General features: G+C 38.7%; 2 protein-coding genes and 2 long non-coding RNA genes across 14 annotated transcripts; 1 reads left to right on the top strand and 3 right to left on the bottom strand.

Moving 5' to 3' along the window:
- Window positions 1–2,006: 2,006 nt before the first annotated feature.
- Window positions 2,007–66,446, bottom strand: PPP4R4 (protein phosphatase 4 regulatory subunit 4). Of its 10 annotated transcripts, none has more exons than XM_048306310.1 (26): window positions 65,881–66,445; window positions 65,325–65,398; window positions 42,106–42,208; window positions 35,309–35,456; window positions 34,549–34,622; window positions 33,452–33,558; window positions 30,856–30,963; window positions 27,832–27,953; window positions 26,174–26,296; window positions 23,823–23,992; window positions 22,675–22,794; window positions 20,797–20,874; window positions 19,328–19,411; window positions 17,940–18,122; window positions 17,102–17,207; window positions 16,222–16,369; window positions 13,528–13,672; window positions 12,599–12,640; window positions 12,433–12,507; window positions 10,419–10,494; window positions 9,929–10,009; window positions 9,509–9,602; window positions 9,000–9,070; window positions 8,084–8,219; window positions 7,823–7,869; window positions 2,007–3,177 (listed from the first exon to the last, which is right to left on the bottom strand). In XM_048306310.1, exons 1-26 carry the CDS (start codon window positions 65,992–65,994, stop codon window positions 3,092–3,094), a joined length of 2,715 nt encoding a protein of 904 aa, XP_048162267.1. In that variant the 5' UTR covers window positions 65,995–66,445; the 3' UTR covers window positions 2,007–3,091. The 10 variants fall into 10 exon arrangements, with proteins under 10 accessions (XP_048162267.1, XP_048162270.1, XP_048162271.1 ...); XM_048306311.1 differs by lacking the exon at window positions 2,007–3,177 and adding an exon at window positions 3,834–3,900 and having other exon boundaries at window positions 65,881–66,446; XM_048306312.1 differs by lacking the exon at window positions 2,007–3,177 and adding an exon at window positions 7,013–7,066 and having other exon boundaries at window positions 65,881–66,446.
- A 474-nt stretch (window positions 66,447–66,920) lies between these two features.
- Window positions 66,921–76,023, bottom strand: LOC125327229. Of its 2 annotated transcripts, XR_007204165.1 has the most exons (5): window positions 75,650–76,023; window positions 72,063–72,157; window positions 69,934–70,123; window positions 69,276–69,429; window positions 66,921–69,139 (listed from the first exon to the last, which is right to left on the bottom strand). It is a non-coding gene; the product is annotated as an uncharacterized LOC125327229 (long non-coding RNA). The 2 variants fall into 2 exon arrangements; XR_007204166.1 differs by lacking the exon at window positions 69,276–69,429.
- Window positions 76,024–76,089: 66 nt separating this feature from the next.
- Window positions 76,090–92,028, top strand: DDX24 (DEAD-box helicase 24). Its single transcript, XM_048306526.1, has 9 exons — window positions 76,090–76,265; window positions 76,677–77,413; window positions 80,386–80,763; window positions 82,432–82,585; window positions 82,952–83,467; window positions 85,573–85,648; window positions 86,223–86,411; window positions 88,805–88,934; window positions 90,400–92,028. The coding sequence occupies exons 2-9, from the start codon at window positions 76,684–76,686 to the stop codon at window positions 90,621–90,623; spliced, it is 2,397 nt and encodes a 798-aa protein (XP_048162483.1). The 5' UTR covers window positions 76,090–76,265; window positions 76,677–76,683; the 3' UTR covers window positions 90,624–92,028.
- Window positions 86,406–96,951, bottom strand: LOC125327230. The gene is made up of 4 exons (XR_007204167.1): window positions 96,824–96,951; window positions 95,071–95,145; window positions 90,149–90,290; window positions 86,406–87,354 (listed from the first exon to the last, which is right to left on the bottom strand). It is a non-coding gene; the product is annotated as an uncharacterized LOC125327230 (long non-coding RNA).
- Between the last annotated feature and the right edge of the window lie 14,208 nt (window positions 96,952–111,159).

Here is a 111,159-nt window from a genome sequence, read left to right on the forward strand (position 1 = left end):
AGAATTTGGCCAGTTATAAAAACAGAAGCAGTATCAAGCCCTAAAAGAGAATTTATAGCCTCCATCTAGAGATCTTTATTTTATTAGTGTAGAAATTGCACTATCATGAAGTCCACATTGTGTGACCTCTTTCAAAGTGTTTATGCAGACTGTCAAATCACCTCATTTTCTCAGAGTACATGATGTGCTTTAAAACATTCTTTGAATTAAAAACAAAATAGTTCTGAAAAATAACTTAGGTATTCTGATTTTGGAAAATCTGGACTGTACTATTTCATAGCACAAAGCTAGCCCTCTCCTAAACCCAGAATTTCTACCTGTAATATCATCTAGACACCAGGGTGAACTATGTAACAGGACTCTCTAAGTGAACTAAGGCTAACATTGGTAGAAAAAAAAGTATGTCCAGAATAAATCTATTCACAGAGTAGATCCTAAAATCCAAAAGGTGTTGCCAAGCTGTTTCAGAACAATATTTCCATGATCTAACCACAATTTCCTTTATTCAAGTAGAGCAGTGCTTCCAACGGAATGACAAGATCTTAACATTTAATAGATTTTAATTAGCAGACTCCTATGTATAAAGTAGGAAACAAAGCAAAAAGCTACTTCTAGTTTTATGCAACTAACAGATCTCAGCGTTTTTCTGCCTGCTCATGCTACCTTCACTAAACAATTGCCCAAAAGGGAGGAGGAGACTTTTCAAAATCATTGGGCAAGGAACTTCACAGGTGTCTATCAGTAAACACACATAAACAGATACATCTGCTAGAGAAGATAAAAGGATACGTTATACGATAAAGCTGGTAAATCTCTAAAAATCCTCTCAGTTACCATTTGATGTCTGCCCACAACAGCCCAGACACTGGTGTAAGCCACTCACAAAAGGACTCAGGAGGCAGGCTCTGCTCTCTGACTAGACTACGAAGGTGCATCGAACCTAACTCCAGATTGCATTACAAATGTACCCAGAAAGAGAATCACTCCTTCCTGCCACTGGTCTGTATGAAAACCAACCAATTCCACTGCACAGCTGACCTTCAGCTGTTATTCCTGAGCTACAGCTGACCAGCAGGTAAAAACAATGCTCTGAAGGGTTCAAAAGCATTCGTGCTCTTTAACAGAACTAATCCAGAAGGAAATGGCCCCTAAAAAGACTGTTTGGATGGAGGTCTGTAGTGTAAAGGACTGATGAAAGTATGCACAAGACACCACAGGTATTGCACAAGGAAAATGTCCACTCCAAAAAATGTCTAAACAGAGCATTTAAAGATTACATTGAAGGAATTTAATACACAATAGGGTTATTGGGTAGAGCATGTGTTATCAGCATTAAATAAATTAATCAGTTTAAAACGACAGACAACGACAACCAAGAAGAAACAAAAGACAGTTTACAGAACTCATTACATGCTTATGAAGGGGAGGAAGAGCTTCAAATTTCTGAACTTACAGGTTGTTCTGCATTGCTCTAGTAAAGGCATCGAAAGGCCAAATACAGTTTTGAGTCCTGTTCTACAGCTGGCTGCTGATGATCTGAGTTTGGTCCTGGCAAAGGTCAGACTAAGAACAGACTGAGCAGTCTCCTGTGGCCCACGGGTGAGCAGCTGTAGCTGGCACTTGAGTCAGCTGTCCCTGGGGAACTGGGAGTATCTGTTTGCATTAATGAACCAAAAGCAGAGCCCAGGAGGAGCCAGCCCCGGTCAACTGTACGCCTATATCAATACTGAGTGTTAAACATCATAAAACTTGAAGAAGCTTTTAAAGAAATTAGTGATTTACAAGATCATATGCCAGGATGCAAAATAAACTGAAAAATTAAATATTTCCACAGACCCCAAACAATGCCTGTGACTTAAGACAGTGAATACAGCTAAATCCAACTGCAGTGTAGGAAGCTTAAGAATTCAGACAGTGCTAAATCCAAAGAAACATTTTGTACTTCACACAAGACAGCATACATCCAGCATTATCACTATTTTAAATAAATACCCTCCATAGGTAAGTGATTTTATTTATTTTAATTATAAAAGATGCCCTGAGAATTTTTTTTTTCAAGAACATGCATGTACAGCATTGTCCTAGGTTTTATTTTGAGTAAACCATCATTCATGTTTTTACATTATAAAAAGTAACCACACACGCATATGCATACACAGACTAGATCATCTTTATCATACACCAATAAATTTTAAAAACCATATATTTCTGATCTCAATATATTTATGCTGCCTCAATTTTGAAATAGAGAAGCTGACAATAGCTTCATAATCTCTCTCTCAAGTATTAGCATAAATTAAACTTCTTAAAATATGATTGCATGTTTTTCCACATAAATTTTGATAGAAACATTAGCATTAATACAAACAAATTCAGATGATATCACTGAACCATGACAGCTTGCAATAGCAGTTGATTAAAAACTAGATTTGTTATTATAAATTATTAAAGTGAAAATACAATTTGAAATACTAAAAATTAAAACAAGTATTAATACAACAAAACTTATGAAATAAAACTTTTTTTTTACATAATCTGGAGACATTTTCTTTTACATTGCTTTGAAACTTACACAGAATTTTTAAGAACTTTGTACTTGTAAAAACATTAATTCCAAATTCACAGCACAATGCTTCAAAAGTCTATGTTTTTTTAATAGACTGATCAATGATTCTGGACTTTGGTATTAAATTAGGTTTGCAGATTCTTTAAAATGTGGGATTACTTTTTCATATTCATAGCAATTCCTTCTATTTCTTGCTTAAAATATGGGAGCTAAGAGTTGCTAAGATTGTAAATAAGCCAATTAAATAATGGGTATGTGCATTCTAAGTCCAAGAAATCAAACTACAAAGGCATGACTGAAGAAAACAAAATCTTCTCTTTAGCTGCAGCAGTTAAGAGCACATAGCTGAAGTTACATTTCATATCATTTCACTACAATGTTAGAATTCTGCAACCATTACATTGCTTATCAGAACGTATTTTACAGCTTGGAATTTTATTTGAAAGATTTATTTTTAAGTTTTAACATTGCAGAATGCATTTTATTCAGTCCAGGCATTAGGGAGTCCCATCTGCTGCTTCCACCTTATCTCACCAGAACATTGCTTCCTCCAGTCTCTGGTTCCCTCATTTTTCTGTCAGATGATCTAGGAGTTTGATTTTCTGTTTTTTCTTCATACAAAAGAAGAAACACACATAATACATTGTTACTATATTATTAAATAGCATAAAATAGCATAACATAATAAACTGCTATCGTGCACAACATTTTAACATAACTCTCAGCTGCTCCTCTTAGAAAATTACCAGCTGTTGTACTGCACCCACTGGAAAAGCCACATGGATGCATTCTGAGGGCATTCTTCTCAGGAAGAGTGAAGTTCTCCATTAAGCTGTCTACAGAAGGTACTGAAGAGATCCATTTGAGTGAGATGGTTAAGGTGGTACAAGCAGTCTACTCATGGCTACAAAAAGTGCCAGAAGTCTGGCACATGACAGGCTGATTTCTAGGTCTCACGTTGACCACAAGGTCATTTGGGTAATCTCTGGATTTTTCATTCCTTAATTTTTTAATCTTTAAATATACCGTTTTTCAGCTTCAAAGAGTTGTAGCTGTGTCAATTAACAACTATTTGTATCAGTCAGAAATATTTCAAAGAATAGAGCATAACTTTTAGAACACAGTGGAAATATTAACTTGTATCAATATTTTTACAGTATCATTTACAAATAACACAATATATTGTTCTGTTTTACTGTTGTAAAACTGCTGAATATTTAAAAACTGCATCTATTATATGATAATATATCAGTGTCAGGATACCTACTCGCTTCATTAGAGAAATGGGACACAAAACATATGCCAGTCCCACTGGAACTCAGAACTCCCAGCATCTTAAACGTCATGATGAAAATATGATTAAAATCTGTAAGTAACTCAGTGTAGTAGAGCGGCAGAATTATTTCATCTTGTGCTTAATTTTCTAAGCAATCATATGACTGGATGAAAGACATTACTTTAAGATACTGATCTTAAACATATAACTGGTACATCACGGTCACACACCGAACTGGATGTCTTAAAGGTCAGCTGTGGACATCTTATAAAATGCTGCTATTTATTTAGGTTTATTGTTGCATAAAAATAAATCTACTCCCTCTTTTTACAAGATGGAAAACCTGTACCACACATCCTTGAAGAAAGCTTTAATTCAAAGTGAAATAACATCAGGCAGTATCTGCATGTCTATAGGCAAGATGCAAAATACTTAAATGTTGTCTATAAAGTGGGTATATTCATTGATGAATCTATAAAGTTTCTAAACAGTTTTAAACAATTGCATGTTGAAATCAGTCACATTACAGCAATATAAACTCAGGCAAAACAGCTTATATCTAAATTAATCTCATAAAGCTGAAAACATTCAAAAGAAATAATAAAGCTACACAGCATAATGGTACAAGCTTGGACTGCTTGATAGAACACAGTGTTCATGAATTATGTTAATGTCTGCACTAGGATGATTCATTATCCTACTGCCAACTCTTCAACAGGAACTCAGAAAAACTTGTCTGCTCTGCAAATTAAGTAAGATCTCTTGTGGGACAAAGTACTCAACCAGTGCTCTTTCTGATTCTTTCCTATTCCATCAGGTACTTAAAGCAGGTAGTCATCTCTTTTCTGATTCCCCCATTAACTTACATGGGTGCTTCTTTAGCATAATTCTTGCATTTTCTATTGCCTGAGTATTACCTAAGACCTAGCAACTGACACCTACACTAAAACAATACTTTCTTGTCACCTTCTTGTGAGCCCTGGAGCATGATTTACTAATTTTTTTTTCCTGCATTTATGTTATTTTTAAAAAGAGATGAAATTTTAATTAGCACACACTTATGACTTAGTTTGAACTGAATGTTTGAATGTGTGAGTGTGCTAAGAAAAGACTTCTGTTCTCCACCAAAGTAACTCTGAGTTTTGAAAAATTCTGGAGCACTATCATATATGAAATCAGAAATTTTTCATCCCTGCAAATTGCATTATATTGTCAAAATCAAACATTTGCCAATATTCTGTAGAGCAATTTTGTGGAAAATAGTAGGCTTAAGCAATTAATCAATATTTTGTCCAAGCATATATCACTTCGAACTAAGAATCATTAATTTTATCTGCTAATACTTTAATTATTAAATGTGTTACTGCCCACATATTTCCTTAGAAAAAGAAACATACTAGAAGTTACCTTACTCAAGTTGCAGAGCCAGCAAACTAAAAGTCAGGTCTTGCCAGAACTGAGATGGTCAGTGCAAATTTTAACCAGCACATATGCAAATCTGCATGATGAGACAGTCTACAAAAATACCCAATTAGTATTTTCTCACAAGTTTTCTGCCTTAGTGAGTCCACCAAAGGTGATGCTCATTGATGAGCATCTATTCGTTTGCACCTCTCACTGTACAGTTTTCAAATTCTTCTCTCAGAGTGATTTCTGTCAGCTGTTTATATATTTGGCTATCAATTTTTTCCATCATTCAACTTAGAAAATAATGCTTCCTTGAAACTGAAATTTTTGTTGTTTTGGGTTGGTTTTTTTCATTTAGTGGGCATATATTAGCACCTGACTTCCTGATAGTTAGAGATAGATAGAAAGTAAGAAAGAAAGAAAGAAAGATAAAAAGTACAGCTAAAAATATCTGTGATTGAATGCATTTACCACCAAACATTCCTGTATCTGTATCTCTTAATATCTTCTTACAGAGTTGCTTCATTTTCTTATGAAAAAGTATTGGGTCAGTTTACAAAAGAGAAGTTGAATCTGCAGTACAGCAGACATTAGACCAACTTGAGAGATGCATTTTCCCGTAAGAACACAGAACATTAAAACTCTTATTCAGAACTGAATGTTGGACATCCTAAGCTTCCTCTTCTTTCCCCAAAAATGTTTTTCTTTCCCTGGTATATCCTCTTGGCTTCTGACCCTATGCAGTTCAGGGACTTTCTGAACCAGAAAAAGCATCCAGATCATTGTGTTTGATCAGATACTACTTTCAAACACTCTGCTCTTAAGGTATTCATTTGGGAATAGCACATAGAGACTTGAAGCTGTGTTTCTTACATTCCGGTCTCCTGCCTGAAGACAAAGGTGCAAACTGTTCTTTGTGAGCTTTTTCTGTCCCTTTGTATTTAAACAAAATATATCAGTTTTACTTTAAATGATAGATAGAGAAACCTTTGAAATTTGGAAAAGTTTTATGTGACATAAAAAATTTGTCTAACTAACCTTTGCACTTCACTGCTTCGTGAATATTAATCCATTAATTTTCCCCAAATCCTTGTGGAACAGCAAATAACTGGAATTTCTACAGATTGCTCAAACTATTTACAACATTTGAACTAATTTTCTGGTTTTAAAGCGAGGAAAAGAGGCATACAGTGATTAGGGTGAAAGAAAATGAGGTTTTGAGCACATCTAATTTTTGAAACTATGTAGCACTCCATGACATTTTATGTTCTCAGGATACATGCCCCATTTACTTTATAGATAGCTGAAAATGTCAGCATGTCTACAGATCTAACTGCTGACTTTGAAATGGTGCACTTTGAAATAAGTGACCCCCTAATGATCACCTATAAAAAGTCTGAAGTACTGTGGGTATTTTTAAGAGAAGGCATTAGACACTGGCAAAGACAAGGACAGAGGGCAAAGTGATTTGGCACCTTAAAGTACTATTCCTGTGAAATCATTTAACACAAACAGCCCATCTGCATTCACAGTTGACCTTCCAACCTTTTCTACAAAAAAAATGCAGTTTTAAAAACAATAGGTCACTATGCAAGCTTGAGTTCATTCTACAAAACAATTTATCTTTTACAGTGAGGATGGTAAAATTTCAGCAGAAAAAAATCAAGTACATAAGGAATTAAATTAATACTGTCCGGAGAATTTCTTTTCTTGTTTGTTAAGTTTTTGAGTGCTTTATTTTAAAATTCAGTAATTTTTATTACCTTAAAATCCTGAGTAAAGTTGGGGAGATGTTTTATTTTGTTTTTTAAAGGAAACTGAAAATACAGAAGTGGAAAAATACGTTCATACAGATATTTAATTTACCAACACAGACCATCACTATTGTTTCCTCTTTATACCTGGCAAACCAATATAAGATGTCTCCTCTTTCATATCTTAGCTTCCAGATGTAGTTTCTATTACACTGAAGTCAACTTTCCCAGACTCCCTTTCTTGCTATAGCTGGCTCCTTTCCTTTCTCCATTCTGCCTTGGGTAAGAATGCAAATCTCTGCTAGCAAATAAAAGCCTCAGTTTGAGCCCACAATATTATAGCTAATCCCATGACAGTAATTTAGTTATAGTGTAAAAGGAATCTGCAGGGAATTTGCTGCTAGAGCCTACAGAGATTTGGGTGAGTATATGTAACAGTGATTTTCTATGACTTACAGTTTTATTACAGGGGCAAAAAATACATCTTTGATTTTGTTCTTGCAAAATTCTGAACAGCACAGGCTGACGTTTAAAGGAAAGCAGCCTGAGGGAGATGCCTAGCATTGAATTTTTGGGTTTTTCAAATGGCTAAGGTAAGGCAAAGAAGGCAGCATTAATAACAAGTAGCAGTAGCAGTTCATCATCATTCTCAAGATTCATCACAAAATTGTTACATAATGATACATAAACATATATGTAAGCACATAAAAAGAAGGAAAATGAAAAACTAAGTAGTCTAAAAATACTTATATTCTATTTCTCCAACTACAGGCAGCTAAATCACTGTGACTGTAGTTAGTACGTATCAAAGGCACTAACCTTCACTTTGTCCCATTCCACCCTCCCATTTAGGTACCAGCTGAATGCTAATGTGTGCAGGAGAAAAATGTGAAAGACTAATTAGAAGGTAATGCCATCTTAGAAACACTTATAATTGCATACATCACATTTCTACCCTGCTATTTTAGTATTTCAAAATCTGTGTGCAGGAGTATAATAAATACAGGCCTAGTTTTACACGGCTCTTTCCTTTGAAAGCGTTACCCCCAGGCTCGGTTTAATCTCTTGTCAACAACTTACATGCTCATCTTTCGGGACTGACTCTCCTTATTTCCACTGTTCTTTTGGTCAGCTGAGTTAAATAAGTTGCGAGAAGAACTAGAAGTGAAGGCAGCATTCCCACTATTACCAGAAGAATGAGTCCGGAATGAATCATCTGAAATAAAGAGCTTCAGCTTAGACAAAGAATTTTGGTTGAAAAAAGTACACAGAGAGTAAACAGAATGAGCTGTTTTTCCTGTGGCAGTAGCGGCATATTTCCTATGGCACTAATCCAAAATTGTAATGGAATGGTTTCAACTTAACATTTCTTCAAGTATTTTTATGAAAAAGTCCTGCTAAATAACTGGAATGCACTTTTTCGAAGAAAATATTAATACATTTAATGTGTGTAAAGAGCGTGATGTCTTGGGCCAATCTTTTGCTGCTTAAAATTTACCTATTTAATGTAACTTAATTGTCTACTGCCTATTGGTAGTGATGGAAAGACACGTTTCTCTAGGAAGCCATTCATCTCAATCTTATCTTTAATCATCCAAACTCTTTAAAATTTAGCAGACAGAACTGCAAACAGTAGTTTCTCTCTCTTAATTCAGTAGAAGTTATACATGATACGCATTCTCCTCATGTAAAACAGGTGGCGAAAAACTGCGAACCCAACCTTTTTATGATATCTGAAATTCCAACCAGGACATGACAAACTCAAGTTTGTTTTTACTATTTTGAAACATAAATTAAAACAAATGTGTAAGAACAAAAAAGAATCCGAAAAATACACTTAGTAGACTAGCATTTAAATGCAAAAACGTGTTGGAAATCTATTATTCTGCTTTCTTTAGGAGAACGACATCTTAGAGTATGCCTGTCTAATTGGGCCCATACATTCAACACCCACACAAAAAAACTGAAGTAAAATACAATACAATAACCTACTTACCACTAAAGGATAACATACAACTCTTTCCCATTCCTGATACTGAAGATGTATATGCTGTAGCAGAACTTTTACTAAAAAAAACCAAACAAAACAAAACCAAGTTGGTTTTTCCAAAAGCGCTCCTCTCAATTGTATCATCCTGCTGTTTAACAGTATTAGAGGTTATTTCTGAGTTTATATGAAAAAATTGAATGAGAAAGTTATGCTGAAATTTCTTTAAGAAATGTACAAAATTAGATTTAGCAATTCATACTGAAAATTATTTTTAATATATGATAAAAGGTGACATATATTAACTTAAAAGGAATTCATAACCATTTGTAGGCTTCAGCATGCCTTAGATGATATTTCTTCCCTCAGTTAATCAATTAAACACAAAGCTGAAAATATAAGTCACAATTCAGTAAGTACATCACTACTCTCAGAGATCCATGAGCATATAATTTCATAACAGCTGTCTAAGAGTAAACATCTGCCTATGAGGTAAGGAATGAAGATTATAAAGATACTTAGGACACTTGTCTATGTTGGTGTATTTTGGATGCAGTACTTGAGTACTGAAAGATTGGCTTCGAACCAGCTTGGATTTTTTTTCTTCTTTGCCTAAAATTATAAAGAACATTTTTTAACATGAATATTGCATTTCCTCAATAATTAAGAATACTTTAAAATATATTTTTCTGTCAACCTATGGTAGATGAAGGAACTGATTTGAATACTTCAATAAAAAAAATAAACCTTCAGTCATTATTTATATACTACAGAATAAAACAAAGCTAAAAAGCATAGAAAATACATTCAGTTCTAGGAGAGGAATCTTTTCCTCTGTGCAGTGGGAGAAACTTGGGTCCACAGATGTCAACAGCAGCTTTGTTGGGGTTTAACCTGATGATGTGAGTGTTCCAGGTGAGTTTTTGAACAGCTCTTACCTACTGATGTACCAGAAGAACTTCCAGAAACAGAGAGATTGATACTTTTTGCCAACACTGATGATGTTTTACTGTCTCTACCTAAAAAAAAAAAAAAAAAGTCCAGTATAATCCCTTCCCTCTTAAAACCTAATATAAAAGAGGGGACATAACATATCATAGTCCTGGAGCAAAGAGTAATAATATCTAATCCAGTGCTACTGGCACTTCACAAACACCACAGGCAAGTACTTATACTATATCCCAAAATGAAAAAAAACCAGAACTAAAACTGTAATGTATTTTAATAAAGTCAAAATATATATATATATTATATATAATATATGAGGCCAGTTTTCATAAATAACTTCAGAAATATATAGAAACAAATTTTATTTCCAATTTCTAAAACTCTATTGTATAAAGTGTCTCTTTCCTGCACCTTTCTCTACTACCTTTGTAGAAGAGTAAAGCATGCATAAACAACATGTACACAAATAAACAAACTTACGCTTCTTTTCAAGCATTTTATCATTAATATTTGTAGATCTTCCTTCATTTTTCTGCTTCTCCTTTTCTAATTGTTCCTAAAAGAATGAATAATTTTCTTAGATATTACTCAGGTAAAAGTAAATAAATTGTGTTTCCAAATAACAGTTCATTTCTACTCTCTCCTGCTAGTAGTACAACCTCTGGTGAAAATCCAGAGAACCAATTAAATAATACAGAATGAAATCAGGGTACGTATCTCATTTAAAAGCTACAGTCTGGAGGAAGCTCAGAGTTGAAGTTCACATCTATAACTTATTATTAAAACTATGTCTGGCTTTTGGGGTTTTTTATATTTAAAAAGGTACAGAAATTGGCAGCTGGCAATGTAAAAATTTTCGGTTACACAGATACTCTGAGAACAGAGTGGGCAACATTTTTATTTCATACAATTCAATGAAAATGTTTTTCTTAAATGTTAAGGTGTGTCAGATATACTCAAACTTTATAAAGATCTAAAATTAACATCTACAGTTGATAAATCTTTATGCAAAAAAAAGTCAACTGTGTAAAATTGTTTGGGTTCATGGAATTTATTTGCTCTTCTGTAATACTACCTAGCCCAAAAGTATCTTCCATGTGGTGAATAGATATCACTCCAGCTTCAAAAAACTATATAATATTATCTTATTTTCTGTACCCTTTTCATAATAAAAAGTGTTAAGTGAACCATAATTGTTCTATTTTTTTCATGTAGTTCTAATTGCTACCCAATTAAGAAAAGAAAGAGGTAATTAATTCAGGTCAGGTTTGCTGGAAAATAGTTTCTACAAAGTCAGCTACTAAAATTAAGGACATTTATTAACATATCCAGTATTAAAATCTTTAGCAGTCAGACACATTTAAGTGGGGTGAATGGCTCTTCATCTCTCTGGGACTGCAACATGGCACAATTTACAGTGTCCATCTCAGGTTCCCCAAACACATGCCTCTCACAAACAATGCTTATTGAGGCCTTTGTGATAGAGAAGGGTTGCACATATCAGTGGCCTGTATCATAAAAATTCAGGTGCTCTTCTAAAGTATAGCTGTAGAAACAGGGTAAAAATTGATGTCATCATACAATACACAGTAACACAGAGCACACTGGGGGCTATTTTGCACCATTCAAATGCTTTCATACAAAAGCATTAATTGTATCCACCTGGAGACTACTAGAGCTAAGTTTAAGACTTTGAATGTGAATATGCAGATCCTGAGAACAAAGCTGAACCATTGGCTCAAGACACTGGGAAGTGGCAGGAAGTCTGTGGGTCAGGTATATTTGCTCATACTGACCTGCAATAGCTACTGACATCAAAGCAGACCACAAACATAGGAAACAATGACATTTTTGGGACACTCTTGAATCTGTTCTAGTTCACTACAAAGAAGTTCATTTACTACAAGTCAGAGGAAGCATGTTAACAATATCAGGATCTTCTGAGTCCTATCAGCTGCTCAGCTTGTCCCACCTCAGGCTGGAGGGGAGGCAGCAGAACGGAGGACTGCAGTGGTCTAATTTAGGCTTTGTGGAGATGCAGTATGTGGTGAAGATGTAAGCTGTGTGCTGAAGTGCCTACTGCAGCTTTTGCTTTTCTCTTTTTCCTGGGTAACAGGAAAGGCTGTAACACAGAGCATTCTTCGGCTTCCTTGGGACAAAAGAAGTTATGACATTAATTTCTTTGCCTAGAGAAGCTGTATGTGAATTCTGAAGTGTTTCATTGATGAGTGTATTACATTATACATGGTATTTCTCAAGAAACTCAAGTTTGCCTTTCTAATTGATACAGCAAAATTTAGGTAGTAAAGAAAAAAGTTACATGTTACTTTGAAGGACTTAACCCTATTATAAAGTGTAAAATGAAACCACACACAGATTGTGAACCTATCAGGTCACTCCAAAATATGCATTTCCCCTACCTTAAAATTATTGCCTCATCAATATTTAGCTACAAACTATTTTAAAATAATGACAGTGTACTGATAAAATATACCATTTCCAAAAGCAGTTGTTCTTGTGTCTCTTTTTCTTGATCCAATAAATCATTTTCATAAAATCTTTTCTGAAACTTCAAAATAAAATCAATAAAAACAAAAAATCACTACATGAAAATGGAAACTAAAAGTAGTTCCTAAGTATTAAAGTTACTAAATACTTACAGCATCTACAGAGATCTCCATTCTGTCCAATTCTAACACTGTCTGTAAAGAAAATTAAAACATTATTTATTATTACACAATGGCATGCCACACTTTGAAGTAAAAAATTGCCTTTTCTTCCTAAATATTTGAAGCCTATGCCTTTATTTTTGTGCTACAAATGCAGTTAAAAAGTGTCAGAGAGTATTCTCAGAGCCCTGCTGAGACTCACAGAATGAACAGACTCACGGACTATCTACACAGAACTCAAAATACACTCAAGGAAGCACCAAAGCAAGAATAGCTACAGCACAGGCTTAGGAACCAGGACTGAAAAAAGCAACTCAGGAATCTGTGTGTAACTCAGAAGGTTCCACACAGGTGTTCACCCAGTCTCTCCTGCAGACTGGCCCTGTAAGGAAGCCGCCTACTTGAGCTATTTCACGTCATGGTTTCTAAGTTTGAGACTGAGCACAGACATTCCTTAAAGATGTACTTTTCTGAATATTCACCTTACAAACACATTTGTAACAATCTTACAATCCTGCAAATGCTTTGTCTGTATATTGTAAAATATATAGATTAACAAGATATCTCTATCTCACAGACCTGATCAGTTTTACTAGAATCAACATTTAATCCATTCTCTAGTCATTCACTATTTTTTTCATAAATGGTCATTGGACTAAAATCCTGAATTTCAATCAATAGAAAATAACTGCACTATAATTAACCAAGGAAATAACCAAGGAAACATCAACACTACTAAATTTCACAGAATATACTATACTACATTATCTTTTAATTGTTCAAAATTACATAACAGACAATAGAATTTTTTAAACTCCTGTTCTTACATGGAGAAAATCAACAGAAAGCATAACTTTAATAATTTTAAATTTCAATGATAACCCCGAGATAAAATGCTGCTGAAAAGGAAAGATGCTTACTCTTTTTACAATAGTCAGGACATCCTTGTCTTTCTCTTGACACAGAAGTTTCCTTATACATAATTCCAACTGCTGAAGTAAATGTTTATCAGTGGGAATCTTCAGAGTAGATTTAACTTTTGGCAACAAACAGCATAGCTTCATTCTACAAAAAAATCCCCAAACCACCTAAATATTCACTTTTTGATGCAGATGTTTAATATTTATTATTAATTCTCAATGTATTCATGCTAGCATTTGACACAAAATAAATAAATTAGGTGGTCTTATTTTTCAGAAGTGATTGTTGCTTATGTGTTGTTTCCAGACATACTGTTTTCGAAAACATCTCTACAGATCATGACTACAGTCCATAAACATGTCTTTGGTTTGCTTTGGGTTTTTTTAAATCTAGAAAAATAAGGAGACCTCTGGATTTTCCAAGTGATCTGCACACTTAACTTTATCAGTTACCTAAATATCGTGGAAGTCTTGTCCATCAGTACAAAGGAGCCCAAGTCTCACCACAAATCATGTTACTGCAATTCCATACAACTGCAAGGATGAAAATGTATCAGATAGACTAAAAAGAAGAAAAGAAAGCCCTTCTTTCCCCTTCCTTATTCTTCCTGTTTATGTCTGGAGGCTGCCCCTGCTTGTGCTGTTCAACAAGGCCAAGCACCAGGTCCTGCACTTGGGTCACAACAACCCCACACCACTACAGGCTGGGGGCAGAGTGGCTGGAAAGCTTCCTGATGGAAAAGGACCTGGGGTGCTGGTCAACAGTGGCTGAACATGAGCCAGCTGTGCCCAGGTGGCCCAGAAGGCCAATGCCATCCTGGCATTCTGTGTCAACAACAGTGTGGCCAGCAGGACCAGGGCAGGGATTGTCCCCCTGTACCCCCACACACTGAATCTCATGTCCAGTTCTAGGACCCTCACAATAAGAAAGACATTGAGGGGCTGGAGTGTGTCCAGAGAAGGGCAACAGAGCTGGGGAAGGGTGTGGAGCATAAGTCTGATGAGAAGTGGCTGAGGGAGCTGACGAGGAGTGGTGATTAGCCTGCAGAAAAGGAGGCTCAGCGGAGACCTTATCACTCTCTACAACCACCTGAAAGGTTGCATTGTTGGGGTTGGTCTCTTCCCCCAAATAATAAGCAATAGGACAAGAGGAAATGGTCTTAAGTTGCTCCAGGGGGACTCAGATTGGATTCAGGAACAAGTTCTTGACCAGAAGGTTTGTCAAGCACTGGAACAGGCTGCCCAGGGCAGTGGTGGAGTCACTGGAGGTATTTAACAGACATGCAGATGTGGTGCTTAGGGACATGGTTTAGTGGTTGACTTAGCAGTCTTAGGCTAATGGTTGGACTTGATGATCTTAAAGGTCTTTTCCAAAATCTTTTCCAACCTAAACAATTTTGTGGTTCATTCCCTTGATTCCAAGATATTGTTTCTAAACTGTTTATATAAAAAATGTGCTCATTGCTTTTTATTTCATTAACACCAAAATACTCTGCAAATTAAACTAAAAATGTTTCATGCAATTGAGCAAATAAAAATTCCTTGATTTGATCAGACTGTAATAGCATGTAATAATGACTAGTTTTAATCTACAGAAATAGATTAAAAGAAACACCAAGAACAATACATGGATATATTCTCTGTTGAACTCAGAGTCAACTGGCTTTGGATCAAAGACAATCCTTTGCCAGACATAGTAACTCTGTGATTATAAACATTCCAAAAAACTTTCTCATATGAATTCATCCTACCATTTTTACACCTTCAAAAGACTTTAATTATCATAATTTCCCATTACCAAGAGTTACACCACACTGTAGAAATCCAGAACAGTATCTCCCTAAAGATGTTTTAAAACCATCAGCTAAAAACAAAGTCTAACCGGTAAACTTCACTCCACTGGAGACTGTGCATTTCTTTTGTACAAGAACAATTCAGAAAAGAATTACAACAAAATTAATTTTAATGCCAGCTAAATGATTGCAAGTTAGTTCAAGTTTCCATTAAATTTTAATATTGTAACAATAGAGCTTTTAATTAAAATATTTGTTATAAGCAATAAACTACTTCAGATTATATACAAATTTAGTTTATTGTTTTAATATAATCCTCTTAATTTAATGACATGAGACATGAATGTTAGTCTGTATGTACAAAATGGCTTAATTTTTAGGATCCTGCTTAGTTGAGATGTGGTAGTTATACTAAACACAGTGTCTACTTTAAGTTTCACTTGGTAATAAACAGTATGTGGTGAAGCTTCCTGAGTGCACACCTGTAGTTTACACTTTTAACCTCATTTCTGATGTGAATCATTCATGTTGTCATCGTTAACATATCTGAACATCTAATATTAATGCTGCACAGAGTCACCATCCCTGGAGGTATTTAACAGACATGTAGATGTGGGGCATTTCTTTCCATCTATTGCTCGCTCCTCTGCCTCATTGCTCCCTTCACTCCCAAACCACGACACTTTTGATTAGTCTCTCAAACACTCAGAACTGACCTGCTTCTGGGGATTTTCTAGTATCATTCCCACACTCCCTTACATCTTTAATACTGGTTGTTCTGAAGGGTCTTTATCTTTTTACTCAAATCCCATTATTTAAGCAAAACATAAAACTTCTAACAGTATTTCTTAATATATTATTTAAAGCTTTTTTCCTGTACACTGCTACATATTCTTCATACCTGACATTTGCCACTGGGTCATGTGTAAGTTCAAGCACAGGTAAAAAGAAGTATTTACAGAAGAATGATTTTGAAAACAGTTCCATAATGAATTCACAAGTATCTAAAAATCGAAGTCTGTTCCAGTAACTTTTTCCTTGGCCCAGTTCTGAAAAATAAAAATTTGCAGATACTATCTGTCAAGCTTTCAATGTCAGATAGAAAACATTTCACAGGTTGACCTTTGACCTGAAGATGATAATCACGGGCATCAAAAGGCACAACTTCTCAGCCCATCTCAGTTCCTTCTTTTAGTGAAAAACTAACATTCTGAATTCAATTAATTCTGTCAGTGAGCACTTGAAAAAGCAAAAATAGCAAGTGAACTAACTACTATGTAAACAAAGACCTCTATGCCTTTCAAACCACGCCAAAGGAGTATCAAAATTACTGTGTAAACATTAAGTAATGTTAATGGGAACTGTTAGAACTTCTCAACTATCTTTAAAACACATAGCATACACCAAAGCGTCAACTTAAGGTGACTGATGAATAAATTAATTTCTGAGGTTTATTCAGCATTTCTTATGCTGAAGGCTCTAGAGAATTTTACTTCTACAGAGGAACTCTGCTTTGTATACTACTGCTTAGTAATTTTGGGTACAAGAAGTAGGGTTGGAGGGGTCTCAGCATATTATCAGTTTCCTGCATTGCCTCTTCCCCAATCCCCTTACATATATGCACAGTATGTTTTGCTGGTGATAATATGACCAAATGAATGTCTTCCAAGAGTAATCCCTCCAAAGATGGAAGGAAATTACACTGAATAAGTGTAACTATAAATAGATCTTCAGTCAAAACTAACTTTCATTTCTAGGTAATGGAGGAAAAATCATCTTACGTTCAATCAGTTTCTGAATAACCTCATGTCTCTGTTCTTGTTTGCGATTGTAGCGCAAATAAACGCAGAGAGTCCGAGCAGCTGCTTTTTGGACTGGCAGGACATTCTTGAAAGAAATAAAGGGAACATAATTAAACATATCTGAAAGAATATGACTAAAAACATATAACAATTCTAGAATTAGAAAAAAATAGCTAAAAAGTAGCCTAACTTTATAAATTTTGAAATAATTGTCATAATGTAAAGGAGATTTATGAAGTTTGGCCAATTCATGAGACACCTACTTCTTTATTCCTTCTGCCCAACTTGTCGATTCAACTATTTTATAAGCACCTTAAAATATTCCATGTTTGCAAGGCACCTTCTGTATTTCAGGTGTTAGAAATAAAACTTACAACATCTTTTCTTATAACAGTTTTATTCTTGAATTAACTCAGTAAAATTTCAGACTAATAGCTGTAAATGATAATTTCTTTTAGGAATACAGTGTTCTTTCATAAAGAACAAACACAATGTAATGTATGAAATCAGGAAAAAGAAGGCATATGTCAGAGGAAAAGGCTTTGATTTAACTAGAAACTAACTGATGATGAACAGAAGGAAAGGAAAGAAGTCTTGGATAGGAGGAAAACTGTCAATCCAAATTTTGCTCCTCAAATGGGGGCAAGTTTTCAGTGAAAATTCTCATAGAAAAAATCCCATAGCTTGATATACCATATGAAAAGGACAGTACTTTAATGTAACACAGGAAGTACTACACATAGGAAATATCCAGTGGTCATTGCTCTAACTCGCATAAACAAATAAAAGCAAATGAGAAAGCAGCAGGTGGGCTCACATTTGTCAAAATGATTGTCAACATTCTGTGAAGAAAACGGTAATAGATCTGATCACTGGATATGATATGAGGGAGACATGCATATTTTTGTAGTAACTTCTCATGCGTTCTCCATTTTAAAGAAGTCGCTGCTCTCTGTTCTGCTGTTGTTAATGCAGGAATCAAGTCAGGAATAGAGAGTAACTAGAAACAGAAAGATAAACATTAACTTTACATTTTCGGGCTACGTGTCTTGTCACTATGCTTAAAAAGCATATTACAACAATACAAGATGGGAAGACTAATCCAAAAGCTATTCCAGTACCTACTAAATACACTTTCATCTCCAACCCCTTCTCCTGACAAAGGAAAATTAAACACCGTTCTCTTTGTAACACCCTTTTACAGATATTAAGACTATTATGCCAACTCTCCTCAGTATTCTCTTTCTCAAACCAAACGAATCCCACTTCTCTTTTATTCTCTTAGTCTTTGCAGTTATTGTTCTCAATCCCCTAATTAGTTTTAGTAGGAATTAATTTTAGTAGGAATTATACACCTTTTCTCAGTAGGAGGCAAAGAATTTATAGTAGCCAAGCTAAATTCCCTTTAGCACTAAGAAAAATGAAACAGACTGCCACACCCAACATTGCATTTGCTTTATGTTATATATATTTACAGCTGTAAACATCTGACAAATTTGAGTTTTTAAATTACGCTGTCAACTTCTGTCCATACAATATACTGCTGCAATATCTCAATTTATCCACACATTTAGGAAGTCTGCTCAAAACCAGCATCTTTTCTGTTCCATCTTAGAGGTGAGGAGTCCTCCAGAGCCACATAAAATTAAATTAGAAAAGTTGGGAGCTGAGTACAGATCTCTTAATTCAGTGTCTTTACTTCAGGAAATAGATTTCCTTCTAGCAGAAGCCTGAAAATGGCACCCATGAGCAATTGACACATTAATATGAAAAAGATTTAAAATAGGTATTAGCTATCATTCCCTTAACATGAAACCAAATTTTGTTTTCACTTAACTGTGGTTAATCAGAAAAAGAAGATGTATAACTGTTCATTTTTTTATTAACTCTAATCTTTCCAAAACTTTTTTTAATGTTAAAGTTTATGAAGTCAACAATCAAAAAACCCCAAACAGCAAAACAACAACAAACAACAAAAAACCCCCCAAAAAACCAACCAAAAAACCCAAAAAAAACCACCAAAAAAAACAAACAAAAAACCAAAAAAACCCCAACAAAACAAAACAAAGCCAAAAACAAACAGAAACCTCGTATCTCTCCAAAGCAGAAACTAATCATGAAAGCATTTTCCTTCAAAATTTGTCTGAAATTTGCTACTACCTTCACTTAGAAAGAAAATTTAAAAAAACACATGGGAATACCCACCTTGCTTTCTGATCCACTGTTTTCTCCTCCATTAGTCATTAGTTCAAGGATTTCAGGAAGGTGACCTACTAGGGCATCTAACACCTATTTAAAGAAAGGCTGCATGAAAGAGGTCTGTAAATGAACTCAACTCCATTTTTAACTCTCACCAACATATCCCTGCTGATACCTTTTAAGTTACTGCTCTCTCATGTTGAAAAAAAAAGGAGATTAGTTGCATTGATGAGGACTGGGATTTAAAACTGATATTTTAATGTAGTAAGTAATATAAGCATTACAGGTCTCAGTTTTTATTTATGTGACCAGACAAGTTTTCTAAAATATCCAGAGAATATAATATTTTAAAATGAACATTCATCCTTAAGAAAGATCTGTGTTTCATCAGGAGTTAAGAGCCTGAACAAACAAAAAGATGCTTTTTTATATTTGTCAGCTGTATCTTAAAAGCAATTTTTCCTGTGTTAAGAAAAGATGCAGTTGATAGACAAAATACAATATATAGCCTATAGTAATAGACGAACCCTACTTTCAAATGTTGTGAGACTTTAACTTGACTAGAAAAGTACATAACTGTATATTTTTGTACCAATTCAGACTGAGGTGGTATATAAGATAAAGCTCAATATATTTGTTACTATTCATATAAACATACAGAGATCAAAACAAGGAATTTTTCAAGGTCACCAGATGTTTCTAAGTCTCAACCTTCAGGTGTTCAACTTGAGAAATCTTCTAATATGGGTCAGAATTTCCTAAACTATATGTTCTACAAATACTATTAATTTTCCTGAAAACACCTAACAAAAGGTACTGAATGAAAAAAGAGCACCTGAATACAAAACTAATTTTTCCATGCCATATCCAAAGATCCTCATAGAAAACAAGAAACATCAACTACTGGAGTAACTGGTATCAGAGGAAATGGTGATTTTGTCTCAAGCATAAATATGTCTCTTTTTTCCAGCCAAAAAAGTTTCACTATGTTAACTGCAATATAACTGATTCATGTTCTATACAGGTATCCTTGGATCAAAACTCTTTCTGTAAATCTTGATCTCTGAACCATACACAACTTCTTCATCTCCTCTTCAATTGGACAATAAAAATAAAACAAAGCAAAAGACCTTGAATCCGATCTATTCCCAACTATTATTTTAATATAGTACCAAACCCAAAGCTTTTTAGAGTTTGTAAGGTAATAAATAATACAGCAAATAAAACTATTTAGAATTAGTATTTTTAAAAGATAATAAATTTAGTGTGGGTTTACTAAATTCAAACACCTTCCTATTTTCCTCTTTTTCTATTCACAGAAGGCTGGCATCTTTACGTGGTATCTGTGTAATAGAAGTAAAAGCTATTAATCATTTCAAATTGCTACTCTACTATGTTACTGAAAAGTTATTAAATATGAAGATAATCTGCCTTGATGTAATAAGCAAAAAGAAGTTTCAATAAAAGTGTATTACCTCCAGTGACTCATCCTGTAATAGCGTAACCAGTTCTTTATGTATTGTATACACATCAGAATTTAAAAGCTTAGCAACCTAAAAAATGACAGTAAGATGGCAAGGTGAAACATTCTTTAGTTCTATGGCATACCACCACTTACTTACTTTACAGCAAGCATGAAGAGACACAGAAAAAATTGTTTAATATCAGCTTCCTAAAGTTGTGTACTTTCCCACTGATCACATTAAAAATATGCCCAAGAAACAGGTCTATTACGTATGACACATGCTTTTAGAATTAAGTCTATTTCACATTTACCAAAAATGTTTAAGGCTGCACTGCCAGGCTAGAAATTTCTAGGGGAATATCCAAATGTTGTAAATTAGGAGAGTTGAGAGTCAGCCTGCCATATAATTTACAAAAGATAAACATTAAAAACTTTCTTAGCCAGTGCTGGATTTTAAGCTTCCCCAACCTTCCATCTGAAGTCTTCACTCCTCACTTCTTTAGGTTTTTGACTGTGACTTATGTGATTCATAAGTCTCATGTAAATTTTTAAGAAACACTAGTAGTCCATCTCCATGTTATTAAAAGGATTTTATAGCAAGCATAACACAAACTTGAGGAATGAGATTTTTTTGCCACAAGGAATATTTAGATGATGTTTTTTAATGTTTTTTTAAGCCAAGTGAAAATAAGAGCTTACTACCAATCAAGATGAAGCTTTAACGAAATGGCTACAAGGACTTTTCTTTTTTGAAAAGTAATCCACCTAACAGGGAATGCCATAAATTACTCATTTCTGTCTGTCACGTGGTTGCCTAGTTATGCTATTAAAATTAAACCAACAAGAACTAAATGTACATTTAGACCAAGGCATAATTTTACAGGTTTTTTAAAATGAGCTAAAATACTTTCCTTATTCAGGCAGTACCTTAATAGTGTTATATAGCTAAAACAAAACATTATGTAGAATTAAATGCTGATTTTACAATTTCAACAATTATGCTGGATTATCATTCACTAAAACAAGGCATCAACAGGTAATGAGAACTGGAAATCCATACATCTTTCTTACAATGGTGGAAATAATGCCATTTTTTCCTCTACTAGTCATTTAAATATTTTCAGCAAATTTACCAATCTCCTCAGCAACAAAATGGGATCAAAGCTGAGCTCAAGGACTGAAACACAAGGATTCTCAGTAAGAGAATATGAAAACATCGAAGATTTCTCTATATTGGTTTCTGTATTTAGGAGAGTGTATTTTAATTTCTGGAATTCACTCCATATAGCTAATACTACCTATGCATTTATACTTTTTTTTCAATTTTATGAAAATAATAAAGTAGAACATATATATAAGCTGAAAAGAAATATAAGAATACATATGCTGTTACATCTGCATAAATTTCCAAGTACTTTCATATTAAATTGAGCATTTCATCTGGATTTGTTCCACATAAATATTCCTCACATTCCACACCAGCAAACTACAGTTCTGAAGGTTTTGAGGCACAAAAAGGGCAAGTTCCTTTCTCCCATTTGTCTGTTTTCTAATACCACTGAAAAATCTCAAATATTATAGTTACTGCATTTGTTTATATTTGTGGTACTAGATCATTAAAAGTTTCTTTAAGCTTTTGCTCCTTACAATCTGACCTAACAGTAGTCTCTTGTAGCCAAATGTTACACAACTTAAATAAAACAATGTGCGTATATGGGCTATATACAGAGGTTGGAAGGAACTGAACACCCTTGACAAACTAAGTAAGTTCAATATATTTTCTCCAGTCTTTTTATTTTGGTTGAACAATCACAAATGTAAGCTTAAAGAAGAAAACAAAAGAAAATAAAGCCATGTGAGCAGTAACAAAGAACCACTGTAGACTTACTTCAAAGAAGCTTATGGCCATGGTGTATCTGACAGGAACTTCGGGATCATGGCAAAGGCAGAAGAATATAGAATAAAGTTCTAAACTGAAGTTCTTTGGATCCACAAAAACAATCATGGCCTGTGGAAGGATAAAGTCCTTTTTCAACTACACAGCTAAAGGATCACACTATCAGAGATTATCAGATGAACTTGAGAGATAACAGGTTGTTATTTTAAGGAGGAAGTGTGGAGGTTCTGTTGGCCTTGTTAAAACACAGGCACCAGACAAAATCCGGAGCTGAGAACTAAACTGAATTTACGTATTTTCCAAACATGCTGTAGGCTTTTTTTCTGAAGATAAGGACTAAAACCATGAGATATAAAACCTCAGTTTTATAAATATTGTTAATGTTTCTGTACTCTAGCAAAACCTGTAACTGGATACCTCAAAAACAAAGAACATTTTAGCAAGCAGCAAAGCAAGAACCTGACTTTCAACATGATCATGTTTGTACATACCCTGGTTTTGCTCAAATAAACCAACAGATGTCTACCTACATACAGTGTGCTTGCCTTTAAAAGGCAGAACGAAAAATAGTTGTCTACTGGCTCTTGGTGCAAACATGTTTTCATTGAATACAAATGCAGAATGTCAAAATACAAAGTGGATTTACAGAAACATGAGTGGTGTATTTAAAGACCTCACATAAAATTGAAAAGACTTTCTGTACTCAGGCAGGAACATCACTAAAACATCAACCTAAGCATTCCGTTTCCATCTTCAACTCCCTAGAATGATGTGACACACAGTGAATGTAAAAGTGTAGATTCAAGTGATTTGAAACTGGGGACTCTGTTTCGCAGACATTTTCCCAAATCCTTTGTGCTAAGAGTCTGGAGAAAATGCGTAGGAAAGAATAAGACCAGTAAACTCTTAGAACACCATTTCCTCTGTCAAAATTTGCCAATAATTTTCCAACGCTCTGAGTAATATTTCTTGCTAACTCTTTTGGACAACCTCACTAACTGAAACTTTGCAGGAAAGAGTTAAAATCTAGTTAATAATGAACAATTTGGGAATAACTCTTCTATCACTCATGTATTCCTATTTAGTGAACTATATGCATTACACAAATTAATATTAAACCTTAAATTAATATTACTTACTGGAAAATTGTAAGCACAGTTCTTCCTCACTGAAATATACTTCTTTTCCTGTTCCAGAGTTTGCAGATGTAGTTGATTATCATTGTGTCCATTTTCCTGCTGTAAACCCAGTGTGGAAAGCTTCTTATAAAATTCCAAAAACCGCAAGTGCTGTTCAGGAGTAAAAATGCCTCAAAAAAAGAAAAAAAAAACAAAACCAAACAAAACAACAAACTTTCCTCATTACAAATGCTATTAATAATGTACCCAAACAAATCTTATTTTAAAATCTATCAAAGATCTTGATTTTATCCCTCCTTTCCCTCCCATCCCCTTGAATCTAGCAGAGTATAAACAGTACACACAAGTACTCAGAACAAACTGCAATGCAACTAGCAAGAAGAATTCAAAACTACAAGTGCATTAGTAGTAAGAGAATAATCAAGGAAAGGCTCAATTTTCTACTCCAGAGAGGGAAGAAAGCTATCAGTGACTGGTACCAAGAAGGTTGAAATGCTTAATAATTGTATTTTCTTTTTCAAATTCCACTAGTGTTATCAGGCTGAGTACAATTAATAACTGTGACAAAGATTCAAGCTTTAAGTAGAGAAGCAACAGGTCAGTGGATCTTAAGTGTTACAGTGGGGATTATAACACTTAAGAGGTTTTCAAAACGTGCAGAGTCAGATGTGCTTCATTCCAGTATTCAAAATACTTAAGTACTAGTTGCTGAATTCATAAATAAGTCAAATAATGGAACAGAAAAGGGCTGAAGTGGTACTGATATTTAAGAGTTGGAGAGGGAAAGACAAGCCATATAATTAGGTAAGTCAGGCTCCTTTCACATGTTTGAAAAAATTGAAACAAAAAAGAAATAAAAAAATCTACTACAAAATACCACCACCACCCTCCCTCCTTCCAAAAAATAGCAGTAGACAACATGGCAAAAGGAAAACTTGTCAAACTGATTCAATTTCCTAATATGGGGTAACAGGACCTGTGAAACAGAAGAGGCAGTAAAGGTCATGACTTTCACAAGGGAACAGGAATGAGAGATTATAAACTACAGAGGTGCTCTAAAACTGCTTGGAAAAACAACTAAGAAAAAACTACCCATGGACTACTGACAAGACAGGCAACTACATAAAGAAAGTTCTATCCTAGTTGTGGTACCATTCAGTATTTTCATTGATTTTCTGGATGCTGGACAAGAGACTTTGCTTATTCAGTATTCTGAAAGCATCAACCAAGGACAGACTGCTCATTCTTCAGAGACAGAGTTTAAAATGATCTTCAGTAACTGGACATATGGCCTTAACACTTTAGACTATTATTCCATTCGAACAGCAGTAAGGTACCATGCTTAGCCTGATCTGCATCACCTGCACAAGGCCAGGAAAGAGAAAGACTAACTAGCTGCTAGATTTATTTTTATAAAAAAGGAATTTTTCCTACTGAAAAATGTGAACAGCAATGTATCTGGCAAGACACATGAAGTAACCCTTTCACTTTGTTCAGCTGTCCTAAGGCATTAACACCTCATCAGATGGAGTTTAGAGGTGAAGAAAGATCAGGAATTAGTCATTCAACCTAGAGAAAAGACTGGAAAAACATGGTAAATACAGGATGAACTGTTCTAGCCATCTGTTTTTGAAAATAATAGCTTGACACTGTGGAACAGCCATTTCAAGTAATTTGTAGTGAAGCAATGGTCACTTTGATAGTCTCTAACATAATCATGGAGGTTCATTTTAGAGAGCTGTAGGAAAGATCAAAAGGTATTAAGAGCCTAGGGGGAAATTATAATGTAAAGCCATGATTCTGTGCTGCTCCTCCACAGGTAATATATGGTGGGCAGAATTATCAAGGAAAGATGTGCTGTGCTCAAGTGAAAACTCAAGCACAAATTATGGGTATAAAAATTATGCATTCAGATTCAGCCTCAGCTGCAGCTGGGGAATCCACATGCCATTAGGTCTCCTTTCTCCCCTGAAGTTCCTTATGGGCCACACTCTGCACTGTGCCTTAAAAGGAGATCAAGCACAGAAACGAACATACAAAGTTAAACATCATAATATTTTCAAAGGTTTCTAGTTTTAAAAATTCAGTCATCCAAATCACAAGCTCCAGAACACCCAAATAAATCAGTCAAACCAATAAAGATAAAACACCATCTTTCCATCTTTGACCCTGTCCAAACAAAACAGAACAAAAACAAAAAATAAGCAGATGGTCACCCTGAGAAGAAATTTCCAAAATCTAACTAACTACCATTTAATTTGATACACTCAAATCTGGATATTTTCCAAGGGGTTCAAATTCTCCAATCCTCCCTCATTTTTAAGATTTTAAAAAAAGAAATTAAATCATACCATATAATCCATTACAGAGTTTCCCTAAATGGAAAGATAAAGAAACTAGGATAGATTCATCTGCTTTGAAGGATTTTTCACAGAACGATTTCACTAATGGGAGAACAGTTTGACTCCGATCATCTGAAAAACAAAAGAAATTTTTAGAGTTAACCATTGGTCAACATTTTAAAAAGAGCACAGAGACTGAACTTCTGTAATACATTAGAAAAATTTCATTTAACAGTCTTAGGATTACTTCTGGCAGGCAGTCACTGAAAAGAGGTAAAAAGAATGATGAGCATGTTAATATAATACAGGTCCTAAATTTAATACCCTACCTGTTACGTTCATTTGTTAGCTTGTTGTCAGTGAAAAGGCATCCCCATTAAAGGATGAGGCATAGAATAAATAAACAGTGACTACCTTCTCCATGCAAAAGACTGTAGAGAGAGAAGGAATACTGAAGTACTCCTACAATAGGATTTCCTACAATAGTAGGCACACAGGGAGATCAAGACTGAACATGACTGTGACAGTAAACAGAAAAATCTGGATATGCTGCAAGTTGATTTTTTAAACCTACTGAGAAGTGTTTCAAAATCTTTTGGTATACAATAAATTCAGAGAAACAAAATAATTAAGGACACAGAAAAGAAATTAAACCATTTAGAAACTAAAGCACTCTGCCTTCCTTATAAAATAAAGAAGCAAACGTTTAAAGAAATTTATATATTTTGACTTATTTTAAATAAAATCACTGTATAAAAATTTTTGAGTTTTAAATAGATTATGATTTTTTTAATGGTAGACCAACAGTGAAATTCAGCAAATAATTTTGGCTGAACAAAGTTAGGTTGGCCTGAAGAAATATTTTAATATTGTGGAAGAGAAACTCTAGGATGCAATTTTGGGTCATCTACCTTCAAAAGTGCTCATTTTCTAGTTCAGCCATGAAAGCACACCCAGTTTCTAGAAACACATTCCTTACAAACCTGTAAATAACCCCTGATTGCTTTCTCTAAGCTTCTTACAGCAACTCAAAGCAGTAGTTAGAGCAGCGGGTGGGGGAGGAGGAGCGAAGACTGAAAGGTGCAAAGAGAGGCACAAACTTGATGGCATGAATCCAAAGGCTCAAGAATTACAAAATTAACCTACTATCATACTTAATGATATAAACACTAACTGCTAAAAAGTCCATTTATGGTATTCTCCCTAAAACTATATTATTTTTTCTTTTCCTTATCCACTCCTCTATATGGCTTAAATACTACCATATATTAGTAATTCATCACCAAGTTCCTGTACAGTACATTTTTGTTGAGCTAACACTTTGTATTCTGTGTATTGATAGCACTACATTAATTAATTAAATCTTAGCAACACAATATTCCCATAATTTATACAGTAATTTTACTCATTCCATTTAGGCACATTACATTAGGAACTTGGAATATGATAACTGATTTCATGGACAACTAGTTCACCTCCCTTAAAACTTTCTGCATGTCAAGCACTGCAAGACATGAAATAGAAGGAAATATAAAGGATAAAGCAATAAACAAAATAAAATCAGAAATGTCTGAATAATGCAGACAGAACAAAAAGCATTTAAATACAATTATAAGATGCACTAGAGCACTAAGAACTGGGCTAGTAAGCCTAAATTAAATTCTTACCTGCATCAAACATATCAAGCAGATTCACTAAGGTCTCAAAAGCTGCCAGGCGTACACTGCTGCCCTCATCTCTTGCCAGTTCCACTAACTCAGGAAGCACCACAGTTTTTGTTAGTTCTGTCCTGCAACGTGAAGCAAGCAGTCAAAAGAAAACTTACAATGAAACAATACTGCCACTGCAAAACAGAATTCTTCATTGAAATAGTCATTTAGATATTTTTTGGGAAGATTTGTTCATGTCTGTTTAGTTATTTCTTCATTTACCTACTATTTATCCTCAACATGACACACTGAAGAGCTTCCATACTGAAAACACTGAATGTTCACCATTTCTTAGGAGATTAAATCATCTGAAGCATTGAAAAGGGATTAAGTAAAATCTTCAGAGAGAGAACAGTTTATAGAAATACATTAATGCTAAAAATAAAAGTTGGTGAGGAAAGAATCAAAGAAAAATACACAGGACAGACCACTAATTGATAACAAAGTATTTAGCCCTATGAAACCCACTATTCTAAGGCTGGGTAAATTACCAGTACTGCTGTCATTTGCCACTGCATAATACCTATAATTTTTTAAAACTTTCAACTCCCAGGTAGAATAAATTAAATTTAGTTAATTTTAATGACACTAAACAGAATTAAGAAAATTTCCTTTCCAGTATGGTTACTTATTAGTATAAGACATAGCCACCTTGTAATCACTGAAAACAACATTTTTTGTTCTTCTTTCACACTGCTTAGTATATGTTGAACTTAAACTGCACTTGGAGGAGTGAAGAAAATGAGACAAATGCACACTTTCAATTATTATTTTAACACCTGGCTGTTCCTAAACCTATTTTAAATGTAAAATAAAACTGCTGAAAGCAAAGTCACGCAGATTCGTATTAACTGTGAGTGCTTCCTACAGGCTACCACCAAAATAATTTTCGTAGCAGTAAGAAATATTCTCTAACTATATGCATATCCTAGGTAAGGGATACTTTACTCAGAATAACATATTTGTACTGTTTAAAAAAATTTCTGTATTATGCATAACAAGTCATTTTCAAAGCCAAATCCATATGCTTACTTCTCAGCTCTTGACTACAGCACAGGTTGACTGAGAATGTTAAAGGAATCCATGGAAATGGAGACAGTGTCTCAAACTTAAGACACAAAAGAATTCCCATGGAATTGAGCAAGAACAAATGAGATCGATGAGAACAGACAGCCTAAGAATGACCAGGAAAGAAAAGGGTAGGACTAAATCCTAAATCAAAACATAGAAATAGGAGGAAGGGGGAAAGAAATTTTTTTAAAAAATTGCAAATGTTTCTTTGGATTTCCAATTTAGTGGCATCAAAAATCTTCAAACTAATATGATGGACAGAAACAGCTCTCCCTTCAAAACACAGTAGTTATGGAATAAAAACACCAGGCTACTCCCTGGAGGTAAAGAGAACCCTCTCTTTCTCACATCTTTTATCTCCCATTAAACAGAATTCAATTTTGTGATACACAAAGATACATGAGACCCATGCACACAGTAAAAATAAATGCAAGTTCAAATTATTCAGTAATTCAGTTTAGTAAAATGCCTGTTAAATCACCAGTTTTACAAATATCAACAGTACTGACAATAGTACCCTTCTTTTCTTTAATCACAAGTTCTTTTATATTGAAAGACATTCAATATGTAAAATGTTAAAATGATTTATCATGCTAGCCTACATTTTGTTATAAAAAAGAGTAAGTACAAAAAAAAATTAGCAAATTTACTGTGATGAGTATAATATGGTTTCAACATTATTCACATCCTCTGAACTTCTGCAAGACAAAGACCTTGCAGAAGAAGTGCCTAAAGCACATGGATAAGTTTATTTTCTATGCAATAAAGAGAATTTTTTCTAGAAATCTAGAAATTACTAACCTACATGACATTACAAAAAAAAAGAGAAATTAAGTTTTTAACAGCAATGCTTAGCTCTTGCTGTGAATTCCTTATATCTCTATATTCCCTAAGCCCATTGCTTCAGGAATTTCTGGTGGTTTAGTTTTGGGGGGTTTTGATGGTTTTTTTATTTATTTTTTTAATAACTCAGAATCTAAACCACAATATAATTCTCAAAAAAACCCCCAAACAAACAAACAAACACCCCCCAAAAAGAAACCAACAACAAAAAAAAAAAAAAAAAACAAAAAAAAAAACAAAAAAAAAAAAAAAAACCCAAAGAACCAGAAATCATTCCACAGCTACAGGAAAGCATCCTTTCCACAAACACCTGTACTAACATATCACACTCAAGTACACAATGGATCTTTCCAACTGCACTTCAGTTTCAGCCTCATCCTTGAATTTGCTCATAGATTTACAATTTTAAAAGCCAGGTGGACACTCAAGAACTAATCTATCTCTGCTGTCTAGCACTGGGTAGGGAACATTACTTGATAAATTTTCCAGTGTGTAAAAGGAGTTACTGCTTTTTTTCTGCCTTGACAAAATACCAGGTAGAGAGACCTCGAATTTAAAATATTTGTTCACTCAGAGACCAATCCTGTGTGTAATTAACATTTTCTTGTATTAAAGTTTCAGACTTTTTCAATCCTGTGCATGAATACTGAAGACCATCAAGCTTCAAGTAAAAGTTGATACTGAGCTGAAATTTGCTTACAAAACCCATTTGGGATCCTTTCTCAGACACTGCACAGTAATTATTAAAACTGCTAATACTTGTCAGAATTTTTTTAAAAGCCAAATACCACCGATGGGTAATTGAGATGATTTCAAGAAGCTACAGATGAAGTGATTATTTACAAAAAACTGTTGGGTTTATGGTTCAGCAATTTTACTATAAAAGAGAAAGAAAAATCTAAAACCGGAAAATGGACAACTGCCAACAGCCATTTCCTAAGATCACATCTGTACACTCCAAATTCATTATTGAGTATGCATGAATTCAGCAATTTTAAAGGGAGTTCTTAAGTTACCATTTTAGAGAAACATTTTGCATTTAAGATCAATTAGGCAAATTGTACTCACCCTATTCCTCGAGCTACATGTTCCAGTTGCCGACACATGCAAGTTCTAACTTCATATTCCACATCCTGGCACAGTGATTTTACCAATGGAAGAACCTCTCTTTTAACACTAAAAATGTGAACATTTTTTATTAACATATAGAACAAGAATATAGAAAATCCATTGAGTAGTACTGAACTTTACTCATATATTACTTGTTTATCCCATATATTACTAATTTATAACACATAGTAAATTATTTTTCTGACAATTAGCAATTAGAAAAGAATATTGTACATTGGATGCAAATATGTGCTACAAAGAAACAGGAAAAGGAATATTTACTGTCATTACCATTTGCTCATACTTCATCTATTATTTCTTATAAACTACAAAAATAGTAGGTAGGCTACTGTAGTAGTAGAATGCTGTCCTCATTTAATAACCATTTTCAGCACAATTTCTGAACAGCCATTGAAAGAATACAAAGAATTACATAAATGGAAATGTAAACCCCAATTAAATGTCTGTAATACCTCATCTTTGACATGCAGGTATCACCCAAGACATAATTAGGAAGAAAGGAGAAGAAGAATTTAAGATTAAAAGATTGAGTGCTGCCTTCAGGCAAGTAGACCAAGTATTCATGTAAATCAATGGCAGATACAAAACAAAAATTTTGATTCCTGTTAAAGTAAAAACACACACTACAACTTGGCAGAATCAGCCATTGTGTTTCCTTTCACTGCCCAAGATTCTGTCATAAGTATTCATAAAACATCTCTATAAAAATTCTTATGTTATTGCAAAACTCAAGATAAATAATATGTAGACACAGACAAGCAAATTTTCAAGCCAGCTTGCACAGCCTCCATTCATTCCAGTGAAAATTAGTTTTTTAATTAATTTTTCTTACAGAAGAATTTAGCCTGAAGTTTCAAAAATTACACAGTCTTGGAAGTTTGGCATTTTAGAATACTCTAAAGTAGGGGCTACAGAGAAAAAAAGACTTTGTAACTTAGAACACTGGAACAGAGGGTAGAAAAACTAATGTTCTATGACAAGGACAGGATATAAAATAACCCAGGAGTAACATCAAATACAAAGTTTTTAATTATAGTATAAATTTTATGAGGAAAAACTGTGCCATTCTGAAGAAGAAAGTGAAGATATGCTTATGTATTGCCTACTCCTGGGGACAGATACGTCTTCTGGGCCTGTACCAAGAGCCCTACGGAAAGGGGAATGAGAGTGTGTCCTGAATTTTAGTCAGTCTGCCACATTCTAAACCTGGGGACCCAGCTCTCTTTTCAGGCCTCTGAACTGCACTGAGAGCTCTCTACCAAATGAACAAGATGTCCCAGAAAATTCTCAGTTATCTTCTTAAAATGTAGTGGTTGTGCAGAAAAGGTGCTATGATCTGTTCACTGAAATGAGGGGATTCCTACTTCTGAACAGCAAGGAATCACCTTGAAGAAACACAACAAAAAACACAACATAAAAAATTATGGCTACTAATTAACACTGCTATATGTTCATATAAGATTCCAAGTAACCTGTAAAGTCACTTATTTTCATGAGAATGTAACATCAAATAAATAAATGCAACTGCTCTTCTGCCAGAGTCCTAGAGATTTGGAATATAAAGGTTTAGAAGGCTTTGGTAACATTCTCCAAAAGTACTACTCTACCATGTTCATTAACTTTTGAATGTCCAACAATGTAAATGGCAAATGAAGATTTAAAGAGTTTCCTTTTGGCTGCTTCTAGTTCTTCTTTATTAAAGAAAAAAAACATAGCTCTAAAGAAATTTATCACTAAATATCTTGTCATAGTGTCCTGTTGTTCTTCTTTTGTGTTATACTGAATTCTTGCATTTTGGGGCAAATCAAAATCATTATTAGAGTGGACTTCCTCAGCTAGACAGTTTCTGTGCATTTAGTAGCCCGCAGTGGATTTCTATTGTAATTCAAAGTCACATTGTGCCAATTGCCCGGATAGGAAACACATTTGGTGAAGTGGTCCTGCTATCATAAGCCTGGGTAAACTGACCAAGGAATGTACCACACCAATTGCTTTGGGCAGATGAGTTACTCAGATTTACTTTCATTATTGCACTCTCTTCTGTCCAGACTCACAGACACTGAATCTAAGGGCTGGATAATATCAGGGAACAGCAGTAGTTCCTGATGTATCTACATTTTAATTAGGGATAGAAAAAAACAGATCTACATGCTAAATTTGGTTACATAATAAAAAGTTGGGAATAGAATTCTTCTGTTTATGACAAGAAGCTCCAAGGAGATGAAGCTGTGTTTTGTGTCTGTAAGTTGCAGAGAAATCCACTTTGTGGCTTATTTTCTAGTAATAAAAACAATATGGAAGAATGGCATGAAAATGGTATCTATTCAAATCTGTGAAAGAGCAAACAAACTCAAGTTATAAAATGACAATCATTAGCAAGTCTGAACATGCTAGTTAAATAATGAAAGGGATCTGTAAAAAAAAGCATTTCATTTTTGCAATGAAGTCTACTTTTCTTGTAGTAATTTCTGTCCACTAACAAAGAAATACTGGTTTACACTGCGGAATGAAAATATATGTACAGTCTACTTACATATGAGCTTCAAACTTGTTAGCTACTTTTCCCATGATTTTACAACTAACTAAGCGGGACTGAAGTGTTTGAGAAAGCTGTGCTTTGGAAACAAGTGGATTCAGGATCTACATGGAAAAAAAAAAAAAGAAGAAATATAAGCAGAAAAATTGTGAGCATTAAATAAAGTATTCCTCTTCTTAAAAAAAATCTAGAAAAACATGTTCCAAATGTCATTAACCTTTTCACTGAATTAATCAGTACTAACAATAATGGCGCCTATGAACATTAATAGTCCCTTTTTTTTAAATGACATCTTTAAAATTACATTGCAATTAGATTTTGGAGGTGACTAGAATAATTTCTATGTGCTTCATCCAACCTAAGTTTTTACCCTTTAGAAGTTTATTTTTTAAACAGTTCTGGATTTTACTCTTATTTTGATGAGAAATTTTATACCACACAAACAATCACATATTTAAATCTCCATATTGTTTTAAATTATAAACACGGTAAATATGCCTGTTGAAAAGCTTTTAAACTTAAAAAAATAAGAATACTTAAAAGTGAATAAATTAGCTGACTAAAAGGGACTGGCGTTATAACTTAGTGACAGATTTTCTTCTTCCTTCTTGAGCTACACAGTGAAAAATTAAGAGTGTTTGCAGTGCATTACGGTTTTGGTACATCAAGAACAACTGAAATACACTAAGGAATGGATCTCCAGCATTCAGTTCCATTTAGCAGACATAGCAGACTGGAATTTTAGTTCAGTAACAAACAAAAGGTAGTTTCTTCATGAAAACACAAAGTGAGATACTATTCTGTAAACCAAAACAGACTGCAGGAAAACATGTTACAGAGAATACAAGGTGCAGTGGAAGTGGTACAGTGGAGTGTGTGTGTTGACTTTATTTGCTGAAGAACACTACTTTTTTTAAGGTGACTTCCTGTCTTGCCTTTTTGCACATTCGTCTCTTACAGGGTGTTCGACAACCATTACCATTCTCACAGGTACAGAACTGCCACAAATCTGACTGAGGTGAATAAAACTTGCAGGGAAATACAATCTTACAATCTTAATATTATTTTTTGTTAGTGTGAGAGATTATTATTACCTCATGTCTGACAGTTTCTTTTGGTAAAGCTTCTATTACAGCAAGAAGAGTTTCTAACCATGCATTGCTGACACCTGTTTAAGAGAAATGAGTTATACATGATATGTTATATTGTACATACCATGACTAAACGAAAACATAAATCAGTTTTATAAAATTTGCTCTTTTCACACGTCTTCAAGGAGCTATGTATCTGAAAGCCACTATATATTCAAGACTTCAAAGTAAGAAATAGGATAGGTAAGAAGCAAAGTCTACCCCCATTTCTTTTCCCTTTCCAATTCCTATATAAAATTAATTATTACTCTGATTGCTTTATAAAGCTAATTTCCCTCTTTTAGAAGGATGTTCTTTTCTTATGCCCACTGAAACTTTCTAGTTTCACAATAGGCCTTTTTTTTCCTTTGTATTCTAAAATTAGTGTCAAAGAAATTAAGAAAAAATAGTCAACACAGAAGAATTGTCAACCCCCCTCCATTCTCTCAGCCATAAAAAGTTGGTACTTCAGGAGAAGCTCAGACTCAGAAACAACTTTGGGATTTAATCCTTCAGACAAAGTCAGAGGGTTTTTTTGCTTCAATGAGAATTACACTTAAATGTCAGTATGAAAGTGGTCATCACGCAAAAACCTTTCCATTCATGCCAGTCTAGATACAAAGTCACAGTGACTGTACTCACTGCTGACACAGTATTGTAGGGTCACTAAAGAAACAAAACACGTAGAAGTCATCAGTCATGAGAGTAGCTGTACAGCCCTGACCTGCATCTCTGTGTTCCACGTTCTGGAGAATGATGTGTAGGAAGGAGTGGGAGTACGTATGAATGGACACCGACTCCTCTTGCAGAACAGTCAAAAAAGAAACAGCAGCTGTTAACTGCATTTCCACTCCTGCAACATGCAGAACCTCCTGTATAATTACAAATTGTAACAATTTAGAAAGTGAGGCAGAAATGTACTGAAAGAATATCCAAATTTTTATATTCACTTTTAGAATTAATATGCAACAACCTGGGTAAACTGTAAAATTTGCCGTAAAATTATTTTCTCTTAACAGCAATTTATTGCAGACATTAAATTTTCTTATGGTATAGCATGAATCTTCTAAGAAAAAAAAGTTAGTTGTAATATTTCTGACTTTAAGTTTCATCAATGCATATGTGTGGATTTTTCCACTTTACAAAATGAGAGGTAAAACCAGAGCAGCCAACACTTGCACTTCTGCTGTTTACGCACATGAATTAAAAAGAACTATTTCATTCATTCATTCAGTGAGAGATACTAAAATAGCAGAAGGCAATTTAAATTTCATCCCTTGACTAACATGGAATGCAAATGAAAAGTACATAAATATAGTCTTAAGAATAAAGCAAGATATACAAGAATATTTATCTACATAACTAAATATTAAGTAGTCTGCGCTCTGACACACAAGAAAGTCATTAATTAGGTTGTCTTTAAAATCATAAATTCAAAAGTTAAAGTTAACATGTTGAAATGAAATGAAATGAAATGAAATGAAATATTACTTTTTTTTTTAACTTAAAAAAAGGCAATTTAAGTTTTAAATTTCAGATTTATGCACAGACCTTGCAGGATGCAATCTATGATGTAGCATCCATTATAAGTATTAGTAACTGTAAGTATCTATCAACTAAGTGAACATTCCATTTGTTTACTTTTCTAAACATGTCTCTCTATTTCATGAGAAAATAAAAACTTCATTATTCTACTACTAAAGCATTACACTCATTTTACAACTGATTCCAAACTCAGTAAGAGTTTAAAGCCCGTGTTTTCTATTTAGCACTTTATATATGTGGTTTTGTTTATTTTTTAAAGTGCTTGAGATGAACAGTGTTTTCTCAGATCACTCACCAAAAAACAAAAATAAGCCTGGATCAGATTAAAAAAAAAATTCATTTTGCAGCTAAGTGCATGGTTGGTTATGGATTGGACAGGTGCACTCTCCACTGGGTTACAGACTGGCTGGATGGCCAGGTCCAGAGTGCTGGTGAATGGAATTACATCCAGTTGGTAGCCAGTCACAAGCGGGTGTCCCCAGGGCTCAGTGCTGGGGCCAGTCCTGTTTAATTTCTTAATTAATATCAAGGCCGAGGCCAATGGTCCGAGGTTCAACGAAGGCAAGCGCCAGACCTTACGCCTGGGTCACACAAACCCCATGCAGTGCTACAGGCTGGTGGCAGTGGCTGGAAAGTGGCTTTCTTCACTGGGGGGGTGGTCAGGCATTGGAACAGGCTGCCAGGGACATGGTGGAATTTCTGGAAGCGTTCAAAAGGCATGTGGATATGGAACTTAGGGACATGGCAAAAATGGTGGTGCTGGGTAAACAACTGGACTTGATAATCTTAGGACTTTCCCAACTTTAATGATTCTATGACTCTAAGTATTGCATATCAGAAGAATTTTGCTGAGAAAACAGTTTGTAGAGAACATCTGAGATATTACTATTTGACTTGGTAAAAACCAAGAAGTTTTCATTCTACAAATGTCAAAAAATTTGTACGTGCAAACGTACAATTATTAGTTTATCTCAGTTCAAGGAGAACCGTAACTTATCTCTCAAGACCTCCGTTTACAGCCACGTTCCTTTTTAAAAGGATTCTCTGTGTCCTTGCTCCCCCAAATGAAAAAAAGGAACAGAACTGTGCTGCTTTCCAACAAAATATTTACATTCAATAGCCATGAAAATTGCCTTCTTCTTATTTCCACAGACTATCTCCGTTGCTGTTCCTCCACTGCTATTGCAGCCACAGCCAAGAAAGAATAAGGACACCTACCAATTTTGTATTTTGAATCTTTTTGGGATCAGAATACCTGTCCATACTGTTCTGGGATTCTGGCTTGTACTTGTTCAAAAAAACATCCCCAAGAGAATCAAAAGCACTATCTTCACACTGCAGATGCTAACACAGCAGTGCAGACCAGAAAATTATGGAGCAGTGCCAGGTTAACCCTTGGACTTGATGAATTTAAAGGTCTTTTCCAACCTAAATAATTCGATGATTCTATGAATTCAGTTTTCTGTACATATTCACTTTGTACGCAATACAAACAGGGTTACTTACCAACAAACAAAGTTTCCAAATAGTCTCCTCCACTGATCCACATAACTCTGGATAGTCATGTGTGAGAACACATTCTCTGGATGTGCCTCCTCATGGACCTCGGGAGACATTGAAATATAAATTTCTAGACTGCTTACACACCTGCCTGCACTGATGTTTACACTCAGAACTATACAGTTCCGCATTTGGAAATCTATGGGTCTCCTCTTTCCATCTTCACACAACCCAAGTTGAGTAATTTAAATTTAATTAACATAGAATTATTTATTTAGGAAGTAATGTATTTTTCTATATATGGATACTCCACAAATTTTCACTCCAGACTAAAAAAACTCTCCCTATCTATCTTACTCAGACAAGCATATTTAATGGAATTTAAGGGCATTAGCATGTTCTTAACTGTTCTAATGTCTACAAGTTAAACTCAGGCATCAAAACTTAAAATTTAGAAAGCCTGGTTTATTCCATTAATTGGAAAAAAGAAAATTTGCCTCTAGTTTAAATGCACATTTTGTCTTGCAACAACAGAATTCTCTTAAAAGAATGCTGCAAGCACAGACATAGTCAAATCATTTTAGTAATTGCATTGATATGATAGAAATTTTCATTTAAGACTAAAAGACACAGAAATAATGGAGATTACAGAAGCTCAAGAATACAATGAGAACGGACCTTAAAATTAATGTTAGGTATAAGAAAGGATGAAAATCACCCCACCTTTTCCTAAACTATAAAATCAGCTGTGGAAAAGAAAAGCTTTCAAGAGGAGGCTGATATATTAGAAAAACAACTAACTACGAAAATGAGTTTGGAACTAATCAGACAACACTGAATAAAGCTTGATGTATATACAACAACAAGAATAAGCATAGTTTGCTGCAATCACAGCATTTGGAAAAATGTCTTATTAAGTCAATCAGATAGATGCCTGCAATCTCCCTCTCTCACTTTTGGTTGCAGAGCCTGCAGACGGAAAGCAGGAAAAATACTATTAACATCATTTGAAAAGAGACATTTTGTGCACAAAGAGAAATGCTGGTAAGAATGTCTAAGCTTTCCCTAAATCTGCATTTCAATGACTTCCAAGGTTCATGAGGAGGTGCATGCAGAAATCCAGAGTGGGGCTCTCTATGCAAAAGAACACATACAAGGACACAATTTCATTTTAACTGCAGAACTTAAAAAATAAATTCCTAATCTCATTCCTACATTAACATCTAAATTATATACTATAACCAAAACACTGACAATTCAATAATTACTTATGTATGTCACATGTATTGGTGTATTGATTTTGCTCATCTCAGACCTAAAACACTTATGTTAAATATATAGTGTCTTTGATATAATTTTAATTTCATTAGATTCCTCAGAATAAGCAACTTGCATACACCCATTTCTACACTTCTAGAAGTAACCAGGTTTATCAATTTTTCACAAATAAAATACAAATTTTCAATATATTCAGACTGAACATTCCTTGCATTTATTTCTTTCTTCATCTGCTTTACCCTCAGCTCTAACAAAAAAATTATTTTTGCTTTGGGTGTCTGCAAGTATGCTAAATAAGTTCACTGGTTTCCTTATGCAATCATATGGTGACAATACTTTCAAATAAACAGCCCTCTGAAACTACTACACAATTCATCTTTCATGTGCCAATTTGATTTCACAAATGATTACTCCCAACCTAAAGAAGTAGAACCAAGTGCAGTAATTTAAATCAGCTTATTTCCGTGCAGTGACAGATTACACTTGCAAGACTCTAATTGCAGTTGAGTTCAATTATGCCTTTACAGACTATAAAAGTTTCAATTTAATGGATGGTCAGGATGATTCCTCCAAGAAAAACAAGGTTAAGAAAAAAAAATAGGTCAAGTTAATGATGCCAAATACTGGTTTGCAGTCAAAAGTGCAGTGCATATGGCTGCAACAGAACTTTACTTCTATTACGGATAAATAATATTAGATAACAGAACACCATTGAAGAATTGGCTTTATAGGAGCACTGCCACAGAAAGGAACTTAATTCATATACATTCTACAAAGTTTCAGTTTGTAAAGCTTAAACATGAAAGAAACACTTGGATTTAGACTGACCTTCTTATATTTTACTTTTTTACCTCTCTCTGGAGCCCATTGACTTAGGTTTCATTTAATTTACCATTTAGCAAGGCATCCAGTTTGGGTTTAAATGACACTGTAAGATGAAAACCACACTACTTTTCTCAGTAATTTGCTCAAAGATTGACTGCATTTTTATTAAAGTAGTCTGCTTCATTTCAAATAGTTCTATCTGCAATTCCTAATGCTTCTTCCTTCAAATACAGTTTTCAGTTGTATGTCTTCAATATTGTACAGGAAGATACTTTTACAAAATAACCAAGTACAGCCTGATCTAAGACCACACTGAGATCCAACTCCCACTGTACAAATACTTTCCAGGCTCTAGGCCCTATTCATGCAAATCATCATACTTTCAAATATTTTCTTCATCCCTATATAAAAAAACTTAAAACTAGAATCAAAAACTGTATTCCCATACTAGACTTTTTATTGAATACAGGCCAAGACCAGCACTTCTCTACAGCCTGAAAAATAAGGGTAGAAAATTCCCAGTGTTTCTTATTCCTCCTTAATTTCAGGAAGAATTCTGCTCTCAAAGTAGAAAACCAGAGGCAAAAATGGATTCAGTATGGTAAGCATAAAAACCCAAACCAACTTTTCTTGAAGCCAGTAGGTAGGTTTAGAAAGACTGCATTACATATGTCAGAATAATGTGGTAGCAACTTGGTATAAGTTGAAATTTCCAATTACTTTGCACCTTCAAGTCATTCTTCTCAAAGCACTTTTACACTCATACATATTTAAACAAAATGCCTATTGACCTGCATCTTAGAGCACAGAATGTAACTAGAAGCACTTTAACATTTTCTAAATAATCTGTCAGCCTATAGCAGTCCTTAATCCTGAGGAGAGCTATTTATCTTGACCATTTGCTGAATCTAAAAAATCAGACAAAAGTTGGAACAGCTCCTCTTAAGAAACAGAAGTCTCCTGAAATCACAGATGTTTCAGGAGATAATATGAAGTTGAGAGGTGATGTCTGATATTCACAGAATGCTTGAGGCTGAAAGGTCATTTTGTCCAATCCCCCTGCTCAAGCAGGACCAGTTACAGCTAGGACATGCCCAGACCACTTTTGAATACCTCCAAAGAGAGAGACAATAACATCTCTGGGCAACTTGTGCCACAGCTCAGTCACCCTCACAGTGAGAAAGTGATTCCTGATATACAGAAAAAATCTCCCGTGTTTCTGTTTGTGCGCACTGCAACAACAGCTGCAGTCCTGTCACTGGGTACCACTGCAAAGAGCCTGTCTCTGTCTTTGCTTTGTCAGGTATTTGTTTATGTTGATAAGGCCCCCTGCAACCCTCTTCTTCTGCAGGGGGCCAATGGATATTTAGCGTTACTAAGTTTTGCATTTGTGATTTAGTTTGTTCTTATTTGGCCAAGGCTGCTCCTTAAACCACACCTTAAATGAACTTGCACATTTCTTGTGGACAAGAGTTCATATCCGGGACAGAGTGGAAATACAGACATGTATCTTCTCCACCATCACAGAATCATAGAATAGTTTGGGTTGGCAGGGACCTTTACATGTCAGCTATTCCACCCCCACAGCAATGAGCAGGGACACCTTCCACTAGACCAGGTTGCTCAGAACCACATCCAGTCTGACCTTGAACACCTCCAGTGGTGGGGCATCCACAACTTCTCTGGGTAATCTGTTCCAGTGTTTTACTATCCTCATGTTAAAAAATTTCTTCCTTATATCTAGTCTGAATCTATCCTTCTTTAGTTTAACCCCAGTGCCCCTTGTCATATCTCAAAAGGCACTGCCAAAAAGCTTGTCCTCATCTTTCTTGTAAGCCTCCTTCCAAGTATTGAAAAGTCACAATAAGGTATACCCAGAACCTTCTCTTCTCCAGGTTAAACAACACAAATATGCTTTATACAAACATATCTCTATATAACATTCCATGGTCAGTATGCATCTATCACAACTAGAAGTGACTGACACAGACAGCTAAAAGCGAACTATACTCTCCTGGACAGCACTATGAAAATCTTAATGTTTGGATGAAAGGAGATTGAGAACATCAGAATGAACCATTATGACTGGATGGTCCTCAAAGAAAGGTCTCAAAAAGCTGTCAAAACACTGGTAAATCTTTACAATATATAAGTAGTATTAATTCTGCTTTTTTATTTTTCCCTGTTGTAACAATTTAAAAAAATATATAATACCTTTAATATTTCGTAAAGTGAGTGAATTAATGTGGAAGCCTACTGGACATACACCTCCTGGAGACTGAGTTTGCAATAAAAGTGGGATTTTTTTTCCTTTGTTAAAGTAGTTAAACTGGCAGAAAAAGATACATTCAAACATCAATACACAAAACTTACTCTGATTTTTGGTAAAACCCGACGAAGTGTTTCTGCAGGATTCTGTCGCATCAGGACTGGAAGATTTGCCACCACACTTGTTCCTTGGATATCCTGACCAGAACTTAAAAAAACATAAACATACAATACATTACTCACTATGATGATTACAATCTCACGGATTGCATTAAAAGAACAAAACAAAACCAACGAGAATAAACCTACGCTACTCAGGTTTTTCATGTAAGTAAAGAGAGGCATTATGTTTTTCTATAATATGTGGCAGAAGACAACATTTAAAAAGATCAACCTCTCAAGCTATTGTATATAATTTCCTACATGGGATGCTTTAATTTTTAGTGTAGCTTTGCATAAAAATATGAAACTTGCGAAAGATCTTTTCAAACCAGATGATCAAGGCAGTGGTTTCATGGAATCTTTTGTATTAAAGCAATACAAGGGATAAACCATAGGAAGGGGCAAATAGAAGACATACATGAAAACTACATGCAATGTACAACATTTTAACAGAAATCTACCATTATTTCCTTTTTGTAGGGAAAGCAGTCAGATGTATGGTCATATGCACACAAACATGATCAAGAAAGGATGCAAAAACTCGGTTAAATTACAGATCTCTTACCTTTCTCCTCATTCTGTCTCTCTCAAAGGTATCCCACAATTGAAAAAGGAAATGAAAAAAAAGCAGTATGGGAAGGAAATGGTAGGCAGATATGAAAAAAAGTATGAGGTGAAAACAAAAATTACTCAAATGGATAAACTCCTAGAATAGAATCAAAAAGCAAGAGGGTCTGGATGCCAAAATTAAAACTAAACATCAACACATCCTTTTCCTTTGGCAAGGCATGCATATCTTTGTGTTATCCAGTAGTAATGCAAAAAGCCAAGGTACCTTGGAGAAGCTATTTAATTGAAATTTTAGTCATTTTGTATCAAGATGGAAGAAACCCCAACTGATAAAAAATGCAAACAAAAATGCTACCTTTATCCATCAAAATGTAAAGAAAAGGGAAGCATTTCCCTTTAAACCAGAAATTCTTACTAACTGGCTTACTGCCAATTAAGAATGTGAAGCAAGAGGCATTTCAACACCTACACAGTCTGTAATTTTCCAACTGCAGAAGATTTTTCTTTTATTTCTACCAAAAGAGCTGCACCATAGATTTTCTTTAAATATTGGAGACTTCAGAATTACTGCGAATTATGGCTAAGTGCTCGGATGTACACATTTTTGTACCAATAAACAAATTAAGATAAATGCTGAATCTTTTCTTCAGACTCACAGTAAGCTCAGTATTATGAAGATGCTATTCCTCTATTAACAGTGCTAAGTATAGAAGAACACAACAGAGCCCTATACTTAGAAGCAATTTAACTCAACCTCTTTTGTGCTAGCTAAATTCACGTACCATTTTAATACAAAACTTCAGGACTCATCTTCGGAGTTCATCCTACAGGAGATCCCAGTGACTTTACAAGGCTGGGAATCCTCATGCAGGGAGGGAAGCTCTCATGCCCCAACACTCCTGTTCTAATATTTCCTTCCTCTGCAACAGCAGCTGCTTGCTGCTGGCCAGTATTACCAGACCTGGTCTAACTGCAACACCCATTGCAAAGCACTTTTCAAACACTTCTCAAGCACAAGGACAGCACTAACACTCTCCCTCTAGCCCCTACATTTGGTTTTACTTGTTTCTTCTACCATCATAAAATGAAGTTCACATAATATTTGGGATGCCTTGAGACTGAAGCAAATCCTCCTAGGAAACACATACAAACATACGAAGGACAGAAAAGTGCCTGGGAGTAGTCAGCCTGGATTTGTGCAGGGGTGTCTTGGGGTGACTTTATGATGTGTAACCCATATTGCTACCCTATGCCCAGAAATTAATTTTTGTACCTTTCTATGCCTTTAAACTGAGCCTGAGAGAGGGAAGGAAAAACTGAGCAAAACTTTTTCAAAGCAGTTTGCAGCTTGTTCAAGGTCACATAGAGATAGAGACTTTTTTTTCAGCTGCAGCAGGAGAGTGGGAGGGAAGGGAAGCACCCTGCTCGCTTTTCTTTCCAGCCAGCTTTTTGGCAGGTTTTTTTTCCTCAGCTTTTTTTTTTTTTTTTGGAGAGTTGAACTTTTGTTTTCCTGGGACTTTGGTTTTTTTTCCTTTTCTCTCTGTTGGATGGTTTCAACATCAGAATACATTGGGAGGACTTTCTACCAAGGCCTTGGCCCTGGAGGTGGGCCCACCCTGTCCTAGCTCCAAGGAGGGGGAGAGAGATCTATGGAAGGACTCTGAAATTTTCCCAGGTTTCCCTCAGCAGGGCAAGGGGTTTTATTATTTAGCATTATTATCCTTTTCCCGTGTGTTTGGTAAACAAAGTTTTTATATCTTTCACTTTTCTTTGAGGAAAATTAATTTTTCCTGAATCTGGTGGGGGAGGGCTGGTTATGCCTTCTCTCAGAGGATATATTTCTAAATTTGACCAAACCAGCACAAGGGGAAATCAATTCTGACCAGCCAACTTGACAACACGATGACTGGCTGAGATGGTGGAAGTTGTTTAACTTATTTTAGCAAGGTTGTTGACATTGTCTCCCATCATATCCCCATAGATAAACTGATGAAGTACAAGCTGGACAAAGGGAAAGTGATGTGGACTGAAAACTGAGCAAACTATTGAGCCTAAAGGGTTGTGATTAGTGGCAAAGAAGCCAGCCACGGGTGGTTTACCTCATGGTTTACCTTACTGGGGGCAACAGTTTAAAGTTTTCATTAATGGCCTGGGTGAGGGGACAAGGCAGACTCTCAGTATGAAGATGACACAAAACCAGGAGGAGGGATTGACAGACCAGGAGTCTCTGGTGACTCAACAAGTTGGAGAAACAAACCAACAGGGATCTTACAAAGCTCAGCAGCAGGAAATGCAAGTTCTGTAGCTGTGGCAGAACAGCCCCATGCACCACCAGAGGCTGGGGGCCAGACAACTGAGAAATAGCTTGACAGGAAAGAACCTGGAGGTCCCAGTGGACACAAAGCTGACCAGGAGGCAACAATGCATTCTTGCGGGAAAGGCAGCTGATGGCATCCTGGGCTGCACTCAAGAGCATCTCCAGCAGCTCAAGGGAGGTGATTATTCTTCTCTATTCAACACAAGAATCTCACAGACAGGCGGCAGCAAGTTCATTGAAATATCTGAGCAGATGCTTAGACAACAGGGATTTTTAATCTTGAGAAGAGAAAGCTTGGGGGCCTTATCTGACATGTATAAACTCTGATGCAAGACAGTAAAGAAGACAGAGGCAGATTCTTCCCAGCAGTGCCCAGTGACAGGATGCAAAGCAATGGGAACAAATTCAATACACAGGAAATGCAACATAAATCTTAAAAAAACCCACAAATTTTTCCATATCAGAGTGTTCAAATATTGGAATGAGTTGCCCACACAAGAGGTGCAGCCTCCATCTGTAGGATTCAAAATCCTGCGTTCAGGACAAGATTGAATATATTGCTCTAATTGACACTACTTTGAGCAGGGAGGTGGACTAGTTGATCTCCAGAGGTCCCTTCCCACAACCATACTATGATTATGTTCAGGGTAGGTGTTGTCAATTTTGCAAACTTTCATGAAGCTCAAGGAAGACAAGATTTCTTACATTAATTTTTAAAGCATTTTTAAAGACACATTCTACAGGATAAGAACATAGAAAATTTTAAAAGTCCCTGGGTACTCCATTAGAAATATTTGTATCTGGAAATGGATGGAAGGACTACAGCTCCTTCTACAGCATGAGGAACGAAGACTAGTCACTGAATGTACTGCAAGACAGCATTACCACAAAGGATTCTGAAAGAGAAAAGACAGATCTACATCTTGCTCTCCTTCAATCGCACTAGCCTACAAAACATGACTACAAGAGCAGAACACAGTACTGGAAAGAAGACTGAGGTACAACGTTTACCCAAACTCTTAACTGAGGCTCTGTTTGTGAAGAGGCTTTTCTTTCACACTGTGGCTAAGTGTACTACTTCAGCAGAAATGATTTGTTAAACAGCTATTGTTGAATCCACCACTGAAGTCTGTGCTCGGTGTAAACAGAAGTTCTGATGAATGGCTGCAGGGAATTACATTGTTAACACCCCTTAAGCGATACTGTTTTCAGTGCAAGATTCTATGTTCTATGTTAGTCTAAATCTGAATTTGTTGAAGACAGAAGTAAAAATTTAGCAACTTCAATGAGTGAGGGATTAGAATAGCAAGATTTAAAAAAAAAAAGAATTAAGTATTCAGTAACTAAATGGGTATTAGAAAAACGAAATTCACAAACACTCAAACTTGAAAAAGGGCGTCCAGAGGTTGTGGGAATCTTTGGAGACATTCGTAACTCATCTGGACAATGTCCTGAGCAACAACACTATCTAACATCAAATGACATCAGACGTGGAAGTTGGTTCTGCTTTAAGCAGGGCATTGGACCAAATGACTTCTGGGGTCCCCAACCACCTAAACTATTCTGTGACTGGGATTCATAAATCCTAGACTGAATTTCCTACTTGTTTAAAAGCTCAGTATCTGACAGGATTTAGCCTGATTCAGAATGATTCAATTCTCCCTCCAGGATTTCTGTTCTCCTGTACAATCTACTGTTGCCAAGGCAAACTAGAAATCCAGATAAATATTTGTCAATAACATTAAAGTGTGTGGCCCATAAAACTTCCTTTGAGAAACACCTTTAGTATATTGTGAAGATTTTTACATGGCAATCTTTCCTATGCAGATGGGTAGACACAGACTTAAGATCTATTACACTGCTTTCTAGGTACTGCTCTTGCTAATCAATACTAACACTTTTACAAGGGTTTTTTGGTTTTTTTTTTTTAGTTTTTGATTGAATAATTTTAGGCTTTTAGTAAAAAAAGGGGAAAAATCTAGAAATTAGAAAAATGTCTTGAAATCACGAATATTGATGTGTCATTTTATGACTAGTTTTCATTTTATTTTAAAGTGAATACTCCTTTGATAAAATACAATCTACTATCTTCTGTAAAAGTACAACCCTTTCTTTACACTGGTGTAAAGCAGTAACCTTCTTTTCATGTCATGTGAGGTATGCTTACATTTCAATTATACTTCTTCAAACATAAATTATGTAACAGGAATGTCTGAACATCTATCTGACATTTATTGTAGCAAGTATATTATAAACAGACTCAGTCCCATGGAAAGATCTGTCATTTTGTTAAAGTGACTTCCTTTAAGAGCCTCAGTTGAACAAAGATGGAGAATTGTGAGCAATATCATTATTAGCACAGTCTTGAATCTATATATTACAATGGAGTAAATCTGCAGAAAATCCAAAGTAAATTAAGAGAAGAGACTTTAGGAGACTTCTTTAAGAGAAGAAACTATATTTTTAGGCTTCTATAACTTTGCTGAAAATAAGAGAATAAAATTAATCTGAAAATTTAACTCCATAATAATGACAATTTTCAAGAAGCTGGAAGCCCTAATAAGATCTCAGGCTGAACATCTCCTTGCAATTGACATTATAGTCCTTTCCTAGTAAAATCTAATTTTCAAAACCACTTTCTCATTTTCATCTTCTACTTAAGATATATGTGCCCATGATCATTTTAGAGCACATCTGAATAAAATCTACATGGTCTATAAATTAAAAAAAGAAGAAACTAATCTCATTTTAGTACATATCTGAACTTGTACCATCACATGTAATGTAATTAAAGTAAGAACCAAAACCCCAGATTTAGCTGCACAGTAGTTTCATATTCATAGTAACCTTGTTTACCAGGATAGGTTTGGTTAACTGAAGCCTCTTATTTCTGTTTCCTTGCTGAACATCTGTCAAAGAGAGAAAGAAGAATGTCTAACTCATACAGATATCCCTTTCTGTTCCTGAACCAAAACAGACACATTATAATGACACAATAATGTCTTTCTTCCTAATATAATCAGTTTCTATGAGTTTATACACTAATTATTATGAGTTAACATTGAGCTTTTCTCCCTTGAATTTCAAGAAAAGTTTCAAGAATGTAAAAAGAGCCTCAAAGGAACACATTTTTCCCTTCAAATATTACCCCAGTATCAACATTACAACCTCCTAGAAGATAAATGTTTCTTCTTCCTTAGAGGGCTTACAACACATATTGCATTTTGTATGGTTTCTGGGTAGAATTCATTTTGGCATTTTTTATTTTGAGTCTGAATGTGAAAAGTAAAGACAGTCTTCTTACTTCAAGATCAAGATAGCCATTTCCCATTGCTAGATGATATAGCAAAAATGAGCTAGGAGCTGGTATTATCTTTCATTCTGCCAGTCCTCATTCACTGAACCAGAATTTGTAATTTTCACATTCAACAAGATTTGTCATGTTCACAGCATGCATTATGTGCTAAAAGAAGTCCTCTGAAAAAGTACAAGGCCTGTAATTTTTCTACGCTGAAAGTTAAAAAAAATAAAAAACCACAGATGCTAACCGAAATCTAGAAGGATAAATTACTTCTGTTGACCTAAATTTCTCTTATAGTCTAATTTCGACACAGGATCTCTTTTCATTCGCCAGTCTTATTTTTCCTATCAGTATATTTCAAGCACACAGAGAGGAAAACTTTAAATGACCTAGTAAGTACTAAAATCTACTTAAGAGTCTTCTTCAGTTTGTCTTACGTGTGTGGGGAGTTATAAACAACAGATCCCAAAGCTCCCACTTTATTATTCTGTGTATTTCTATCATGCCTTCTCAACCTTTCTGACTATAGCATATTCCATTGTGTATCAATTCCATACTTTTTTTTTCATAGCAACTCTAATCTAATAGTCATGGAAGCTGATGAGAATTTCTAAAAAATAGAAAGCTGTAGCTGTACATTGCAACCTCTCCTTTCTTAAACTGACTCACAGGTCTAAAAAAATAGTTTATTTTTTCAAGATTTATTGGCAGCTCTAACAGAAGCTGCCACTTCACCTCAACCCTTGCTATGAGTCTCTTCAATCATTTAAAAACAAATTATGCTATGCTAAACCCACTTGCAATTCCTCAGCATGCTATTAAGAAAAGCACATTAAAGATTAGGAAAGAAACTATTAACTGGTCATTTTGCCTATATCTGCTTGGCTTCATAAAAAAGACCTTTCTGTATATGCAAGAGTTGAAGACCACGGTAAAAGCCTGAAGTAACCCCCTAGCCTTTCAGGAATTAATGTACAAGTAGAACTTCTTACCTGTCTTTCAAAAAATTCAAACTTTTTAGAATAGGCTTATAAGCCCCGTAACAACAAAATCTTACTAACAGTAAGACAAATAGTAAATAAAACATACTTTGTACAAGAGTTGATCAGCCTTTTTCAAAATCACAGAGACTGGACCAAAGGAAAATGCAAATGTAGAAGACCCACAGAGACACTATAAACCACACTGAGTACAGAATGAAAGTACAGGGTATGAGTACAATGACTGAATGAAAAGCCACAAGGAAAATAAAAATAAAAAAGGGTACAGAGAGGGTTTGAAGCTTTTGATCACAGCATTTTCCCTCATATGCAAGAGAAACACATCTAGATATCTTAGATATATTTTATATAGATATATGTATAGGTATCTAGATATTGTAAGTAGACAGGTATCATATCTAATAATACAAGCTAAGCTTACATTCTAATTTGAAAAATAGAGGAGTAAAATTGTGAGCACCAAAAAAATATACCTGAAATCTTAGAAACAATTTGAAGTTTTAGCTGTAGAAGCAGTTTTATTCTCAGCCAAGGAAATCTAACTGTGGGCTCAGAATGACTTCCAACAGCTCATATTAAATTTTTATCAAATTACTGCTGTTATACTCCAAGGGCCTGACAACTCAAAAGAAAAACTAATTAGAAAATGAACACAAAACTGTGAACTTACTCCTTGTAAGAGCTAGCTTTTAGACAAGTCAGAAGTGGAAAGCTCTGCTGGTTCACACACTATTCATTATTCAAGGAGTATTCATAGCAGTAATATTCATATTTTCAAGTATATTGGACAGCTACTTTAGACTGATGCAGTTACATGCATCAGCAATACAATGTCAAACAGCTGATGCTAGTGCTGCTTTCTCATATATCAAAAGCAACCATAGATTGAAGGCAGCTTTCTGAAGTAAATACACAAATAACTAAAAACTGCTTCAATTTCAAGCTGTTCCTGGTTCATGTTCTGTCAAACAAAAAAGTGCTTTACTTGATTTATGTTCACTTTGGAAAGTAGGATAAAATTCAGCTACTTAATTAAATTGAAGAGTCAGACATGTCTCTCAAACACACATAGGATTTGTTCCATGTTGGAGAGGACAAACAAGCTAGGTAATACAATTAACATCATTAACAAATTGAAGTGGTGACACAAGTATTTCAAACTTCCAGCTCTCTGACAGAATAATTTCAAACAGTAGAAAAAAAAAAAGCATTACATATACAGACAATTAACCCATATCTGCATTCTTGTTAAAACCATTATTAGCACACCATTGGAATCCTCCTGCCTACCTGTGCTGGCTTTGGCTGAGGTAGAGTTAATTTTCTTCCCAGTGGCTGGTATAGGGCTGTGTTTTGGATTTGTGCTGGAGACAGTGTTGATACTAAAGAGATGCTCTTGTTACTGCTGAGCAGGGCTTACACAGAGCCAAGGCCTTTTCTGCTTTTCGTACTGCCATGCTAGGGAGGAGACTGGGGCTGCATGGGAGACTGGTGGGATACACAGCCAGGACAGGTGACCCAAACTGACCAAAGGGATAGTCCAGACCATATGGCATCATATTCAGTACATAAAGTGGGGAGAAGAAGGAGGAAGGGGGAAATATTTGTAATGATGATGTTTCTCTTTCCAAGTCACCATTACACGTGACGGAGCTCTGCTCTCCTGGAGATGGCTGAACACCTGCCTGCCAGTGGGAAGCAGTGCTTCGCTTTGCTTGCGTGCGTGGCTTTACTTTCCCTATTAAATTGTTTTTATCTCAGCCCACAAGTTTTCCAGCTTTTACCCTTCTGATTCTGTCCCAATGAGCGAGTGGCTACGTGGGGCTTGGCAGCTGGCTGGGGTTAATCCACAACACTACTCAATTATGTTTAGGTAATTATAGTCCTCATAACATTCCCTATCTTCAAAATCACTACAATAATCTTAAATAGCCTTTTTACACTATTTTTTCCTCATATAGTTACACTATTTTTTCCTCATATAGTCATATTAACTTATTTCTAGTGGTACAGTTATCCCAGAAAGAGTTCGATATTCTGCAATGGGAAGAATAAATAAAAGCATTTACCAGTAATTCCTCCCACATTTACTAAAATTAGTCCAGAATCATCTCTGAAGAAAAGAATATCTCCTTCCTTTGAATGCATGTCAAATATGCTCAGCTGCATAGATCCCTCACAGCATATATTCAGTGTTAACCACCAGAATTTCTGGGTTATCTATTTATTACATTGGTATCAACATTATTCTATGGAAGAAAACGTAACACGGAAAAAGAAAAATTATGGTAAAAAGCATCCATTGATACAATACTATTTGCATGCCATCCCCCCGGTCCTGCTCCCTGTGGTTTGTTTGTTACTGAAAAAGAACTGAATTAAGTGATCACTAAAAGGTTAGGAACAATAAATTTTTAGTCTAAACTCATGGTGTAATATTAACAGAATATATTATTTTCATAAACAATACTTTTAATTAGATATCTGAAGAGGCATCCATGAAAATGGATATCTACTGGCAGAATTTACCTTAAACACAGCCCACAGTACTTAAGCTATCAATGTTATTCTAGTGCATAAAGAACTCCAAAGTTCTATACAACTTCCATAGGACCAACATAGTCTTTACAGATGTCTCACAAACCATCTCAGTTGGTATCCAGTGTGTAGTCCACTGAAAATAATGATCTTAAGGCAAACTCTCAGTCACAGCAATGAGGGCAAAGAAAAGGAAAATAAAAGGGAAGAAAAAACATTTGGGGGAAAATACTCACATCCTTTGCCAAAAACCAGGTAAAGTGAGGCATGAACATCTCAAACAACCTATCAGGTACTAAAGTCTAGTTAGAATCTTTTTCAGCTCATGGGTTTTACAGGTGGGGGGCATTACACCCAACAGATCCAGAAACTGCCATGTTCCAACCGTTCATTTAAAAAGACCAAAACCAGCTTCTTCACTTAATAAGAAAGTAAGATGAGACACTGAAGAAGTTTTTACTTAATACCCTCAGAATTTGCAATAAATACATAAGATACAAAGATTTGTATATTAATTTTATTGATCTATCTACCCTCTAACACATCATTTTCAAATAGGTGGGACAGTTTAAGTCATCAAAGCACAAATGCATTTATCTGCAATTAGAGTTGATTTTTGCATACCAGTATGCATCTACTGATTTATTACAAACTCATTTGTAGTAAGTATTTTCTTGCAATACAACAAGCATGAAAGGGTCAAAAGAATTTACAAGTAATCCTTAAAATACACCTAAATTTGCTTTACATGGTGATAAAAATAAGAAGAAAGAGACATACTCTTGTATCAAAACCTGTAGTAAAGAAGCAGGTTAATTTTAAGTAGCCATCATTCTTTCCTCTGTTGATTTAGTGACGACCAATTGCTGCAGTTGGAAAAAGCAAAAATAAAATTAAATCTTGCCCTGAATCTAACTGACTTCTACTTCCCAAAATGGCAGAGAAATAGGTGTCCTAATACTGAGCTTTGAAATGAAATTACATAAAAGAGATTAACAGAAGAATTTTGGTGCGAGCAGCAATCAGGCAATGACTCATGTTTTGCTATTTAATATGGACATAAATCCTCCCCCTCAAAAAGTTCAGTTACAATTTCAGCAGTGAAAATGGCATCTTTTCTGTTTCTCACTTTAAAGACAGGATTTTTATCTCCAAGCCTGCCCAAAAATGTAATATTACCATGTAAAAAAGTGTATTAAAGCAGATGCCTTTCACATTTCTCTTTTACATGTGTTTATTCTGCAAGAGACAATACAATCAACCCCTACTTACAACAAAAATACAATTAGCATGTTTAAAGCATTTTGTTTCTGTCCCTAGTTGAGCCTTCTCAACATACTCTTGGTAACAGAAGTTACCAAGCAATTTCACTACAGAGGAGGAAAAAAACCAGCCAGTTACTTTGGAAAATCTGACCACAAGCTGGTCAGCTGCACTTCTCATGCAGCACAGAAAAACAGTAAATCATCCCATTTTGTAGACATAAACTACTGCAACCAAAATGAAATGCCATTATTGAGTGCAACATCACTTCTGCTGTACAGCTCTGTTAATATCAATTGTGTTATCAAATGCTTTGATCCACCTTGAATCCAACTTTCCTGTCGTACTTCAACTGGTAAAGAGAAATGTTTTGGAATTAAACAAGCAGGTTTGAAAAACTTTTATTTAATCATAGCATAAACTGGTGGCTCCAGTCCTTAATGTTGTTCTTTGTTTTTCCACAATAGTCATGGGGAGGCAGCAGGGGTGGGGAGAGGGAGAAGCCAACTGATACCTACCTAAATTAATTTACTGGTTTTACTTCAAGAAATGTGGAATTTTCACTAGAGGCATAATTGACAATTTGGACACAAAGCTACTCCCATAAACAAAAAAAAAAAAAAAAACAACCAAAAAAAACCAACCCAAGTCCTCCAAGATATTCTGTTTATACCTTTTCTCTTAGACTGTCATATAATACCCTGTGGAAATTTTCATAATTTTATTTAAAGTTACAGTGCTTTGCCATTTAAAAAAATTAATTTTATCATTCTGATTTAAGATAGATTGGTGAAAGAAAAATAATTTCTTTCGTTTTTTTCCAAATCAAATAGGACATTTGACTCTAAAATGCCCAATGAAAAAATGATGTACTGATCTATTTCCAAAGCCAGAAGTGTTCTCTTAAACTAGATGATTCTTGAAAAACAGATAAGGACAAGAAGAATGCATAAACTACTTTTTTCCCTATTAGAAAGAATGTAAGACTATGCTCTTTGAGACTGCAGTCTTTCTTTACCACTATACATTATACTGACTTAGCAATATGGGTCACCTTTATTTATATACTGTCAGTTTAAAAAAAAAGTCTGAAGTCCTGCAACAAACCTTGTTACTATACCCAGCTTGGACTCATACACACTTAAAATTATGCAATTCCATTCATGCCAGTTCATCTATCCCTGCTTACACACTGCCTAAATCTGACTTTCTTATAGTAAATTCAAGAACAAGTGGAAGAACGTGAAAGTAAGCATTACATAGAAAGACTGAGGCTAAATTCACAGTGTAACATGTTTCTGTAAACAAAGCAACAGCAATTTTGGGATTATGCAATGACTAAGAAGTACTGTCTATCTGTAGTCTGTTAGGAAAGGTACTATGTAAGGATAGATGGGTAAGGCATTTCCAACAACAGTTAACGAGCTCAGTAAAGCACAGCAATTACCCTTGGTCCTGCTCTGAATTGATATAACTGACAAGGAATGACTCAGCTACTCTGTACATGAGAGTTGTACACATTCTCAGAACCCACAGTCACGTAACATGGAATAAACAAAACTGCTGCTGGAACAACCGCTACCAAGATACAGAGACGTATCTAGAGCCTGGTATTTTTATTTCCTAACATTAATCCCTCATAGGGTAATGTTTTGCAAAGAGAAACATGCAGAAACATTTATTTGAATGTAAAAGAAGCTAAATAGATTAATTTAAATAAGAATACCTGCATCATCAAGAGTCCATTCAATTAATAACATGGATGTGAAACACCTGGTACCTTCCGCTTGTGTAAAAGTATCAGGCAGTGCCAAAAAAACCTCAGACAGATGTATCCAGGAGATCTAGCACAAGATTTCAAGGGATTCTTTGTCTCCTTCTTCATTCTGTTTATTTATTACTCTTAAACCAGAAAGACATTTTTCTTCCTTTTTCGGGGGTGGATAGGCCATAGGGAATTAGCATTCAAAGGGAAAGACTCCCTCTTGTCAAAGAGTGTCTCCATGAGATAGCAAGGTTATTCATGGAGACAGGAGCAACCTCAAACTGCAGTGAATGTGATGGCCATGTAAAACTAGTTTTAACAGACTGAGGCCTATGAGTTTGGAGACCCCTGATTTTCAAAGCCTGCAAAGGACACTGTTACAGTTCAGACTGGAAAGACACATACCAACCTCATCTAGGAAGATAAAGATACATTGGGGGGAAGGAGAGGAGAATCAAAATATAAGAATGCCAGTGACACATTAATTCTCAAAGGGTGAATTTCAAGAACAACTCAGTTATGAACAATTCCCATCAATTTTGTATTACTGGGGTTTTTTTAAAAATCTTTGCCCGAGGATATAACTGTCTTTGGCTAGAGATGCCACTTCTGGCCTCAGTTTTGGAATCTGAAGCAACCTTCTTATTCAGGTACAAGGATATCAACATGTTTGAACAAGTCCAGAGTCCTATAATTGTGCATAATTGAAACAGCCGGTTCTTTAGCTGCAATATAGGTTTTGCCAGACTATGTCAATAGAAACCCTTGCTATAGAAATCACTTCAATTTCCTTTTCTGTTTGTCCTCAAGAACTAAAGAGAACTCCTCTTATACAAAAAGCTGCCCCTAGAAGATTAAATAAGATGCTCCTACCAACACAGGAGAATTTCTCAATGAATAATGCAGATCTCTTTGAGTTTCTTACTCTCAAGGACTGTCTACATTCCCGTTGTGTTTTCCCAGTGTAAAAATTTCTAAGTGATTAAATAATCCTGGAGTTTTTTCCTGTGACATAAAGCTTTGGGCTCCAAGGCTTGACAAAATCCAGGGTAACTCAGTGTTGGCATTTAGAGTACCAGCTGGTGGAACAAGGACAAAAACATTAATATTACTAAAGTTAACTCTAAAAATAGCTAAATTAACTGTTATACAAGTTTATCCCAGAGAGCAGGATTAATTTTAAATCTCAACAAAGCTATTTCTTGTCTCATTTCAACTTCTTCTGTCATAGCATATCTGCTAAGGCACAGATACAGCCCCAAGACTGCAGTCCTAGTTCTGAAGTCCTTAAATTACAATCAGAATTTCACCTCAGTAAAACAACTTCCCTGCATATGAAGTTTACAGTGTACCAATATATAATGGAGTTTTATCTACTTTGTCTTGCGGAGATTCAGAAAAGCTTTTAAACAGCCCTGAATGCAAAAATATGCGGTGTATCAGCACTAAGAGTTATTATTCTCAAGAGTCTCAGAGTACTCCGATTTTTTGGGACAGGTAGCAGTGCAAGCTACTAAACCGCTTTTATGGAAAGAGTAGCTGGATCAGTACTAAGTGCTGTTTCTTCTTTGTGTCAGCAACATATGGAGTCAAAATGCAGGGCCACAGAAGCATCACAGCATGACACATGAAGGGCTTCCTACGCGTATAACCAAGTAGTCCGCAAAACACCCGAAGGAATTTGCAAGAAAAACATGTTCGGTGAATAAGGAATTGGTTGGACGTTCACATTCAGAGGATAGTGGTCTCAACTGACATCAGTGACAAGTGGTATCCCTCAGAGGTCTGTACTGGGACCAGTGTCACTTGGTTACGTCATTAATGACTCGAAAGGATCAAGTGCAGCCTCAGCAAGTTTGCCAACGACACCAAGCTGAGCGTTGCTGGAAAATCATGAGGTTTAACAAGACCAAGTGCAAGGTGCTGTCCCTGGATCGGGGCAACCCCTGGTACCAACACAGGCCAGTAGACAAACAGATCAGAGCAGCCCTGCTAGGAAGGACTTGGGGGTGCTGGCCAGTGAGACGCTGGACATGAGCTGGCAATGTGCACCGTGCAACAGCCCAGAAAGCCAACTGTATCCTGGGCTTTTGCATCCAAAGCAGCGTGGCCAGCAAGGCAATGTGACACTGCCCCTCTACTCTGCTCTCATGAGACCCAACCTGGAGTGCTGCATCCAGGTCCAGGTCCCTCAGCAGAGAAAGGATATCAACATGTTTGAACAAGTCCAGAGGAAGGCCACAAAGTAAACTAAAGAGATGGAGCACCTCCCCTGTGAGGAAAGGCTGAGAGAATTGGGGTTGTTCAGCCTGGAAAAGAGAGCAGCCTCTTACAGAAGCCTTACAGCACCTAAAGGGGTCCTACAGGAAAGGTGAAAAAGGACTTTTTACAAGGGCATGTAGTGATAGGATAAAGGGAAATGGATTCAAACTGAGAGCAGGTTTAAATCAAATACTAGGAAGAAATTCTTTACTGTGAGGGTGGAGAGGCACTGGAAGAGGTTGCTCAGAGTTCCCATCCCTGGAAGCATCCACAGCCAAGTTGGATGGGGCCTTGAGCAAATTGACCTAGTTGAAGGTGTCTCTGCCTGTGGCAGGGGGTTGGAATTAGATAACCTTTGATCCCTTCTGACCCCAGCCTTCAACGATTCCATGAAAATTGACTAGAGATTTGTGTTTCAGTCCCTAGCATAAAATAGCCATTATTTTACCGGGCACCATCATCGCGCGAAAGCATATTCAGACTAGCCATAAATGGACAGCCTGATCTACTCTTTAAGGAGTCTGTACCTTTGATATATTCTAACATAAAATATCACATTTTCCCATCTACATCCTCATAGAGTTTCCACTGGCATTTCCAGTTCCTGACAAAACCTAGTGCAATACTATCATCTCTTGCCAAATCAGGTAAAGGATAAAAACATAAATTAGTAATATTGAGCAAGCATGAGGATAAAAGCTCCTTGTAAGCACAAAATGTTTCTATAAGCACTTGGAACTTTCTAAGGAAGGTGATATAAAGAAGAATTATTATACCTACACATTAACTATGTGACCTCTGAAATGAACTGTGTAAGTGTTAAACTTATTTATTAAATGCCAGTGCTTATCTAAACAAAACCAAAAGAAACTCACTCGCCTGCTGGGCAACATGCTATTTATGTATGGGATCCATCATGTAGAAAGAAAGAAACATGGGCAATATTTAGCTGGATATTCCTACGTTGAACGTTTCTAGGAGAGGATGATAAGGTTTTCCCAGGACAACAGAACATTTTAGAAGAAAACCCACAGATTTTTCAACTGTGTCTGATATTAAAAAAATAACATCTATACCTTGTAGCCACCAAGTTTCTCCTTATTATGTCATGAGCAAAGATGCTCTGAAACACACATATAATTGACATCTTCAGAGAAGAACCTGACAACACATAAGGAAGAACTACCTGGTCTCACACATCACAGCTCAGGCAGACTTCCAAACCTCAGGCAGACCTGATCTCCCTTCTGTGACCAGGTGAACCACCTAGTGGTGGTGCAGGGTGTGGCTATAGGCTACGTGGACTTCAGCAAAACCTTTCATACAGTTTCCCACATCCTTTTCCTGGAGAAGCTGACAGCTTATGGCTTGGATGGGTGTATTCTTCGCTGGGTTAAAACCTGTCTGGACAGCTGGACGCAGAGAGCAGTGATGAATGGTGCTGCGTTCAGTTGGCAGATGGACACCAGTGGTGTTCCCCAGGGCTAAGGATTAGATCTGGACATGAGGATCAAGGGCACCCTTGGTCAATTTGCAGATGACACCAAGTTGGGTGGGAACGTCACTCTGCTGGAGGGTAGGAAGGGTCTGCAAGGAGATCTGGACAGGCTGGATCAATGGGCTGAGGCCACTGGTATGAGGTTCAACAAGGCCAAATGTCAGGTCCTGCACTGGGGTCACAACAACCCCACACAGCGTGACAGGCTGAGGGCAGAACAGCTGGAAAGCTGCCTGGTGGAAAAGGAGGCGCTGGTTGATAGCAGCTGAACATGAGCCAGCTCTGCCCAGGTGGCCAAGAAGGCCAATGGCATCCTGGCCTGGGTCAGCAACAGTGTGACCAGCAGGGGCAGGGCAGTGACTGGCCCCCTGTACTTGGCACTGGTGAGGCCACACCTCGAATCCTGTAATCCATTCTGGGCCCCCCACAACAGAAAAGACATTGAGGAGCTGGAGTATTGATGGCAACAGAGCTTGAGCTGGAGCACAAGTCTTGTGAGAAGCAGCTGAGGGAGCTGGGGTTGTTTAGCCTGGAAAAGAGGTGGCTCAGGGATGACCTTACTATTCTCCACAACCACCTGAAAGGGGTTTGTAGCCAGGTGGGTATCAGCCTCTTCTCTCAGGCAACAAGTGACAGGATGAGAGGAAATGGCCTCAAACTGTGTCAGGGAAGGGTCAAGTTGAAGATCAGGAAGGGGTAGTTAAGGCTTCCCAGAGCAGTAGTAGAGTCTCTATCCCTTGAAGTGTTCAAAAAATGACTGGGTGTGGCACTTAGTGCTATAGTTTATTTGACACGGTGGCGTTTAGTCAGAGGTTGGACTCAATGCCCTTGGAGGTCTCTTCCAACTTTAATGATTCTTTAACAGCTGATACTTTCTATTCTCTGGTCATTTCAACCAGTACTTCACTTCACAGATTCAAAGCATACATTCAAAATTAGAGTAATAAGAACTAAATCTGGTTTGCTATTGATGGGAGAGTCATCTACCAGCTGTGACTTCTTGCTCATGCTCCCATTTATAGTAGCACAAGCAGTCGCATTTTGTTCCACACTTTGCTGGAAGCAAGCATCTGAAAAACTTGTTAGAATTAGCATCCATTCCCTAATCTGACTGGGATTGCGTGGCTGCAACAGCATTAGCACTGGTACACAAAACTTACCAGTAACATGCAGTCACATAATGGAAGGAGAGGAGAGCTCTTCTCTGATACCAGGAAAGCTTCTTTCAGCTTAACTTGACTGTGAAACCAGACACCAGGAAACCAGAACTTCATAAATACCATAAGCCAGCCAAACATAGTGCTAAGTCTCAAAGACATTTCACCCCCTCCCAAGCATTGTTCCCATGTTGCTGTTCAGTTCCTTTGTGCTGGCACAGGTCTTTTTTAAAGTGTACAAAGTCCTGGATCACACAGTCGATCAGAATAAAACTAACCATCATTTTCAGGGTTTGCCTCAGATAAATGTGCTGTGCAGGCAAAAGGGCAAACACAGCACAAACACTAGGGTAGGGAGAGGGCTGGCACTGCCATCTTCCTGCACTGACTGTAGCCTGAGAAAGAATACTGAAATGTACATTTTTCTCTCTCCTATTTTTTTTTATGCTTCTCAAAGCACTATATTAACTCTGCTCTTTATGTTCACAGCTGGTTCCTCAGCTGCAGTTTCAGCTCAGCAAATATGATTAACAGAAGTATTTGCACAAATCTAAATTTAAATAAAAGTATGTGACTGAGCAACACTTTAGGAGTCTACAGGTACACCTTTTACTCTAAAGTGAAAGAATCAATTTTATACTCATTAATTTATTTGCATAACACATTTAAGGTCAAGAAAATAGTTTACCTGTCTAGCAAAGTGAATCAGAAGGAAACTTTTATAAAATTTAAGTTGCAATTTGAAAAATAAAAGATGGGGAAAATGAAGAAATACTTCTTACATTAATATTTACAGCTCAGCAGTACAGATGGCAGAACTATTTTCCAATATGCTGAGCATTACAGCTGGATCATTCAGTATACCATGTATGCATCAGAACCATAAACTGTATATCTGGAATAGAGTAGCCAGTTCTCATGATTATGTAACACACCCAAAAAATTGATACAATGCAAAAAATCAGCTCCTAAATTTACATGTAAATGAAAGCTTTCATTTAAAATCAAAGATGAGTTGCCTTCACCTACAGAAAAATGAAACTTCCCAAAACTAACACAACCACTAAAAACAAGACAAAAAATTTAAAACCCACAAACTTTTAAATAGCAGTGGTTTTGATGTTCACAATTAACAGCACAGAATGTATTAAAAGATGCTTAGAATTTGAGAATGCTCTAGCTAATCAAGGATTGCTACAATAAAGTACAACTTTTCTTGTTGTTGCTGTGGTCTTTTTAAGTCATCCTAAGCTTAGAGGCATTGAATTCTTTCCAATCTAGACAGAGTACCTATTGCGTCTTCAAAAACTATGTTAAATGTTTTAGAAAGGGATTGTGTTGTTTTCTACACTGACAGATAGGACCTCTCCAAAAACAAAGTATACTATGTTCTCAAAAAGGTAAATAATTCAGTCTTCCAGCTTAATAACTCCTTATTACCCTGTAATTTTGAGTAAGACACAAATGTCAAGGTCTGGAAGCTTTAACACGAAGCAGATACAAATGAAAAAAAACCAAAATGTAGCTGAATACAAAATCATATAGTACACACAAAAATGCAAAAGCCCTAGGGAAATCTATCAAAAAAATCAAAACAAACCACTCTGCAGTGTACATGCCAGTAAGCATCCAGAACCAGATTTTCATCAAGCTAACAATACCTACTGTTGGCTGTATACCATAAAAGAGGGAGCCACAGTAAGACAAATTAATATAAGTAATAACATGAATCAAGCATCAGAAAACATGAAAACTAAGATTACAGGCAAAACTTCACAGCAGGAATTTAAAAAATTGTCCCTGAGCTGCTTAGTGCCACTGTCCTGGTAGAGGTCACAATGCCCTGAGGTGGAATGCAAACTATTCAGTTGCTTCAGTGTGGTCTGGCAGCTTCTCTTAAGCTGCTGATGGTTTTATGATAAGCCATCAACCTTGACATTGACTTGGTTGAGATGCAGAGCTATTTTGCTGTCCTTGTTCTTCTGCTGGGCCAGCAGCATGCAAAGCCAGGCAGAATACAACTCTTCAGTGATTCCTGTTACACCCTCCAGAAACCACCAAACACACAGGCTGAAGCTCTAAAAGATAGATCTAAGACACTCAGATGCCTCTCCCTCCAGAAGTCCCTAAACCCATTTGATTTCAATGAGAAGCTCATGAACATCCCTGACAGTCTGGTCTAAGGAAACCCAGGTTCCTCTACCAGAATCAAGGTTAAATAAGATTAAAACAAATTACAGTCCACTTTTTTACCACATTCTTATTAAATTAGAACTTGTTCAGTCTAATTGCAGAATGTTACCTAAATAAAACTGAGTACTCTGGGCATCAGTGATTTAAAGCAGAAGTTCACTTACGCTCATGTCATATTAAAGTAACTCTAGCCACCAGGAGAGCTACTACATCCTCTCCTTTTGCTTGCAGAGCTGTTTCTATATCCACATGATGTAGCAAATCAAAGAGTTGATTTATCTGAAAACTAATGCAACTAAAAATCATCAGCTTTAGCTAGATCTTCTTATCAATTTACCTCATTACATAGTTATCTGAAAAATAGTACTAGCAGAAAAGGGGAGACAGAAAGCAAAGACAGTCACTAGAAATAATGAGAGAGAGATTAACTTTTTAGGATTATCAAAATTGCAATTATCACTTTAGAATGTGAAACCAAATTATGATAGGTAACAACAAAAAACCAATTACAATGAAATCATGTCCCTATGGAAGTGAGATCTCACACAAGATCAATCTGTCAATGTACTTACCACGTGCTAAAAACACTTGTAGATATATAATTATGTCATACTTAAGAGATGACAATGAACAGAAATTTACAAAATCTGTGACCATACATCATGGCTAGACACAGACAGGACACTATGGAAATGCAAAATAATCCTTAGATGGTTACAAATACATACTAGATGAGCAAAACAATTAACTTTACAGTACCAAGAAGTAAAAGACCATGCCAGAAACTCCACGATACCACTGGCAAACAAGAAGTGGAGAACACAAGAAGTGAAAAGAGAAGAATAACTGATGAAACTCTGAGAGCTGGGAAATTAACACCTTCTCATATATACAGCAAGCAAGAATCAGTCACTAGGAAAAAAAAATCTATCCTCCCCAACTTGGATGTCAATGTACCCATTTTCAGCCTACTACAGTAAAAGACTACAAGAGCAGAAATCTTTTAAAAACAAGTATCTAGTAAACATAGAACAACTCTGCATATAAGCAAATCCAAGTTCAAGGGTGGGGAGGAGAAGTTGGGGGCAGGTTTTAGAGGGAAAGGATGTGAAAAGAGAAGAAAGTGGTTGAGGTTTTTGGTTCAGAATTTAAAATGTGAAGACTCTTCCTGAACTTTCCCAGAAAATCATTAGTAAATATTAGCTTTGCTGTAGCATACAAAAGTTTCACTCAGTATTAACCAGCTCCATTGCACTGTACAAGCAACACTGAAGATACTCACCTCAGTAAATTTAAAATCTTCAACTTGCAGATTAGGCTGCAATAAGTAAATGACAATATAAAAGACATTGGCACAGAAGTAGTATTTTGATGTTATCTGTAGGTATTTAAGGTGAGAGATTTGCTTTCCATTATTGTTCTTGTACACTTTTAATGTATATGGAGATAACATCGTCCTTTCCAAATGGGATACAACAGAGGTGTCATTAACAAATTGTTTCCATCTCAGCAAAGCTATTTCTATAGATAGATTTTCAGAAAAGGCAGTGGCTTTTTGGATAAGATCAAGGAGAGTCCCACATAAGGAACAACCTGAAGGACAGTGAATAATGCATCTGTGTGAGAAAATGAGGCACAGAAAGACTGGACTGACATTACTGTCAAATAGCAACAGGCAGGGATACTGTATTAAAATAGATTAAAAATTCCTGACAAGCCAGAAGTACATGCTCTTGTACATTATATAAAAGGTACTACTGGGAAACAGGCAGCTTTTCAACTCTGCTTTTACTCCACTCAGTACAAGGACAGCAATATGCTATTCAACAGCAAAAGCTTCCACTGGATTATTATATTAACATACCTGCACAGTAAGATTACCTTACAAAAAGCCTATCAAGCAGAGTTGAAGGTACCTTTCAGCAATGAGAACTACGCAGAGAAAAAAATGAAAGCTTCATTAAAAGAAGAAGAATGTTATGTCTCAAGAACAGCTGCTAGAGTAGAAAAAATCAGATAAAGGTGTCAGGAGAAGGTCAAGGCCAGGTTGAAAAGCAATTGATAAGATGAAAGATATTAAGTGGAACCTTTTGCCATTTAAAAAGGCAATGATCTAGTTAAGACATATATGCTGGAAATGTGATCTTTAATCGGAAAAAGAGCAAAGAAATTTGCTACCACACTGGAAAAGAAAAAAAAAAACCATCACCTACACTGGTTGTTGTGAGGTAACAACCAGAATTGATATGCATCCTTTCCGTGATATGCAGCACATGCAAACTGTTTCCTAGAGTCAACAGACTGCTTTCAGTACAGGAACTAAGAGCAAAGCAAGTTTTAAAATCCTCTATTTCATAAATTTCAGCATTAAAAAAAAAAAAAACAAACCATAAACAGAAGTCAGTATCAAAAGCAGTATCACTGGACAAAAACGATAACTTAAAAATAATGCCACGCACCCCAAAAAGAGAAAATGAAATCACCAAGAATATATATTCTAAATACTGAGCACAGGCATAGACTAGAAAAGCACTTAAAACAGCAGAATAAGCAAACTGAGAGGGAGTTGCAGCTGGTTCTCCAATTGCTAGGTATTGTTTAAAAATGCATATTCAACTCAAAATCCCCCAGAACACTGGTACTCTTAAAGATGACTTACACAGTAGTTGAAAAATCTGTATTTTGAACTACCAAATTTAAGTTTTTCAAGTAGCTGCAAATAAATGCTTTCAACAAGAAGGAGGTAACCCAAAAAAAAATAGAACACAGGGAAGTATTAACACAGTATCTTCTACAGTAATTTCTACGGGCTGTAAATCTAACCTCTCAAGTTTTTCTCTTCTGAAAGTCCAAACATACACAGGATGCTAGAACAGCTCTGTTACCAGCCTGTGGTAACTGCCCATGAGTGAATATTTGCTTAGACTGACTACGAACTCCCTGAACGATTGGTGTTAACATTAACGCTCAGGGAATCTTGCAAAATCAACTGCAGGGGAAAAAATTATTAAGTACAACTCTGTGCTGGTGAGGACCATATTAAAAGCTCAGAAATGCTTATACATATACACAGACACCCCATTAATATATAATAATTCTTTTTATATATAATAAAAAATTATATATTTTTTTTAATTACAGTACCTATTCTTATCTTGCCTATATGCTTAACATAGTTGAATATAAAAAAAAAACTACTAATAGACTGAAAATTAAAGGAGTGAAGAGTAAAACACTAAAAACATGTATGTAAACACGATGGTCAGCAATGTTTCACAGTAACGTTTTAGGAAATACCTGAGTAGATAAACAGCCCTTTCAATATCACTGAGTTCTTCATCAACTGTCAATCTTTCTATTTCTTCTGGGGTCTGTCAAGTGTGAAACAGAAATTATGAGTTTACAATACCTTACTATTTCACTGTCTTAATCTTCTTAAAACAACCCCTTTCTCCCCACATATACACGGCTAGCTTCATGAGTAATTTGAATTTATTCATGAAGCCTCTAGCCAACATTTCAAATTCAATCAAATAAATCTTTCACCACGAAAAGACAGAATGTCAGAGAAGTACTGTTTCAAGTCAGACACTATCACTGTTAAACAAGTGGCATATAAATTAATCTAAAGACCCAAGTTAGTCGATTTGTTCCCATCTAAATATTCTTATACTGAAAACATTAAACCCCTGCTATCTAGAATTCGAGATTGTAAAATGACTGAGAACAATGTTTCGTATGCTGGTGCTGTAAAAAAAAATAAATAAACTGTCTATTCACTTATTTGTGCATAATTAAAACAGACACAATTTAAAATGGATTTTAAAGCATCGTTCTATTTCAAGGTATATACCTTCAGGCTCCTGCGTACTGGCCTCTCTATAATAGTTAGTTCCTGCAGGTCTTCTATGTATCCAAAAAGATTGCTATGACTAAAATCCATTTTGGAGAAGATTATTGGGCGCATGTAACAACTAAAGCCTTCGGCAGCCGACGCTGTCCCCGAGCGTCACATCGCACCGAGGGCGGCAGGAGCGAAGCCCCGGGGCGCTCCCGCCGCCGGCAGCAGTCGCGGCTCGGCGCACACACTGCGGCAGCGCCCGCCGGCCGCCGCCCGCGCCCAGCCTCCCGCCGCCAAACTTTCTCCGCTCGGCCCGGGCGGGCAGGCGGCGGGGCCGCGCCCGCAGCCCGAGAGCCCGCTGCAGCCGCTGGTGCCTCGGCGGGCAGGAGTTTCGAGCCAAGTTTCCCCTCGTCGCCGGCCACCCCTGTCCGCAGCGAGGGCGCGGGAAGCGGGGTGTCCCCGAGCGCCAGAAGGGCACGGCGGAGCCCTCGGCTGCGGGCTCGCCCCTCACCGGCGAGGCAGGGCGCGGCGCGGCGCGGCGCGGAGCGAAACAGCCCCGCCGCGGTACCCGGGTGCCGCCTATCCGCCCGCCCCGGGAGGAGGGACGGTCTCTGTGGTGCAGTGACGCTCCCCGCCCCCGTCCCGCAGCGCAGCTCCCCGGCTCCTTCCCCGGCGGCGCGGGGGTGAACGCCACAGCTCCCGGCCGGGGCAGCCCCAGCCCCGCCGAGCCGGTCTCCGGGCAACGCGGCGCTACCGCGGCCTCCGCGGGGCAGGGCAGCGCCGGGCGCGGTAGCGGCGGAACGGGCGGGGGGCGCCGCCCCCTCAGCGCCAGGCCCCGCGCGGGGGCTCCCCTGACGTGCGGCGAGCACCGCGCGGCGCCCCGGCGGCGGCTGTGGCCTCCGGGGGCTTCCCCTCCCACAGCTGCAGCACCTCGTCCATTGCTCCTCGACCCCTCCCCTGTGGGGCGCCACGTTCCTCTCCAGCGGTGCTGGGGCCCCCCACCAAGTGTCGCCGCTGTCTCACAGCTATGTCAACGCAGAATTACACCGGAATAACTGACAGAAATGCTGTTTTTAATGAAAAGTCCAAAGCAGGGTCCTCCCCCAATGAACGCTTTTCTATTAATGTTTAAAAAAAAAAAAAATTACTTCTTTGACAGTAAATTGTGAATCTCTGATGAAGACACCACTTACACTCTTCATAAATTCTTATTCTTCACCTTTTATATTCTAGACCCAGGTTACACACCACTCATACTCACAGCAGCAGCACAGATTTCCATATAGATAGTCTTCCTGATACATGGAGTTAGGCCTTGGATGCCTTTGCCATTTTGGTTCACAAACGTGGATTGCCTTGGGGGTTGAAGGGAGAGTATTTTTTTTCAAAATAAAGGTATGCTGTTTACCTCTGATTCATAGACAAATAAGCATGGATAATCTTAAAAAACTTAGTAAGAGAGCTTCTTTTGGTTAGTGATGTAAAATGCACACAGGACAAGAATCATTACACAGTTAGACTCAGCATTTACTGAGGTAATTCACCAGACATCTAGACAGTGGCCTTTCCAATGGTTATATGAACACAACTAAACAATCACACTCCAACCAGGAGTTAAAAAATCTGTAAAAATTATGCAAGGGCTGATTTGAGGGGGTGAAATGTTTTTTTATCCTTCCGAAATGCCCACATGACTAAGTTGTTGATAAAAGTAATTCCAGAAATCCTAAAGATTATATGATACTATGTAGTATATTGCCCAGAATTTTATTAATTTTTATTCTATGACTGGCAAGTATCTCAGCTTTTATTTAGAAAAAAATAAACATGGTCCCTATGTGTTGCTTCTCTGTCTACCAGTTAGGCCAAATCCTGTACTCAGATAAACCAGTAAAACAGTAAAAACTTAGACCATCTCCATTAATTTCAAATGCACAACAAATTGTAAGTTCAAATGTACAATGAATTATTAGCAGGAAAATCTAATCCAATATATATATATAAATAAATAAAGTGTTATGTAATACAAAACTAAAACCATTTGGAGTTTTCAAGGCATGATGATGAATTAAAACGAGAAACACTATTTTGAACATCTCCTTTGCAAAATCTTTTTAACCAGGGAGCATCATTAGACAGTAAATACAATATATAGTTGTAACTGAACCTAAGTCCTCTCGGAGTAGTTAAGGAACTAGCTCTAGGAGAGGAAATAATAAAAGAGTTTTAAAGAATGTTCTCTCCTCAAATTCAGAATCCTAGCATACAGGCTTCTGCCAATAATAAGTACTAGGAAAACATATTGAAACCCTGAACACAGTTAGTTAGGAAAATCCTTTTGCAAGTTCTTTCACAACCAATCTGTGGTTATTTCACCTTGCAAGTAGTTCTCATGAATCTTAGAGATCTTATGAGATCAAAGATATTTTCTTTTGCATGTCTCAAACTAGGAACTCAATGCAGTTTTCAAACAAGGAATTCCAGAATTCAGTTTTAAAGACTGAAAAATATGGAGTTTAGATATGCAATTAGGCTGATTTCTCATGGTATATTTTACATAAATTTCACAAGCCACTAAGGAAGAGAGTTTTAAAAAAATATGTAAACATTTATAAAAGCATCTCTACCTTACTGCCTTTAAAAAACTGTCCTTCTAACTCAGTCTGGGAAACACTGAGCAGACATGATTCCCATTGATTTTTTAAATCTGTAGATATGTCAAAGAGATCTAAAAATATCCTGGAAATGTGAAAAGCAGAATAAATTTTTTAAAAAAAGGTATTTTTTTCTAGACATATAGTACTGGACTAGAATAAAGAACACAGAAGGAATTAGATTAACTATAAACATATCTCATTTTGACCCATGCATTTGACAGAAAAAATAAAGCTTGCATATTTTGTTCCAAAACCACATATATAAAAATGAATCCCCTCTGACAGTAAATTTGCAGGCAAGTGGTCTCTCATTCTCATCTGTGATTAAAGTCACGCATGACTTCCCTTCCACTCCTGCTGCTTTCAGCTCCTCCCTTTTCCACTCCTCTCTTCTCTCAAATAAAACTCTACTCTCAGCTTCATTCTAACCTTGTCATAGCTATTGTATTAGAATCAAGAGCTATTTCATGCTGCTTTAGTGAAATCCAGAGTGAATTGCAACCTTCGTTCTAACAGGAGCTGTGTAACCTTGCAAAGCCAGTACCAGGCTGATTTCAAATAATCCTTCTTTGATGGAGAAAACTGCAGAGCACCTGGGAGAATGGCACCCATACCTAGCGGAAGAAGAGAGAGAGTGTTATTCATGCCTTTTAAAGCAATGAGGTCTAAATGCAATACAGGCAAAGATAAAATAAAAATAATAATAATAATAAAAAAACCAACTACAAAATAGATGGAAGGACTTTATACCTGAAGTATTCTTCAGGTACTCTGGCTCAGCTTAAGGATTCTGGGGAGAAGTGATTTGTGGTGTTGGACAGATGCACAGTTCTCCTTTGCTACCCGCGGTTAGGTGTCTGCCTTCTGGAAACTGCTCTGAAAAAGCTGTGTGTTCTTACTGTACCTGTACGTACCAAAAGAATCTACCTGTAAATTAAATTAGTCACAGAGATATTGAAAATTTGTGAAGTCCCAGTATGTACTGTAATGCCTGAATCAGCTGAAATATGAAGGAACTGGTTTGGGGGATACAAAAAGACATGCCAAGAGATGCTTTCAGGCAAAATGTGTGCCCTCCCAATTAAGAGCCATTTCTCATGCAAAGGCCAAAGAGACTTTCTCATGCAAAGGCCAAACCAAAAAAGAAGGAAAAATTCAGCAAAATATTTTTTAATTATGTTGGGAAAAAAAACCCAAAAAATTAAATCATTCTTCATTTCCCATTTTCTCTAATTTAATACCCTAAAGAAAAATAAATAGTTTCATAATGTACACAATGTAGGCTATGCACTGTGTAATTACAGTTCTACTCAGGACTCAGCACCTGAACTGTGCAGAAGTTCAATGCAGAATTCTGTCTGTTCACCACCACTGACAGACAGCCAAAGCTGCAGCAGCTGTCACTCACCATTTCCAAATGAGCGACCTCTGACTGGAATGGGTTTTTACAGTCCACCAGACTCTTAAAAAATGCAATTTTGATGTCCAATCTAATCCCTTAGCCTTACAAACAAGGTTGTTTTTATTCCATTTGTACTCCAAGTAAGGATGTAGCCATAAACAGGGGTTCTTCAGAAAATCTCCATGTTGAGGCAAACCTGTAACAAGATTAATATAAAAGAAACATGCACAAAAATGTGAATCTACTTCTGAACAATGCTTGGAATGTAGCATACACAAACCTCAGCAGGAAAAATATATTATTCAGCGTATTTTCCACTTCGTTGCTAAGAAACTGTTGCTTCATTTCACTATTGTCATTTGCAGAAAATTTTTGATTGTTCTTTTGCCATTTCATCTCATTGTAACAGCTATATAAATAAATGGGTTAAAAGGGAAAAGCACTGGATTGTATTCAATGTGCTTTCATCTGTAGCCTGGTCTCCCATATTATTTCCTGTAACTTAGTTCCCTCCAATAAGATCTAAAAAACCAAACAGATTATTTTATGAGAACACAGAAAAGACCCTTAAATTTATCTTTATGTAATATATAAAATCTGAAAGATTGCAGTCATTGTGCTCTCCCTGTCTTTCTCTAAGAACTAGTAATGTTCTCCTACAGTGTCTAATCTGCTACCCTCTGTCCAAAAGTAGTTAAAAGCACATGCACAAAGAGAATAACAACAGAGAAAATAGAAAGTGTTGTTTTTCCTCATATCATCCAGCTATCTGTATGATTTTTTATCTGGCAGTAGGACCTAATAGCCAACTACTTTACAAAGTTTAAGTGAATGATTTTCTATTGTAAAAACTGGCTCTGCTATATTCATAAGAGGAAGCTGATGAGTCCAGTTCCTTGCTATGACAACCATGAACACTGTCTGTCATACTCATGTCAAATATTATATTAAAACTAACAACTTTTTGTCTTCAAGTATTCTTTACTCATTAGTTGCCATAGAAACTTAAGATTTCCTACCTAAAATTACTGTTGGCCGGTTTACCAAGTTTCTTCTTGTCATAGTGTCCTTTATTCTTCCTTTCCTGGTATTTAAAGACTGCAGTCATATCTGCTCTAATCCTTGATTAAACAAGCTAAGCTCAGAATTTAGTTTTCACCCCTAAAATAGGCTCCTCATTCTCCTGATTACTCTAGCAGTTCCCTTGGCATCTGCTGCAGTTTGACTTCACCTCTCTTGAATTAAGGTGACCAGAATATAGTATTAAACATAAAAACTTCCGGGTAATAATGCCTCTTGCAAAGAATGAATCTCTGTACAGGAGTTATCTTACCAAATATACTACATTGGCAGCTCACAGTTGATCTTGGGGTCAATTACTACTGTCATCCACAGTGACCTAAAATTAATTAAGTCCCATCTTAATGGTATAAATTCTCAGTATTAGCTTTAGCTGAATGTACTTTGTATAAGACAATTCATCCAATTATTCTGGTCCTTGAGGTCCTTTCAATCAGCCTTGATATCATAATTCCCCTCTGTATTAATAACTGTGTCATCAGCAAATTTAATATTGTATCACAGTTATTCATTAAATAAGATTAGTCCACAAAACTTTAAGAAATGCAAGTAAACTCCATATAGCTGATAGATTAATCTATCAATATACACACCAATATGCTCCCCCAAAAGAAACATGCATTTCCCTTCCTCTTTAGCCAACTTCTTTCCTCTCAAAGTTCTGTACTATTCCCTTTTCCCCTATGAAAAATGTTTTGATGTTGTCCAGATAGATTACATGCACTTTATTTTTCTGCCCAGAAAACCAGTTACCCTCTTAAGGGACATGGCCTGATTTCCCATTTCCCCTCAGTTAACCAATATTGATTTTTATTTAATTTCCTGTTATCTTCATAACTTCCTTTACCATTCTTCCCTTGAAAATACATTCTGAAGTATCCATTGCATTTGACTGCATTTGCAACCATTCCAAATGTTTCTCTCATATTAAATGGAGTTGTTTTTGCTATTCTTCAATCACACAGAAAAATCTTCCCCTTGATAAATCTGTACTTGAAACAAGTCTTTGCTACTGTAACTAGAGTTAAACGTGCCAGTACTCTTAAATCTCACACCTGGAGATTATCTTGTTCTCCTGGCTTTATGAACACATTGGCTGTAGGAGCAGCATGATGTCTGACAAAAGGCTTCACAGAGATAAGAAACACATCTGTGAAATTACAAGAACAAACAGAGAAAAAGTAAAAAAAGGCAGCACAGGCAAAGGGGTATATATTTTCAAATGAGGTTTAACAATGGAGAACTAATAAAGTGGAGAAATATAGAAAAGTATTCCAGAATACTGCAGAAAACAGAAAGAGGAATCCAACCTAAAACAGTTAACAACCCAACTCCCAGAGTTACTATTTTTCATGGTGCTATGCCATAAGATCTTGTCAGTCCTAGAATGGTATTCCAGAACCTCTGAAGATGACAACAGAGGCCTTAAGCTTGAGAACCAAGGCTTTACCTTGCCACTTCAGGACCAGGACAACAAATTTTGTCTGGCTGCATCCCAGAAAAGAGAGAAGAGCAAATTTTACAGTCTGCAAAGCACAGGAGGCATCAGGTCCCCCACTGGCCAGCAGCTGCATGTTTTTCAGGTGCACAGTGCACCGTGAGTATTAATATAAATCACAGTATGATGACATTCTTTTGTTAGCAGAAATAGCTATCAGAATCAGTAATTAAGCACATACTGACATTCTTGCAAGAGACCAAAAAAAAAAAAAAAAAAAAAGAGGGAAACCAAAGAATTTGATTACTAAGTGAAAGCCTACATCAGTTGCTCACTTGCAGATTCAACTGTTACTGGGTGCTGCATGAATCCCAAAATTAAAGGTATTGGTCGAAACAATCTTTGGCTTAACCCACCTTAGGAGAAGTCTTCCATATTTTATAAAAATTTAAAATATTAATTGAAAAAACATATAGTATCTATTATCTAATACTGCACTCCAGGGACCAAACCACAATCTCTGGGCTACTGATCTGCAGGAATGTAAATTTACAGCTGGGAAGAACAGGATCGGTTACCAGGTAAAGTTCTATAACAAGGACATCAAACCCTTCAAGTTCTCTTGGGCTCTCAAACTTACTGGCTTAAATAACTTGGAAACTATTGATAAAATAATAAAATATGTATGTACTGACATGAGTTATGCAAGTAAATGACATGATTCATTAATTTATTAATACAGGGTATTATCTTCAATTCACAATTTCCTGGTGTCTCGGTTTTGAAAGACAGGTGTCTGCTAAGGAAGGCAGAGGCCCCCCTTGAAGTGGCAGATATAACCCCTTTTCCCTCCAAGTTATTATATTTTGAAATCAAGGGCCTTTAGGCAAAGATGTGGGAAGTAGGAATAACAGTTCTTTACTCTATATATGTATGTATATAACCAGTCAAACAAAACAACAACAACTCTGGCAGTAACAGCAATCACAAACCCAGTCCCAGCCTTCTCGGCTGTCAGGCCCTTTCCCCTCGGGTGCAGTTCCGCTCGCAGCCGGCAGGGGCGCTGGCGGCTCCCGGTGAGCAGGGCAGGTGCGATGGTTCCCCCGCGGCTGCAGGGGGCGCTCCGGAGCGAGCTCGGGAAACCCGCGGCTCTGGTGCCCTGGGATCCCGGGAAGGATGGAACAAAGGCTTCACAAACCGCTGGGCAGTTGATCCCGGGCTCTCAGGAACAGCAGGCTGGAATGGCAGGGACGAACGCAAATCCCGGGTGGCAGACGAGATGTATCCAGATGGGAAAAAACCACGGAGGCCCAGGCAGGCAGGGTGAGCAGGGCTACAGCGTAGCGAAAGCTCGAAGCAGCAGCGGAGCAGGACAGCCACAGCTCGGTCTCCAGCAGGGCAGGGAAAAGCGGCTTTTGGGGTCCCGGCGTTGCTTCCAGCAGGAAGAAAGAACGGCCAAGAAGAAAAAAAAGCAGCAGCTCCTTTCTCTGCAGCTTCTCTCTCCGGACGCTCAGAGCGAACTGTCCCCACACCCAGGTGTAGACAAAAGAGTAGCCAGGCCCGCCCCACTCCCTTTTTTGTCTTTCTTAAGTACAGCTATTTGTCCCCTAGCAACATGCATATGGGAGAAAATTCCTTTAACAGGAAAACCTAAGACTAAACTAAAACCCCAACACCTAGTATTTAAATAACTGTTGATCTAAAGAAATCCTAGGAGGGTAAAGCAGACCTGTTTCATTTGTCATTGGTATTTTTACTAAGAGCTCACTCAGCACTGTCGATAATGGAACTGTGTTTATCAGGAGTTTAACAGCTGACTCTCTGTTAGGACACGGAGGTGAACTTCTCATTGACAAAGCCTTGTCACAACACACCAAAGCTGCGCCTCCTTCAGGTCACAAAGGCTCAGAAAGATTAATGTTACAAAGGCTCAGAAAGATTAACGTCACCGTAATACTAACCAAATGTTTAGTTTATCCCATTTCAAAGCAACTCAAATAACCAAACGCCTCTTGAACAACCAGTTCCCAACTCAGCAGGGAGAAAGTTACCATGGCTGTGTGGCTAAGGCTGTTCTGAAGCTCATGGCTTATTACAGACAGGCATGTCCTTCCTTTCAAATTGAGATTTAGAGCCTGTAGTTCAGTCCCTCAGTCTATAAATAGTATATAGAGCTCAATACTGATCAAGAAGAAAACTCAGCTGCACCCTCACATGAAATCTTACTGAAAAAATCAGAATACTCCTGTAAAAACATGTCCACATTAAAAAGCGTAATTCAACATAATTTGGCAAGCCATTTCTATGTTAAATATGTCTTTCAGAACAAAGCTGGAAATTCTGAAACTACATAAGGACATATTATTATACCTAAGAGTAACAGCTAAGAACTCTTCTGTCCACTTTTTTTTTTGTATCTTTATTCAGCATCAGTGTTAAGTCAACCACACCAGAATTTCAGAATAATGGGGTTTTTTGCATTTCCAAATTTGCTTTTGCTAATATGCACTGAAATGAGAGAAAAAAATGGAAAAATTGCAAACAAGCTCTTTTGTCACTTACAAATTTGAATCTAAACAACCTAGAAGGAAAGGTACTTTTAATGAAGGAATGCATAAAGGCTCCTGAGACCCTTCATTAAGGCTGGCATGAAGATGCAGCCCCAGTTCCTATCAGTGAGGCAGTACTGTTGGCTGCCTCCAGCTCAGTACTACGTAAATAAGGTTGGATAGCTACAGTGTTAAATGTACCACATAAAACCCTGCTCCCTGAACTCACTTCCTGACTGTCACTGATTTAAACTCGTCTCATACAGAACATGAGGACCAAGCATCAAATGCTCTTTAGCCTTGCTCATGGAATATGAATTGGAAGAAACTCCCTATGTTGTGCATTGGTAGCTCATTAATGATGATTACCTGGAACTGTCCTTAAAAACATTTAATATGCATATTTCTGCCCTTGGCCTTAAAACATCAAAAAAAAAAAAAAAGAAGAAAGAAAAAAACAAAGGTAGAGAAAACAACCCTCTGTTTTCCCATCTTCTCACAGAATTGGGAAACGTCTGCAAATACCAAAGAGAAGAAATAACTGCAGTTGCTGTTGTAATTGTGCTTTAACCTACCGTCCTGGTCTCTACCACCTAGAAACCTCCTGTTGTTTTAAATCACTCATAGCAAGACGTGCTTCTGAATGTCAGCCAACCTTTTAGCAGAAAAAAAATCTTCCATTATCATATAATTTTTGACGTCCTCCTCCTACAGCAAGATGTGGCTGCAAAGAGCATGTGATCACACAAGAGGAAAAAAACCTTGCTGTAACCTCGGTGGTGTTTGCTGCTTTTCAGTAGCTATTGGCTACTTCTCTCCTAAATGCGTTACTTTACCCGTAATAGTCCTTAAATAGAATAATAGCAATAGTCTTTAAAACAGGACCACACGAACACACAAGCAGGCGTGAATAACAAATCTTTTTCACTGAATGAGCAGTGCCGGTGGTACCCAAGCGTAGCTGCCAGTTTCGGGGTTGGGATTCCAGAGGCCTTTCGCTGCCTCTTCACAGGACACGGGGCGCGCGGGGACGCACACCCGGCCCGCGGCCGCCCGGCGCCGCAGAGTGACGTCATGCGGCGGCGGCGTGACGTCACGCGGCAATGGCGGCGCCCGGCAGCGCACGCGGCGGGCGGTAGCGGCAGCGGCCGGGCCTGGGCAGAGCCTGCGGTCCCGCTCCAGTCCCCTTTGTCCCGCTCCAGTCCCCTCTGTCCCGCTCCAGTCCCCTCTGTCCCTCTGCGGTCCCCTCTGTCCCGGGGCTCCGGAGCGCGGTAAGCGCTGGGCCGGGGGAGTAGGTGCCCGGGGCTCCCGCGTGTGGCTGCGGAGGCCGTGCCGGGCCCTGCCGCGGCTCCGGCGGGTGGTTCCCGGGGTGGGCAGGGGTGGGAGCGCTGCGCGGCCTGCGGCAATTTATCCAGCGCTTCTAGTTATATCTCCGGAGGTGTTACAGGAGGGACGCAGTAGGCTTGCCTGCCTGATGTATTTAGTAATACTATAGTTTATTAAGTTATATTTTAGCTGTATTTATATTAGCCTAAAGCTATAGTTAAGTTATGCTATTGGCATATTTTAGAAGTAAGTAAAATAATTATTCCATAGATTCCCGTTTGCTTGAATATCAAGATAGTCTTCATTTTTTGGATCTGAAGCCCTTCTTTTCTTCTTTCCTTCGGTTTCTTTTTTAGGTAAAAAATGAAGGTCAGAAAAGGAGGGAGATTTAGGTCTTCCTTTAAATTGAAACAAAAAGGCATTGAAGTTGTAGGAGAATGGAAAACCGTGCAGATCGACCCCAATCTATTTGCTGAGGAGGAGTTTCGAGATATAGTGTGCTTGGAGGAACTTACAGAGTACAAGCTAGTAAGTTCTTCCAAAGTGGGGAAAGTAAAAGAGAAGAAGAGAAGGGCTGAGAGTGCTTCAGAAGAAGGCAATGAGGAGGGGGAAGAACCTGTCATCCCTCCAAAAAAGAAAAAGAAAAACAAAGATTTGAGAAGCCAAACAGATAAAGGCAATACTCCTAATGCAGTAGAAATTGATGTGCTGGTTGATAAAGAGACAAAGTGTAATGAAATAATTGAAGAAGCAAATCGGGAAGACCACAGACATGTGACTGAGAGCATGTCAAGCAGAAAAGACACTCCAAAGAAAAAGAAAAAGAAGGTGTCTAAAAACAAGGCTTCTCAAGCACAGGAAGCCTTTCCATCAGTATCTGGTTCTAAAAAAGTCAAAAATTGGACAACAGAAGTTTTATCTGCCTCAACTGATCAAAAAGCTGATGTGTCTGCATGGAAAGACCTGTTTGTACCTGAGCCAGTGCTGCAGGCCTTGAGCTACCTGGGGTTTAGTGCTCCAACTCCTATTCAAGCCTTAGCCTTGCCTTCTGCCATTCGGGATAATATGGATGTTCTTGGTGCTGCAGAAACAGGTACAAATCTGTTAAAATTATTGTGTATGCTGGCAGCATCCCGTTTCTCTTCTTTAAATGTAGCCCAGTTTTTATGTGTAGAAGAAGCAGCTTTTATGTATTATAAGAGAAGAGCTTTTGTCTTTTGGGTATCCAACATATTAGTAAAGCGTTAGAACTTTGTAACTTACAAACATGGGAACGTCCCATCTTTACAAAGCATGCAAAGCTTTGAAGTCTCAATGAGTCTTTATGCTTTTGGCAGAAGTCTCTTTTCCTGTTTCTCGAAGTGCTTCCTGTTTTGGGAATGGAAAGTGATGCTCTGCAAAAGGCAGAATTAATGAAACAAACAGGCTCATTTCTGCAGCAGCCAAACATGTGCTCCTGGCAAGGCAAAGCAGAGAACCAGGTTCCTGTGGAGATAATTCATACTAGTGTGGAGCAGTGAATAAACACTGGGCACAGTGTTAAGTGTGAATATGACCCAGGTCATACAGCAAAACGTGTCCACCCTGTGCTCTGTCCCCTGGCTTTGCCTGTACATTGTCACCAGCCCTTCTCCCTGCTTGTGCTTGAACTGAGTATTATATCGATGATTGAGAGGTAGAGTCACTTCCATTTTGCGCTCAGCTCATGGTTTGAGCATTACTAGCCTTCATGAAATTTGTTATAGCTCCTTGTTTACTTAATGCGAGGAAGTCTCAAAACATTATGCTCCCTCAAACTTTGTTTGCGGTTCCTGCCTTTGAAGTTTTGTCTTTAGCACTGCGATGTTTTTTCCATAAAACACCTAGAGATAGGAAGCACAATTGGAAGCTGCCTTGGTTTAAAGGCTTCCTTTACATTGTTTTCATCTGTTCCAGTTGCTTTATCTCACTGCTTCTCTGTGAAGTCATTTACTGCTCTCAAGCAGGAAGGTATAGTAACTAATACGATACGCAGTCATTTGCATTTTTATTTTAATTAGAAGCTACGTTGATGCTATTAGCTTTAATAAGATTAGAAAGCCCCGCAGGGAGTGTTTTTGAAAATGGGACTGAAAATTTAAATGGTGCTTTTGTACTGCAAAAAAGTGCCATTTTGGCAGTGCTGGTAAGCAAATTGCTTTCTAACTGCAGAATGGAAAGCATGGTTGGTGGCAGGCTGTGTGGTTGCTTTATAATTTTGTATAACCCTGAGGTAGTAGGACTGTGTTTTGCTCATTTATTCTTTCATGAGAGCAATCCAGATTCTCTCTAGACAGTCCAAAGGATCGTTGGTGTTTCTGTAGAAACTTGGGAGATGTAAACAACTGCCTGTTAAGAGGTGCTGCAGCTGGGAGAGGGTGAAACTCTCTAGTCCTTTTTTCTGCATCCTATAGCACCCCTTAGCATTGGGCCTGAGGGAGGAATGTATGAAGTTAAAGAACTATTAATCTTCCTTTTTTGGTAGCAACATTGGGAAGAGTGGCAAGATTTTGATAATGGCAGCAGATCCAGGTGGAGATGCAGGGAATGTCAAGGCTTGTTTTTGCAGTGGGTCTTACCCTTTCTGTTCATTACTATGTAGAACTAGTGAGGTTTCTGGTTAAGGAGCCAAATCTATGTAAAAATGATATAATCTGAAACAGTTTAAAAGAGCAAGAATTGGCTTGAGCTGTAGTACCAAGATATACTTTTCCTTCTGGTTTTGCACGCCTGCCTATGGTATGTGGTTTGTGTGTTATAAAGATAACATGTCCTGTGAGGTGATAATTTGTGGGTGAATCCAATGCCTGCAGAATAGGTCTGATTATCACAGCCATAATCTGTCTGGGTCCAGTACTGACATTTGCACCAGTGAAATTGAATTACATTTAATTCAAGATCAGCAGTGTTGTTCACCTTAAAAACAGATGTTTTGGTAATTCAGAATCTTACTGTATAAGTGCTCTAAGTACAGGTTATAAACATTTTCTGCCTCAAGTCCAGACAGAAGTCATAAAAGACCTCACAGACCTGCAGAAAGGTGGAGAAGTGGATATGAGACTGCAGCAGCACTGGTCGTGATGATGACACTGGGCTTAGCTGTTTATTATCTCATATTAAGGTTCTTCCCTAAATAGGCAAGATTCTGTGTTGCCAAATTTGGCAAACCTTTACAGCTTTGTGATATGGACAGGAATTGAGATTAGATTTCCAAAGGACTGCTTTCTAGCAGTGGCCTGTTACAGGAATGGTGTAATAGTGTCTTGTACTCCAGATGCTGCTTTCATGATTAGTGAACTGCTACATCTGAGAAGCTTAATTGTCTGGGGTGGATGTGCTGCTGGGCTTTTCCTAATGTCTTTATTTCTGACAGATAGTTCAGAAGGGAATATGTGGCAGGGATGTAACTTGCAGTTGGTACAGTGAAGTCTTGCAATTAAACTTTCTTTTGACAAGCTTCGTCTCACCAAAGTGGATTCTTTCTTTTAAATTAAATGTATGTGTTCTGATTATAAAAATAGGACCCAGTGCTAGATCAGGAAATTAGACAGTGGAGTATTTCAAAATACAGTTTCTTAGAAGGTCGTAAATACAGGACTACAAATTGAAGATGGAAGCTAATCCTTCAAGTGCATTCCAGTTTGTCCTTGGCCTCATTTGCTACTCCTTTATTTGGAGAACACTGATTAGAACTTTCAATTAGGGCATGGTATTCTCATTATGAGCAGGCAGTTCCTTAAAAATATCTTGACTGCAACTGCAGCTTTTTAAAAACACTTTCAGAAGAAATAAATTTGCCTGACCTGCTAGAGATTGGAAAAATACCTGTTCCCCAGGAAATATGCTATTGGTCATGTCAAAGAGATATATAAGGGAAACGGGAGAAAAGATGCTATTGCTGCAAGTTTCTGGTCTTCTAAAGATCGTGGGTTTGCATCTGTTACAATGGTATGCTTTGAGAACAGTGTGTGATTGGCTGTGGCTTTTCTCATCTTTTCAAATAAATGACTTGTCAGTCTGTGTTATTATTCTTGTTTGTTTTTTTAGGAAGTGGCAAAACGCTTGCATTTGCAATTCCAATGATTCACTCTGTGCTGCAGTGGCAAAAATCAAATAACTCAACAACCAGAAATGACAGTGTTTCTAAAGAGTCCCATCAGCATCATGATGAAACAAGATGGGAAAATGAGGATGAAGCAGAAAAAGTAACCCATCAGCAGGTTGAAGATAGCGGAGATGAAGATGATGCATCTTTCACAACAGGCTGTGTGAAGGTGCTGGAAAATGTTGAATTTGATTCCGATGACGAGACACATACTGTTGACTCCCATAAAAAGAGACCTCTTTTAGGACTGGTCCTTACTCCTACAAGAGAATTAGCTGTACAAGTAAAGCACCACATTGATGCAGTTGCAAAGTTTACAGGTACGTAGATCCCACAGGCCATGTCTCAGATTATACTGTGTTTGGATCTTGGCATTGGTGTTGAACCAGCATGTGTGCCACACTTTCTTCCATGAAATCATAAAATTGGTGTAGCTTCTGAAGGGTTAGAGTTTGTAGTCACTGATGTGGGAGAAATGCTTGAAGATTCTTCAGTGAGATGCATGTGGAAGTAATCAGTTAATGTGAGCTATTTTACTTTAAAATGTGTCTTCCTTCGAATAGGTGTTGATTCATGCTCTCATAACACAGAATCAGTACTACATACCTGGCCACAGTTAACTTTATTCTAGGTTTGGGTAACGTAGGCTATATATAATTAATAATTTCATTATATATAAAATTTTGATTATACGTATAATAATTTCATTTTTGACAGGTATATCAATCTTTGTATATACTGTATATGTATAACTTTGTTCCATCTATTAAAAAAGAAAAAGAAGTTATGACCATAAATATGGCCATATTGTATTGCTGTATTGTCTGACTTACCTCCTGCATCAGTCAAGCCACAGAAGTGTTACTGACCTGACAATGTTAACGTGCCTGACAAAAGCAATTCCCCCCTCTTCCTTTCCTTTCCAAACCAGAAGTCAGTATGTCTGTTAAGTAAATGAGTGAGGACGTGAAACTGTTAAAGATTACAAGTTTTTCCCAATCCTTTCCACTTCTCCAGTACCAGGAATTGTTTATTTATTAAAGAGGGTATATAGTGCAATGCACTACTTTTAAGCCCATCTTCCTTTGGTGTCTGTATGTCCTGCTGTGCTCATCAGTCTGCATCTGATTACAAGGCTTATTTTAACTGCTAGGCTGAAATAATCAATTTATGTCATACAGTTCTGATAGGAGCAGTGCTATTTATGTGTAAAAATCTGCTGTCCAAGTGATAATACAGTTGCTGCAGCAGGAGAGGAAATGTTTTGATGTGGACTTTCTTTATTGCCTTCAACTCACTTTGGGAAAAAAATCTGCACCTGGAAGCATGGTGTTCCACAAGTAGTCCAGAAGAGAGATCAGTGGGAGCTTGGATACTGGAAGGGTCTTGCAGAGTAACATGGACTTTACCATGGGCCAATGTATTGTTTGAAGAAGTAGGGTGAAATAAGCCATGTGTGGAGTCTGCTTACAAAGATAAACTCCTTTTAGTACTTCAGCAGACTACTTAAAGCTAATGAGGTCTGTGCTGCTGTGCAAGAATCGTTAATCGTGTGGAGGCATACTTGGTAGGATTGATTATTCCATAACAAATGAGCAGTTATTTAGTAAGACAAGCATTTCTCAGTCTTACTCTTGAAGGGATCTTCTGGTTATTCTTAACAGGAATGTGCTTGTTCATGCAAATACAATCGAGAAAACATGAGACTCTGAAATGTGTGTAAACAAATCTAACAGCTGTGGATGTGATTCTTCATGCTGTTGAAAGATGTGTACTAATTCATGGCATGTAACTATAATGAGGATTTTTTTGTAAAATTGAGTGCATTGTTGTATGCTCAGTGTTACATAAAACCCCTGAAGTTCCCTGGCCAAAATGCTTGTTGAAAGTTGCAGTGTTGAGTGTTTAAAACACTTCATGAAGTAGATCTATATAACAACATTCACTGGTAAATTAGTGAAATAAAATCTGTTATTTATATGTTCTAGGCATTAAGACTGCAATTCTAGTAGGAGGCATGGCTGCACAGAAGCAAGAACGTGTACTGAATCGAAAGCCAGAAATTGTAATTGCAACCCCAGGCCGTCTGTGGGAGTTAGTTAAAGAGAGACACCCACATCTTTCAAATCTTCGTCAGCTCAGGTAAAAGTGTCTTTCCAGATAACTGCTGGATACTGAACTGGGCAGCCCTGCATACTGATTAGGTTTACTAACAGGTTAAATAATTTAGACTACATAAAATCACCTGTTTCTGTGTCAGTGTTTTATTGAAATGCACATTGGTTATTTTGATGGAGGAAGATGTCAGTTAAAAACAATAGTAAAGAACTGATTTTTCAAAAGGAAGTGCAGAAGGCTGCTGTAGCTGCTCCAGCTTACCTGGTGTTCTTTTCAGTTTTGTATGCATAACATCCTTTATGTGTTTAGCAGGAAAAGTTGTTTTTAAATGTATCAGGTTTGTATTTAGCTACACAAGTGTATTTTTACTGTGTGTTTTCTACTTGACAGGTGCCTTGTGATTGATGAAGCAGACCGAATGGTTGAGAAAGGTCACTTCTTAGAGCTGTCTCAGTTGCTGGAAATCTTAAATGATTCACAGTATAACCCTCGACGGCAGACTTTTGTTTTTTCTGCCACTTTGACTTTAGTCCATCAGACTCCCACAAGAGTTTTACAAAAAAAGAATGCTAAAAAGATGGACAAGAAGACCAAACTAGAATTGTTAATGGAAAAAGTAGGAATAAGGGGCAAACCCAAAGTAATAGACTTAACAAGGAAAGAGGCTACTGTTGAGACTCTGACAGAAACCAGAATCCACTGTAACACAAATGAGAAGGACTATTATCTCTATTACTTTCTTCTCCAGTATCCAGGAAGAACCATGGTCTTTGCAAACAGCATAGACTGTGTAAAACGTCTCAGTTCTCTCCTCACAATCTTAAATTGTGATCCTCTTCCTTTGCACGCCAACATGCACCAAAAGCAAAGGCTGAAAAACCTGGAAAGGTTTGCTGAGCGAGAGAGGTGAGTTGATTTTCAACTTCCTAGTAGAGAAAAAAAGAAATTGCATAAAGGGTGGTGGGGAGGGGAAACAACTCTGTTAGAGTAGGAGCAGGTTGGGGAAGTTAGCTGAGGATGTGAGTCCCCTGTTGATGAGCCCAGGATATTAACGATTAAGGATGAGGTTTCACAGTTGAGGTGATGAACTGGAACAAGTTCAGTGGAAGGCCACCCAGGTGTTCAAGAAGCACTGACTCTGCAAGAGGAGAGGCTGACGGCACTGGCTGTTTGTATTACCTGGGAAAAGTATTTTGTGGGGACCTAATGGCAGCCCTCTGACACCATAAAAGAGGGTTATCAAGAAGATGGTGCCAGGCTTTTCAGAGTGGTGCTTGATGGGAGAATGAGGGGCAATGGGTACAAGTTGAAATAAGATCAGGCTGGATATGAGAAAGGGCTTTTCATCTGTTAGGACAGTTGAGCATGGGAATAGGCTGCTTGTCTTGGAGTTTTTTGAGGCTCAGTTGGATAAAAGCCCTGAGCAACCTGATCCAGTCTTGCAGCTCGTCCTGCTTTGAAGAGGAGGTTTTATTAGAGACCTCCTGAGGTCCACTGGAGCCTGAAATATCCTGTGGTCCAGCAGCTCGTTGCTGCTGAAAGAGCTGTCACTTGCCCTGTTTTCAGACATGTTTTTAGAACTCTCCTGCACACCTCTGCCCATGTCCTGGCTCTGCAGCTCATTTGATCCTCTGTAAGTTATTGAATCTCTCTAAACCATCAGAAAACTAACCACTCATTACTCATTTGCAGGTTTAGTTACATAAATTAGCATCCCAAGGGTCAAAGTATCTTTGAGCAATGCAAAAGAAAGGGCAATTATGCTTTTCAGCAGTGGTGGGCAGCCAGGGCTTACCCAAGCAGACCTGTCCTGCCATTTTAGGAAACATTGTTTTGGGGTGTCTTTGGGGTGGCCTTTGGGAGGAGGTGTTTGGTCTCAGTACTTGCATGATCCAGAAGCCTCACCATTTAGTCCTGCTGTGAACTGCTGTGTGCTGTCTGGGAATTTGTACCTTGTTAGGAGATTCAGGCATGGAGAGCAGAGGTTGAATTGCTGTGATGGAGCTGCAGCATCCCTTGGCAAATGTATTGATAGCATTTGCATAGGTTAGGTGAGGTGTTTTCAGAGACTGCAGATTTTCAAGGCAAGAAAGAAATCTATGAGACCATCTCTCACAGCCTTCTGCAGGTTGCAAGCTGTAGAATTTTCTTTTGCTATTTCTGCTTTGCACCTTGTAGCAATAGAGTATGCAGTCAAATGCCATAAAATCTCAATGAATTTCCATTATCTAAAAGGAACTAATTTCAGTTGCTGGGAGATGTTTTTGAAACAAACTGTTCCATATCCTGGGGAGACTTTTGTCTCTGTAGAGACTGCTTATATAAAAGAACAACTTCTTTGAGTAGTTCATCTTGTCTAAGGATAAGGAGAAATAGTAATTGTTAGAACAGAACTCACCCCTTGTATTTCTATCTTTTAATTTACTGAGAGCTTATTTGAGTGCAAGTTGGCAGAAGATATTTCACCACCAAAAACTGTTATTTAAATAGATAATGTGAAAAATGTGATTTTCCTCAACTGGTAAAACTTCTAATAACATGTCTGTACTGCTGGAGGATCAACTGTGTTTTTAATTGTGTGGTCATAGCAAGCTAAAGAAATTCTTTAAAACCTGGACAGTGCACTGAAAAGTGTAATGCAGGGGCACATACCCCCCCTTCCTCATTAAATAGCAATTTGTTCTAGCATTTTTGTGAACTGAGAAGAAAATGTTAGGAAAACACAATCCAGCAAGGTAGTATTTATTTGCTGGAAACACAATAGACCTGCTGAAGGCAACATTTGCATTTTTTAATTTTACTTCTAAGAATTATTGTTTCAAGAGTGCCCTTGAGTTAAATTGGATATCGTTTCTGTAAGGACAAACAGAATGCATGTGTCCTACAGATAATGCAGTATAAACCTGTTCTTTAAACTGCTATGGTAGAATTCTAGGTTGCTGTATTTTATGTTCCTTGGTACATGATTTACTCTTCAATTTTATGTTAATTAAATTTTGTCACCTTCTCAGCTGTGTCCTCCTGACAACAGATGTTGCAGCTCGTGGTCTTGATATTCCTAATGTCCAGCATGTCATCCACTACCAGGTTAAGTATTTTTAATGTTTTTCCTTTTACTGTTTTGGTTTGACATACGTTTTTGCTGATACAAATCCTGAACACTGTAAAGCTGTAATTCTTGGTCCTGTGTATAGTATAGTCCCAAGTACAGAAATTAAATCATTTAACTGTCCTTGGTGCTTTGTACTTAAAAGATCTCATTTCTGCAGTGACTGACTGCAGTAGGTAGTACTTTATGAATGTGTGATTATGTATCAGAAATGACATAATAGATATGATCTTCCTTGTTTTTTGCTCAACTTTGGTATCCGAAGGTGTGAAATGACTCAGCCATATAACTCTTCTCTGAGGACACATAAAATATTTTCCTGCTTTGCAAATGAAATGACAGAGGGTCAGAAGTTAGGAGAGACTCACAAAAGATTACGCAAGGAAAAATGCTGGATCAGAGAACAAAAAGTGTGTCAGGACATCATCTTTTACATTACTTTCATCAGTGTTACATGCAATGTACTGTGTGTATGCAGCCTCTTGTCCAAAGCATGCCAGGCTGCTGGTAGCTGTCCATGGCCAGCTGCATGGCTTCTCTGAATCCTTGCAGGTGCCTCGTACTTCTGAGCTGTACGTGCACAGAAGTGGCCGAACAGCCCGAGCTGCCAGTGAAGGCCTCAGCCTGCTGCTGATTGGCCCTGAGGACTTGATCAATTTTCGGAAAATCTATAAAACATTGGAGAAGAGTGAAGAGCTGCCATTTTTCCCGGTTGATACCAAGTGCATGACTTCTATCAAGGTAAAGAAACAACAGTCTTTTTGCAGCCTGAGTAGTTGCTTGCTTACTTGTATTACTGATATGATATTGCCTGTGGTGTTCTTTCCAGGTTTCAGATGAAATTTACTCTTGAGGACCTGGATTTGAAAATTAAGTTAATAACACTTTCTGGTTTTTTAAGCAGTATCTATGATTTCTCCTCAATAACTGGCACAAGAAAGGTGTTCAAACATAAATATCACTTGTTTTTCCAGCAGCAGTGTATGGAAGCAAGTGTGTTTTGTGGCTGTGGAGCTGGGGTGGCTCTGCTAAGTACATTGTTTAAAGGCTCTTATGTTAAGAACAGACTAGACAACAGTAGCAGGTCCAGGGATGTTCAGTGGTCTTCACCTGCCTCTTCCCATGTGAAGTAGTGAGTTGTCTGCTTTTATAGAAGTTCCTGTACTGTGAGGCCACAGCTGCCACTGAACCCTGTCAAACTGTGTTTCCCTTTTATAGGTTATTGCCCATTTTAAGGAGGATTCAGTCATTCACTAACTCACAAGATGGGTAATGGTTAGGATTTACAAAGCAATGTGTTTTAGAAAGCATCTAGTCACTGCAGATTTTCTGCTTCTTGAGTAAGAGACTATTTCATGTCTCAGCATTCTCTTAAGAGTTTGGGTGGTGTCAATCATGTACAAATGGGACATATTCAAATACTGAATTTTAAAGGAATCCAGCTGGAGTTGAAATGTCTGAATATTGCACAGTCACTGAGAACAGGGAAGAATGCAAGCAGTCAGATAATGTAGCAGGTGTCTTCCCCATGGTATTCTGATTCAGGCTTACCTAACTGGCTTGGACTGAGCCCAGGGTCTACCCCAGTGACAACAGCAGTATCCTCACCTTGGGAATAATGACAGCAAGCTTCAAAACCCTGGCTTGCTGCAAATAGGGTATTTCTTTCAGGAGATGCAGCTGTCTGAAAGAGGAAAGGAAATAAAATAAATGTTTCCACAGATTCATTCTTTTCTCCTCTTGGTAGTAACGAAGAGAATCTGATTTCCACCCCTGTCTCTCCCACTGCCCCCTTCCACCTACTAAATGTTTCTAGTTACTGAAAGAAATCTGTTGTTTCAGAGAGTGTTGCTTCAGAGGTTCCTTCTGTGTTTCTTGATGAGTAGTTCTTGGCTCTTATCATGCTCTGTCAATTAATGGGCAAATAAATACTATTTCTACACTTTCTGTTTCCTGTCACCATCTCACAATGATCTCTCCTATCTGTAATAGTGCTCTTCTCCCCAGAAGAGATCTTTGTAACTGTAGTTGCAGGACTCCAGCCTCATAAGCCCTTGGAACAGTCAGGTCTTATTTATGCTTTGTCCTGGGTTTAATCACAAAGTCATTGTAGTTGGGACTAATAGTGCTGCTGGTTCTTTATGTCTGTCCCTTTGGCATGCTCTTTCCCTCCTTTTGCATGCCTTCATTCAAGTTCAGGAAGTCTGAAGGGGTTTCACACTTGAGAGGAAAAGAATTGTTGAACCAGGATAGACTTACAGAGGACTTAAATTTTACAGAGATGGAAAAACTTACTTGAAATTTCTTGTGATGATCTAAGAAGTAACTGACTGAGTGAGTAGTCCACTGCAAGTGGTATTTCTTCTCTTTCTCTCTGTAGTAATTATCCTGGCAGTCCTGGCTGCTGCTGTTACTGTGTAGCACCAGCCTGTTCAGCTTAGTGCAAGAGTTTGTTTTATGCAACTGCAGGCACATTCCAAAGAGCAGAACTTGCTTCTGGTTGGTTCCTATTTACTGTTAGTGCAGACTTTCTTTCCACAGTGAATTAGTTATGTGTTTGGCCCAGCTGGAAGCCTGCAGGTCAGGTGAAGTTTGCTGGACATCTTTGTTCCACCTGTGTGCAGCTGGGAAGAAGGACAGGACAGTCTGTCCTGTGCCTAAACAAGATCCAGGTGCATTCCTGAAAACATCAATTCCTTCCATATGGCTTGCAGGAGTTTACTTTCTTCAGAGTGGGATGAAAGTAGTGGCTGCCCCTTAAACTGCTGAGATTAATAAATCTGAGATCAAGCTGTACTATATAAATATGTAACTTGGAAGTGGTTGGTATTTGAATCATGGTTTGCTCTTGATATCTCTCAAGTGTTTATAATGATTCACATAGAATGTTAACATTCAGGTATGTTTAGTAGTTGAGGTGTTTTGGAAGTCAGAGTCTATCATGGATCTAAAGAAGGAAAACGCTAGTGAATAATTATGTGTTTATTAGGTGGGGCATCTCCTGGAACATGGATGGGGAGCAAAAGTGTCTCTGCACTCCAGTTGCATTATAGTGCATGCTCTCAAACACTTATTCTGCTAAAGTACCCCACATTTAAACCTGATCATAATGTCTAAATGTATTTTTGTTGCAGGAACGGATGAATTTGGCAAGGCAGATTGAGAAGGCAGAATTTTTCAACAGTCGGGCAAAGCAACACAACTCCTGGCTCCAGCAAGCTGCAGAGGCTCTTGAGATTGATCTTGATGATGACATGTTGATGGGCAAGTAGAAAATGTTTTTCCATAGGTATGCTCAGTAGGTCCCATAGCGCTGGTGTCCAGAAGAAGCCTCACTATGGCAGAGAAGCTTCAAAAGCAGCAGGGCAGAAGTGGGGGGGAAGGAAAGGAGTGTTGTTGGTACATGGTGTTAGAGATGTTTTCAGGATGATGCAGAGAGAGCAGCAGAGAGTGCTGGAGCTGAGGGAGTGAAGTGTGACAGTTCTGGCAAGTCGCAGACAAGTCTACATGTTGTAGGACAAGAACTGTTGAGCTCTGGCAAGCATTTCAGAGTAATCTACGCAGCTCAGTATGTCCTGATTGAGTCTTGTCCCCTCTTGTCATAGAGAAGGCTGTTTCCACACTTCTGCTTCTCTCTCCCACTCCCTTGTAGTCAGGCATCAGGACAGGAGCCTGACAGCTCTGTGTGGGAACACCCAGGAAGTGCTAGGGAACACCAAATATTATGTGAGCCTTAAGTAGGTTGAGTTGTGTGGGCTAAATGACCATATATTGAAGTTGGTGAGGTTTTTGGTGGTTTGTTAGAAGTAAATAATTTCTTACATTTTTAAAATATTTTGCAGGCTGTGGCTGAGAGAATGTGTAGGGCTGTACAACTGCAAGTGGCTATTAGTTCAATGCCATGAAGTTTTGCAAAGCTTAAATGCACTGTAAAATGCCACATTGTGTTCATACTTTGAGAGCTGAAATTATGATTTCCTACCAGTTCTTTGAAGGCGGGCTGAATAGGGTTGCTGCAGGGGTCACTTCAGATTAGTCTGCATCTAACCTGTTAGCTGCTAAATATGCCAATGTCTTAATTTTGAAACGTGTTTAGAATAATGTCTTTCTTTATTCATGGCTGGACTAGCTGTTTCTCAATCACTCTGCAAGCAAACACTAACCATCTCTGTCTAAATTGTTCAGGGGTGCTTTCAGATAATTAGCACTCTGCTCTCTTGTTTTGACGTAATCTGAGTATGCTGTGCTTTGGAATGAGTTTCTAAACAGCACATCCAGTCCAAGTAAGTTGTGACTCTCAAGTGAAACACTTGATAATTGCCACCCAGAAACTTGCCAGATTTATGCTTTAAAGTGTACTCAGTCTCTAATTCTTGTGTAGCTTGTTGGAGACCAATTAAACTCTCAGCCATTCCTCCCATAAGTGAAGCGCCTCTTACACAGTTACAAAAGATTTAGTAATGTGCTTTCAATTTTACCTTACAGCAACCTTGATTTCATTTTTCCTCAGTTCAGGCCTTTACTATGGTTACTCAGTAGTCAGGATTCTTCTCGATCTCGTTACCTTGTGAACAGCCTGGGTGATCTGAAAGTGTCACTGATGACTGGGAGTTGAGTGACCTTGTTAGAGAGAAAGCTGGGGTTAGCATCTGCCCCTATCACTACAAAGACCTGCAATGCAAGTTTTTCTTTTATTGTAACATTCTGTATCTTTGATTTCTGCCCCAAGGAAGAAAAGCTAGCGAGCAAGAAGAAAGCCAGAAGCAAAAGATGCTGAAGGGGATGAAAAAACAACTGAAACATATGTTGTCCCAGCCACTGTTTAAAGTCCTTATGAAAACCAAGTACCCAACGCAGTCTGGAAAACTACTCCTGCCTCAGACATCAGTGGGCATTTCAGCTCTAGGTGCCGTGTCCAGAAAGCAAGCCAAGAAGAAGAAATCAATAAAATAAAATTAGATAACAGCAAGATCATTCAGTGTGACAGAAGCAAGGACTATCCTCATCAAGGCTGTCAGTGCTTATGGAAGAACCCAGCTAGAAGACAGATTGTATAAGGATGTTGCCTGTGTATTTGTTGTGCAGGCACAAAACAAAATGTTGATTTAAAGGGCTCAGATAACATCTGGTTAGTTACCGTTGAATCTTGTCTTGGATCTTGTTTTTTTTTTATGTTCTTACTTTTTTCTTAAGTCTCTGTATTAATAGAAGTTAATTAGTTTTCTCATCGTTCTGATAATTACTCCATTTTGTGAGATGGGTAAAAGTTACTGGGTAGAATTCACTGTGGGCATACTCTAAGGATAAAACTTGATTTCAGTTTTAATGTCTTTGAAGGACGGGAAGGTCAGCTATATACAGTGCGAGTACAATCTGAGCTGGTGGTAGTGGGAGGTTTGGCTTTTGCTGCCTCCAGCTCAGTGTGAAAGGCAGAAAATACAGATAATGTTACCAGTAAGTCTACAGTTCTGGTTATGGAAATGTCCCAATTTTCTTTCTCCTCTGATAACATTTCTCTGTTCTGTTCTCCACCAGGTTTAATTCCCTTAGTCCTGTGTTAATACATTTTAAATGTGCAAAAAAAGTTAAGGTGGCAATGGGCCAGGACTGACATTGGAGATGTGTAGATTTCTGAGGAATAAGTGGTGTTACTCAGTGTTTTCTTAATTAATATTTGTAGTTAAGCTTGTATTTGAAAACATGTTAGAACCATGATCTTTGCTGTAATGGAAGAGATGATGTTTTGAAATGTCACTTTTGAAGATTGCTTCATGATAATTATGCTTTTAAATAATTTTAACCTGGTCTGGGCAAATATTTTTTAAAACTATTTTTAATAATACATCAGAAATATATTTTGAATTTTTGTTAAATTATATCTGCCATAAACTCCAAAGCCTGTGTCTGTTTTCAGTTACTTGAGATTTCTAAGTCCCTCATAGCTGATGTTGTTTGCACATAGCAGGCAAGGAGAGGGGAAAAGCACCCAAAAGATAAGACAGTGGAATCTGTTTTGGTGGGAGGACAGGTAACCTTCACCTGCCAGCTCTGGATGAGGCTTAGTTTCTGTGTCTCATACAGTATGGAATGAATGAACCAGGGTCACTGCCATGATAGGAAGCACCAATTTACTCAGCTACTCAGGGAAATTTGTCTGTGGAGTTGAGTGCCCCCTCTAACCACTTGCTAGTTATGTGAGAATAACAAACTCTTTATCCCTTCATCTGTGTAAATAGTTGAAGCCCCTCATCTCTGGAGGACTTTTCTCTTGTTTTCATGCATTACTGAAGAAGAGCTGTGACAATTGTAATCATAAGCCTACAGAGCTTATCAATTATGTATGAGACTTTCCTTGCAATGCACTGTTTGTCTCATGCCCTTGGGAGCAGAGGGGGAAGTTTTGGGCGAGAAGAGATGGTTTCCCTACTCGTGAGGAGACACATCTTTGGAGTTAATGTGACATCTGAAAAATAAAAACAATTTTATGACGGTTCATTGTAAGGAAGGCTGAAAAAAGGAACTGAACAAAGGTAAGCATGCCCTCATTTCTTTTCTGTGCCATTTTAATCAGACTCTTACATTATGAAAAGGAAACTTGTATTGGTTTTGCATCCTGAAGAGTTTGAAGACCAAGAAGGCCTTTTCTGCATCTTATGATGCATTTCTGTTCCATTTCATTAGCAAAATCAAGGCTGGATCCTGGCAATAGAGCTCAGCATCTTCCTGCCTGAATCTGCATGAGGTAGGAGTTTCAGCAATTTCTCATTCCATGAGATGATGAGGAGAACTGAATTGAGGGACAGTGTGTTGTTACTTCATTTCCATCATTGCTATGAAGTTTTTCAGCTGCTTCTGTTTCCCTGTGTTTAACAACACTGCTCTCACACTCCCAGCCCACTGTCTTGCTAAGTCTCCCCAAGATGGAGCATGGCACTTGTGCCCTCCTTGCTGCCTTCATAGAGTCACAAAATTATTCCACCATGCCCACTAAAACATACAGCAACGTGCCACATCCACTCATTTTTTGAACACTCCAGGGATGGTGATTCCACCACTTCCCTGGCGAGCCTGTTCCAATGCTTAATGGTTCATTTGCCTGTGGGACAGGTTCTGGGGCTAGTTTTCTTCTGCAGCCTCTGATGTGCTCTGCATGAGCTCTCAGTGCTTAAATCTACTGATGCTGCACCCGCACAGGAACTCAAGCAGAGCTTGAACCCTAAAAATATCATAGTGTCTTAAAAAGAATACTTGTCTAGAGCTCTGGAAGCTCTCTTGTGGCTGCCTGTTTTACCTTGTCATTATCTTACTAGGATACCCTGGGTCTTCTAGCTAGAAGAAAAACCTTGTATTTGCTTTAGCTAATTTTAAAAAATTGTTAAACCGATAACTGAAAGATACTACCATTTAGCTGCCCCAGTCCTATGTGAATGAAGTTACTGCAGAAAGAGAGAATGGTAAGGCAGAATGTTTTCTCTAGCTCTGATTTGCACGTGTACTACTGGTGCAAATTAGACGTGAAGAATTTTACATCAAGTCTTATATGCCCAGTGTAATCTTAGTATTTATCAAATATGTAGTATAAAATGTCTTCTCTAATGCTCTGCTGGCACAGCAGTTACACTGAGGCCTCAAACAAGTAATCTTGTGTTTTGTGGCAGCTTATGTCTGCTGAAATACCCATTAATTAAGGGACTCAGTCTATTTAAGCTGTCAAAGCAACTTCCAAGTAGATTAATAAAAGCATGACTTCAGCAGAGTGGGGGTAGGGTACAAGCTGATACAGAGCAACCAGTACTGCCGAACAGAAAACTGAAACAATAGCTTCTGAACCTTCATTTTTATTTTCCGAAAGCATGGGGCCAGTTGACCTCATCCCTGCGACAGAGTTCCTGGTCTGTCATACTCTATAAAGAGAAGGAAGAGTCCCTGCGGTTTAGGGCATCTGCTGAGGAGATAGTTTGGACAGGATCTCACGTATTAGACAAGAGAGTTTCCTGACGTTCCCCATGCCTTTTATTTCTCTCCTCCCCTGTATGTTAATAAAACAACAAGTTAGCAGAGCAGAAGCTGGAGTGGTGCCTCACCATATGCCAGGAGCCCAGGCACACGGCTGGCCATGTGGCACAGGGGAGGTAATTCACACCTCCTGAGAGAGGGCCAGTACCACACCTCACTGCAATTAGTCTGTATCAGGTCCCTGAGGGGAGAAGAGATGGGAAACGGACAAATTTGACAGCCTCACCTCACACAGCCTGACACAAGCAGGAAAATCTGGTAAGAAAGCTGTGCTTTCCTGGGAGTTGAAACTCCCACTGCTTTGTCCTGTGCTAGCAGGATGTGGTTTTGGGTGCCTGAGCTATTCCAGACTGTTTGATGAATGGCTTGGTGAAGGATGGCGCTCAGAAGACCATTAATTGAAAGACTAGTAACAGATTTGATAATACAGCAAGCAACAATCTGTAAGTAATACCCAACAGTCATTGCAGAAAAGTAGGATGATGTCAGTGGTCATAGGTTTGGGAAGTAGAAGGGAGGCACAAGACAGAAGAGCTCTCTTTAAGAAAATGGTCCTGGTTCTGTAACCCTCTGTAGATCCCCTCTATAGTCCACTTCTGACAGGCAGATGTTGTCTGATACTGTTCTGGCTTGTGAGAGATTTTCTGTTTCAGCTTCTTTTTGTGAAAGATATTTCAAGGTTTCAGTGTTTTCTCAAGTCAGTCATAAGCTTCTCCTGGGATTGGCCACCCAGAGTGAGTAAGAAATAGGAAAATAATCTGTCACTCCTGTGGCAAGTTTATTGGCCTGGGGAAGCAAGTGAATAGAGCTGCTATGCTTTTTGCCTTGGAGTTCAGCAGCTCTTGCTGTGAAACTGGAAGAAATTGTAGCCAGTTTCCAGAGCAACCAACTTTAGATGGTACAAATTGCCAAATTTCTGTAGGTAAGAGCTGCAGTTACAGAACATAAACACAAAACCTGACTTGGAAAAGCAGAACAGGCTCTACAAAGTTCACATGGGCTTAGTAACACTGGGCTAATTAGAGGCCTGATTTTTTTATTATTGATGCAATTATATCAATCTAATCACTAGTGTGGGTGGTTTTTTAGAAGTAAAGTTTCTTTTCCTTTCCTCGTGGCAATATCTATAGCAGTATAAGCTGACAAGTGTTACGCATTTACATACACTGGCCATCATAATAGGGTCCAACCCTAGGATCCCACTGATTGTCGAGTCCAAGTGAAGGTTTCCAGTTCCTCTTTTGTTAGTTCTCAGGTTACATCTGTGTGCCTCCAGAGAGCGACCCCTTCCCCAAGACCATTCCCCTCTGCGATACTGACACCACCCATCACCCAATCCACACCTCATCACTTAATTCTGGTCAGTCATCTCTTGATTTCTTACTGGTTTTCACTGTTGCTGGGCTGGCCTTCTTAAGTTACCTCATTCCCTTGGAATTGTCTCCTTTGTCCTTGCATTCTAGAAAACAAAAGGAACCAAAACATCTATACAAGGGAGAGTTTAATACCTGAACTGCAGTAACCATTCTAATATCTTAAGGTGTAGAAGACAATCCAACAATAGAAGTGATTGAAACCATCTGTCTTGTGCCTTTTTTTCTTGTAGATGTTTTTGTGTCCCTGGTATAAATTTGGTAACCCATTCCTCTCCATCTTAGAGGCTGGTCATAGCAGGGACCGAGGAGGCAGATACAGCTAAATGCCTGCCAAACACTACTTCTGCTGGTGGCACAAAGTATTTCTAATATCACATAGGTCTATTCCTAAGGGCCATTTCAACCCTACCTGCCTATAAATTCAAGCAATTTTATTTTTGAAATTCATTCTTTCCCCCTCTCCTGAGGACTGTGAATGATACTGAATGTGTAGTTGTTACTGTGTTCCTAAACTTTTATACATGTTGTTTAGCATTCCTGCAGGAAAGTGAGAACCTCTGGCAGGTTCTATGTTTTCAGGTATTCCATATCTGTTAAAGATGCTTTAACCACTCCCAAGTAACAGTTTTCCTGGTGGGAAAAGCTTCTGTCCATTCTGAGAGCTGATCCATGATTGCCAGTGCTCATAAGAGGCATGTCAGCACAACCACTTTGCAGTCTTTGAAAATGGGGAAGACGATTATGATCATCCTTCAACCTCTCATTTGTGTTTTGCGTTGGAAAACTTCCAACAAGTGGGACAAGAACTCAAAATCCTTTTAACTGTCATATACATTCTGGGGACTGCCCACATTTTTTCAATCTGGTTAACAATTGCTATCATCTCTCCATGTATTTTATCATGAAACCACCTAGCCAAAGTAATTAAATACTTTCTTGGTAGTAGAATAGGTTATCTCCCAGTAGTCCAAATTCTAGTTTCATCTTTCACAGCCTCCCAACTTTCCCATCAAACCTATTCGTCCTGAGTAACCTCTGCATATATTTGGGCTGCATTATTGATCTCTAATCAGCTGTCAGCAGAGGAAGTTATGGTGGCACACTCATTATAGGTTGCTGGACAGCAGCTTTAGTTGCTTTATCTGCCGATTCATTATTTGTTCTGCTTTTGCTGGATCCTTTGATTTGAGCTGGACAGTGCACTACAGCAATTTCCCTTGGAAGCTGAATGGCCTCCAACAGCATTCAGATTTCAGTTCCACTAGAAATATACTTTCTTGCTGAGGTAAGGAATCTTCATTCTTTCCATAGCATACCCATTGCATGGCACTCTCCAAAAACTTACTTAGAATAAATGCTGCTGATGCCCCCACCAGGCTGCTCTTGCTAACGCAGTTAATTCATCAAGGCTTGCAGAGGTTCTGCTTCAAGTACCTCTAGGTTTCTCACCACTACATAGCCCACACATCATTTTCCATTCGCATAGCATAAGATCTGTTGGTGATAAGGGTTAGATTTGCGTTCCCTAGAAGCTGATGCAGCAGATCTTTCTGTGTGTATTTGGAGTGAAACACGGCCCTAGCACAATCATGACAGGGCTCATCACAGGGAGCAGGCAGTAAAGTTGCTGGATTCAAAACACTGCATCTCTTTAAAATAACATTATTCTCATTTAAGATAATTAAATTCTTTTCAGTCATAGTGCTGAGCCGCTTGTGGGGACAATGCTTGTGTAGCATGTTTCTTCAAAATCAGTTTTACCTCGTGCGGGCCATGCAGGGCTGGGGGGCGACCGGGGGTGCCGCTCTGCCGCTCTCCGCTGCCGCGGTAAGGCGCTGTGGTAAGACTCCGCTCGGCGCTGACCGCGGGGCGGCGCTGGGGGCTCGCTGCTGCCCGGCTCCCGCTCCCGCTCCCGCCCGGCTCCCGCTCCCGCTCCCGCCCGGCTCCCGCTCCCGCTGCTGCCCGGCTCCCGCTGCTGCCCGGCTCCCGCTCCCGCTGCTGCCCGGCTCCCGCTCCCGCTGCTGCCCGGCTCCCGCTCCCGCTGCCGCCCGGCTCCCGCTCCCGCTCCCGCCCGGCTCCCGCTCCCGCTGCTGCTCGGCTCCCGCTCCCGCTGCCGCCCGGCTCCCGCTCCCGCTCCCGCCCGGCTCCCGCTCCCGCTGCTGCTCGGCTCCCGCTCCCGCTGCCGCCCGGCTCCCGCTCCCGCTCCCGCCCGGCTCCCGCTCCCGCTGCCGCCCGGCTCCCGCTCCCGCTGCCGCCCGGCTCCCTCTCCCGGTGCCGCCCGGCTCCCTCTCCCGGTGCCGCCCGGCTCCCGGGCCCGCTGCTGCCCGGCTCCCGCTCCCGCTTCGTTCTACCGGTTTGGAATAAGGACGTGTGGTATATGTTTACCAAATGATAAGTGAAAGTGAGCTGGAAAAAGTGTTGCCATCACAGATTCCAGAAGAAACAAGGAAACTTCAATGTTCTATCTCAACTACATCTTAGCCAAAAAAAATGCGGCTTCCTTTAAGCCTTGAAGCACGATTCCAGATACTGTCTTACCTTTTTCTTCCTATTTCCCACACAAGGTTAACAAAAATTGCATTGATTTATTGGCAAAAAAAAGAGGAATTAAGACCTGATATTTGGGGTACAAAAACCCAAGGACAGGTTTATCAAGTGGAAATTTCAAGTTGTTTTCTTCTCTTTAAAATATGATCAATGTGTGCACAAAAATAAACATTTATCGGGAACTGTTTAATTAGAAAAGGGTACTGCCATTTATCCCAGCCCTTTTCTGTACACAAAAGTCTTGGTGTTACCCATAGCCAGGGACAACTTCCTGCTTCGAATAAAGAAAATATTTGCAGTTTCCATTACATGACATTCATATTTTACTGCAATGCCTTGTTATTTGAAAAAAAACCAAACCTAAATAAAAAATTAAAACCCTAGACTGGGAAACATTATCTAATGTATATCAATGGAAGCTGTCCTTGTTATTCCTGCATTTTTATTAAACTGTTCCTTACACAGATGGTGAGACCAGAACTGAGTTCATGATGAATCCCAGAGCTGAGTTATGGTGCAAGAGCAAACAGCCAGGCACTGATTCCATTGCTAAGCAATCAACGCCATAAATTAACCTTTCTGCTCCTTGGTGTACTTATATTTATGACCATTTTATATGCTCTGAAAAGCAAGTCAGGCACTTGTATATATGGCAGTTTCCCCAGCAGAGAACTAATTAGAAACAGGTAATTTGTGTCCTAATTGGACAGGATACAGGTACACACAGGGCTGGTAAATGTGCCTTGCTCTACACAGCAGCCAAAGCAGAGGACTTAGGGAGAAGGCAGTTCAAGAAAAAAATTTCTGTGACCTTGCAATTCATGTTCTTCCTGTCTGCTTCGTTTTTAAGCTATTAGCATAATCTTTCAACTGAGTTAATGTGAAAAGTAAACACTCATTTAGAAAAATTTATTAAATACCTTAGGGTGTGTGGAGGGAACTAGATTTGAGTGACAGCTTTATAAGAGGTGCATGCTAATTCCTGACAGCTCTCATTAGTTACTGATCCAGTACCATTAATACAGCCAGAACCACCAGGTGCAGACCAGGTTCCTGTATGCTTAACAAGCACTGAGAACATGTTGTTCACATCCCCTAAATTAGAACCTGTTTGGGTGCCAAATCATTTGTCATTTTAAACCCCTGTTTGTTCAGCAGGCTGCATGGTGTCTAGGGGATAGACAGGTATCTTCCTCTGTTAATATCTGGTGACTGGTGAGTATCAGGCATTGTGTCTGTGTGCCCTTTGCAGAAAAATTCCATGACCCTTCAAAAACTTTTCTTGGGTTTTGAAAGGAAGCCATGAAATTCAAAAGGCTGCTGCTGCTGTGAGTAGTAAACAGGTCTTCTCTCTGCTTTAGCCACTGGTTTTATCCATCCTGGCAAATCTGATAGTACATTTTTCCCTAGCCAGCATGAAATTTAAAGTAAACAAACTCCCTTTGGTGTTGTATTATAAAGTGCATAGCACAATGCAGCAGTGCATACATTGAGGGGTAAAGCTGGTACAGTGATTAACTCCTGTACTAGTGTCACACAGAGGTCTTTTATGGACATACAGTTTTGTCCCATGTACAAAACTTAACCAGAGTGATGCTGCTGCACAAACAGTGGTTATCCTCCTTGTGGAATCCTGCCTTCTCCTTGCAAGAGGGAAAGGAAGAGCCTTGCTCTCCTCTCAGTTCTGCTTCAGCATCTTGTACCTCAAAGTCCCTCACCACTGCCTGTAGTTACCACCCACGTTTCTGCCTTGCTTCCCTGGGCATTATCACTATAACCATCCCTCTTCTCTTTTTATATTTTCAGCCTTCCTTGTATTTATTTGTTCAGTTATTGCATTAAACCAAATTTTGCCAGGTGTTGTTGCATTGCAGTGATTGAGAATACAAGGAAAGGTCCTGAAAGATGATAAATACTCATAGCAAAAACATCTGTTACCTCGTTAACATGATTTAAAACAAAAATCACAATAAGAAAGTGCTGCTTGAATTTAAGACACTAATGCTAGGGAATTCCTACTCTGGGTGATGTATTTTTCTTCAGTGTCTTCCTCTTTCAAGCAAAATGCTCTGTACCTGTCTGCATGCTCATCTCTGAAAAGCGTCTCTTCCTTAGCCCTTTTCCCAGCATGCAGGAGCACACTAAGAGAGGGATTAAGCTTGGCCTTTCTCCTGTTAATCCAGCACTAATGCAATAGCTATTTATATTGCCAAAACCTCCCACATTTTATCTCCTGGACAGCTGGCATACCTTGAAACACTGACTGCTGTTCCCATCGCCCTCCCACTGGCAATGGCTGTGTTTGTGCTGGTGGCTGCTGGCTTCTGCCAGCACCCACCTGTACCTCCCACAGCACAGAGAACCAAAATGGGGCAGGACTTGGGACAGACCAAAGCACTAACAGAAAAAGAGAAAGAAGGGATTTTCACAGGAGTTGAGTTTGCTTCAGATCTACATTGTGCCCCACCAACCGCAGCTGTAGGACAAGTAGGAGAGTTTCCTGGAGTCTTGCTGATTTCTTGAAGTATTACCTTTGCTCACATTCTGTCTCATTTTCTGCAGCTGTTCATTGCTCCTTGGCTTGTTTCACCACAGGACACAGTTTCTGGTCAGCAGCTGATGCACCCGGCTGTTTGTACGGCAGAGCTGCAGCCTCATCTGGAGGTGCAGCCGCAGCAGTGCTCTGCTTAGCATGTTACTCACCGTGTAAGGACGGGGTCAGCTGCTCTGCCCATAAATACAGCAGTCTGGCTGGGCTGCCTGGTGCTGTTTGTCTGGCACACTGAAAGCATCATGTGGCAATAAAGATATCTCAAGCTGCTGCATGTAGCAGCTTTGACATGCTCTTGAGGTTCCCACCAAAACATCGGCACTGTTTGCAGTTTTATTTGGTAGGTGACTCTCTGGTTCTGCCTCTGGTGTCAGGCAGAGCTCATGGACAGCTTCTCTGGCCAGGTGTCAGGCCTGCCTGGGCCACTCTCCTGTCTCCTGCAGGAGGCAGCAGGCTCCGTATTTCAGAGTGTACTGATCCTCTGCAAACATCAAAGGACTGTTCTGTAATCCTTAAGCCTTTTTGTGTCTTCTGAAGCCATACAGATGCGATGCCAGGTAAAATGCTCTGTTCTATTGGATTGGAAAAAGAATTCAAAACTCTGGCATGTTGTTTAAACCATTAATAGTAAAATTCAGGCTAAATGAAATTGATGGATTGGGGGGGGGGTGGGGGGGTGGATTATTCAGGGCTGGTTTTTGGGGTCGTGGGGTTGACTTTTTTCTCTCCTGTGTTGTGGAGTATGATTGGCTTTTAGGTGAAAATGTAGGATCACAGAATTGCTTGGGTTGGAAGGGACCTTAGCGATCATCTAGTTCCTGTCCTCCTGCCATGGCAAGTACACCGTCCACTAGACCAGTACCTAATGGGCCCTACAAGAAATTTTAGATTAGCTATTAGGAAGAAATTCGTTCCTATGGGGGTGGTGAGGCACTGGAACAGGTTGCCCAGAGAAGTTGTGGATGCCCCACCACTGGAAGTGTTCAAGGCCAGAATGGACAGGGCTTTAAGCAATCTGGTCTAATGGGATGAGTCCTTGTCGATGGCAGGGGGGCTGGAACGAGATGATCTTTAAGATCTCTTCTGACCCAAACTGGTCCATGATTCTGTGAAATAACAGGCCAGCGTTCATCCCTCCCTGGTGTTCAATGTCACAATGATCGGGTGCCTATGGATGCAATAGAGCTCGTGCTGCTTCCGCCTCAGATGTCTCTTGAGCCAGCTGAACTCATTAGCAAGCAGCCACCTCAGCCCCCCTGTCTTCAGCGCAGCAGGGGCCGCTCCAGGGACATTTCGGCAGCGGGGCGGAGCAGGCGCTGGCTGCACCGGGGCGCTGGGAGAGCAGGAGCCAGCCCGGGCTGTGCCTCCCGCATCCTCCCTCCCTCCCCGGGAGCCAGCCCTGGGCCTCTGCAGCCGAGGAGGCGTAAGGGACGGTGACAAGGGTCATGGTGAGCCACCCGCGTAATTCCCTCTGCTCCGTTAGCCGCTGGGAGAGGCGTCCCTGGACAGGCTTATGCGTCTGTAAATCTCCCTCCTTTTGGTTCATGAGTGAAATGAGGAGCACTGGATATCTGCACTGCCCCTTTTACTTGGCCCAAACCTGCATTTTTTTGGTAACTCATTTGTCTCAGCAACAGAGATGAAGACTAGAGTTTACCTCATGTAAGTCCACAGAATCTTTCAGCCATTTGTTCGTGTGCCCTCATGTCGTTCTGGGTATGTTTAGTCCTGGGAATGATAGTGATCACAGTTGTCCTTTATGTCCTACCCAGTGAGGCAGGCTGAAGGAAACTGGAAAACTTCTGAGCCAAACAGTGGTGTGAAGCAAGCAGATGTGGGTCTAGACAGCAAGGACTGGCATTTTGTAATCAGATGGACAAACCCAGTTACTGTCTCAAAGCTGTCAAGACACAGCAGTTCTGGATTGTCTTCCCCATTTGCCTCCTGCCTGAAACAAGGACTGTTTAACTCTCCTCACTTTTGTTCATAAATAGTCTCAGCAGACACTTCTTCTGGGTTTCTCTTCTGGAAATCAAACTCAGATGCTTCAATCATTGCTACTTACACTCTGCAGACTCCTAATTGTGATGCTCTCACAGTCTGAGACCAGCTCTCCATTTAAACTGGTTAGCTGTGTGTAGATCTTTGTGGGGCAGCAGCAGGGCCACGGGGATCTGGGTGCATGCAATGGGGTGCAGTGGGGCAATTCACAGGCATGACCCAGAGGTGACATTTTTACCCTCTGTTGGGCTTCCTCCAAGAAGCTGGAACAGCTGAATCCCAATTGGCTCAAGTGGGTAATGATCTGGGCTAGATTAAATCACGTCCCTGGAGCAGGCAGTGGTGAGCAGCGGAAAGCAGGAATCTTGATGGGAGCTGGAGGAAGGTGGTGGGGAACAGTAGGTGAGGAATAGGAGCACCTGGCTGCCACTGCACATCACCCAGAGCTGCTTCGGGCCAGTGCAATTCCATTGCATTTTACACTGCACAGGTTAAAGAAAGGTGCAAAGAGGAGAATGAGACATTTCTGAGTTTTGTTCACTTAACTGTCAGAGCTCCTGATTTCCACCAGAGGAACTATGTCATGGTGGAATGGGCATGGGCACCATTCTGCCTCTGCAGGTCTGTCACAAAAAGAAAGACCACAGCAGCTCCAAACATTTGTTTTTCTTATAGAAGAAGGACCTAGTGTGGCCTAAAGGAAAAAAAAAGAAAATAAAAAATTTTATGTGGCAGTTTAGAGTTTTAATTTTAATCCTTCCAAGCATTGTGGTAGAAGAGGGAAAGCCAGGGAAAATATTGCTGAAATAGAACATTTCGTTCAGTGGAAAATTCTGATTTAATTTCTGAAAACATGAAAGACTGCAGTCAAAACAGGAGCTGTCATGCTGCTGAGAAGTCACATTTTACATTTGCAGCTGTCATTCTTGTCTTAGCACTGAGATCCTGAGGGGACCCCTCAGCTTCCTTTTCCTGGGAGGTGCTGGCCTTGCTATTTGCCAGAGAGAGGGTGATCCTGGCCTCTAGGAAAGCTGAAGTACAGGGAGCAAAGTGCAGCTCTAGTCTACAGACCTTGTGACTTTCATTTTCCAGGTATTTACATAACTGTTGTAGTATCTCAAGGGCCAGTTTCATTTTCTATCAAACCCCACAGTTTCAGAAAATCTTGTTTACATCTCAGAAGCAGTTTCAGCATTAGCAGTGCCTATTAACAGTTAATGAATTAATAAGATTCATTCCTGGACTGGTGTACAACGGCCTTTTCCATGTGCCTGATGCTTTGTCCCCTCTTCTGCACACTGATAAACATGGGAGGAGAGACCCATGAAGCAGCTCTGGGTGAGGACACTCCAAGTAAAGAGAGGGGGCCAGGAGAAGGACAGAGGCAGCCATACAGGAAGCATGCAGTCACTTTTAAATCCTGCTTTTTTAGTCCTAGTTAAGCTGATCACATAAGATGTGATGCTCTCTCTCCCTGGTAAATGAAATCTTGCAGAGCTCTGTGACACTGCTTGTCCCTTCCCAGCAAATCACGCTGTCCCTCAGCTGACTGAACTGGACAGAGTTACCAGGGTCATGTTTCACATGCACAAACTGTTCTTCAATCATGTCTCTTAACACATCAGCAACAGGAACACTTGTCTTACTCAGGCCTTTAAACACATTCTTACTTTCTTTTTTATTTTACTGTAGTACTTAATTTGTGGCAGATTGATCTCCTGACTTTGTCCTGGTTGGTTGTATAGACAGTTGTTATAAAGGGGATGTTTTTTAAAGGTTTCTAAGCTGTGAACTGTGCTTTGGTAACTCCTACTTATCAAATAATATCAGCTTCCAAATACTATTGAATTGAGCCTTCGACTCCAAAAGAAAATCCATGTCCTTCTCCAAATGAGCACAGGTGATGTGGTTTCAGTGATTTGTATGGGTTTTATTTATACCTGTACAAACCACAGGAGTACTGGTTCATTCTGGGTCTTTATCCATACAGCAGCACTATATGTAGTAACTGTGGTATCATAAAATCATTCAAAAATCTGAAAAGTGGAACTTAACAGAATCTGGGGTGACTGAGTTGAGTTGAGAGAGGTGACTCCCCCTCTCTACTCCATTCTCTTGAGACCCTACCTGCAGTACTGCAACCAGCTCTGGGGGCCCCAACATCAGAAGGACATAGATCTGTTGGAGCGAGTCCAGAGGAGGGACACAAAGCTGATCAGGAGGACTGGAGCACCTCTCCTGGGAAGATAGGCTGAAAGAATTGGGGTTGTTCAGCCTGGAGAAGAGAAGGCTCTGGGGAGACCTTATAGCACCTTCCAGTACCTAAACGGGCTCAAAAAAGCTGGAGAGGAGCTTTTTACAAGGGATAGGACAATGGCTTGAAACTGAAAGAGGCCAGGACTAGATTAGATATAGAGCAGAAATTCATCCCTGTGAGGGTGGTGAGGCACTGGCACAGGTTGCCCAGAGAAGTTGTGGATGCCCGATCCCTGGAAGTGTTCAAGGCCAGGTTGGATGACACCTTGACCAACCTGGTGAAGTGGAAGGCATCCCTGCCTCTGGCACAGGAGGTTGAAACTAGATGATCTTTAATGTCCCTTCCAACTCGTTCCATTTCATTCTATGAATTAACTGCTACATCACACTTTTTTGAAAGAAGCAATTGTTATTAATTTACAATGGACTGACTGGACATGGGGCTGTGGTACAACAGGAGAAAAGGTGTTACTTTCATCCTCTGTGTGATCAGAAGAAATTTCATTCAATACATCATTCAGTGCAGTCCAGTGGGCAGCCCAGTTCCACCCAGCCCACTATCCCATGCTTTGGATGAAGAGCTATCTTTACCACACGCCCACTGGAGAGCATGGGGGGGACCAGAGACAAAAGCCTCTCACCACAAGTGCCTACCCAGGGCCCTGTCATTAGGCTGAGAGGCAAAATGACATCTCATGGCAGTGCCTGGGCAAGAGCAAGGTGGAGGCAGTTGCAAGCCCTGCTTCTGCAGCTACCCATTGAGCAGCTCAGGATTCATGAGGTGAGAGGGGAGGAGGACCTGCAGCACAGTGGTGGGACGTTTTGGAGAGCATGTGTGAATCTGCACTCTCTGCTCTGGACACAGCTGCACACCTGCCAGCCAAGGCGCCAGTGGGAGCTCTTACTGCCACTTGCCTACCTGTCCTAAAAGTTGGCATCCTTGGCACCAGTACCACTCTTTGTTGAATTTGGCAATGAGCATGGGGCATGAACTGTTCTCAGCTGCTGTCCCACAGGGCTTTTACTAGCTGGGGATAATTTTTTGTGACTCAAGGAGGGCTGGTCTTGACAAGTGGTTTGATGCCAGCGCTATTAAGGCTGATGCTACCTTTGGACTGAGACAAAAGACAAGGGGTTTGATGCTAGATCTGAAAGAACTTTATGCTGCCTGCAATGAGTGCCTCCAGCTTCATCTGCTGGTGAGTCACTTAGGAGTGTCTAATTCCATGACTCTTAGGAAGCAAAACTTCACCAACCAGCTCTTCTGTTTAGAATGGTGTGAGGGAGAACTCAAGGGTTTGGTTCCCTGCAGCCTGGTGCAAAGCAGTGTCAGATGCTTCCTTTCCAGTTTGGTAGGGTTTTCTAGCAACCTTGCCCTACTGTACAGATTTGGCAGCTTGCAGGAAAACTGAATGGAACATGCTGTTATGTCACTGGAAATCCTGGGTAAGGTATTCACCAAGCATAAGTCAGCAGAGCCCCTGTGTTTCATAGGTAGTGAATAATTTCTCATACAGGGTGATGCATGTGGTGATAATACAACACAGCCTGTGTTAGTGGCCAGTACCAAAGTACTGCATTGAGATCAGTGATTCTGGGTTTGCATCTTTCCCTTTCTTGTTCCTCCATTGCTATTCACATGTTCTGGCCCTGGAGAGCCTCTGTTCCTGATGCCCTCCTCTACCACCCCTGCAATGAGGAGCCTGCCAGACTGGGATTGTCATCAAGGAGGGAGTGTAGGAAGGAGGACTAGCAAAAGAGAATTGCACCCCACTCTCCTCTTCTGGCTTCTGGTGCTCTTGGAGCTACTGGGTTGTCTCAGCCTTTGAATAATGGACTGGGAAGGGCACTGTGGGCACTGGGGAGACAGGGTGAGGGCCAGTTTCAGCACAGGCTTGTTCAGCTCCAGGTTCAGGGGAAGTTTCAAGGGACTAGTGTAAATCTGATGGGAAAAGTGAGCTAGTGAGGAGCTAGTGTAGGGAAACAGAGGCCAAAAACCTCTGAACCCCACTGGCCTCACCCTGAGAAGATTCTGAAGTACCATAATATGGTATTGTCACTGTGAGTGATTCCAATAACACCTTTAGAAGGAACTAAAAGGAGGGGTCTTGCACTAATTTCAAAGTGGATACCCTGAATCAGAGTGCACCAAAACGTACATTAGTCCCATTGATTCCCATCATGATCAGTGTAATGTCAATATTTTCTATTACCAGTGTGTTTCCATTATGCAGCAGTTAATCTACTTCTACCAAGTTGGATATGCAGGGAAAAGAAATTAAAAAGAACATTAGAAGAATTAGTTAAGAAAACCAGCTAGCCTAATGCTGAGGTTCTCAATTTTAAAAGCAGCAGTACAGTCATCTAAAAGAGTGCTGTGTGAATGCTTTCCACTTTTTCTCACCCAATTGTATTATTCCATCACTACCCACTGGTAACTTGTTTTGTGCCTTCTCGGTAGCATCTTGCATTGAGTCTGGTCTCCAACATCGAATGACAACATTCCAGATTCATCTGTCTGTGTCACTAAGTGTATGATATAAATCTTCTCAGAAGTAAATTCTAGTGATGAAAAGGAGAGGATTCCTCTGCAGGAAACCATTAATTGCTTTAAGTGCCCTCCTAATCTACAGGATTTGAGTTACAGTTCTACTCTCCTCAGCCTGTGCCCTCACCATAGCATTGTCACGGGGCTGTGCTGTGCCTTGCAGGCATGTGCTGTAGCCAGGAATGCAGGCAGAGTGAATCAGAGTAAGTGGAGGAGTCTGTTTATGTACACTATTAACTAGTCCTGGCCAGTACTTGGATTATTTATTGTTATTATCATATCCAACCTTCAGGATTTCTTGCCCTTGCTATGAAATGCATGTAGATACAGACTAGGTCCACAGTCTGAGATTTGAGACTATCAAGGTGAACTGATTTCCTCCTTCCTCTTTATTTTTGCAAGGTAAAATAATTTGTCTTGTCTCAGTAGGGCCAGGATTTCAACTGAAGGTTGAGAGACCCGATGCAAGGTTCAGAGTTAGACCCAAAGGGGTCACATCTTGGGAACTGTCTGGATGCTATTCTTGTCCCTTACCTCTGACCAAGCACTTCTCTGTGTCTCTGTTATCTCTGTGTTAAGACAGGATTATTCTGTTAAACCCCTTTATTATAGGGCTTTGGAAAAGGCTGGAGAAAACTCTTGAAATACTAATGGAAAACCACGGCAGTTTTCACTTTCTAGAAATGTCCATATACAGCTAAACTTAGGCAGTCTCCAAGTGGATTTATTTATTCAAGCAGATTGCATGTTCCATGGCTTTCTCCAACAATACTCCGTTCCCCAGGTTTACATTCCCAGGGGCTGAATCCTGAAAAGTCAGTTTCGAAGATCATGTTGTGACATATCTTGGCCAAAAAGTTTCAAGTCTCCCTGCCCTGGATTTATGACCTGTCTGTTGTCAGATCACCTAATAGGAGCTGAATCCACCAGCATTGTTAGTGTTGCAGACTGGCAGCAAGATGAGACTGGTAACATGGTTTGTGCAATGTGCACACCACACATGCATAGGCGCATGTGCTGCTGGTGATATGTAGCCCTTTCTAGCACATTTCCCCCAGTATTTCCATTGTTTAATGTATCTATTAATTTTCAGAGAAAAAGTGATAGGTGGAGAAATACTGCTCTTTGTGAGGGACTTGAAGCATGGCATGATGTCACATTTTCCTAGTCTCTTCGTAGCTTCGCTGGTGGAGCTGAGAGACAGTTTGGGGCTCCTTGTTGCTGGCTGTTTGTAGTCCTGCTGTCATCAGCAATGCTGCCAGTCTGAGGGGGACTGCAGTTGCCAGAGTGCTTTGGTCAGCAGGGCAATTCCCCAGGGGTTTAGGTGACATGGGAGTGTGTATAGTCCTCATGGTGGAGTGCCACAGACATGCCATACTCAAAGTTTGTTACTTACCTGCCTCATACTCAGGCCTGATGAAAATCCCACCTCCTTTACCAGGGGTACATATGATGGGGTGTCTGGCAGTAGCCTGACTTGCTACCTAGTTCTGCCCCGGCACAAAAGCCCTGCGTGAATTTCTGCTCCCTGCAGTGAGTTGAGGATTGCCAAATTCCCAGAAAATGCCATTCTTCCCATGCTGACAGAGCAGGGCTTCAGCCCAGTACAGATCCCTTTGGGAGATCCTCTCTTTCTTCTGGCAGCTAGCCAATGACACTGATGCTTTTGTCCCTGTTCCCATTTCCTCCCTGTGACTCTGGCTGGCCTTGTGCAACCTGCTCACCTGCTGTCTGAAATGACCTTTCTCTTGGGTGGTGTGTAACTCCAGCTCTTTGTTTTCTTCCACAAGATGCTGCCCTTCCTCTGGAGTGGGAAACTCGCTCATCAGCATCTGGATGAAGAGAGCAGAAAGCTGACCCACCGTTGTGCCTCTCATTTGCGGAGCAACTGCCAGCTCTGGTGGCTTCCAGTTACCAAATAGCTTTCTTAGTGACTCCAAGAGTCTCTGCAAATTTGCCAATCCTGCTTCTGGGGCTGGGCGGAGACAAACATAGGCTGGGCTGCTCCACAAGCACCAAGGCTCTGCTCTGTGCAGCTCTGTCCTTGCTGGCAGGACCAGCTCCTTCTCTCACTGTCAATACCGAGGTAAACCTCGAGCAGCTCTGGCATCAGCACTCAGTGATGAGATTAGTGCCACCCGGACACAGCCCATGCCCAATGGGCACCACTGGAGCCTCCCTGGGACCTGGCCTGGAGTAATGATCAGATCCAGGGCAGTAATATGAGGAGACAGGCTTTTTGGGGCTGCTTTCTCTCCCAGCGAGAGCATAGTTTCTCAACTCATCCCAATTAAAATAATGAATAAGGATGATTGATTGAACCAAAAATATCGTATTTGTTTAATCATAGAAATCAGCCTCAGTAGCAACATTTTGTAAACACGTGTCAAAAATAGGCTTCAGTCACCATGTTTGTGTATCACTGTGGCCTGGATTGCACTTGGCCACCTTCCAGGAACCCACTTGATATCCATGAGAGATTCCAAGAGGGAGGGTATCCAGACTGTGCATGGCCACTGACATCGCTCAATTGACAAAAGGGATTTTCTTCTTCCCTGTTCAAATGAGGGAGATATATTTTATATTTATGGTCAGCAATAGCTGAAGAAATGTTCCCCTGTTCAGCTGTTACATGTGAGTCTAAAGAATTCTTGCAAGATGAAATTCAGCACCATGAAGCATTTGATTTTTAGATGGTGTGACTCGACCTAAATACCACCCTATAAACCATAAATAACCTGCTTAATAACATTACCATTTTTATGGTATCATGTTCCCATGGCGTGGCTTCAGGGTCATGCTGGTTTATTTTTGTGGTCATCTGACTGGATGAATAAATTCTTTCTCAAGATCTGGTTTGTAGGTGAGTCTTGTGTTTCCTGATGATAGCTCATATCCTGGGTTCCCAAACAAGTTCTGAATAATTGGTAAAGGACAAAGGGAAATGAACCACAAAGTGGATAGAGGTGCCACCTACCATCTATCATATACACTATGGTCCTTTTGTGGCATGGTAGGAGCCAAATCCTACTGATGTACAGACTTCTTCCTGCAGGATTCTTATGGACCTCTTAGGAAATGAATGCACCTTACAAAGTCCACGAAGGACCAGGACCTCTGCATAACAACCTAATCTCACTTTTGGGGAGTGCATCTCGTAGTGGAAAGAGATTCAAAATGATTAATTAGGAACACTTGTGTCTCAGCTCTCAGTTTGCTCTCCTCTACCACATCTGAAGGTCATCTCAATAGTGAAGAATTCCAAAATTGGAAATTGGGAGTGATTTGTGCTTGTCAGGTTTTAAATGTGGGAGTTTCACATTTTCAGGTGCAACTGCAGGTTTCCCTGCTACTTTGAAGAGACTTGAAATAGACTCCTGAGGCAAAAAAACATGCTGTCTTCTTTCCCACTCACACCTGAACAGGGAAAATGCTGCTTAAACTGCTGAGTCCAAAGCATGAGCCAGATTGAGAGGTGAGAAAATTAAGTGAAGTGCCTGTGCTGCTGAAAGTCTGACAAAAGGAAACAACCCTGTTCTATTCAGAGAATATGAAAGGTAAGAAAACAAGGCACATAAAGTGATTTCATGTCAAAGTTTTGTCAGGAAAATGAATGGGACTTCATACCACTTTTACTGAAGGCTTTAAACTTCTAGTCTTAGGGAATTTAATCTCTGTAGAACATGGTGATAAGGACAGAAAGAAGGAAAGCTCTCCATCAAGTAAAGTGTTGTGCCATTAATAGAGAATGAATACAGTGGAACTCAATAGTGATCCAACAAAGAAATCAATCCAGTGCGAGACATCACACCAACGAGTGAAACGGGCTTTTAAGAAAAGCTGTTTGGTTTGGATTTTGGCTTGTTTTTCGTAGGTTGAGGTTTTTTGTTGTTTTGTTGTTTTGGGTTTTTTTAATGTCTGCATGAGTACTTCTGAGTCCTTTAAATACGCCACTCGTTCAAACAGAGTTGACCTAACAGTGAAAGCAAGGCAGTGACTTTTCTTAGCTCAAGGTCTAAACATTGCCAAGAGATAAACTATTTATAAGCTTAACACCTGACTATGTGCTAAATGGCTCTGGCTGATAAAGCTTTTGGTGCAAAATTATCACTCCAGATTAAGACTGGTCTGGAAACCCGAAGACCTGGACTGCTAGAAAGGATTCAGGTAGGGTTTAAGATGGATTTAAAAAGA

Source organism: Corvus hawaiiensis, chromosome 6 (assembly GCF_020740725.1).
Source record: "Corvus hawaiiensis isolate bCorHaw1 chromosome 6, bCorHaw1.pri.cur, whole genome shotgun sequence".
NCBI classification, from domain to species: domain Eukaryota; kingdom Metazoa; phylum Chordata; class Aves; order Passeriformes; family Corvidae; genus Corvus; species Corvus hawaiiensis.

Excerpts from the sequence above, each read along its gene's own strand:
- PPP4R4 (XM_048306310.1), bottom strand. The coding sequence starts at position 65,994 with ATGCGCCCAATAATCTTCTCCAAAATGGATTTTAGTCATAGCAATCTT. Across the intron at positions 12,508-12,598 it reads TGGAGATCTCTGTAGATGCT|TTTCAGAAAAGATTTTATGA; the intron begins GTAAGTATTTAG and ends TTTATTTTGAAG. Across the intron at positions 10,010-10,418 it reads TAAAATGCTTGAAAAGAAGC|GTAGAGACAGTAAAACATCA; the intron begins GTAAGTTTGTTT and ends TTTTTTTTTTAG.
- DDX24 (XM_048306526.1), top strand. The coding sequence starts at position 76,684 with ATGAAGGTCAGAAAAGGAGGGAGATTTAGGTCTTCCTTTAAATTGAAA. Across the intron at positions 80,764-82,431 it reads TGCAGTTGCAAAGTTTACAG|GCATTAAGACTGCAATTCTA; the intron begins GTACGTAGATCC and ends TATATGTTCTAG. Across the intron at positions 86,412-88,804 it reads AGTGCATGACTTCTATCAAG|GAACGGATGAATTTGGCAAG; the intron begins GTAAAGAAACAA and ends TTTTTGTTGCAG.